This window comes from Oncorhynchus keta, chromosome 13, assembly GCF_023373465.1.
Source record: "Oncorhynchus keta strain PuntledgeMale-10-30-2019 chromosome 13, Oket_V2, whole genome shotgun sequence".
Taxonomy (NCBI): Eukaryota; Metazoa; Chordata; class Actinopteri; order Salmoniformes; family Salmonidae; genus Oncorhynchus; species Oncorhynchus keta.
Window position 1 is genome coordinate 42,014,746 of NC_068433.1, and position 122,527 is coordinate 42,137,272.

General features: G+C 45.6%; 7 protein-coding genes, 1 long non-coding RNA gene and 1 pseudogene across 22 annotated transcripts; 5 read left to right on the plus strand and 4 right to left on the minus strand.

Annotated features, from left to right (window-relative positions):
• The first annotated feature begins 1,565 nt into the window (after positions 1-1,565).
• Positions 1,566-45,364, plus strand: LOC118392360 (protein bicaudal D homolog 1-like). 3 transcript variants are annotated; one of them, XM_052460183.1, is made up of 10 exons: positions 1,566-2,588; positions 32,668-32,880; positions 33,057-33,209; positions 33,611-34,087; positions 36,031-37,065; positions 37,328-37,522; positions 37,821-37,972; positions 38,253-38,463; positions 42,634-42,719; positions 43,162-45,364. In XM_052460183.1, the coding sequence occupies exons 1-10, from the start codon at positions 2,373-2,375 to the stop codon at positions 43,286-43,288; spliced, it is 2,865 nt and encodes a 954-aa protein (XP_052316143.1). In that variant the 5' UTR covers positions 1,566-2,372; the 3' UTR covers positions 43,289-45,364. The 3 variants fall into 3 exon arrangements, with proteins under 3 accessions (XP_052316143.1, XP_052316144.1, XP_052316142.1); XM_052460184.1 differs by having other exon boundaries at positions 42,644-42,719; XM_052460182.1 differs by lacking the exons at positions 42,634-42,719; positions 43,162-45,364 and having other exon boundaries at positions 38,253-42,204.
• LOC127906797 (uncharacterized) lies at positions 2,742-9,356 on the minus strand. 9 transcript variants are annotated; one of them, XR_008062873.1, is made up of 5 exons: positions 8,059-9,356; positions 7,645-7,874; positions 6,128-6,587; positions 4,731-6,081; positions 2,742-4,363 (listed from the first exon to the last, which is right to left on the minus strand). It is a non-coding gene; the product is annotated as an uncharacterized LOC127906797 (long non-coding RNA). The 9 variants fall into 9 exon arrangements; XR_008062869.1 differs by having other exon boundaries at positions 8,013-9,356; XR_008062868.1 differs by having other exon boundaries at positions 7,645-7,966; positions 8,013-9,356.
• A 130-nt stretch (positions 45,365-45,494) lies between the features above and the next one.
• Positions 45,495-55,747, plus strand: LOC118392361 (FYVE, RhoGEF and PH domain-containing protein 4-like). Of its 2 annotated transcripts, none has more exons than XM_035784288.2 (12): positions 45,495-45,843; positions 48,929-49,776; positions 49,886-50,031; positions 50,282-50,438; positions 50,620-50,758; positions 50,992-51,050; positions 51,279-51,425; positions 51,938-52,122; positions 52,241-52,271; positions 53,978-54,055; positions 54,311-54,436; positions 54,617-55,747. In XM_035784288.2, the coding sequence occupies exons 1-12, from the start codon at positions 45,732-45,734 to the stop codon at positions 54,863-54,865; spliced, it is 2,277 nt and encodes a 758-aa protein (XP_035640181.1). In that variant the 5' UTR covers positions 45,495-45,731; the 3' UTR covers positions 54,866-55,747. The 2 variants fall into 2 exon arrangements, with proteins under 2 accessions (XP_035640181.1, XP_035640182.1); XM_035784289.2 differs by having other exon boundaries at positions 45,496-45,843; positions 53,978-54,049.
• Positions 55,748-62,374: 6,627 nt separating this feature from the next.
• LOC118392364 (DENN domain-containing protein 11-like) lies at positions 62,375-75,025 on the minus strand. 2 transcript variants are annotated; one of them, XM_035784295.2, is made up of 10 exons: positions 73,336-75,025; positions 71,666-72,090; positions 69,607-69,706; positions 69,098-69,256; positions 67,112-67,268; positions 66,837-66,975; positions 66,472-66,603; positions 65,981-66,131; positions 65,806-65,874; positions 62,375-65,622 (listed from the first exon to the last, which is right to left on the minus strand). In XM_035784295.2, the coding sequence occupies exons 2-10, from the start codon at positions 72,054-72,056 to the stop codon at positions 65,427-65,429; spliced, it is 1,494 nt and encodes a 497-aa protein (XP_035640188.1). In that variant the 5' UTR covers positions 72,057-72,090; positions 73,336-75,025; the 3' UTR covers positions 62,375-65,426. The 2 variants fall into 2 exon arrangements, with proteins under 2 accessions (XP_035640188.1, XP_035640187.1); XM_035784294.2 differs by lacking the exon at positions 73,336-75,025 and adding an exon at positions 72,196-72,464.
• Positions 72,600-77,466, plus strand: LOC118392365 (ADP-ribosylation factor-like protein 1). Its single transcript, XM_035784296.2, has 6 exons — positions 72,600-72,748; positions 75,046-75,183; positions 75,418-75,499; positions 75,989-76,100; positions 76,251-76,429; positions 76,599-77,466. The coding sequence occupies exons 1-6, from the start codon at positions 72,745-72,747 to the stop codon at positions 76,627-76,629; spliced, it is 546 nt and encodes a 181-aa protein (XP_035640189.1). The 5' UTR covers positions 72,600-72,744; the 3' UTR covers positions 76,630-77,466.
• Positions 77,467-77,514: 48 nt separating this feature from the next.
• utp20 (UTP20 small subunit processome component) lies at positions 77,515-101,143 on the minus strand. Its single transcript, XM_035784290.2, has 58 exons — positions 100,955-101,143; positions 100,571-100,651; positions 100,394-100,460; positions 100,120-100,252; positions 99,692-99,880; positions 99,461-99,542; positions 99,242-99,379; positions 98,932-99,087; positions 98,604-98,759; positions 98,113-98,325; positions 97,529-97,937; positions 97,274-97,379; positions 96,901-97,051; positions 96,753-96,812; positions 96,415-96,582; positions 96,197-96,273; positions 96,007-96,086; positions 95,651-95,912; positions 95,274-95,441; positions 95,071-95,161; positions 93,133-93,218; positions 92,296-92,421; positions 91,990-92,156; positions 91,502-91,710; positions 90,250-90,473; positions 89,799-90,037; positions 89,349-89,493; positions 88,800-88,887; positions 88,274-88,417; positions 88,046-88,099; positions 87,799-87,951; positions 87,293-87,448; positions 87,070-87,210; positions 86,762-86,899; positions 86,352-86,491; positions 86,173-86,261; positions 85,688-86,064; positions 85,349-85,488; positions 85,061-85,217; positions 84,228-84,326; positions 83,826-83,993; positions 83,489-83,655; positions 83,230-83,374; positions 82,887-83,003; positions 82,572-82,742; positions 81,791-81,922; positions 81,498-81,608; positions 81,274-81,353; positions 81,119-81,188; positions 80,728-80,910; positions 80,451-80,582; positions 80,191-80,323; positions 79,625-79,830; positions 79,292-79,363; positions 78,911-79,174; positions 78,654-78,780; positions 78,255-78,400; positions 77,515-77,841 (listed from the first exon to the last, which is right to left on the minus strand). The coding sequence occupies exons 1-58, from the start codon at positions 101,003-101,005 to the stop codon at positions 77,689-77,691; spliced, it is 8,487 nt and encodes a 2,828-aa protein (XP_035640183.2). The 5' UTR covers positions 101,006-101,143; the 3' UTR covers positions 77,515-77,688.
• A 535-nt stretch (positions 101,144-101,678) lies between these two features.
• Positions 101,679-108,499, plus strand: LOC118392363 (sodium-coupled monocarboxylate transporter 1-like). 2 transcript variants are annotated; one of them, XM_035784292.2, is made up of 15 exons: positions 101,683-102,320; positions 102,872-102,937; positions 103,058-103,109; positions 103,232-103,299; positions 103,474-103,628; positions 103,798-103,938; positions 105,668-105,797; positions 106,311-106,399; positions 106,683-106,792; positions 106,963-107,030; positions 107,125-107,211; positions 107,327-107,541; positions 107,727-107,830; positions 107,929-108,017; positions 108,112-108,499. In XM_035784292.2, the coding sequence occupies exons 1-15, from the start codon at positions 101,970-101,972 to the stop codon at positions 108,232-108,234; spliced, it is 1,848 nt and encodes a 615-aa protein (XP_035640185.1). In that variant the 5' UTR covers positions 101,683-101,969; the 3' UTR covers positions 108,235-108,499. The 2 variants fall into 2 exon arrangements, with proteins under 2 accessions (XP_035640186.1, XP_035640185.1); XM_035784293.2 differs by lacking the exon at positions 107,929-108,017 and having other exon boundaries at positions 101,679-102,320; positions 108,095-108,230.
• Positions 108,500-109,080: 581 nt separating this feature from the next.
• LOC118392366 (electron transfer flavoprotein regulatory factor 1-like) lies at positions 109,081-111,818 on the minus strand. 2 transcript variants are annotated; one of them, XM_035784297.2, is made up of 3 exons: positions 111,504-111,818; positions 111,085-111,147; positions 109,081-110,918 (listed from the first exon to the last, which is right to left on the minus strand). In XM_035784297.2, the coding sequence occupies exons 2-3, from the start codon at positions 111,127-111,129 to the stop codon at positions 110,673-110,675; spliced, it is 291 nt and encodes a 96-aa protein (XP_035640190.1). In that variant the 5' UTR covers positions 111,130-111,147; positions 111,504-111,818; the 3' UTR covers positions 109,081-110,672. The 2 variants fall into 2 exon arrangements, with proteins under 2 accessions (XP_035640190.1, XP_035640191.1); XM_035784298.2 differs by lacking the exon at positions 111,504-111,818 and adding an exon at positions 111,305-111,479.
• Positions 111,819-114,225: 2,407 nt separating this feature from the next.
• LOC118392367 (dynein axonemal intermediate chain 7-like) lies at positions 114,226-119,696 on the plus strand (annotated as a pseudogene).
• Positions 119,697-122,527: the final 2,831 nt, after the last annotated feature.

The following is a 122,527-nucleotide window of genomic DNA, read 5'->3' on the forward strand; positions in this document are numbered from 1 at the left end:
TATATATATATATATATATATATATATATATATATATATATATATATATATATATATATATATATATATATTAATGTATTGATTTATTTTTAAATAAATGTTCTTGTTGCTATATCACTTCATTTTCAAATGTACATCAGGAAACAATAAAAAATAGCTAATGGACTGAAGTAGGCTACTGAAAGCTGATAAATTCAAACTCGTATTTTAAAATAAATTGGACATATATTTTGATGAGCTTGGCATGGGTGTCCTCTTGTGGTTCAATAAGGGTGTCACAGCTGTGAGACCTTATTGCTGTGTTCCTGGTTTGAACAGGTGGTGGTGCTGTAGGACTTAGAATAAGGTACTGTGGAGATGCTATCTCCACTTTCGTTTCCTCTCCTGGCTCAAACATGATATTGTTTCCTGGTCATCTTTCTCACTATGATTTTTATTAGAGGCCTATCTGGAGCAATTTATAAAGGAGCATCATAGGGGCATTGCAGTTGACACGTCAGGATCTGGGCTAAAATATACCAGGGATCCCAATAGGAACCATATACAGTGCCTTCCGAAAGTATTCAGACCCCCTTGACTTTTTAATTAAAAAATGTTTCCCTCCTCCTAAATCTACACACAATACCCCATAATGATAAACAGGTTAATGAATGTTTTGCCCAAAAATATAAATTAAAAAATGAAATATCACATTTACATAAGTATTCAGACCCTTTACTCAGTACTTTGTTGATGCACCTTTGGCAGCGATTACTACAGCCTTGAGTCTTCTTGGGTATGACGCTACAAGGTTGGCACATCTGTATTTGGGGAGTTTCTCCCGTTCTTCTCTGAAGATACTCTCAAGTGCTATCAGGTTGGATGGGGAGTGTTGCTGCACAGCTATTTTCAGGTCTATCCAGAGATATTCGATCAGGTTCAAGTCCAGGCTCTGGCTGGGCCACTCAAGGACATTAACAGACTTGTCCAGAAGCAACTCCTGCATTGTCATGGCTGTGTGCTTAGGGTCTCTGTCCTGTTTGGAAGGTGAATCTTGTCCCCAGTCTGAGGTCCTGAGCGCTCTGGAGCAGGTTTCCATCAAGGATCTCTCTGTACTTTGCTCCGTTAATCTTTCCCTCGAACCTGACTAGTCTCCCAGGCCCTGCCGCTGAAAAACATCCCCACAGCATGATGCTGCCACCACCATGCCTCACTGTAGGGATGGTGTCATGTTTCCTCCAGATGTGACACATGGCATTCACACCAAAGAGTTTAAACTTGGTTTCATCAGAATCTTGTTTCTCATGGTCAGAGATTTTTTAGGTGCCTTTTGGCAAACTCCAAGCGGACTGTCATGTGCCTTTTACTGAGGAGTGGCTTCCGTCTGGCCGCTCTACCATAAAGGCCTGATTGGTGGAGTGCTCCAATCAAGTTGTAGAAACATCTGAAGGATGATCAATGGAAACAGGATGCACACGAGCTCAATGTTGAGTGTCATAGCAAAGGGTCTGAATACTTTTGTAAATACGTTTTTTATTTTTTAAATACATTTGCAAACATTTCTGAAAACATGTTTTTTGCTTTGTCATGGGGGTACTGTGTGTAGATTGCTGATGAATTGTTTTTGTTTAATCCATTTGAGTTTAATGCTGTAACATAACAAACTGTGGGAAAAGTAAAGGGGTCTGAATACTTTCCGAAGGCACTGTATAGGGACTATATATGGGGACATATCAGGGGTCCTTGGGTGGAAAGGATTGGAACCCCCTGGTGGAGAGGGATGGTATAAAACAAATGATCAGGCATATAGCTATCCTGCCGCGTTAGTTTATTAATAACCGTGATCACCAACGGTGAAGAAAAGGTTGTAAAAGCAACAGATGTCATCACCAACATAAATATCTCCAACATAAACATGGTCCTCCTTGTCTGTGGACCGGCCCAGCGTGACGAGCAGTATTCATACGGTACAGCAGAGGGAGAGATGTGCGGGTGAACGCTCGACGTCACAGCCATAGGCAGCAGAAGGATGGGCGAGAGTTGTGTGTACCTTGCCGCTGCTTCATGGCAATAGAGAGAGATGGCGTCCGCATCCCGATGAATAAGCAAAAAAAGAAGAGGAAAAGGGTGATGCTGGACCCTACTACGCCTAGATGGGAAACCGTTTCATTAAACACATCAGCTATGGAGGGATTCATCTCTCTTTCACAATAATTTCGCTCCGGGGATGTTAACGCCCTTTTCATGCGTTTTTAAACTCCTCGTCTGATTCCTTCCAACGGGGGTGTGGGGATTGTTGTCCGGTAGGCTACATCTGTTTTCTTCCTCCGCTTCTCTGCCCATCCGACGCAGGGGCGAGGAGAAGAGGAGAGAAGGAGAAGAGAGGGAGAGCGATGGCTGCTGGAGGAGGATGCGGGGAGACGGTGGAACATTGCCGGGCAGAGGTGGAGCGTTTGACCCGTGAGCTGGCGGAGGCGAACCGGGAGAAGGTCCGGGCTGCGGAGTGCGGTCTGGTGGTTCTGGAGGAGAACCAGACCCTGAAGCAGCAATATTCGGATCTAGAGGCCGAGCAAGAGGCGCTCCGACAGGAGCTGGAGCAGCTACAAGAGGTATCAACCACTTAAAACACTTAAATAACACCCTAAGTTAACCATAAACATTGGCCAATGTGATATAAGTTCAGTGCTTCCTGGAAATGTATTCGTTAACATGCATTTATTAGTTAGCCTCCAAATCCAACTTCCTTCTGCCCCCCAGGCGGGTAGGCTACATCTCTTCCAAGGAATGCGTGATGTCAGCAAGATTAGGGCAGGCCCCCCCTCCCGCCTCACCCGCAGAAGTTGGCACCAGTCAGACACCACACAGCGGGTCTGAGTCTGTCAGAGATACACAGGCCTCAGCAGAGAACTAGGAGGGGACGGAGAGGTCTTTGTTGTCCGAGCAGGGAGTAGCGTAGTAACTTGATGCTATGCGCAAATCTGACGCGCAGGTATGGGCTTTCCAAGGTGTGCTAATGATGCGCATTTTGGTGCAATGGAATATCATATGTTTGCTGTGGTAGGCTACTTTGTGTGTGTAGATGTATGTAAACCATGGTTGTTATTATGTGTCAAACAGCTTTTGCATGCCTCTTTTAACAGATTTGTAAAGAGATACTGAATTCTGCAATACACTTGAACGCCTATGGGGGGAAGTGTTATCCGTCTATTCAAAAAGTAGGTCTGTGGAACATTGTGTAAGTTATACAGTACTTAGTACCACCGTAGTACACAATTCCCTATCTGTCAGACTCACTAAGTGCTAAGTGGCACACCCACATTTGGGATATTCATGTCCTACTCTTAAGAGTCACACCTCTAAAATGTTTGGAGGAGGACAGTGCTCTTTCTCTCACTTTTCTCCCTGTCCTCAGTTCTCATATTATTATTAGTATTTTCTCTCTCTCTCACTCTCACTCTCACTCTCACTCTCACTCTCTCTCCACCGTGACCACCGTGTTCCCTCTGTGAGCTTTACTGGAAACAGTCCACCGTGACCACCGTGTTCCCTCTCTGAGCTTTACTGGAAACAGTCCGCCGTGACCACTGTGTTCCCTCTGTGAGCTTTACTGGAAACAGTCCACCGTGACCACCGTGTTCCCTCTCTGAGCTTTACTGGAAACAGTCCACCATGACCACCGTGTTCCCTCTCTGAGCTTTACTGGAAACAGTCCACCGTGACCACCGTGTTCCCTCTGTGAGCTTTACTGGAAACAGTCCACCGTGACCACCGTGTTCCCTCTCTGAGCTTTACTGGAAACAGTCCACCGTGACCACCGTGTTCCCTCTCTGAGCTTTACTGGAAACAGTCCACCATGACCACCGTGTTCCCTCTCTGAGCCTTACTGGAAACAGTCCACCGTGACCACCGTGTTCCCTCTCTGAGCTTTACTGGAAACAGTCCACCGTGACCACCGTGTTCCCTCTCTGAGCTTTACTGGAAACAGTCCACCGTGACCACCGTGTTCCCTCTCTGAGCTTTACTGGAAACAGTCCGCCGTGACCACCGTGTTCCCTCTCTGAGCCTTACTGGAAACAGTCCACGTGACCACCGTGTTCCCTCTCTGAGCCTTACTGGAAACAGTCCGCCGTGACCACCGTGTTCCCTCTCTGAGCTTTACTGGAAACAGTCCACCGTGACCACTGTGTTCCCTCTCTGAGCTTTACTGGAAACAGTCCACCGTGACCACCGTGTTCCCTCTGTGAGCTTTACTGGAAACAGTCCACCGTGACCACCGTGTTCCCTCTCTGAGCTTTACTGGAAACAGTCCACCGTGACCACCGTGTTCCCTCTCTGAGCTTTACTGGAAACAGTCCACCATGACCACCGTGTTCCCTCTCTGAGCCTTACTGGAAACAGTCCACGTGACCACCGTGTTCCCTCTCTGAGCTTTACTGGAAACAGTCCACCGTGACCACCGTGTTCCCTCTCTGAGCTTTACTGGAAACAGTCCACCGTGACCACCGTGTTCCCTCTCTGAGCTTTACTGGAAACAGTCCACCGTGACCACCGTGTTCCCTCTGTGAACTTTACTGGAAACAGTCCGCCGTGACCACCGTGTTCCCTCTCTGAGCTTTACTGGAAACAGTCCACCGTGACCACCGTGTTCCCTCTGTGAACTTTACTGGAAACAGTCCGCCGTGACCACCGTGTTCCCTCTCTGAGCTTTACTGGAAACAGTCCACCATGACCACCGTGTTCCCTCTGTGAACTTTACTGGAAACAGTCCACCGTGACCACTGTGTTCCCTCTCTGAGCTTTACTGGAAACAGTCCACCGTGACCACCGTGTTCCCTCTCTGAGCTTTACTGGAAACAGTCCACCATGACCACCGTGTTCCCTCTCTGAGCCTTACTGGAAACAGTCCACGTGACCACCGTGTTCCCTCTCTGAGCTTTACTGGAAACAGTCCGCCGTGACCACCGTGTTCCCTCTCTGAGCTTTACTGGAAACAGTCCACCGTGACCACCGTGTTCCCTCTCTGAGCTTTACTGGAAACAGTCCACCGTGACCACCGTGTTCCCTCTCTGAGCCTTACTGGAAACAGTCCGCCGTGACCACCGTGTTCCCTCTCTGAGCTTTACTGGAAACAGTCCACCGTGACCACCGTGTTCCCTCTCTGAGCCTTACTGGAAACAGTCCACCATGACCACCGTGTTCCCTCTCTGAGCTTTACTGGAAACAGTCCACCGTGACCAGCGTGTTCCCTCTCTGAGCTTTACTGGAAACAGTCCGCCGTGACCACCGTGTTCCCTCTCTGAGCTTTACTGGAAACAGTCCACCGTGACCACCGTGTTCCCTCTCTGAGCCTTACTGGAAACAGTCCACCATGACCACCGTGTTCCCTCTCTGAGCCTTACTGGAAACAGTCCACCGTGACCACCGTGTTCCCTCTGTGAGCTTTACTGGAAACAGTCCACCGTGACCACCGTGTTCCCTCTCTGAGCTTTACTGGAAACAGTCCACCGTGACCACTGTGTTCCCTCTCTGAGCTTTACTGGAAACAGTCCACCGTGACCACCGTGTTCCCTCTCTGAGCTTTACTGGAAACAGTCCACCGTGACCACCGTGTTCCCTCTGTGAGCTTTACTGGAAACAGTCCACCGTGACCACCGTGTTCCCTCTCTGAGCTTTACTGGAAACAGTCCACCGTGACCACCGTGTTCCCTCTCTGAGCTTTACTGGAAACAGTCCACCATGACCACCGTGTTCCCTCTCTGAGCCTTACTGGAAACAGTCCACGTGACCACCGTGTTCCCTCTCTGAGCTTTACTGGAAACAGTCCGCCGTGACCACCGTGTTCCCTCTCTGAGCTTTACTGGAAACAGTCCACCGTGACCACCGTGTTCCCTCTCTGAGCCTTACTGGAAACAGTCCACCGTGACCACCGTGTTCCCTCTCTGAGCCTTACTGGAAACAGTCCACCGTGACCAGCGTGTTCCCTCTCTGAGCTTTACTGGAAACAGTCCGCCGTGACCACCGTGTTCCCTCTCTGAGCTTTACTGGAAACAGTCCACCGTGACCACCGTGTTCCCTCTCTGAGCCTTACTGGAAACAGTCCACCTTGACCACCGTGTTCCCTCTCTGAGCCTTACTGGAAACAGTCCACCGTGACCACCGTGTTCCCTCTCTGAGCTTTACTGGAAACAGTCCACCGTGACCACCGTGTTCCCTCTCTGAGCTTTACTGGAAACAGTCCACCGTGACCACCGTGTTCCCTCTCTGAGCTTTACTGGAAACAGTCCACCGTGACCACCGTGTTCCCTCTCTGAGCTTTACTGGAAACAGTCCACCGTGACCACCGTGTTCCCTCTCTGAGCCTTACTGGAAACAGTCCACCCTGACCACCGTGTTCCCTCTCTGAGCCTTACTGGAAACAGTCCACCGTGACCACCGTGTTCCCTCTCTGAGCTTTACTGGAAACAGTCCACCGTGACCACCGTGTTCCCTCTCTGAGCTTTACTGGAAACAGTCCACCGTGACCACCGTGTTCCCTCTCTGAGCTTTACTGGAAACAGTCCACCGTGACCACCGTGTTCCCTCTCTGAGCTTTACTGGAAACAGTCCACCTTGACCACCGTGTTCCCTCTCTGAGCTTTACTGGAAACAGTCCACCGTGACCACCGTGTTCCCTCTGTGAGCTTTACTGGAAACAGTCCACCGTGACCACCGTGTTCCCTCTCTGAGCTTTACTGGAAACAGTCCACCGTGACCACCGTGTTCCCTCTCTGAGCCTTACTGGAAACAGTCCACCGTGACCACCGTGTTCCCTCTCTGAGCTTTACTGGAAACAGTCCACCATGACCACCGTGTTCCCTCTCTGAGCTTTACTGGAAACAGTCCACCGTGACCACCGTGTTCCCTCTCTGAGCTTTACTGGAAACAGTCCACCATGACCACCGTGTTCCCTCTCTGAGCTTTACTGGAAACAGTCCACCGTGACCACTGTGTTCCCTCTCTGAGCTTTACTGGAAACAGTCCACCGTGACCACCGTGTTCCCTCTCTGAGCTTTACTGGAAACAGTCCACCGTGACCACCGTGTTCCCTCTCTGAGCTTTACTGGAAACAGTCCACCGTGACCACCGTGTTCCCTCTCTGAGCTTTACTGGAAACAGTCCACCATGACCACCGTGTTCCCTCTCTGAGCTTTACTGGAAACAGTCCACCATGACCACCGTGTTCCCTCTCTGAGCCTTACTGGAAACAGTCCACGTGACCACCGTGTTCCCTCTCTGAGCTTTACTGGAAACAGTCCACCGTGACCACCGTGTTCCCTCTCTGAGCTTTACTGGAAACAGTCCACCATGACCACCGTGTTCCCTCTCTGAGCTTTACTGGAAACAGTCCACCATGACCACCGTGTTCCCTCTCTGAGCCTTACTGGAAACAGTCCACCGTGACCACCGTGTTCCCTCTCTGAGCTTTACTGGAAACAGTCCACCATGACCACCGTGTTCCCTCTCTGAGCCTTACTGGAAACAGTCCACCATGACCACCGTGTTCCCTCTCTGAGCTTTACTGGAAACAGTCCACCATGACCACCGTGTTCCCTCTCTGAGCCTTACTGGAAACAGTCCACTATGACCACCGTGTTCCCTCTCTGAGCTTTACTGGAAACAGTCCACCGTGACCACCGTGTTCCCTCTCTGAGCTTTACTGGAAACAGTCCACCGTGACCACCGTGTTCCCTCTCTGAGCTTTACTGGAAACAGTCCACCATGACCACCGTGTTCCCTCTCTGAGCTTTACTGGAAACAGTCCACCGTGACCACCGTGTTCCCTCTCTGAGCTTTACTGGAAACAGTCCACCGTGACCACCGTGTTCCCTCTCTGAGCTTTACTGGAAACAGTCCACCTTGACCACCGTGTTCCCTCTCTGAGCCTTACTGGAAACAGTCCACCGTTACCACCGTGTTCCCTCTCTGAGCTTTACTGGAAACAGTCCACCTTGACCACCGTGTTCCCTCTCTGAGCCTTACTGGAAACAGTCCACCGTGACCACCGTGTTCCCTCTCTGAGCTTTACTGGAAACAGTCCACCTTGACCACCGTGTTCCCTCTCTGAGCTTTACTGGAAACAGTCCACCATGACTTTACTGGATGAAAGGACCAAAGAGAGACTCTGTCATAAATGATTCATCATAGCATGCTTTGCTTTAATCGTGGTAGTGTTGTGCTAGACTGTCAGAGTTATTTAACGGGAATGTACAAGCCTGATTGGTAATTATCAACTCAATTACCTCACAAGGTCTTCTCAGTGTACAGGTAGCAGGAGTCAGTGTATCTAAGCACTATTGGGTCTGCAAACCTTTCATCACAAATTGCTATCAGCAGGTTTGATGAAAGGATGCTCATGAAAAAGCAAAGGAAAAAGATCACTTTTGGTGGTGGTCGTGGTACATAATGAGTCACAGATTGATTTGTTAATCAATGGAATGGACATTTCTAATGACAAAGGTTCAATTGATCAAATTACCATATGTAATAACACATTTGTGATGTATAATTTCTTTCTTCAAGAGAATGTCCAGGTGCCAAGTGGTTATGCTAGATATTTCCCTTAGCCAAAATGAAGCCTGCATTTAAACCACCATTTTCTAATTCAGACATTAACCTACAATGACATAGTCTGTCTTCTGCTCTTCTGATTCTAAAACATTAGGTAATTGAGTCCTGGTATAATGTAATCTAATAGCCATTGGTTAACAGCAGGATATGACCCAGAAGGACCAGCCTTGGCAATAAAGATCTACTGACTACTTAATGTTAATCAGCTTGCTCCACAGTAGCCCATTAGATTGGTTTTGAAGGGAGGTATATTTAGGCTCCACTCATGTTATTTATTTGCTTTGGGAACATAACGTACACTCACTCCATCCAGGAATTGGAGCATTCATTTGTTCATTGCAAGTGGTTTTCAAAGAGTAGGTTATAGTACTATGTAATACAGCGAGCTCCAGAAGTATTGGGACAGTGACAATTCTTTTGTTTTGGCTCTGTATTCCAGCACTTTGAAATGATACAATTACTATGAGGTTAAAGTGTAGACTGTCAGCTTTCATTTTAGATTATTTTGTGTTCAGTAGAAATGAATGGGAAATTATGTTTTGTGTCATGTTGGAGTCACTTTTATTGTAAATAAGAATCATTCATGTGGATGCTACCCAGTGATGACCCATTATTCAGGGCAGAGCCCCACCTGTTTTGGGCCAACACTTTTAGGTAAAAGAAAAGTGTTGGGGGGCTTACCTGTTTTGCTTATTATTTTGGCATTAATATGTGTCAAATATCAGTTTGCAAACAATGTAAAAACAAATAAAAATGTCATTGAGTTAATAAAGCCGCATACAAACGTGTTCTCATTTTTGCTTTCTTGAGGAAGGCAGCTCCAAAATGCAGGTGTTTCAGCCAAGCTCAGTGCTTCCTGTGGTGATGGGGCTAGCCAGCAGAAAAATACAGAGTGTTGCGCCTGATTGGCTCAGTTTTCTGTCATGATTGGCTCAGTTTTCTGTCACCCATGGGACATTACGTCATCCCCAATTCACAGTTAGAGCTCGAAAATTTTTGCCCCTTGGGTTCTGCCATAGAGTTAATATTGGAAGTGCCCGTCCAAGAAGGCTCAAGGTCATTGGTTACAGATAGAATGACATCATATCACATTATATCTACAGTAGCTTTGATTGGACTGATCATGTCAACATCACACTTCCAAAGTCTTAGCAAGCAGTCATCACCATGAATCAAGTGACAATCAAATCTTTTTCAGTCCTTGTCATAATGAAGAGAAATTAGAGATAAAACTTCTCGGTGCTGATCGGCCATTGGACATAAACATTACACAACAAGTTGGAAATCGCAAATTCAACAATGAGGGGTTTGGCTAACTTTGAGTTCAAGACAACTGGGAACTTGGGAAAAACAACGAGTTACGGCTGGGATAATACGTTTTGAACAGTCATTCAACTCGGAATTGTAAGTTCAGCATCTTTCTCTTTGATGACAAAATTTGCCCACTTTCCTGTTGAATCAAAATCAAATCAAATTTATTTGTCACATACACATGGTTAGCAGATGTTAATGCGAGTGTAGCGAAATGCTTGTGCTTCTAGTTCTGACAATGCAGTAATAACCAACGAGTAATCTAACCTAACAATTCCAAAACTACTACCTTATACACACAAGTATAAAGGGATAAAGAATATGTACAGTGCCTTGCGAAAGTATTCGGCCCCCTTGAACTTTGCAACCTTTTGCCATATTTCAGGCTTCAAACATAAAGATATAAAACTGTATTTTTTTGTGAAGAATCAACAACAAGTGGGACACAAACATGAAGTGGAACGACATTTATTGGATATTTCAAACTCCAAAACTGAAAAATTGGGCGTGCAAAATTATTCAGCCTCCTTAAGTTAATACTTTGTAGCGCCACCTTTTGCTGCGATTACAGCTGTAAGTTGCTTGGGGTATGTCTCTATCAGTTTTGCACATCGAGAGACTGACATTTTTTCCCATTCCTCCTTGCAAAACAGCTCGAGCTCAGTGAGGTTGGATGGAGAGCATTTGTGAACAGCAGTTTTCAGTTCTTTCCACAGATTCTCGATTGGATTCAGGTCTGGACTTTGACTTGGCCATTCTAACACCTGGATATGTTTATTTTTGAACCATTCCATTGTAGATTCTGCTTTATGTTTTGGATCATTGTCTTGTTGGAAGACAAATCTCCGTCCCAGTCTCAGGTCTTTTGCAGACTCCATCAGGTTTTCTTCCAGAATGGTCCTGTATTTGGCTCCATCCATCTTCCCATCAATTTTAACCATCTTCCCTGTCCCTGCTGAAGAAAAGCAGGCCCAAACCATGATGCTGCCACCACCATGTTTGACAGTGGGGATGGTGTGGCTTGTGGCAAACTTTAAACGACACTTTTTATGGATATCTTTAAGAAATGGCTTTCTTCTTGCCACTCTTCCATAAAGGCCAGATTTGTGCAATATACGACTGATTGTTGTGCTATGGACAGAGTCTCCCACCTCAGCTGTATATCTCTGCAGTTCATCCAGAGTGATCATGGGCCTCTTGGCTGCATCTCTGATCAGTCTTCTCCTTGTATGAGCTGAAAGTTTACATTTACATTTAAGTCATTTAGCAGACGCTCTTATCCAGAGCGACTTACAAATTGGTGCATTCACCTTATGACATCCAGTGGAACAGCCACTTTACAATAGTGCATCTAAATCTTTTAAGGGGGGGGGGGTGAGAAGAATTACTTTATCCTATCCTAGGTATTCCTTAAAGAGGTGGGGTTTCAGGTGTCTCCGGAAGGTGGTGATTGACTCCGCTGTCCTGGCGTCGTGAGGGAGTTTGTTCCACCATTGGGGGCCAGAGCAGCGAACAGTTTTGACTGGGCTGAGCGGGAACTGTACTTCCTCAGTGGTAGGGAGGCGAGCAGGCCAGAGGTGGATGAACGCAGTGCCCTTGTTTGGGTGTAGGGCCTGATCAGAGCCTGGAGGTACTGAGGTGCCGTTCCCCTCACAGCTCCGTAGGCAAGCACCATGATCTTGTAGCGGATGCGAGCTTCAACTGGAAGCCAGTGGAGAGAGCGGAGGAGCGGGGTGACGTGAGAGAACTTGGGAAGGTTGAACACCAGACGGGCTGCGGCGTTCTGGATGAGTTGTAGGGGTTTAATGGCACAGGCAGGGAGCCCAGCCAACAGCGAGTTGCAGTAATCCAGACGGGAGATGACAAGTGCCTGGATTAGGACCTGCGCCGCTTCCTGTGTGAGGCAGGGTCGTACTCTGCGGATGTTGTAGAGCATGAACCTACAGGAACGGGCCACCGCCTTGATGTTAGTTGAGAACGACAGGGTGTTGTCCAGGATCACGCCAAGGTTCTTAGCGCTCTGGGAGGAGGACACAATGGAGTTGTCAACCGTGATGGCGAGATCATGGAACGGGCAGTCCTTCCCCGGGAGGAAGAGCAGCTCCGTCTTGCCGAGGTTCAGCTTGAGGTGGTGATCCGTCATCCACACTGATATGTCTGCCAGACATGCAGAGATGCGATTCGCCACCTGGTCATCAGAAGGGGGAAAGGAGAAGATTAATTGTGTGTCGTCTGCATAGCAATGATAGGAGAGACCATGTGAGGTTATGACAGAGCCAAGTGACTTGGTGTATAGCGAGAATAGGAGAGGGCCTAGAACAGAGCCCTGGGGACACCAGTGGTGAGAGTGCGTGGTGAGGAGACAGATTCTCGCCACGCCACCTGGTAGGAGCGACCTGTCAGGTAGGACGCAATCCAAGCGTGGGCCGCGCCGGAGATGCCCAACTCGGAGAGGGTGGAGAGGAGGACCTGATGGTTCACAGTATCGAAGGCAGCCGATAGGTCTAGAAGGATGAGAGCAGAGGAGAGAGAGTTAGCTTTAGCAGTGCGGAGCGCCTCCGTGATACAGAGAAGAGCAGTCTCAGTTGAATGACTAGTCTTGAAACCTGACTGATTTGGATCAAGAAGGTCATTCTGAGAGAGATAGCGGGAGAGCTGGACAAGGACGGCACGTTCAAGAGTTTTGGAGAGAAAAGAAAGAAGGGATACTGGTCTGTAGTTGATGACATCGGAGGGATCGAGTGTAGGTTTTTTCAGAAGGGGTGCAACTCTCGCTCTCTTGAAGACGGAAGGGACGCGTAGCCAGCGGTCAGGGATGAGTTGATGAGCGAGGTGAGGTAAGGGAGAAGGTCTCCGGAAATGGTCTGGAGAAGAGAGGAGGGGATAGGGTCAAGCGGGCAGGTTGTTGGGCGGCCGGCCGTCACAAGACGCGAGATTTCATCTGGAGAGAGAGGGGAGAAAGAGGTCAGAGCACAGGGTAGGGCAGTGTGAGCAGAACCAGCGGTGTCGTTTGACTTAGCAAACGAGGATCGGATGTCGTCGACCTTCTTTTCAAAATGGTTGACGAAGTCATCTGCAGAGAGGGAGGAGGGGGGAGGGGGAGGAGGATTCAGGAGGGAGGAGAAGGTGGCATTGAGCTTCCTAGGGTTAGAGGCAGATGCTTGGAATTTAGAGTGGTAGAAAGTGGCTTTAGCAGCAGAGACAGAGGAGGAAAATGTAGAGAGGAGGGAGTGAAAGGATGCCAGATCCGCAGGGAGGCGAGTTTTCCTCCATTTCCGCTCGGCTGCCCGGAGCCCTGTTCTGTGAGCTCGCAATGAGTCGTCTAGCCACGGAGCGGGAGGGGAGGACCGAGCCGGCCTGGAGGATAGGGGACATAGAGAGTCAAAGGATGCAGAAAGGGAGGAGAGGAGGGTTGAGGAGGCAGAATCAGGAGATAGGTTGGAGAAGGTTTGAGCAGAGGGAAGAGATGATAGGATGGAAGAGGAGAGAGTAGCGGGGGAGAGAGAGCGAAGGTTGGGACGGCGCGATACCATCCGAGTAGGGGCAGTGTGGGAAGTGTTGGATGAGAGCGAGAGGGAAAAGGATACAAGGTAGTGGTCGGATACTTGGAGGGGAGTTGCAATGAGGTTAGTGGAAGAACAGCATCTAGTAAAGATGAGGTCGAGCGTATTGCCTGCCTTGTGAGTAGGGGGAGGTGAGAGGGTGAGGTCAAAAGAGGAGAGGAGTGGAAAGAAGGAGGCAGAGAGGAATGAGTCAAAGGTAGACGTGGGGAGGTTAAAGTCGCCCAGAACTGTGAGAGGTGAGCCGTCCTCAGGAAAGGAGCTTATCAAGGCATCAAGCTCATTGATGAACTCTCCGAGGGGACCTGGAGGGCGATAAATGATAAGGATGTTAAGCTTGAAAGGGCTGGTAACTGTGACAGCATGGAATTCAAAGGAGGCGATAGACAGATGGGTAAGGAGAGAAAGAGAGAATGACCACTTGGGAGAGATGAGGATCCCGGTGCCACCACCCCGCTGACCAGAAGCTCTCGGGGTGTGCGAGAACACGTGGGCAGACGAAGAGAGAGCAGTAGGAGTAGCAGTGTTATCTGTGGTGATCCATGTTTCCAAGTTTAGAGGGACGGCCAGGTCTTGGTAGATTTGCAGTGGTCTGATACTCCTTCCATTTCAATATTATCGCTTGCACAGTGCTCCTTGGGATGTTTTAAGCTTGGGAAATATTTTTGTATTCAAATCCGGCTTTAAACTTCTTCACAACAGTATCTCGGACCTGCCTGGTGTGTTCCTTTTAACGGACCTCTGAGACTATCACAGTGCAGGTGCATTTATACGGAGACTTGATTACACACAGGTGGATTGTATTTATCATCATTAGACATTTAGGTCAACATTGGATCATTCAGAGATCCTCACTGAACTTCTGAGAGAGTTTGCTGCACTGAAAGTAAAGGGGCTGAATAATTTTGCACGCCCAATTCTTCAGTTTTTGATTTGTTAAAAAAGTTTGAAATATCCAATAAATGTCGTTCCACTTCATGATTGTGTCCCACTTGTTGTTGATTCTTCATAAAAAAATACAGTTTTATATCCTTATGTTTGAAGCCTGAAATGTGGCAAAAGGTCGCAAAGTTCAAGGGGGCCGAATACTTTCGCAAGGCACTGTACATAAAGACGTGAATGAGTGATGGTACAAAACGGCATAGGCAAGATGCAGTAGATGGTATCGAGTACATATGAGATAAGTAATGTAGGGTATGTAAACAAAGTGTCATAGATAAAGTGGCTAGTGATACATGTATTACATAAAGATGCAGTAGATGATATAGAGTACAGTATATACACATGCATATGAGATGAGTAATGTAGGGTATGTAAACATTATATTAAGTAGAATTGTTTAAAGTGGCTAGGGATATATTTTACATCAATTTCCATCAATTTCCATTATTAAAGTGGCTGTAGTTGAGTCAGTATGTTGGCAGCAGCCACTCAATGTTAGTGGTGGCTGTTTAACAGTCTGATGGCCTTGAGATAGAAGCTGTTTTTCAGTCTCTCAGTCCCTGCTTCGATGCACCTGTACTGACCTCGCCTTCTGGATGATAGCAGGGTGAACAGGCAGTAGCTCGGGTGGTTGTTGTCATTGATGATCTCTATGGCCTTCCTGTGACATCGGGTGGTCACAACGTGAGTCCAAAAATGTGTTGCGCTGCGTCATACATTTTATAGGATGCCAGAGAGATATGTATACTGTAGCTAAAGTAATACTAAGTGTATGCTGTGTAGTATGCTGTTAGTAGCCCATGTACCTCACCTTAATAATTTGGTTTATTTTCACCAACGCGGTAAACACATTGTTCGTGGCCGGTGTCTGCTTGTTTGCCTGTAACCTGTTTGTAGAGAAATGTAATCATCGAACATTGTAAGAGCTTTCATTGTCTGTTTATATGTAAGAATGGCCCATGTTCTGAATTCTGTCGCTGTACATTTCAAAAGTGCCGAACAAATAGTTATATTGACTACATCCGTCCTAGCTTGCTCGTTGATGTCTTATTCAAACTGATGGATTGCCTCTTGTCTGCTCGTCGTCCCCTTATGCCATAGTTTGTACATCTCAATTGTCAGTAGAAACCACATTTGTTTAAGCAGGTCAGCTATATCGGTTATGTTTTTTGTAAAGGCAGTAAACGAGGCTGAATGAACTGTTTCGTTGCCAGGCAGGGCTCCGCTGATTGCCAGATGTAGCAGTGGTAAGGTGTTGGGACTGCTGTTGGGACTCTGCTATTGGGACAGCTTTATGTAGGCCCTAACAGTTTGTGGGCACCGTTTGTCACCGTTATAGTGCAGTTCGTGTATTGTTTAGTGTTGTGTTGTTGCTTTGCTGGCAGGCATCCCACATTCCTTTTTGTTTGCCCCACCAAGATTTACATGCTAAAATCGCCACTGATGCTACCATGATTACAGATAGTCCTGAATGAATCATGAATAATGATGAGTGAGAAAGTTAAAGACGCACAAATGTCATACCCCCAAGACATGCTGACCCCTCACCATTACAATAACAGGGGAGGTTAGCATTTTTGTGGGCATATGCTTATAACTTATAACTTTCTCGCTCATCATTATTCATGATTCATTCAGGACTATCTGTAGTCATGGTAACATCCACATTAATGTAGAAGTGTTTAGAAACATATTCTACAGTATAAGTGACTCCAAGATGACAAAATACATTATTTACCATTGATTTCTATTGGGCACAAAATAATCTGAAACACAACCAAAACAAACAGCAAATGCATCCAACAAATGTGTAGAGTCACAAGCTTGATATAGTCCTTGAGTGCTAGGAATATGGGACCAAATACTTAACTTTTTACTACTTTCATTCACATTTAAGTGAATTTGTCCCAGTCTGCACTTGTATAACTTCAAATCCAAAGTGCTGGAGTACAGAGCCAAAATAACTTCAAATGTTTCACTGTCCCAACACTTTTGGAGCTTCCTGTATATGTACTGTGCTGTATGTTTACAGAGCTACTTCATTTAGCAAATGCAATCTCAAATGGAGAGGGAGAGAGTATAAGGCTAGGGAGGGAGGGAGGGAGGGAGGGAGGGAGGGAGGGAGGGAGGGAGGGAGGGAGGGAGGGAGGGAGGGAGGGAGGGAGGGAGGGAGGGAGAGAAGTGTTTAAGGAATATCAGTAACTGTTTAAGAGTACTTGAAGTGAGCATTTTCCATTTCCTGTGTAAAGTGCACCAGTGTCTGGGAGGAGCTGGGTGGAGTAATAACAAGCTATCTACAATTGACAGGTCAATCTACACCTCTCTGCTATACATTCCTTTATCTAAGCCTGTAAAGCCTCCCTCACTCTATAGCTATACATTTCACACATATTACATCATGCTACATACACACACCTGTATCTAAATCTACCCCATATTCCTCTCTGCTATACATATTACACACACGCGCGACTTTGTGGCCCTAACCGACTTACTGCTGTGTAATCGACTATATTCTCACCACTCAACATTTTCCTAAATCCATCCGTCTCGCCATCCTATAACATGGTCTTTATATATTTTCTTTATAATAGTCTTTATATTGTTTAATAAACCCTAGGCTATCAGTGATAGTGTAATGAGCTTATTGGAGTGCATTGTCTCTCTACTTGTCTCTTCTTGCATTAAGAATAAAACACTTCAGCGAGCAGGCCTTTCTAATCGACCTGGCCGGGGTATCCTGGAAGGATAGTGATCTCATCCCGTCAGTAGAGGATGCCTGGTTGCTCTTCAAAAGGGTTCAATTCTCAGGACAACTCTTTTCCCTGTATACATCAATAATGTTGCTCTTGCTGCCGATGATTCTCTGATCCACCTCTACACAGACGACACCATTCTGTAGACATCTGGCCCTTCATTGGAGACTGTGCTAACAAACCTCCAGACGAGCTTCAACGCCATACAACACTCCTTCCGTGGCCTCCAACTGCTTTTAAATGCTAGTAAAACTAAGTGCATGCTCTTCAACCAATCGCTGCCTGCACCCTCCTGCCCGACTAGCATCACTACTCTGGACAGTTCTGACTTAGAATATGTGGACAACTACAAATACCTAGGTGTCTGTTTAGACTGTAAACTCTCCTTCCAGACTCACATTAAGCATCTCCAATCCAAAATTCATTCATGCTGCCAAACATACCCTGGTAAAACTGACTATCCTACCGATCCTTGACTTCGACAATGTCATTCACAAAATATCCACTCTACTCGTCAAACTGGATGTAGTCTATCACAGTGTCATCCGTTTTGTCACCAAAGCCCCTTATACCACCCACCACTGCGACCTGTATGCTCTCATTGGCTGGCCCCCACTACATATCCGTCGCCAATCCCACTGGTTCCAGGTCATCTATAAGTCTTTGCTAGGTAAAGCCCTGCCTTATCTCAGCTCACTGGTCACCATAGCAACACCCACCCATAGCACGCGCTCCAGCAGGTATATTGCACTGGTCATCCTCAAAGCCAACACTTCCTTTGGCCACCTTTCCTTCCAGTTCTCTGCTGCTAAAGACTGGAACGAATTGCAAAAATCTCTGAAGCTGGAGTCTTATATCTCCCTCTCTAACTTTAAGCAGCAGGTGTCAGAGCAGCTTACCAATCACTGTACCTGTACACAGCCAATCTGTAAATAGCCCACCCAACGACCTCATCCCCATATTATGACTTACCTTTTTGCTCTTTTGCACCCTAGTATCTCTACTTGCTCTACTCATCATCTGCACATCCATCACTCCAGTATTAATGCTAAATTGTCATTATTTTGCCTCTATGGCCTATTTATTGCCTTACTCTTCTACATTTGCACACATTTTACAGAGATTTTTCTATTTTTCTTTTCTATTGTGTTATTGACTGTACGTTTGTTGATGTGTAACTCTGAGTTGTTGTTTTTTGTTGCACTGCTTTATCTTGGCCAGGTTGCAGTTGTAAATGAGAACTTGTTCTCAACTAGCCTACCTGGTTAAATAAAGGTGAAATAAATAAAAAAATAACTGAATGATTCATGTGTGACCCTTGTGACGGGGGTTTAAAATGGGAAAGGTTTCACATGTTGGAAGCAAGGGGTGTTAAAGGGGAAGTAGGGGGAAAGGTTTTGTGCTTGATTGAAAAAGAAAATGAAAAATTCAGCGTGCATTAGCACTGCTGTCAGGCTAAAAGCAGAAGCGCCCAACCTAACCCTCAACTCCATAATGTCATACACAAACAACCAATGGGATGTATCCTTCTCCAGCTTGACAACTCTATTATGAACTGTATATAATCAAGTCGTCCCTAGACGCTGATCCCAGGTCAGTTTGTGTTCTAAGGCCTAATGGTTAATTTTAGAATGTGTGGGATGGTAGGTTGATCCTAGATCAGTGTCCGAGAGCCACTGCCACCTGGACCTTACCTTGACAGGAAGCAAATGGATCCATGTCTGCATGTATATAATAAGGCATTCGTGTGAGTTATGGTATAGCTACTGACGGTCTATCATTGACTCTCAGAGCAAGGAGAATGGCTTAGATCTATTAGGAAATACCATTAGCCACACTTGGGCACCCAAATGCATTATGTCTTTCCCACTGTGGGCTATAGTGTAGTTGGCTGGGAATCTATCCCTCATCTGATCATGCTGCTATTGTGCAGAATGATCTGAAATACTAAAGTAAGTACTTCTTCACACTTACTGTAGTGTGTCAGTGAATCTTTTCAGTTCATTGTGGATTCACTGTGGGCAAAAAAAGAAGTGAGGCCTACTTTGACTGAATGGCTAAAGTCTCACAGACCTTTCAAACCCCAGAGTGGATGAAATCCCTTAACAGTAGGCTAACTGTTTTCTTCAACAGCTACTGTAGCTGGGCTGCATCCAAATGGCACCCTATTCCCTACATAGTGCACTACTTTTGACCAATCAATCAATCAAATGTATTTATAAAGCCTTTTTTACATCAGCCGATGTCACAAAGTGCTGTACAGAAACCAAGCCTAAAACCCCAAACAAGCAAGCAATGCAGATGTAGAAGCACGGTGGCTAGGAAAAACTCCCTATAAAGGCAGGAACCTAGAAAGACCCTGAGAGAGGAACCAGAATCTGAGGGTGGCCTGTCCTCTTCTGGCTGTGCCAGGTGGAGATTATAACATGGCCATTTAAGGCCAGATTGTTCTTCAAAATGTTCAAAGGTTCATAGATGACCGGCAGGGTCAAATAATAATCACAGTGGTTGTAGAGGGTGCAACAGGTCAGTACCTCAGGAGTAAATGTCAGTTGGCTTTTCATAGCCGAGCATTCAGAGGTCGAGACAGCAGGTGCGATATAGAGAGAGAGCCAGAGAGTCGAATACAGCAGCTCCGGGACAAGGTAGCACGTCCGGTGAACAGATCAGGGTTCCCTAGCCGCAGGCAGAACAGTTGAAACTGGAGCAGCAGCACGACCAGTTGGACTGAGGACAGCCAGGAGTCATCAGGCCAGGTAGTCCTGAGGCATGGTCCTAGGTCTCAGGTCCTCCGGGAGGGGAGGGAGAGAGAGAATTTGAGGGAGAATACTTAAATTCACACAGGACACCAGATAAGACAGGAGAATTACACCAGATATAACAGACTGACCCTAGCCCCCCGGCACATAGACTATTGCAACATAGATACTGGAGACTGAGACAGGGGGGGTCGGGGGACACTGTGGCCCTTGTGGCCCTTGTTGACCCTGTCCGACACCCCCGGACAGGGTCAACAAGGCAGGATATAACCACACCCACTTTGCCAAAGCACAGCCCCCACACCACTAGAGGGACATCAACAGACCACCAACTTGCTAACCTGAGACAAGGCTAAGTATAGCCCACGATGATCTCCTCCACCTGCACGAGCCTGAGGGGGCACAAAACCGGACAGGAAGATCGCGTCTCAACCCACTCAAGTGTCGCCCCCCTCCTGGGGACGGCATGGAAGAGCACTAGTAAGCTAGTGACTCAGCCCCGTAATAGGGTCAAAGGCAGAGAATCCCAATGGAGGGAGGGGAGCTGGCCAGCCAGAGATAGCAAGGGCAGTTCGTCGCTCTAGTGCCTTGCCGTTCACCTTCGCACCCCAGGGCCAGACTACACTCAATCATATGACCCACTGAAGAGATGAGTCTTCAGTAAGGACTTAAATGTCGGGACCGTGTCTGCGTCTCTCACCATTCCATAAAAATGGAGCTCTATAGGAGAAAGCACTGCTTCCAGCTGTTTGCTTAGAAATTCTAGGGACAATTAGGAGGCCTGCGTCTTGTGACCGTAGCGTACGTGTAGGTATGTACGGCAGGACCAAATCGGACAGCTAGGTAGGAGCAAGCCTATGTAATGCTTCGTAGATGAAATCAGCCAGGAGCCCTTTAGGGTGCCATTTGGGACACAGATGTCCCTGCACCTCTTATTAAATGATGGATTCTTCCTCTTGGTCACATGTTCACAGGCACTTAAGTGACGTCTGGAAAAAATAATCTCTGGATGCCTGATGTCAGTCTGTATTCCCCACATAGAGCACAGGGATAGGCTGAATAATTCAACGATATGAGGCTGTGGTTCTCTCATAATTAACCCTTAGACTCCTGAGAGGGGGTGGAGAACAGTATCTCATAAGTGTTCCTAGTGTGGTTGTTGATGTAGTGGTTGGAGGGAAGAGGGAGACGATGTGACCTGATTCATGTTAGTGTCCCTCCCTATCTCAGAATACCATCCATACATGACACCATCATATTACACACACGGGCATGATGCCCCCGAGGTGGAGACTGGGGAGGAAGCTACCCACTCTGCCTCCCAGCTTATCTCCTGTTCTGTTCCTGGTCCTGTCCACCCAACCCAAGGTTACCTTCCAGAGAGGGTGTACTTCAAAAGGCCTGTGTTGTGCTGCAGTGGGGCTCCTTCTTCAAAGTGCACTGGTTCTCCCACATCTGCAGCCCTCCTGGGCCCTGTATTGATTAGTGTCTGTTTAAGGCTGCTGAGCCAGGTGCTGCCAACCCTTAGCCAGCGAACTCTCTAACTCAGCTAATCGGGACACAGTGAGAGGGGCATACAAACAGGGCACGCAGTAAGGATAAGGTGTATTGTGCTGATTTGATTGTGAGGCTCATGCAAAGTGTTTGATGCGAGTTAACCTGCAAAAACACCTCATCTGATAGATAGGTCATTTTTATTCATGTTATGTGTTTGCGTGATTACCTGTTGACTTATGGGGGTTTGATGATAGGGAGGACACTGTACACACGGACGGAGAATGGCGACACTGTGCTATGTAGAGTTGTTAGCCTACTGGCAGTGGGACTACAGGCCTGGGGGGGGGGGGCTGTTTCTCATTAGAGACACCCCTACAGAGAAGAAGATGGATACAATACATAAGGCAGCTATAGTCTGATGAGTCCAGTCCAGAGGTCCCCCACTGTTACTGACCAGGCAGGAGGAAAGTCAATGGACTAACAGTGATATGTCCTTCATATTGATCGAACTGGGCCCCATGCTGTGAGTTTAGTGTGGCGACGCTAAGATAGGACAGCTGTGGTCACCAACCCGTGTCCTGGGAGAGTTATAGGAAGTGCAGGTATTTGTTCTAGCCCAGCACCCTGATTCAAGCATTCCATAATTATCGAGACCGTAGTTACGGTAGTTGAATCGGGGGTGTTTTAGAGCTGGGCCGGAATCAAATCCTGCATCGTGCATACTAGGGGGTAGAAAGAGAGGCTGTGTATCTAACAGGAGTGTGTGTGTGTGTGTCCAGGGCCGTCGACCAGTGTTTCTCTCCGCAGGTGCTGTGCTAGTCTGGCACGGGTCAGATGGCTCCTGACAGATCCGAGATGGCGTGAAATGGAGCGTTTTAACAGGGTGTCACTGTGCCAGCGCATGGCCCTGTGTGAGCTCAAAGAGCTGCTAATGATGACATCGCCCCTGTTAACGAGCGTGTCAGAGGAGTCCGTCTGAGGGAGAGGGGACGGGGGAAAGGCTACTGTCTATCCGTTGTGAAGAGAACCCACGAGTGAAGAAGGGTAGAGAGACAGGGCGGTCATGGTGAATCCGTCTATTGTCCTGGGAAACGCCTGTCCCAGTGAGAGCGGTTGCTGAATACTGCTGTTGTGTATGTGAGTGTCCACTTATGTAACATAGATCAAATAAAGCTCGTAGGTCACTTTCATTCGACCCCTTTGGTTGGTGTGTGTTGTTTGGCCTGGTGATACCTCAGCGGAAAGCTATGTGAATCCTTGGCACTGGCAAGTCCACAACACTGGCTAGCTCTACGGGGAGGGACAGTGCGTGAAACTCAGAGGTACGGCCCATTACTGGTCTCTTAGAGTAGTTGTCTAAAGACACAAAGGGGAGAAGAAAAAGGAGAGATGAAGAGAAATGGAAGAGGGAGGGAGATAGAGGAGGACTGTATAACAGGCAAAGTGCAAGAATCCATTTCAAAAGGCTAATATCTCTCCCATTCTTCTCTGTCAGGCTGGCTGTGAGGGAAAGAGAGAGAGAGAGGTTGGGAGAAAGTAAAATAGTCTGTGATTATAGTAATCAACAAGGCTACTTTCCCTGCCATCCTCTCTGCAGACCGTGGTATCCTATGGGATAATACAGACTGAGAGGGCCTCTGTCAGAGGAGCAGACAGTCTGTCTCAGAGGAGCAGACAGTCTGTCTCCCTCCGCGGGGTGGCGTCTCTTAGTCAGTCTCCGTGGTCCAGTCCCGTGTGGCTCAGTTGGTAGCGCATGGTGCTAGCAACGCCAGGGTTGTAGGTTCGATTACTGGAATTTTCCAGTGCTGGAAATCTACGTGTAAAGGATTTCGCGCTGCTTGCTTAGCGAGTAACACGTCCTTGTGATTTGGCCCATATCTGGCTCCAACTCGGGACCTCTGTCTCACAAACTCACGTGACCATCCTCCCTCTAGCGTCTTAGCTGATTGCGCCATCTAAAAAGCTAGCTAAGGAGGGTCGGGTGATCAGAGTGCTGACCTCTGCAAGCCTGTGAGAGCGTGGTTCACTAGGTTGGGTGATCAGAGTGCTGACCTCTGCCAGCCTGTGAGAGCGTGGTTCACTAGGTCGGGTGATCAGAGTGCTGACCTCTGCCAGCCTGTGAGAGCGTGGTTCACTAGGTCGGGTGATCAGAGTGCTGACCTCTGCCAGCCTGTGAGAGCGTGGTTCACTAGGTTGGGTGATCAGAGTGCTGACCTCTGCCAGCCTGTGAGAGCGTGGTTCACTAGGTTGGGTGATCAGAGTGCTGACCTCTGCCAGCCTGTGAGAGCGTGGTTCACTAGGTTGGGTGATCAGAGTGCTGACCTCTGCCAGCCTGTGAGAGCGTGGTTCACTAGGTTGGGTGATCAGAGTGCTGACCTCTGCCAGCCTGTGAGAGCGTGGTTCACTAGGTTGGGTGATCAGAGTGCTGACCTCTGCCAGCCTGTGAGAGCGTGGTTCACTAGGTTGGGTGATCAGAGTGCTGACCTCTGCCAGCCTGTGAGAGCGTGGTTCACTAGGTCGGGTGATCAGAGTGCTGACCTCTGCCAGCCTGTGAGAGCGTGGTTCACTAGGTCGGGTGATCAGAGTGCTGACCTCTGCAAGCCTGTGAGAGCGTGGTTCACTAGGTCGGGTGATCAGAGTGCTGACCTCTGCCAGCCTGTGAGAGCGTGGTTCACTAGGTCGGGTGATCAGAGTGCTGACCTCTGCAAGCCTGTGAGAGCGTGGTTCACTAGGTTGGGTGATCAGAGTGCTGACCTCTGCCAGCCTGTGAGAGCGTGGTTCACTAGGTCGGGTGATCAGAGTGCTGACCTCTGCCAGCCTGTGAGAGCGTAGTTCACTAGGTCGGGTGACCTGTAAAAAGGGTTGAAATCTGGAGGATGGAGGATTCCGCCATTGGGGCGGCAGGGTAGCCTAGTGGTTAGACCGTTGGACTAGTAACCGGAAGGTTGTAAGTTCAAATCCCCGAGCTGACAAGGTACAAATCTGTCGTTCTGCCCCTGAACAGGCAGTTATCCCACTGTTCCTAGGCCGTCATTGAAAATAAGAATTTGTTCTTAACTGACTTGCCTAGTTAAATAAAGGTTAAAAAAAGGAGGCTGCTGCAGCAGGTGGTATAGGATTCCTCCATAAGGAGGCTGCTGCAGCAGGTGGTATAGGATTCCTCCATAAGGAGGCTGCTGCAGCAGGTGGTGGAGGATTCCTCCATAAGGAGGCTGCTGCAGCAGGTGGTGGAGGATTCCTCCATAAGGAGGCTGCTGCAGCAGGTGGTATAGGATTCCTCCATAAGGAGGCTGCTGCAGCAGGTGGTATAGGATTCCTCCATAAGGAGGCTGCTGCAGCAGGTGGTGGAGGATTCCTCCATAAGGAGGCTGCTGCAGCAGGTGGTGGAGGATTCCTCCATAAGGAGGCTGCTGCAGCAGGTGGTATAGGATTCCTCCATAAGGAGGCTGCTGCAGCAGGTGGTGGAGGATTCCTCCATAAGGAGGCTGCTGCAGCAGGTGGTGAAGGATTCCTCCATAAGGAGGCTGCTGCAGCAGGTGGTGGAGGATTCCTCCATAAGGAGGCTGCTGCAGCAGGTGGTATAGGATTCCTCCATAAGGAGGCTGCTGCAGCAGGTGGTGGAGGATTCCTCCATAAGGAGGCTGCTGCAGCAGGTGGTGGAGGATTCCTCCATAAGGAGGCTGCTGCAGCAGGTGGTATAGGATTCCTCCATAAGGAGGCTGCTGCAGCAGGTGGTATAGGATTCCTCCATAAGGAGGCTGCTGCAGCAGGTGGTGGAGGATTCCTCCATAAGGAGGCTGCTGCAGCAGGTGGTATAGGATTCCTCCATAAGGAGGCTGCTGCAGCAGGTGGTGGAGGGTGTCCATTCTGCACTGCCGTGCTTGTTTAGAGAGACGCTGGGGATTAAGCCGAGACTGGACCGTCGGGGGAACACCAGGAGGGTGAGGGAATGATCCTATAGTTCAAGACTCCAGGCTGAGGATGGGCTGAGGACAACACGGTGGCCGGGGAGATTTGGGACCTGGCTATTCTCTGAGAGGATGTTTGCGCTCCCTGTATACGCCTCCGATTAGAAAAAGCCTACTGTTGATCTACACTGGAGGATAATTCACGGGGTTGCTACTAGGAACCGATACGTGTCGTACCTTGATCCATCGGGGGGGGGTTTCTGTTGGGAGGAGGAGACATCTGTTTTTTTCTTGTTCCAGGCTGGTTGTCTTTTTTTCTGTCCTGGCTGGGTGGTGTACAGGGCTAGGGTTGGAGAATACTCTGGACCTATATGTTGGAGGGCCTAGGTATAACGTAGCCAACAGGGAAAGAGAGGGACTGCCTAGTAAACTACCTGTTAGGGCAGATACACATGTCAATGTGGAAGACCGGGGGATACGGACACCAGAGCTGTGCTGCTGGGGCGGGCTCGGCTCACACTGGAGCATGTACCGTATATGGGGGCTGGTGAACCGTCTGGGGGACTGTGGGGGCATCAGAGGGTTCTATGTACAGTGGACGAGGAGGGGGCTTAGTTTTTAACTTTCTAGGTACGTTCAAATGAAGTGAGGTTTTAGCCTTTAATGATGTAACTATTGGGCCGATAAAGGTAGTATTTTATTTTTCGAAGTTGAGCGGGTGACGGAGATGGCCCTAAGGTACTGTGTCAGCAGGATGTCTCTCTGAAAACAGGACACAAAACAGTGGAACAGATTTCTCAGTGATGCCTGAAGAGTACTGTAGGACTATATGAGTGAGTGGCACAGATTTCTTGGGTGCACAGATTTCTATGTAACACCTGGACAATGAGTGAGTGTAGCTGGTTAGAGACATCTGAATGACTGGAACATCTGTCTGTGATGAGAATCGGAGTGAAGAAGGGGACTAAAACAGACCCAGTTTACTGTAGCAATGTTATAATGACACACACACACACACGTCACACACACACACACCTCAGACGCCACAAGTCTGTTATTGTCTGTGGTATTGTTTACTTTCTGTCATATTGGAGATTCCAGGAAACGACTCTGGTTAATCATCAATATATCGAGAGGCTAATATCACTTACATGGTACATGATGTAATCTGATGTCCTCCCCTGTGCTTTCTCTCCTCTCTCTCTCTTCTCTCTCTCTCTCTCTCTCTCTCTCTCTCTCTCTCTCTCTCACACTCTCGCGCTCTCTCTCTCTCTCTCTCTCTCTCTCTGAGACGAGGACAAACCTAAAACAGAGAGAGGGTGTGAGAGAAGGAGAGAGAGAGAGAGAGAGAGAGAGAGAGGGAGAGAGAGAGAGAGAAGAGAGAAGAGAGAAAGCACATGGGATGACATGGGATGACGACATCTCAGACAGTCTGCCTCTCTGTGGAAACCAATACCAACCTGCGGGTTTGAACTGCCATGTTTTCAACCGGGCCCACCTTGTAGAGGGGCGAATTTAAGGACCATTCCAACACTACTGTTACCACCAACCACCATAATATGCTCTTAATACCTCTCTAGACTAAAGCCCTAAACCCTCCCATGTGCTCTTAATACTTCTCTAGACTAAAGCCCTAAACCCTCCCATATGCTCTTAATACTTCTCTAGACTAAATCCCTAAACCCTCCGTGTGCTCTTAATACCTCTCTAGACTGCAGCCCTAAACCCTCCATATGCTCTTAATAGTCTCTAGACTGCAGCCCTAAACCCTCCATGTGCTCTTAATACCTCTCTAGACTGCAGCCCTAAACCCTCCATGTGCTCTTAATAGTCTCTAGACTGCAGCCCTAAACCCTCCATGTGCTCTTAATACTTCTCTAGACTAAAGCCCTAAACCCTCCATGTGCTCTTAATACCTCTCTAGACTAAAGCCTTAAACCCTCCATGTGCTCTTAATACTTCTCTTGACTACAGCCCTAAAGCCTCTGCGCTCTTAATACCTCTCTTGACTATAGCCCTAAAGCCTCTGCGCTCTTAATACCTCTCTAGACTAAAGCCCTAAAGCCTCTCTGTGCTTCTCCCTGACTAGAGCATCCTAGCAGTACGTCTGCTGACTCACCCTCTTCCTGTAAATGATGTCATTTATTTATCTTTTGAAGGAGCAGAGAAAGTGTCCTGTCCTCTGAGGAATAATATACTGAGACATCTCCTCTCCTCTGCTGAATAATATACTGAGACATCTCCTCTCCTCTCCTCTGAGGAATAATATACTGAGACACCTCCTCTCCTCTCCTCTGAGAAATAATATACTGAGACACCTCCTCTCCTCTCCTCTCCTCTGAGGAATAATATACCGAGACATCTCCTCTCCTCTCCTCTGAGGAATAATATACTGAGACACCTCCTCTCCTCTGAGGAATAATATACTGAGACAACTCCTCTCCTCTCCTCTCCTCTGAGAAATAATATACTGAGACACCTCCTCTCCTCTCCTCTCCTCTGAGGAATAATATACCGAGACATCTCCTCTCCTCTCCTCTGAGGAATAATATACTGAGACACCTCCTCTCCTCTCCTCTGAGGAATAATATACTGAGACATCTCCTCTCCTCTCCTCTGAGGAATAATATACTGAGACACCTCCTCTCCTCTGAGGAATAATATACCGAGACACCTCCTCTCCTCTCCTCTGAGGAATAATATACTGAGACACCTCCTCTCCTCTCCTCTGAGGAATAATATACTGAGACATCTCCTCTCCTCTCCTCTCCTCTGAGGAATAATATACTGAGACACCTCCTCTCCTCTCCTCTGAGGAATAATATACTGAGACACCTCCTCTCCTCTCCTCTCCTCTGAGGAATAATATACTGAGACATCTCCTCTCCTCTCCTCTCCTCTCCTCTGAGGAATAATATACTGAGACATCTCCTCTCCTCTCCTCTCCTCTGAGGAATAATATACTGAGACATCTCCTCTCCTCTCCTCTGAGGAATAATATACTGAGACATCTCCTCTCCTCTCCTCTGAGGAATAATATACTGAGACACCTCCTCTCCTCTCCTCTGAGGAATAATATACTGAGACACCTCCTCTCCTCTCCTCTCCTCTGAGGAATAATATACTGAGACATCTCCTCTCCTCTCCTCTGAGGAATAATATACTGAGACACCTCCTCTCCTCTCCTCTGAGGAATAATATACTGAGACATCTCCTCTCCTCTCCTCTGAGGAATAATATACTGAGACAACTCCTCTCCTCTCCTCTGAGGAATAATATACTGAGACATCTCCTCTCCTCTCACCACTTCCTGACATCAAAAAGCAGGAATTCCCGTCAATGACTATCATTGACTCATTCATCAATGACTAACAAACTTAAACGTGCATACCAGGTGACCAGTTTGTAAGCATTTGTACCGCTGCTGTCTCTGTCCTTGGTGCTGAAATACTAACAGTCAGGCTGAAGCGTTAGCCCACGGATGCAGTTCAACATGATCTCTATCCCATGGAATGTCTGTTTGAAACACTGCTCATATTGGCTACCACACAATTGAGCCAATGTTTCATGTTGGTGAGAAGTGCACTACACAGGGAATACATAGGGTCTCATTTAAGACATAACCACACTAGGATAATGTCTGTCCTAGCCAGACAGAGACAGTCACACTAGGATAATGTCTGTCCTAGCCAGACAGAGACAGTCACACTAGGATAATGTCTGTCCTAGCCAGACAGAGACAGTCACACTAGGATCATGTCTGTCCTAGCCAGACAGAGACAGTCACACTAGGATAATGTCTGTCCTAGCCAGACAGAGACAGTCACACTAGGATAATGTCTGTCCTAGCCAGACAGAGACAGTCACACTAGGATCATGTCTGTCCTAGCCAGACAGAAACAGTCACACTAGGATCATGTCTGTCCTAGCCAGACAGAAACAGTCACACTAGGATCATGTCTGTCCTAGCCAGGCAGAGACAGTCACACTAGGATGTCTGTCCTAGCCAGGCAGAGACAGTCACACTAGGATCATGTCTGTCCTAGCCATGCAGAGACAGTCACACTAGGATCATGTCTGCCCTAGCCAGGCAGAGACAGTCACACTAGGACCATGTCTGTCCTAGCCAGGCAGAGACAGTCACACTAGGATCATGTCTGTCCTAGCCAGGCAGAGACAGTCACACTAGGATGTCTGTCCTAGCCAGACAGAGACAGTCACACTAGGATCATGTCTGTCCTAGCCAGGCAGAGACAGTCACACTAGGATCATGTCTGTCCTAGCCAGGCAGAGACAGTCACACTAGGATCATGTCTGTCCTAGCCAGACAGAAACAGTCACACTAGGATCATGTCTGTCCTAGCCAGGCAGAGACAGTCACACTAGGATGTCTGTCCTAGCCAGGCAGAGACAGTCACACTAGGATCATGTCTGTCCTAGCCAGGCAGAGACAGTCACACTAGGATCATGTCTGTCCTAGCCAGGCAGAGACAGTCACACTAGGATCATGTCTGTCCTAGCCAGGCAGAGACAGTCACACTAGGATCATGTCTGTCCTAGCCAGGCAGAGACAGTCACACTAGGATCATGTCTGTCCTAGCCAGGCAGAGACAGTCACACTAGGATCATGTCTGTCCTAGCCAGGCAGAGACAGTCACACTAGGATCATGTCTGCCCTAGCCAGGCAGAGACAGTCACACTAGGATCATGTCTGTCCTAGCCAGGCAGAGACAGTCACACTAGGATCATGTCTGTCCTAGCCAGGCAGAGAGTGCCTCGAGGCTACATATTGGGATTTGCAGCAAATAAAATGGCTTGGTGACACTGTGGCTTGTTCTGCTCTGCTCTGTTAACGCCCCATCTGTCTCTCGTCAAGCGGGGAGAATGTTCTACTCTACTGTCAGAGGAAATTGGATGACCAGCGTTAGGGTATGCATCCCAAATGGCACCCTATTTCCTATTTCCTTACCCTAATAAAACTGACTATCCTACCGATCCTCGACTTCGGCGATGTCATCTACAAAATAGCTTCCAATACTCTACTTAGCAAACTAGATGCATCTTATAATAGTGCCATCCGTTTTGTTACTAAAACACCGTATACCACCCATCACTGCGACCTGTATGCTCTAGTCGGCTGGCCCTCGCTACATAATCGTCGCCAGACCCACTGGCTCCAGGTCATCTATAAGTCCATGCTAGGTAAAGCTCCGCCTTATCTCAGTTCACTGGTCACGATGGCAACACCCACCCGTAGCACGGGCTCCAGCAGGTGTATCTCACTGATCATCCCCAAAGCCAACACTTTTTTCGTCCGCCTTTCCTTCCAGTTCTCTGCTGCCTGTGACTGGAACGAATTGCAAAAATCGCTAAAGTTGGAGACTTTTATTTCCCTCACCAACTTTAAACATCTGCTATCTGAGCAGCTAACCGATCGCTGCAGCTGTACATAGTCCATCTGTAAATAGCCCACCCAATTTACCTACCTCATCCCCATACTGTTTTTATTTATTTACTTTTCTACTCTTTTGCACACCAGTATCTCTACCTGCACATGATCATCTGATCATTTATCACTCCAGTGTTGATCTGCTAAATTGTAATTATTCGCTCCTATGGCCTATTTATTGCCTACCTCCTCATGCCTTTTGCACACACTGTATATAGACTCCTTTTTTTCCTACTGTGTTATTGACTTGTTAATAGTTTACTCCATGTGTAACTAACTCTGTGTTGTTGTCTGTTCACACTGCTATGCTTTATCTTGGCCAGGTCGCAGTTGCAAATGAGAACTTGTTCTCAACTCGCCTACCTGGTTAAATAAAGGTGAAATAAAATCAAATTAAAATAAATGTGTAGCCCATATGGCATATATAGGGAATATGGTGACATTTGGGATACTCCCTCAGCTTTTCTTCTCCACTTAAAGTGAGTGGCTGCGTTAAGAGTTGATGCCATTGTAATGACATTGGAGGGGGACATTGTTTCTTTTTGGATGACATTTACTCAACCCGTAGAGGTGTAGAAAAAGAAACAATGATTTAATGTGGCTTTTATCTTCATGTATGCAGTCATAGTGTAAGTTATTCCTCATGCGTGCATATAGGTATGACCCACCTCTTTGACCATAGATTGGTAGACCAGTTGCTTGCCATGGGTAATATAGGCACTGTCTTTCACTTTACTGTGTACTGTACTGTACATGCGTTTTGGAAATATTTTTGTAAGCTGAAATTTGATGTGCTCTCTTTATTAAAGGACACCTTTCCTGAAACGCTGGCATATAGTGACATCTGACAGAGTGAATGATTGTGTGTGTTTGTGCGTGTGCGTGTGTGTGTGAGCGTGCACACATGCGTGTGTGCGTGACGTGTGTGTTTTGGCAGATGAAGGGCAGTGTCATCAAACCACACATGACCTTTAAACCTTCAAAAGCTGGAGGAAAGGTCTCGTCCCTTTTCAGCTGCAAACAGCAGAACATATAACGGTCATAAACTACACGACATCCCAACGTTCCTCAGTGTCTCCAATAGTTCTGATGTTGAATTATGCGCAATCCGGTCGTTTACACGAATACGTCTCAGTGCAAAATCATTACTCTCTCTATTACAGTGTGGACACGTGAGTCTGAATGCCACCACTGAAGCTGAACTAATAGGAGAGAGATGAACAGCCTGCGGTAGTCCACTGTGGAGTCCCTGCATGGCTGTTTCAGTAGACTGTACTTATTCAGTGGCCCTGTAGGGAACATTACGATCGCCTTCCCTCTTGTCCGACTTTACGTTAAGTGCACTTAATCCCATGTATTTACATGATCATTATATGTAGGTTCCGTTTAGGTTCGGCGCCACGTCATTTAAAGTGCGTCCACGCCTGTGTTCTGTTGCTAGAAGCCCAGGGGAGAGCAGGATTCTCTACCTCTCTCCGTTTCTCTATTTCCCCCCCAACAGTCTTTGTTTTATCCCTCTTTGGGTGTGTGTGTGTGTGTGTGTGTGTGTGTGTGTGTGTGTGTGTGTGTGTGTGTGTGTGTGTGTGTGTGTGTGTGTGTGTGTGTGTGTGTGTGTGTGTGTGTGTGTGTACGCGTGCGTGCGTGTGTATGTATTAGGGCTGCACCCCCCCCCCCAAAAAAAATGAAAATCTATGTTTTTGCCTATATGATGCAGCCCTACTGTGTGTCCACCAGCCCAGACTAGGTGGTGGAACAGTTTCAGATGGTGGTTTCTCTTTACCTTTCCATGTATGTTTTATAGTAGTCCGAAAATAGCATTTACATAACCAGGACAAAACAACAGGCTATGCTACTAAAATGTCATAACTTCTCTCTCGCCCCTCCTCTGCCCCTGCCCAGGCGTTTGGCCAGACCTTCTCCACCCAGCGCAAGGTGGCTGCGGACGGGGAGACCAACGAGGAGACCCTCTTGCAGGAGTCAGCCACGAAGGAGGCGTACTACACGAGTCGCCTGCTAGTGATCCAGTCAGAGCTCAAACAGAGCCGGGCCGTCACAGTCAACACACAGGCCGAAAACGAACACCTCAGTACCCTGCTGAAGGAGCTCAGAGAGGTGAGGCACCAGAGGTTAGAGGCCGGGGGGTGGGGTTTAGAGGAGACTCAGAGCAGTGGCTACTTATTATATACATGTATGCACAGTTATTGATAATAACCACAGGTCTTGTGTATTTGATAGTAGCCAGGGTTGTGTGTGTTAACTAAACCCTGGTGTCTGTGTCTGTCCTGTAGAGTAATGAGATGTTGGAGCTGCAGCGGAGCCGGATGAGAGAGGAGATCAGGGAGTATAAGTTCAGAGAGGCTCGACTCCTACAGGACTACACTGAGCTGGAGGAGGAGAACATCACCCTCCAGAAACTAGTGTCCACTCTCAAACAGAATCAGGTGAGAGAACACAGTACATACACACGCATGCGGTTGCACACACACACACACACACACACACACACACACACACACACACACACACACACACACACACAAACGCACACCTACACGTGCATGCACACACAGACGCACTTACACATACATGTGGTTACACACACGCACGCACGCACGCACGCACGCACACACACACACACACACACACACACACACACACACACACACACACACACACACACACACACACACACACACACACACTCACAATGTGTCCCCATCCCTAACACCACATTACGCCTCTCTCTCTCTACTTACCTCTTCCTACCCTCCCCCTTCCTCCATCCTTCCCTCCCCCTTCCTCCCTCCTACCCTCCCCCTTCCTCCCTCCTTCCCTCCCTCAGGTGGAGTACGAGGGGTTAAAGCATGAGATCAAGGTTCTGGAGGAGGAGACCGAGCTGCTGAACAGTCAGTTAGAAGACGCCTTACGTCTCAAAGACATCTCCGAGGCCCAGCTAGAGGAGGCCCTGGACTCTCTGAAGAGCGAGCGGGAGCAGAAGAAGCACCTCCGCAAGGAGCTGGTCCACCACCTCAGCCTGTGTGACGTCCAATACACGGGCAGCGCCCACCTCACTTTCACCTCCGCTCCACCTAGTGGCACGGTTACACCTGTCTCCGCCCTGTCGCCCAACTCAGAGGAGCCAGGCAGGTGTAACGGGCATCTACATGGAGGGTCAGGAACTGGGACGGGGACAGGGTCACTGCCCAGGGCCAAAGGAGAGTGTCGGGGAGCGGGGAGGAAAGGAGAGGGGATGGTGTCAGATCTGTTCAGTGAGATGAACCTGACAGAGATACAGAAGCTCAAGCAGCAGCTGCTACAGGTGGGTGGAGAAGTACGGTTCACTCGGTTTGAATGAGTAGAGGGGCGTTTCGGGAGCCTCTGGAGTTTGGTGCTCAGATTTCTCAGTGTTATAAGCATGTAACAATGACATACAGGAGGACATCAGAACACTGTGGCAAACAAACATACTCATTCTAGCTCATCAATGTAAACATAAACAATATTACAAAGTGAACACACCGATGCCGTACAAATGAACACGTCTATATCCCCTCAGCAGCCCCATATTGTAGATGTAGGAATAAGTGTTGAATTATTCAGAGTGAGAGACTGCTGACATAACCTCACTGCATACAGCGCTCTCTCTATTCCTGCTCTCTCTCATATCTCTCTCTCTCTCTCATCTCTCTCTCATCTCTCTCTCATCTCTCTCTCTCTCTCTCTCTCTCTCTCTCTCTCTCTCTCTCGCTCGGCCTGCCTCTCCCCTTTTCAACCTCTTAAGAGGATAAATAATAAAGGTTATCCCAGCAGTCAGCTAAAGTGTTGTAGCACCAGTGAGAAGCCGTGGACTCTAATCAAAATGGCCGCCATTTTGTTTCATAGTGGGTGTCTTCTCTTCTGTAGTTTCCTCCAGCCCAGTTGGCCAGTGAGATGAAGATGCAGTAGGATGTGTGTGGCGTTGATGTGTGTCCAACCATTTACTGCAGTCCCTATAGGTGAAACTGCATCTCCCCACACATTCCCTCAGCCTCGCTCCGATTGGATGGACTGGAGGAAAGGCTTATTTATATCCTCACTGACACACTAGACTATTGATTCACCCTCAGTAGTGTGCAAGGTTTACTGTTCCCTCTGAAAGTGTGCAGGGTTTAGGCCCTGCTGAAATAAAACATTAAACATTTGCTGGTCTATGCTGGTTAGTTCCGGTCAAGCTGGTCTGTCCAGCATGGTCTAGTTGGGTATGATGGTTTACTAGAATAGTCTAGCTGGTTTTGCTGGTGACCAGCCTTCGCTGTGTTTTGGACACATACCAGTTTATGCTGGTGATGTTGGTATGCTGGTCCATGCTGGTTACCAAGCTGGTCCATGCTGGTCTAGCTACCCTGACCATGCCCATCATTATTATATTTCCCAGCATGCTCTATTGCAGTAGATTTTTTAAATGGTTTGTCTCAATATCTCTCTTGTTTGTGGTGTTTTTGCATGTACATTGGTTGATTAATTAATCTTATGCTACACAAAGATAAATAACATACATTTTTTCTAAACTAATACAATCTAGTTGTTGGACTTATTGCTCCAGTTTAGGTCATTTGGGTAGTCTCGTTTATTCCTCTTTCTGCCCCTGGCAGTCATTCTGAATGCGTATCGTGGGTGAAGAAAAGTTACAATTATTGGATATCCCCACACTGGCTGGATTCCAATAGAAATTAAACATCACTTTTAAATCCAGCATGATATGACTTGATACTGGTTTTGCTGGTGACCAGCTTTTGCAGGTCACTGTGTCCAAAACACAGCGAAGGCTGGTCACCAGCAAAACCACAGCGAAGGCTGGTCACCAGCAAAAACACAGTGAAGGCTGATCACCACAAAAGCACAACGAAGGCTGGTCACCAGAAAAGCACAATGAAGGCTAGTCACCAGCAAAAACACAGCCGAAGGCTGGTCACCAGCAAAAACACAACGAAGGCTGGTCACCAGCAAAAACACAGCGAAGGCTGGTCACCGCAAAAACACAGCGAAGGCACCAAGAAATCAGAGTGAAGGTTGGTCACCAGCAAAATCAACACCTATGCTGGACCAGCCTATGCTTGTCTGTACTGTTTCTTTCAGCAGGGGGGGCCTAAGGGATGAGGTGGACTGTGCTGAGTGTGCAGGGAAATGATGCAGCTTATTTAAGGTTGTGGGGCTGGAGATGATAAGAAAGCTACTAGTTTAACAATAGGCTGAAAATTTCTGTTTGTGTGTGTGTGTTCATAGGCAGAGCGGGAGAAAACAGGGCTGTTGATCAGCCTGCAAGAGTGTCAGACGCAGCTGCAGCATACACAGGGTGCCCTGAACGAGCAGCACGAGAGGGCCCTCCGCCTCAGCGAGAGAGTCACCGCCCTCAGGCACCTGCACCGGGAGGCCCATCTCGCCCAGGAGGCCCAGCACGACCAGGAGGCCCACCTCAACCGAGAGGCCCTGATGGAGCAGGGAGAAGAGGAAGAGGAGGAGAAAGAGAAGGGATTAATACACAGCAGGGGCCAGGCATTCTGCCACCAGACCCCGGGTCTGGAAATCCTCCAGTGTAAATACAGGGTGGCTGTAACCGAGGTGGTCGAGCTAAAGGCTGAGCTGAAGTCGCTGAGAGAGAGGTACAACCAGTGTGTGGAGGGCGGGGTGGAGGAGAGGACGCGCGGAGAGGCCCAGCACAGATCTCTGGAGCAGCAGGTGGGGAGGCTGGAGAGGAGCTGCCGGGAAGGTAGGGAGAAGGTGGGGGGCCTGGAGACGGAGCTGAGAACAGCCAAGAACATGGCCAGCGAGAGCCAGGGGGCGCTCAACGCAGCACAGGACGAACTGGTCACCTTCAGCGAGGAGCTGGCTCAACTTTACCACCACGTCTGCCTCTGTAACAATGAGACGCCCAACCGGGTGATGCTGGACTACTACAGACACGGCAGAGGACTAAGAGGTATCAGTGCCTCGCTCAAGGGTGACGACACCCGCGTTCTACTCACGCCCCGCCTCGCCCGGCGGCTCGCAGCCGTTGCCGCTGCAACCTCTTCGTCCACGGCGGAGTCTCGTAGCCCCTCGGAATCCCCATCCAAAGAGCGGTTGTCAGGAGAGGGAGGCCGGGACGGGGGGAGGGACAGAGACAGTCCTGTACCCCGCACCCCTCCTACGGGGTCCCCCAGCATCAGTGCCTCTTCCTCATCTTCATCATCATCATCGTCGCCTGCGGTAGAGCCCGCTGGAGACCTGCGTAGGGAACCCATGAACATCTATAACCTCAACGCCATCATCAGAGAGCAGGTGACTCCGTTTGAATCATTTGAATAAACATGTCAAACAGAATATAGTTTCACTATTCGTAGTACATTCACTATATATCATCACACCTTTTGATTTCATTGGCAGTTCAAACCTGAAACAGTTTATCACAGTTTGTATGCCAGGTGTCACCTTTAACCTTCCAAATGGTCATCATGAAGCTAACAGACACAGATTCCAGTGTATCTGACTGACAACATTAGCTAATGTTCGCTAACAACCTCCCTTGATGAACATGCTGCAGGTGAGGCACCTCCAGAGGGCAGTGGACCGGTCACTCCAGCTGTCCAGACAGAGGGCTGCAGCCAGGGAACTGGCCCCACTGTTTGACAAGGACAAAGAGGCCTGTATGGAGGAGATACTGAAGCTCAAGTCCCTGCTCAGCACCAAGAGAGAACAGATAGCTACCCTCAGACTGGTGCTCAAAGCGAACAAACAGGTCAGACATGGATATGGTATCCGAGATATGGATTCGCTGTCTAACACGGCCTTGCTAGAATCTACTTTGAGGCTGGTCCCAAGAAATCTCTGAAAGCTGTAGATGGTTCTCACCAGGCTACGGTAGCCATTAGGATATATAGAGTATATAGAGACTGCTGTCACAGTCACACTAATGTCCTCACTTTGAATTTTCAATTGTCTTCTAACTCCCTTGGGGGGAAATGTATTCTGACTTCAATGGGGCTTTCTGTTTAAATAAAGGTGAAAGAAATGTCCCTGTTCCCTTGTTCTTGCAGACTGCAGAGAATGCCCTGGCCAACCTGAAGAGTAAGTATGAGAATGAGAAGCACATGGTGACAGACACCATGATGAAGCTGAGGAACGAACTGAAGGCCCTGAAGGAGGACGCTGCCACCTTCTCATCGCTCAGAGCCATGTTCGCTACCAGGTGACTATTTCCCTTCTCGCTCTATCCCTTCATCTATATTTCTTTCATTGGATTTTTACTGTTCACTACCAGGGGTGAGACCAAGGACCAGGGATAGATTGTTAAAGGGATAGACTAGTTCTACATCCTGCCTTTCCTATTTCTCCCCGGCTCTCTCCATTCTTCTCTACTTCTTCTTCTGATCATGTTATTTCTTCTGAACCCATCTCCAACTACTACACTGTGTAACCAAACTTTTGTTTTTTGCAAGCACCCAACCCCTCTACTTGAAACTTCTCAGGTGTGACGAGTATGTCACTCAGCTGGATGAGATGCAGAGGCAGCTGGCTGCGGCGGAGGACGAGAAGAAGACGCTCAACTCGCTCCTGCGGATGGCCATCCAGCAGAAACTAGCCCTGACCCAGCGTCTGGAGGACCTAGCCTTCGACCAGGAGCAGTCGCACCGCACCCGCGGCAGCAAGGTGGCCCGCATGAAGAGCAGCACCCCCAAAGTAAGTCCTGCTCCTCCCTCCAGCCCCACCACCGGCGCTGGCGCCCCCTTAAACTTGACCTCTGCTACTACAGACGCACTAGCTCTGAGCTCCCCTACGTCACATCATAGACACTCCGTCAGTCCCTCCTCCACGGCCCCCTCAGGCCCCAAAGTACCAGGCAGCCCCCCCTCCCTGGAAGCACTCTCCTCCTCCTGGACCCCCCCATCCACTCCCCACATGCTGGATCACTCCCAGTGGGCACTGGGTGTCCGGACGTTAGAGGTCGACTCCCACAGTTTCAGTCTCGACTCCCATAGTTTTAGTTTAGAACGTAGCAGTACTGGGCTCTCCAGGCATTACTCCTCAGAGTCACGGCCGTCTCCTGGCAGGGGTACTCAGCCTGGCTCGGCCCCCTCCTCCCCCTACCGTTCTCCCATACTGGGGTCTCGCCGGTTGACATGTAGCTCGCCTCGAACTCGCCCCCTTAGCAACCTGACGCGTACCTCAGCCCTTTATACCCCCTCTTCTTACACCCCTCCTAGTTCCTATATTCCTTCTAGTTCTTACACCCCTTGCTCCCTTTATACCCCCTCCAGTTCCTATACCCCTTCATCTGCTCATTACTCTCCTTCATCATATACCCCACCCTCGTCGTACACCCCCCACACTTCATATAGTCTCACCAGCCGCTACAGTCCACTCTACCCTAGGTACTACGGTTCCCATCGGCCCCCTCACTGACACTAAAACCACAGTTCCCATTAACCTCCTCACTGACAACACTACAAATCCCATGAGTCCCCTCTCTAAACAGAACTACATATTCCATCGGCACCTTCGCAGACACTAAGCTACAATTCCCATCAATCTCCTCACTGACACTACTACAAATCCCATCAGCCTCTTTAATGATGCAAAACTACATTTCCCATCAGCCCCTGGGAGAGTGGGTGGGGCTCACAGAGAGGAGGACAGACTGGTTTCCTGTTTCTTGTGCCTAAGCCTCTGGCCTCGATGCAGCATGTGGATGTGGCTCTGTATCGGCGCGAATGTTCGGACTGACTCTGCTCAGGGATTTAACACAACATGGAGCACAAGTGGCCCTGCCTTCCTCTTATTCACAGACTGTTGATCGGTCTAAGCTACAGGAGAGACAGGACACTTTACAGACTATACATACACAGTAGTTTTGGTCTCGCCCTTTAAATCAAGTCGCCATCCACACAAGCAAGTGAATACGTGTGCAGGACCTTACCGCTGTTTGGAAAGACGGATGAGAAGGATGTTTAGGTTAACTGGACATTTGAAGGAATTTGTTCACATGTTGGACTGAGGTCTCCACAGATCAACCACTTGACAGTGTTATTCGCTCTCTCTGTTTTTAATGAAAATCACAGATACTGTAGCCAAATGTCATTCAAAGCAAGTATTGGATAAGACAGATCAATGATTATGGATTGTTTGCTATTTTTAATTGTTCAGTTATTACTCACAGCTCTGTACACACTGTCCTCATAATGTTATTGCAGTCATCCTCACATCTGCTGTGTAAACCTGGCACATATTTGGAGTCTAGCACCACCCAATGGCAGTTTGTAATGTCACTGTATATTCAGAACTTAGACTGAAGACGACGTTGAATATCATATTAAACCTGTAACATAAATGACCTGGAATCAGCACACCATGATGGTTTTAATGTTAGCATTATGAGACAAAGCGAGATGGGTGATTCTGGGTTTCATATCAGTAGGCGAGACAGACAGTGAGCTGTGGCTACGTAGCACCCCTAGTGCCTCGGAGGGTAACTCCAGAGGAACACAGCAACATAGATGGATGAATGTCGTCGACAGAAAACTCACTTACCACCAAACTCAGGGAAGCTGACACACACACACACTTTTCAACTGGGGTTCAACAAGGATGTATTGTTAACCAGAATTATCCTTACGCTGATCTAGAAGTATAGACCAACATTTGAATGACATTTAGGCCATGGGTTAGTTAGTGTAGAGCTACTGTATGATGCATAGATGGGATTCCACCATTTCTGCACATGTGAGTGTTTCACCTGTGTATGTGTGTGCCTTAACAACTACAGCACCTGATCAGTACAACCTGATCAGTACAACCTGATCAGTACAACCTGATCATGCCAACAACAACAGTTTTCATATTGTTTTTTTGACCCTATTCAATAGGTTAGAATGGACAATAACAAAGCCTTGCCAGATGATCAGCGTAAGTGTCTGTAAGCAGTGCTCTTGATGAGGGATACACTGCTACTGGGTGTTGGCCAGTGAATAGCCTTTGCCAACTTTGGCCCAATCCATGCACAGTTTGGTTTTGACGGGAAGAACTAAGGGGACGTGGCTGACGTGCAAACCGATATTTAATTTTTGAATTGGTTAAAATGACGTTAAGGTTATGAGTTTGGTTAAGGGTCGGTTATAGATTTTGTGCTAGCTGTGATGTCAACGGGATGCTGGTCAGAAAAGTCTCCTTAGTCTCTCCCTGTTTTGACTCCCCTCTCTAGTATTGACCCAGTCCGGTCTCCCCCTCCCCCGCCAGTCCCAAATCTGGAGCCCGGAGTACCACAACAACACTGTGTGTCTATACTCTAACAATCCCAGTCTCCATTGGTTCAAGTGATCTACATGTTGTTATAACAGGCAATATGGAGCAAAAAAAAAACGCATTTGACAGGACTCCTCTCAGCTACATGGTTGACAACGTTAGGTGAACATTAATATATTTCTCACAACAGAAATACTCACTGTTCTTGCACTCATTGTCGGGCTGATTCAACTGGTGGAATGTTTTTTTCCCCAATAGTCATCTAATGGTGACTGTACAGAAACACAATGAACACTGTAGATTTGGCGTGGGAACCACCTCAGTGACCTTCACGTTTCTATATATGGAGTTAGTATTACTCTGTTTCATTCATTACCCTTCATCACGTTAGCAATTACTTGACATGAGTCTGTCCTTCACTCCGGTTTCTACATCTGCACCATCTACCTGCCTTGACACAACACTGTATGCCTGTTACTTTGAGTAGTAGTTTGTAGTTGTAGTATAGTGTAGGTTATAATATGGAACATCTCCATCGTAGGGTAAATTAGCTGAATATTAGCTGGATATAGATCTTTTCTGCAATAAGGGAATAAAAAGTGAAAGATTGTCAAATATCAAATAGATGCTAGGGGTCGCCGTCTTAGCTTCTCAAGAAAGGAAACCAGGTTGACCTCCTCTCTGTGAAACCCTCCTCGTTCCGCCCGACTCGCACTCTCCAATATACACACACACACACATCACACACCCACCAAACTCATTCCTGTCTTCGGTCCCGCGACATCATAATTCCATACGTAAATGCAAGAGGATTTTAATCCTGTCAAATGCGTTTTTGACCTCCTTCCCCTTTCCAATGTATTCGTTTCCCACCACATCTATTGGCCTGTGATTTCTCCCTCTATGTGAATACAGTGAATGCCATTTTCCTCTTCTGCTCTCTGTTTCAGGCGTCTTTCATAATGTGGAACATTGTCAATCTAAACATCCTTGCCTGTGCTAACGCCATATCCATTTCCAGGCAGACTGTTAATAGTTACCACTGATTGTCAGCCTGTTAGCTTTTGAGCACTTCATATGCATGTGTATATAACACAGGGTATTGGAAAGCTGTATGCTGTGTACATTGCTGTGTTCATACTCTTCGTATATACTGTAAATATCATGTATAAATGACCTGTATTTTGTGTGTCGTCATCTTTTGTGTTTTGAGTGGCCTTGAGCATCTCTCTCATGTGTTCTAGGGAGGAATTCCTTATAATCTCAGTCTCATGAAGTTGCTGTCGTGTGTTCCACTCAGATATGCATAGGCCGACTTTACACAGCCTGCTCAGTTATTGCACAAGCACACGGGTTCATCATAGCATACTGTAAGCGTACATTCCATTGAACAGTACAATATATCAAATACATGAGTTGTTAGGCGTTTGGGAATATTTAAGAATAGGAATATTATTGAAGATTTTTTTTCTCACTATATGTACTTCTTGAAAACGCTGGGGTGATGGGGGGTGATTTTCTTGGTAAGTAGTCTGTATTGTTCCCTTGAATATGATCCTCTGTGATGTCCCCTGCTCCCCATCCCTGTCACCTCTCCATCTAATCTGTCAGTCTCTCATAGATCGTCAGAAGTCTGCTGCCACAGTGCCGCCAGTCTCCTCACAGCTAAGGTGGGAGAAGGCCTCCCAAGTCAGCAGGTAAACAGTTTAGACCAGAATGTAGTGCCCGTCTGTTTGTGCTATCATCCCAACTCCTCACTCATTGTCATGCCACAAAGAAACAATGAGTTGGCAAGAGCACTAACAGATCTGGAACCAGGCTAAAACTCTACATGGGACTGAAACGTTGCATATGTTTACAGTATATGTTAATTATTCCATATCATTTTGCTTGTGGAGTATAGCCAGGGTACAGCATCAGAAAATCAACCCTGTGTGTTTTGGGTGTGTGAGTTTCTTTTATGCCTTTCTTGACCTACCATGAACACTATAAATGAGTCTATTTTAAATCCTCATTGATACGTCCTTTTGTCTGTGAGTGATTGAGGTAGATGTCTGAGATCTTTGTCAGGTACAGTGTGTCTCCTGTTATCTCCTCTTCCTCTTGTCTTCTGGTTGTCTCTGGTCATGCTCCTCCCAGACGTAGCATTGTGTCGGCTATCCGGGAGTACCGAGCTCACTGCCCCCTGAGCAGCTACAGCAGCAGCCCCCCACGAGTGCCTCTCCTTTGGCTCGCCCAGCCGCCTTGTTCCCCAGGTCCTCTATAACCCTGGAACTACTACACCCTGACCTCTAACCCCATCACAGGACTCTGCGGAGCAGAGCCAGAGCAGTGCCTCTCACTGAAGGAAGAGAAGGACGACACTCACAAAGACTTATAACAGACTGTCTGACTTGAGGGTCTGTGGGAGAAAAGAGCGACATGCAGCCATCTTTACTACCGCGCGAGCTATTAGTCATTATTCATCATGTATTTGTCTATGGTGTTTTGGGGGTTGTTGAAACATACTTTTATGTTACGACCAGTGATGATAATTTTGTTGGGTTCAAGAGGTTGTTGTTGAGTTTTTGTTGAGTTTTGCTGAATGTATAGCTCGCTGTACAATCGTTAATGGTACCATACAGTATGTAGTGAACGCCAAGGGGGCAGAGGACAAAGCCATAACTGTGTATTTGAAATGCATGTAAAAAGGTATTAGCTTTCGCAAACCCAGAATGTTTGAGTCCTTTTCTGCTCTTTTTGGATTGGATTCATTGCTTGTCCCCACCCCTCACCAAGATCGTAGGTTGTTTTTTATATTCTACGGAATTTCTTTAAAATGCACTTTGCTCACACACACACCTGCGGTGTGTATATATATACATGTTTCTATTGCACTTTGAATGTGTTTTACAGGATAAGAGATTTCCAAACATTGTAAAAGCTGACAGTGTTTGTACCGTTATCATCCTTCCTTGGTTCTACAGTATCTGTGTTGAAACATCATCTACGCTCCAAATGACACCATATTCCACAAAGTAGTGCACTACATAGGGAATAGGGTGCCATTTGGAAAGTATGTTTGGTCAACATGTTTCTCTGAAAGAATCAATCAACCTCCTGATTTACAAGCACAAACTGACCAATGCATTCCAATACTAGTTGTGATCAACTGTTAACCCCCACTGGGTTAAATAATGATGTTGAAAGTAGATATCTATCCATGATTGCCTCTTGTTTTCTACATCCTGTGTATGGAAGTAACCATGCTGGATCGGCATGTGGACAAATTTCGCTATAGAATAGTAGTACTAGTAGCACTGTAGTGTTAGTAATAGTAGAGGTAGTTGGCAGTTTATGCTGTACTGTATTCAACCACGATGCTATGTATGCTAACCTAGAAATACCCATTTGGAGCGTTTCTCAAACCACCACCCAGCAACTTTTAACCATCTATATAACACTTCCAGTCACAGCTCAGAAGCGTGGCAATTCAAACTGGCTTTAGGTTGAACATTCTGTTTCTACAGGATCTCTGACCAGACCTGTGGTTGCTAACTACAGTAAGGTTTCAAAAACGTTGGGTTTTGTCATCCTTTTGTGTTATTCTGGTGAATGCTGTCCTATCTGCTCCGTTCCCTACATCTGTTGCAACTGGAAGCGATGTAACAAACTGCCAAAGACCGCACTAGGCTTCTCAGACATCATATGAAGCAGATGAAGGAGAGGGGAGGAGTTTTGTGTAACCAGCCAGAGAATGTATTAACCCACAGAGCTAAAAACCCTAGGCATTAGTTTGGGAGAGCAAACTGGCTTTGGAGCCCAAGGGCGAGAGTACGGGAAAGGGGATATCTAGTCAGTTTCACAATTGAACGCGTTCGAACGACATTTGTCTCCCGCATCTGTTTAGCGGATGGCACAGTTAGCAGTCACAATGTCTCCTCAATAATGAGGATATCAGGAGTATTCTGTATGTTGTAACACTGTGGTTCGCTCTGTCTATTTTCCCCCACCATATGTATTGCTCGTGCATATGAAGGTTTCTTTCAACTTATCAGACGGTTCAAAGACCATTGAAGCTGTACATAGGCCAACTGGACATACAGTAAGCTATGGAGAAAATTATGAATGTTACTAGCTACTTTTCCTAGACCTGGAGAGTGTATAGTAGACGGGGCACAAAGATGAAGCACTGAACGTGGTTTGCACAATATCAACACTACTCGACAACTCAATAAAAAACATTAGACATTCAGACAGCAATATATAAATGTATGGTATCTTCAAATAATTTTTATTGCACATTAAACCATGTAAATCCTACATGTCAAAATACAATAAATTCCCCCTAATCTTATAGGGGACTGCTAAACATTTGTGTATATTTTTGTAAAACTTTACCATAAACACCTTTAGGAAAATGGCCTACAGTATTGGGAGTTCCCTCTGCAGAAGGCTCTCAGGGGGCGGAGGGTTTATAAAACGGGGGCGGTTTTTGTGCCGTTGTTTAAGACCTATCGGGATTCGATTCCACTGATGGAGATTCATGGCATGTGGAAATCGGTATTGGACTTTTGGAATTTGGTACGCTTATTGTTGGAGGAGCAGCTCGGTAATTACCTGCGTAAAGCCCTCCGGCGTTCGTAGACTACACGCCTCGAATCCGATCATTATTCACGCTCAAGGGAACAATAAGTGGTATAAAAGTTATTATTATAAATCATATTACCATGTTTGACGGTGAACAGAGTGAGAGTGTGAAGACCACTCATCGTGAGACGGAGGAATTTAGACGGACGGCGGTGAGGAGAAAGTCGAAGGGAATACGGCGGGAGACTGAAGGTCAGCCTTCTCAAACTGCAGTTGTTTTTGGAAACTTTGAGTGATTTAACACTGGACAGATTTCAAATGTATCCTATTATAGCTGAGGGCTTTTAGTCATGGCCACAATGGAGACGCGATATTAGCGAATATTCTTTACAAAATCATCTCCTGTGTTATTTTCTAATTGTAAACTACACGGGCAATGTATTATTTATTAGTGGTTGAATTACCCGACACTTTTTTTTCTTTAGTGTGACCATCTCAAGTGCATTGAAGTGGGTGAACTCAGCCATGTCTAAGGCAGAAGAGTCAGTAGTTTCACTGGTTATGCTAATCTACCACTGGCATGCCCTGAAAACATAACAGGGTTTTGTTTGTAAACAACGTTCTCTTGGTATTGTGTGTCTGTGTGCAAATTGTCAGCAGCTGGGCTCAGCTCTTTTGATTACTGAAGTTGAGCTAAACTGAAATCTCCTTTCACCTGCACAAATCTGACTGGATTACCTCTGTCTATGTAGTTCTGAAGCCATAACATAGTGTCTGCCAAGGCGTTGACTGAGCACAGCTGACTGGCATAATATGTTAGTGATTTACTGTCCCTTAGACACGGATGTAGTTTGTTTGTGGAGATAACTATTTCTCATCCACGTCTCCTCACTGGACAATCGTCTCACGTTTGTTATTTCCCCCAGTAATAAACTGGAGGCGGTAGGTCCTAGGTTAGAAGGGTGAAAAAAAATAAAAGGTTGTAGATTCAACCTAATGTAAGATGCTAACCAAATACTCTTTTGAGTTATTGATGGAACTGTTTTGTCACCTGATTTCACTCAGGAAACTCCTCCCCTTTACACTTCCTCTGACAAGACAGTCACACCGTGACCACTCAGAGTCAGAAAGGGACACTCGCTGATAAGCAGTGAGTGACTGTTTGCGTGTGTATGAGTCTGAGACCGACGCAGGACTCAATTCAAGAACAGCAGGTGCGTGAGCGAAGCGCTCCTCTGTCCTCTGGAACAGTGTATATGACAAGATGGGAGATTTTTGTCAGAGACCGACAACACATCTTGTGGATTTAAGTTGTGGGCTTTTTATTGATCAGAAACATGCAAATGCCGATTATTCAGTTGGTTCGCTATTTCACAGTGCCATTTAAGCCAGCGAAGTAATATTCGATTTAACTGGCCACTGTATGACAAACACACAGGGTTTGAGTGTGTCTGTGAACACAAACTGTGCCAATACTGCAGAGTCCGTGTCTATTATGCTAAACTCATGTTGGCAGTTGGCACTTTCCGTTGAATCTTTACCTAGCCTGGGTACCGGTCTATTTGAGTTATCATGCCACTCTTTATCATGCTAATCAGCATGGCACAGAGTACATGGAGTGGAATGTTAGCCTGACATCCAGAACCTGTTTTGCTAACTTTTGCCCACTTCGAAACAACAAACTGTCACTTTGGCGGTCCTCTCCTCCTCAGTAGACACATATACACTGACTGCAGTCTGTTGGTTAAGACATGTAGCCTATTATCTCTCCAGCGAAGTAAGAAAGAAAAGCTTAACATGTTGAGGGAAGTGAGAAGGAAAAGCAGTCAGATGACCGGGAAAAACACCATCTCTGCAACACGTGGGGAATTTGATTCCTGGCGTTGGTTATAATATCAGTGCGCTTGGCATTGTTTTTGTCCGGGAATGCAGTTGTTAATCTTTCATTTCTCCTGACATCATTGGGGAAAACTCCTGAAAGCATTGGAAACTCTTAGAAAAAGCACGCTAACGCCTTCAGTGAAAGAACAATGTCCGCTTTTACCATAAATAAAGGCCGCTTCGTTATTATTATTATTATATATTACAAAGGAATTGAGGCACCACATCTGGAGTAGAGAACAGTCTAGTAGTGAGCTACACCCTATGAATACTGTAACAAGGTAAAACGGTTCTCCTGCCCAAACACTTTTTTTTTTACACCGTTTATTCAGTTTTACACACATTTCACTCATTAGTCAACACAATATAATTATCCCGAAAAGAAAGCGGTGGGGGGGGACAAGTAGCCACTGTGCTAATGTTCCTGTAAACAGCTGAAGAATAGGGGTGGAGAAATGCAACCACTCTCACATTCATAGACCCCTCTATGGATGCAAAAACTGACCAACCACGAGACGAAAACTATATAGTTTGAACCATTTGAGGCTACAGTGTTTGTTTACAAGTACATTGTTCAAACAACGGGGCTAAACAAGCTTACATTTTTGGTTCCGTCTGGGAAAGACGGTTGAACCAAGCTCATGAGGCATCTGCAAGTAACATTATTCAAGAATCAATGGGCACACGTCACCAATCTCAAAACCCCAGAATGGATGTAGCAAACACAGATTTCCCCTCCAACCAATAAGTCACAGGGGTGTCGGTGACAGATTTATTTAAATTGAACCTTTTATTTAACTACAAGTCAGTTAAGACCAAATTCTTATTTACAATGACGGCCTAAGTACGCCATCAGAGGATGGACTATTCAAAGTATGTTAACTTCCTCATATCCTTACTGTATGTCACTATGGCAGGTGTCCATTCTGACTCTAACTAGAGCTCTCGCTCTCCCTCAGTACTGAGCAGCAGTACATGTGGCTCTGTGTATAGTACTCTAGCTGTGGGAGCACCATTGCCACAATTGGAGAGGAGGTCAATGGAAAGAGCCCTGCTAAGAAATCCCTACTCAAAGCACAGTACGGGGACTGAGGGGAGTGTGGTTGGTTTAAAATGCAGTGTTAAAATACCACTACAAATGCCCAGTAGACTTCACTACAAGCTAAATGTAGCCTGGTCCAAAATCTGTTTGTGCTGTTTTGCTAACTTCTATGGACATTGTCATGTCAATAGGAGTTGGCAAGACAGCACAAATACACTGAACAAAAATATAAACGTAACTTGCAACCATTTCTAAGATTTTACTGAGTTACAGTTCATATAGAGTAATTAATCAATTCCCTATTTCAGCTCATGAAACATGGGACTAACGCTTTGCATGTTGCGTTTTATATTTTTTGTTCTGGAACCAGGCTAGGATAGATCCCTTACTCAGCTTCTCTCTCCCTATCTCCAGTGTCTCCTAAACCTGCTCATCTCCAGAGCCCTGGGGAGTGCCCTGTCACGGGGCCAGAAGGAGCTCTACTCACAGGGACGGGATCAGGACCCCAAGCTAGGGGGCTAACGGTCCACAGCCCAGGAAAGTGTCATGGGACCAGGCCGAGGCACAGCCAAGTGAAGGGGGTACCACCAGGGACCCAGAGCCCAGGAAAGGGACTAGGTGTCCACAGCCCAGGGAAGCGCTACAAACTAGGATCTCAGTCCACAGGGAAGGGAGCAGGATCCAGGCTGAACCAGCTGAGAAGCCCTGGGGCCAGGATGAAGAGACATGGTCACATGGCAGGATCACCCTGCAGCCTGCCTGACCTCATTCACCTTGAGGAAAACCAGTCTGTGCTCAGATCAGCTAACAGCAGCCCAACGCATACCACCACCTCTATAAGCCTAGACCAGCCTAGAGACCCAGACAGTGGGTCTACCGACAGCTCCCACACAGGACTGGATGCTCATAGACACAGTCCAGACAGGGCAGTAGTAGTGGCTCATAGGGAGGGCAGAGCGAGGGAAATCTCTCCCATAAATATGAATGGTTTGGACCTGATGAGGGACGCTGTACTGGTCGATGGCCATGTAGGAGACGGAGGGAAGGTGGATACAGGGCGCGACGTGGACCTGTCCCCCTCTCACAGAACTGGGACGGAGGAGGCCATGCTTCAGGAGAGCTCTACAGATGAGAAGAAGATGGAGGGAGGGAGTGAGGAGGTGAGGGTGCAGGACTCCACTGAACAGAAGCTGTATAAGATTGCCAACGAGCTTCTGCTCACAGAGAGGGCCTATGTTGCTCGCCTTCACCTGCTAGACCAGGTCAGTGTGTCACTGTCAACTTCACGGTTTCTGTTCATCCACTGTAGTTATCACCACATGACTTGATCAGTATGTATTAATTATCAGTGTTTTAACACTGTGTGTGCAGGTGTTCTGTGCCCGGCTGACTCAGGAGGCCGGTAAAGGCTTGTTCCCTGTAGATGTGGTGAGGACCATCTTCTCCAACATCTCCTCCATCCACACCTTCCACAGCCAGTTCCTACTGCCAGACCTGGAGACGCACATGGGCCAATGGTGAGACGACCCAAATAGATGATGTTGCAATTGAAGTACATGACGTAATTATTTACAATGGAACTGAAGGACATGATTGGATTGGAACCTTGTTATTAAATGAAAATACGGTTATATTTTATGTAATTCATCCAGCCTCACAAAGACCGCAGTGGTTTTAACATTCCTACTTTAAATCGCTAGCACCATTTCTAAACAGTGATTAAATAATCATTTTTTGACCTTCGATCTCCGACCCTTGACCACACAGGTCTGTGAGCCCTCGTCTGGGTGATGTCATGCAGCAGCATGCTCCCTTCCTCAGGATGTATGCTGAGTACGTGATGAGCTTCAACCACGCCATGGAGCTGCTTAGAGTCTGGACGGAGAGGTCCGCACCATTCAGGAACGTCATACAGGATATACAGGTACAGTGGCCAGGCAGGGACACAGAGTAAATCTCCGTTCACACTTTACCTGAATATCTTTATTCATTCTCTTAATCTTCATATCACCATTCACCCAATGGAAATCAATAGCTGCTGACTTTGCAGTGGTGGAAACATTGAGTCGGTCTTGCCCTGTTGTTGATTTAGAGTTATCTTCCAGAGTCAGGAGGTGTGTGGTAGTCTGACCCTGCAGCACCACATGTTGGAGCCGGTCCAGAGACTACCTCGTTATGAGATGCTGCTGAGAGACTACCTCAAGAGACTGCCTGATGATGACTCAGACCACAGTCATGCAGAGAGTGAGTTGGCACCTGCCTTACTGTAGCATAGACATAGTCCAACATACCACAAAAGCTGACCTCACTCTGACTGTAACAAAGATCAGGTAGTCCTCATCGCTAGGGAAGACTCACACAGTGTCATCACAGTTACTACAAGTCTGAGGAACTGTCACAGAAACCATAATAGATTAGGTTTTGTGGTTTTACTATCCTAAAAAATATAAGGTGTTGTTCTCTTTGTCTGCTTTCAGAGTCTCTGCAGGTCATCTCCATGGCAGCAACGCACTCCAACAGTGCCATCCGCCAATCAGTACGTGCAGAACTAATATGCTAATCCTCTACTTACTGCAGATAACAATTGTCAGTATACAGACAACAGTATATCTAGAGGCCATTTTTCTTTAGGCATAGTGAGTAAAATGTTACTACTGTTAACCATTGTTACCATCCTGTACTTTGTTATTTTGCAATCAGTTGGAACAGAAATTTGATCTGCTTTGTTGTCTAACATCCTCCACTCTGCTATGTTGTCCTCTAGGAGAATCTGAAGAAGCTGCTGGAGATCTACGAGATGTTGGGGGGGGAGGAGGAGGACGTGATGAACCCCTCCAATGAGTTCATCCGGGAGGGACGCATCCTGATGCTGGCTGCCAGGCACTCCGCCATGGAGCGACACCTCTTCCTGGTTAGACCAGCTCACAATATTTTAACCTTTATTTTACCAGGAAGTCCCATTGAGGTCAGACCATCTCTTTCCCAATGGAGACCTTATGGCGTTTAGGAGGACACACCATTACATAATGTTGGTCTAGAAATGTATAGTGTAGAACAGACATGATTTTCTGCTATGTATAATTTGAAATTAAATCATCTCCATTTCAACAGAATCTTGCACTTCACTGACTAGGAACCACTGAACATCCATCCATTTAACCCACACATGTCAAACTCATTCCACGGAGGGTGGGTTTTTGCTCCACCCTTGTGCTTGATGAATTAAGGTCACCAATTAGTGAGGAACTCCCTCACCTGGTTGTCTAGGTCTTAATTGAAAGGAGAGAAAAAAACAGACATTCTTGCCCTCTGTGGAATGAGATCGACACTCCTGCATTAATGGGTCATTCAGGAGACTCTTGTGGCGCATACTTAAAACCCTTATGTCTTTCTTGCCTCTCCCTCCCTCTGCTGTCCATCCAGTTAAACAACATGCTGCTGTGCTGCACTCCTCGGTTCAGCCTGGGGGGGCAGCGCTTCACCGTGCGGACACGGATTGACGTGGAGGGCATGACGGTGCAGCGCACCACCAACGAACACCACCCCCACAGCTTCCAGGTGTCTGGCAAGGAGAGGACCCTGGAGAGGACCCTGGACCTACAGGCCAGGTGAGGGGATTGTGGGGGGGGGTGGGGGGTCACAATAATATAACTCACCTGAAGGTCTTGGATGGATGGATCTATATATATTTTGTATCAATGTTAACATGTGGCGTTGTCTTTCTAGCTCTGAACAAGACGAAGAGGACTGGATAAAGGTAACAGTGCTTTGTCATATTTTGAAACCCGTTTAAATGACTAATAATATAATAATGAGTATATTACATTTACATTACATTTAAGTCATTTAGCAGATGCTCTTATCCAGAGCGACTTACAAATTGGTGCATTCACCTTATGACATCCAGTGGAACAGCCACTTTACAATAGTGCATCTAAATTTTTAAGGGGGGTGAGAAGGATTACTTTATCCTATCCTAGGTATTCCTTAAAGAGGTGGGGTTTCAGGTGTCTCCGGAAGGTGGTGATTGACTCCGCTGTCCTGGCGTCGTGAGGGAGTGTGTTCCACCATTGGGGAGCCAGAGCAGCGAACAGTTTTGACTGGGCTGAGCGGGAACTGTACTTCCTCAGTGGTAGGGAGGCGAGCAGGCCAGAGGTGGATGAACGCAGTGCCCTTGTTTGGGTGTAGGGCCTGATCAGAGCCTGGAGGTACTGAGGTGCCGTTCCCCTCACAGCTCCGTAGGCAAGCACCTTGGTCTTGTAGCGGATGCGAGCTTCAACTGGAAGCCAGTGGAGAGAGCGGAGGAGCGGGGTGACGTGAGAGAACTTGGGAAGGTTGAACACCAGACGGGCTGCTGCGTTCTGGATGAGTTGTAGGGGTTTAATGGCACAGGCAGGGAGCCCAGCCAACAGCGAGTTGCAGTAATCCAGACGGGAGATGACAAGTGCCTGGATTAGGACCTGCGCCGCTTCCTGTGTGAGGCAGGGTCGTACTCTGCGGATGTTGTAGAGCATGAACCTACAGGAACGGGCCACCGCCTTGATGTTAGTTGAGAACGACAGGGTGTTGTCCAGGATCACGCCAAGGTTCTTAGCGCTCTGGGAGGAGGACACAATGGAGTTGTCAACCGTGATGGCGAGATCATGGAACGGGCAGTCCTTCCCCGGGAGGAAGAGCAGCTCCGTCTTGCCGAGGTTCAGCTTGAGGTGGTGATCCGTCATCCACACTGATATGTCTGCCAGACATGCAGAGATGCGATTCACCACCTGGTCATCAGAAGGAGGAAAGGAGAAGATTAATTGTGTGTCGTCTGCATAGCAATGATAGGAGAGACCATGTGAGGTTATGACAGAGCCAAGTGACTTGGTGTATAGCGAGAATAGGAGAGGGCCTAGAACAGAGCCCTGGGGGACACCAGTGGTGAGAGCGCGTGGTGAGGAGACAGATTCTCGCCACGCCACCTGGTAGGAGCGACCTGTCAGGTAGGACGCAATCCAAGCGTGGGCCACGCCGGAGATGCCCAACTCAGAGAGGGTGGAGAGGAGGATCTGATGGTTCACAGTATCGAAGGCAGCCGATAGGTCTAGAAGGATGAGAGCAGAGGAGAGAGAGTTAGCTTTAGCGGTGCGGAGCGCCTCCGTGATACAGAGAAGAGCAGTCTCAGTTGAATGACTAGTCTTGAAACCTGACTGATTTGGATCAAGAAGGTCATTCTGAGAGAGATAGCGGGAGAGCTGGCCAAGGACGGCACGTTCAAGAGTTTTGGAGAGAAAAGAAAGAAGGGATACTGGTCTGTAGTTGTTGACATCGGAGGGATCGAGTGTAGGTTTTTTCAGAAGGGGTGCAACTCTCGCTCTCTTGAAGACGGAAGGGACGTAGCCAGCGGTCAGGGATGATATGATATATATATATATATATATATATAGGAGAGTACACATGGTCTAATGTGCCTTGTACTTTCAGGCTTTTCAGGACACCATTGATGTTTTCCGGCAGAAGAATGAGACTTTTAAGTCAGCTTCTAAAGAAGTAGAGGTATCTGTAAGGATCCCTTATTTTTGTGCAAAACCGAGACCAATAGAATATTTTCTTCCATTCTTTTGTGTGCGTTTCTCCATCTGTACAGTATGCTTGCTGTATTCATATAGAGGGATAAATTACAGGCAAATGGGTGTGGAGGGGAACTGATCATTTAGCAAAAGGGAAGGAGAAACGACTCATTTGAGATCCTCTTGCATGTATGGGTGGAAAAACAGGTTGGTGAGACGAACTGATTTTGTGTGTGTGTGAAAACAGACGGAGGAGCTGGGTCGGCGTGCCCCTCGATGGATCTGGGACAATGAGGTGACCATGTGTATGAAGTGTAGCGAACCCTTCAACGCCCTCACCCGATGGAAACACCACTGCAGAGCCTGTGGCTGTGTGAGTTAACACACACACACACACACGGGTACATAGACATACACACATAGATGCACACATTCACTTTACCTAAGGCTGGGCTAAGGTTATGATTAGTTGAAATGGCATTCTACTTCCATTCTTTCTAACATAACCAGACCGATATGACCATGACGTCCTGTGTCTCCACCTGTTTGTTAGGTGGTGTGTTGGAGGTGTTCAGACAACAAAGTAACTCTGGAGTACGATGGCAACAAGGTGAACAAGGTGTGTCTAGACTGCCACTCCGCCCTGACCCTCCGGGCCAACAGAGGGGAGAGGGCAAGGAGGGGGGGCATTCTAGAGCTTCCACACCCCACCTCCCCATTTCCATCCCTACCCTTTCCCCAGGATCTGAAGGCCTTGTCTAGGGTCCCCTTGCAGGGGACAGGTGACGGCGGTTGTCAATGAAAATGGGATGGTGGTTAATGGGATGACAACGCCATGGTTGGCAACGGCAAGGGGACTTTCATCAATGGCAACGGAAGTGTCACTGATAATGGTTACGGGAGTGTCTCCAATAGAAACGGGATGGCTGTCAATGACAGTGAGGAGGCTCGCCTGAACAGCCTCAGTGTTCACACACTATCCCCAAGTGTCTGTACTTGTGTTCAGTGTTATGGCCTTAATGAGATAGTGAGCTCCAACAGTATTGGGACAGTGACAATGTTAAAGTGCAGACGGGGGGGACACGTTTAGAAATTACAGCACTTTTTGTACATAGTCCCCCCCCATTTTAGGGGACCAAAAGTATTGGGACAAATTCACTTATGGGTATTCTACAACCTTGTTGGATGCATTTGCTGTTTGTTTTGGTTGTTTCTGATTATTTTGTTCCCAATAGAAATGTATGGTACATAACGTATTGTGTAGTTTTGGGGTTACTTGTATTGTAAATAAGCATATAATATATGTTTCTAAATACTTCTACATTAATGTGAATGCCAATACAGATAAGTGAATTTGTCCCAATACTTTTGGTCCCCTAAAATGGGGAGGACTATATACAAAAGGTGCTGTAATTTCTAAATGTTGGATGAAAATTCCCTCATTAAAGCTGACAGTCTACACTTTAATCCCATAGTCATTGTATCATTTGAAATCCAAAGTACAGAGCCAAAATGTCACTGTACTTTTGGAGCTCTGTATACCGTAATGAGATGTATTTTGTATAGAAACTCGATGTAAGAGTATTCTGGCTATTCCCCATCTGGATCAGAAAATCAAGTAACCTTCTAGTTTGTATTTGAAATGATTTACCTTTTGAAAAAAATAAAGTTAAACTTGTTTAAAAGTAAAGCAATGTGTTTATTGGACTAGAAAAGAAAAGTTGGAAACTTATCAGTTAAGTTTCTTATGTTAGCAGTATGTGTTATGAAAGAGATTCTCTTGTACTTTTTTTGCCAGTAGTTCTGAAAGTAGCACTCATGACCCAACAATGGTCCATCACATGTGCAGGTACAGTTGAAATCGGAAGTTTACATACACTGAGGTTGGAGTCATTAACTTGTTTTTCAACCACTCCACAAATGTCTTGTTAGCAAACTATAGTTTTGGCAAGTCGGTTAGAACATCTCATTTGTGCATGACACAAGTCATTTTTTCAACAATTATTTATAGACAGATTATTGCACCTATATTTCACTGTATCACAATTCCAGTGGGTCAGAAGTTTACATACACTAAGTTGACTGTGCCTTTAAACAGCTTGGGAAATTCCAGAACATGGATTTAGAAGCTTCCGATAGGCTAATTGACATCATTTGAGTCAATTGGAGGTGTGGATGTATTTCAAGGCCTACCTTTAAACTCGGTACCTCTTTGCTTGACAACATGAGAAAATCAAAAGAAATCAGCCAGGACCTCAGGATAAAAATGGTAGACCTCCACAAGTCTGGTTCATCCTTGGGAGCAATTTCCAAATGCCTGAAGGTACCACGTTCATCTGTACAAACAATAGTACACAAGTATTAACACCATTGGTCCATACTGCTCAGGAAGGAGACACGGTCTGGTTCCTAGAGATGAACATTGTCGTGGCAGAATCAGAATCCTTTAGGTAATATTTATAAATAAGATGTTTTATCAATTTTTATAGTATGCTTATGTGGGAAAAAATACTGGGGTCCAGAGTGGGGTAAAAGGTTCTTTGTGTAATGTTCCTAAGATCTGTTATTTGTCATGTGAGTTTTGATGGGTGTTTCTTGGCTATAAATGATACTAAGGACTGTTTTGTAAGCACTCTCAGAGAATTCATTTATGGACACTGAATTGATCTGAGAGTCACAGGACTATGGTGAAGCTCATATAATTAAAGATGGACTTTATGATAACTCTGACTTGTGTGTGGTTTGCTCTCATGATTTGGTAATACAGGACATGACAACATACTTTGGTGTGAAAAGTGCAAATCATCCCAGAACAACAGCAAAGACCTTGTGAAGATACTGGAGGAAACGGGTACAGAAGTATCTATTTCCACAGTAAAAACGAGTCCTATATCGACATAACCTGAAAGGCCGCTCAACAAGGAAGAAGCCACTGCTCCAAAACCGCCATAAAAAAAGCCAGACCACAGTTTGTAACTGCACATGGGGACAAAGATCATACTTATTGGAGATATTTCTTCTGGTCGGATGAAACAAAAACAGAACTGTTTGGCCATAATGACCATCGTTATGTTTGGAGGAAAACGGGGGATGCTTGCAAGCTAAAGAACACCATCCCAACCATGAAGCACGGGGTGGCAGCATCATGTTGTGGGGGTTCTTTGCTGCAGGAGGGACTGATGCATTTCACAAAATAGGTGGTATCATGAGAAAAATGGGAGGTTTAAAAATGATTTCACCAAAGTACAGGAGCATCTCTTTAAGTAAATATATTCCTATATAAGGTTCTACACATTTTATGGAGATGGAGACCTTCCACTATATACTCTATATACTCTACATGACCAAAAGTATGTAGATACCTGCTTGTCAAACATCTCATTCCAAATCATGGGTGTTATTATGGAGTAGGTCCCGCCCCTTTGCTGCTATAACAGCCTCTCCACTCTTCTGTGAAGGCTTTCCACTAGATGTTGGACCATTGCTGCGGGGACTTGCTTTCATTCAGCCACAAGAGCATTAGTGAGGTCAGGCACTGATGTTGGGTGATAATGCTTGGCTCACAGTCAATGTTCCAATAGGTGTTCAGTGGGATTGAGGTCAGGGCTCTGTGCAGGCCAGTCTTCCACACAGATCTCGACAAAACATTTCTGTATAGACCTTGCTTTATGCACAGGTGCATTGTCATGCTAAAAACCGGAAAGGTCCTTCCCCAAACTGTTGCCAGAAAGTTGGAAGCCCAAAACAGTCTAGAATGTCATTGTATGCTGTAGTGTTAAGATTTCCCTTCACTGGAACTAAGGGGTCTAGCCCGAATGATGGAAAAACAGACCCAGACCATTATTCCTCCTCCACCAAACTTTAGTTGGCACTATGCATTTGTGCAGGTAGCTTTTTCCTGGCATCCGCCAAACCCAGATTCGTCCATCGGACTGCCAGATGGTGAAGCGTGATTCATCAGACCAGAGAACACATTTCTATTGCTCCAGAGTCCAATGGCAGCAAGCTTTACACCACTCCAGCCGACGCTTAGCATTGCACAGGGTGATCTTAGGCTTGTGTGCAGCTGCTCGGCCATGGAAACCCATTTCATGAAGCTCCCGACAAACAGTTTTTGTGCTGGCGTTGCTTCCAGAGGCAGTTTGGAACTCGGTAGTGAGTGTTGCAACTGAGGACAGACGATCTTTACGCGCTTCAGCACTTGTCAGTCCCGTTCTGTGAGCTTGTGTGACCTACCACGTAGACCAATCGGAATTTAACCATGGAAAAAGGTCTTGGAATATGGCTGAATATAAGCAGTGTAGCTATACCTCCGCAAGGCAATCAAACAAGCAAAATGCCAGTACAGGGACAAAGTGGAGTCGCAATTCAATGGCTCAGACACAAAATCACGGAATACAAAAAGAAAACCAGCCATGTCACGGACACCAATGTCATGCTTCCAGACAAACTTAACACCTTCTTTACCCGCTTTGAGGATAATACAGTGCCAACGTCGCGGCCCGCTAACAAGGGCTGCATCCCCCCTTCTCCGTGGCCGACGTGAGTAAAACATTTAAATGTGTTAACCCTCGCAGGGCTGCTGGCCCAGATGGCATCCCTCGCCGCCTCCTCAGAGCATGCGCAGACCAGCTGGCTGGTGTGTTTACGGACATATTCAATGGCTCCCTATCCCAGTCTGCTGTCCCCACATGCTTCCAACTGAGATGGCCGCCATTGTTCCATCTTCCATCTTACTGGCCATTCTAGACCCACGTCAGTTTGCATTCCACCCCAACAGGTCCACAGACAATGCAATCGTCATCAGACGGCACACTGCCCTATCCCATCTGGACAAGACGAATACCTAAGTAAGAATTCTGTTCATTGACTACAGCTCAACATTCAACACCATAGTACCCTCCAAGCTCATCATCAAACTGGAGTACCTGAGTCTCAACCCCGCCCTGTGCAATTGGGTCCTGGACTTTCTGATGGGCCGCCCTCATGGTGAAGGTAGGAAACAACATCTCCACTTCGCTGACCCTCAACACTGGAGCCCCACAAGGGTGCATGCTCAGCCCCCTCCTGTACTCCCTGTTCACCCATGACTGTGTGGCCATGCATGCCTCCAACTCAATCATCAAATTTCAGACAACAGTAGTAGGCTTGATGACCAACAAAAACAAGACAGCCTACAGGGAGGAGGTGAGGGCACTCGGAGTGTGGTGTCAGGAAAACAACCTCTCACTCAACATCAACAAAACAAAGTAGATGATTGTGGACTTCAGAAAAAAAGCAGAGGGAGCACACCCCCCTATCCACATCAAAGGCACAGCAGTGGAGAATGTGGAAAGTTTTAAGTTCCTCGGCGTACACTTCACAGACAAACAGCGCCTCTTCAACCTCAGGAGGCTGAAGAAATTTGGCTTGTCACCCAAAACCCTGACAAACTTTTACAGATGCACAATCGAGAGGATCCTGTCGGGCTGTATCACAGCCTGGTATGGCAACTGTACTGCCCTCAACCGCAAGGCTCTCCAGAGGGTGGTGCGGTCTGCACAACGTATCACCGGGGCCAAACTACCTGCCCTCCATGACACCTACATGACCCGATGTCACAGGAAGGCCAAAAAGATTGTCAAGGACATAAACCACCCGAGCCACTGCCTGTTCACACTGCTACCATGCATAAGGCGAGGTCAGTACAGGTGCATCAAAACTGGGACTATGAGAGACTAAAAACAGCTTCTATCTCAAGGCCATCAGACTGTTAAACAGCCATCACTAACTCAGAGAGGCTCCTGCCTACATGGAGACCCAATCACTGGCCACTTTAATAAATTGATCACCAGTTACTTTAAACAATGGCACTTTAAATAATGCCACTTTAGTAATGTTTACATATCTTACATTACTCATCATATGTACATACTGTATTTTATACCATGTATTGCACCATGTCTATGCCGCTCGGCCATTGTTCATCCATATATTTGTATGTACATATTCTCATTCACCCCTTTAAATTTGTGTATCAGGTAGTTGTTGGGGAATTGTTAGACTACTTGTTAGATATTAATGCATTGTCGGAACTAGAAGCACAGACATTTCGCTACACTCTCATTAACATTTGCTAACCATGTGTGAACAATAACATTTCATTTAATTGGTTAAAAGTCACTGAGCTCTTCAGTAAGGCTATTCTACTGTCAATGTTTGTCTATGGAGATTGCTTGGCTGCGTCCTCGATTTGATACACCTGTCAGCAACGGGTGTGGCTGAAATAGCCGAATCCACCTATTTGAAGGGGTGTCCACATACTTTGTGTATCGTGTAATTAGTTCAACATTTTTCTCCTGTTACGTCACAACCACGTTACATTTCTCCTACCTTGCCTAACTACATTTTGTAGTTGTGTGTGTTTGAGGGGTGTTTTTCTGGGGCATGGGCTCAGGGAGAGTGTGTGGAGGGGGGTTGATTGAGTGCCAAGAGATTGAAGCTCCAGACACAACCCACAAGCACTAGCAGTCAGATCACCACCACCCCTGACATCTGGGATGAGCTGAAGCAGCTGAGAAACATGGTGCACAAGCAGGGAACCATCGTGGTGAAGATGAGGAACATGGTGCACAAGCAGGGAACCATCGTGGTGAAGATGAGGAACATGGTGCACAAGCAGGGAACCATCGTGGTGAAGATGAGGAACATGGTGCACAAGCAGGGAACCATCGTGGTGAAGATGAGGAACATGGTGCACAAGCAGGGAACCATCGTGGTGAAGATGAGGAACATGGTGCACAAGCAGGGAACCATCGTGGTGAAGATGAGGAACATGGTGCACAAGCAGGGAACCATCGTGGTGAAGATGAGGAACATGGTGCACAAGCAGGGAACCATCGTGGTGAAGATGAGGAACATGGTGCACAAGCAGGGAACCATCGTGGTGAAGATGAGGAACATGGTGCACAAGCAGGGAACCATCGTGGTGAAGATGAGGAACATGGTGCACAAGCAGGGAACCATCGTGGTGAAGATGAGGAACATGGAAGCCAGACTAGAGAGGAAGAATGCAGGTACAGTGCATTTGAAAAGTATTCAGACCCCCCATCAATCTACAAACAATACCCCACAATGACACAGCAAAAACAGGTTTTTAGAAAGAAATCTGTTGTCATGAGGAACCAAATAAAGATACAGATCTGACTGGGGACAGACATCAGTTTAATGTCTAGTTGTGATTTTCATTTGGTTGTGTTGTCAAGTAATGTGAATTTATCGTGAAATCAACCAAAAAAAATCACCATGTCATTGGATTTAGGTGAAAATTTGGTTGAAAAAAAGACATTTCCTTACGTAGATAATTTTTTTCAAATACAATCAGTTTTTCACGTTTAATTGAATGTCATCACATTTATTTGTTTGGTTGAAATGACCATGGAAAAAAACAATATTGATTCAAACAGTTTTTGCCCAGTGGGATATAGGCTATTGTATGTGTAGGCCTACAGATGTTAATTTGATTCACTGCGGATGTTCATTTGGTTCGCTATGAGTTTGGTTCAATGGAGTATCAACAGTTTTTGAGCATTGTTTTTTCTCTCCATAATTCCAGCCATGGGGGGTCAGACTAAGTGCCAGTGAAAAGGAGGTACAGACCGAAAATTCAGGTAATGTGCATTCCGTATGAGATTGGAAGTTAATTTGGTTCATTATTATATCGGTTCGTGAAAGATCTGTGGCTCTATTTAATAGAAATGTAAAGATCATTTCAGATTGAGAACATTGCCTTTCAATCACCCTGTACCGCTGAACTTCCGCGATACGGATTGAATTGAGCCTCAAAGGCTTTTGAGAATTTCTGACCATAATTCCAGAAATGACTGCCATACTGAATGCCGGTGAGGAGGAGCTGAAGAGAAAAAATGCAGGTTCAAGTCAGTTGGCCAACAACTGTGTCTCATTTGTTTTTTATAGGCAGTTTATTTTTATGGGTATTTCTCATATTAGTTTTTAGTTTCCTTTCATATTATTTTAGCCCTGGAGGTCAGCGTGACAGGCAGTGAGTAGCAACACAGGTAATTAAACTATGTAAAAAACATTATACTTAAGGAAGGTTTAACAAATGTTAAGTTTATGTGTCCTTTCCGGCAATCACAGCATTGGAGGCCAGACTGTCAGTGAGAGGGAGGTGGAAGAGTTGGAGAGAGAGAAGGCAGGTATAACCGATACAGAAAAGGAGTTGTTTTCCAGTCAAAAGGGCTGCACTTGTTTGTAACCCGAGGAGGTTAGGTGGCTGTTGGTGAATGTTTAGCTTCTTTGCAGAATAATGTTGGCTTTAATGGGCTTTATTTATCTTTCAATAATAAGTGACAATACTGACACCACACTTCTACAGCAAAGTCTTCACCAACATCAGCAAGGCCTGCAAACCAACTACATGTAGCCTACTAACCACACACTGAATCCAGCATTACCAACAGTTTCTCTAGCCCTGTTTATACCTGCTGTAAACATGCGTCCTGATCTTGTCTTTTTACACTTTAAGATTTGATCACAGTCACATCACAATGCGCCTTTGAATCGTCTACACCTGCTTAAAAATGTGGGCACAATCAGAACGTGTACAACATCAGTACAAAGGCCGCATGTTAGAACCAGGTGTAAACAGGGCTTCTGAGAGACGGACAATGCTGATCCCTCCCTCCTCCTCTGATGCAGGTATCTTCACACCGCCAGTGAGAGGGAGTCTAGTACATCAGATTCACTGCAATGGATTACCTCACATCGCCGTTCATCTTTACCACAATGACAAAAGTGTTCTGGTAAATGACCAATACGGTACACATGGAGATCTTCGGTACTTGTCTAATGCATTCTCTAGAGCTGGAGGAGGGGGATGCGATCTACATGCGTCTCCCCTCAGGCTGGGGGCTCTTTTATCATTTTGATAACTACAACACCTTCAGTGGCTTGCTGCTCTTCCCTATGTGAAGGGAGCACCGTAAATAATGTCATGATTTCTGATGTGAACAGTTCTGATCATCACAACAACAAAAAAAGCCAGACAATTTTTTTGTTCACATTTTTTTCAACATTCTTTGTAATTTAGGGTTAAATGCCTTGCTCACGGGCACATCAACAGATTGTTTCACCTATTCGGCTCTGGGCTTCAAAACAGCAACCATTTGGTTACTGTCCCAATGCTCATAACCACTAGGCTACTTGTCATTCACAGTTTACCATCATTGGCGTAAAGTGTCTCCATCACAGGAGGTTGGTGGAACCTTAACAGGGGAGGACAAGCTCGTGGTAATGGTTGGAGCAGAATCAATGGAATGGTATCAAATACATTTGTTTCCATGTGTTTGATCCCATTCCATGATCTCCGTTCTAGTCGTTATTATGAGCCGTCCTCCCCTCAGCAGCCTCCACTGGTCCATTACTGTACATCTGCTTTTCTTTGTATTTCTGACAGTCCGAATTTTCAGAGGCGCAAACCAAAAAACAGTTTTAAACCTCAACAGAAATGAACACAGTATTTATTTTTCTTCGTATGTTTGACATCGAGAGCTGCGGCAACACTTTGTTTTGAACCCACGACCTCGAAGCTTTGAGGTAGAGATTGAACCACCACCATCATCATTGTTTTACCCTTCCCTTTGTATGTTTGACAGCGAGCCTTGCGGCCTTCTAAGACCAAGAGGTTCTAGCTTCGAACCTCATCTATTCAGCCATTGTGTACGTTTCCGCAACTCTCGCTGTCAAACATACAAAGGGAAGTACACAATGGCTGAATAGATGAGGTTCGAAGCTAGAACCTCTTGGTCTTACAAGGCAGTAATTGAACCACTGCACCACCATCTCCATCACATTTTATGCCACACTCTTTGTATGTTTGACATCGAGAGTTGCTGAAACGTACACAACAGTATATTAAGAAATGAAGTTTGAACCTACGACCTCTTGGTCTGAAGGATAGGATATAACCATTGAGCCACGAGCTCATTCACATTTTTCACTCTTCGTATATTTGACAGAGAATTGAGGAAACACCACAAGCATACGTTTCAATTTGAGCCCAAAACCTCTTGGTCAAATGGCTGTGATTAAAAGTACATTTTTAAAGTAATATACAATTGTTACATGTCTATGTTGGACATCATAAGAAAGTGTGCTGGTGAGTCCTGACCCCTCTTTCACCGGAAACCAAATCCACACGTGAACTAGTATTGTGTACTTAAGGGCTCGATTCAGTCTGGTCCTTCTGTAGCTCAGTTGGTAGAGCATGGTGCTTGTAACGCCAGGGTAGTGGGTTCGATCCCCGGGACCACCCATACGTAGAATGTATGCACACATGACTGTAAGTCGCTTTGGATAAAAGCGTCTGCTAAATGGCATATACATATATATATACAGAAGTTGCGTGACTGAAATGTAAAGGTCATTTCTGAATGAGTTGACATATGCAGCGTTTACCGGGAATGCGTAAAACATGGCCTTTAAATGTATATCGCACTGTAGCGTGGACCTTCAGCGCTTACGGATTGAATCGGGCCCTTAGTATCAGGTCTGTAGTATCATGATTATGGATGGTGTTGGTGGCCATTTCTATACAATTCTGACCACAGTGGTTTTGGGCTTAGCAGTGACTTAATGGGATCATTTTATAATAAAAAACACATTCTACAGATCCCTTTCTATTTAAAGACAAAAGTTTGGTGATTTCTTCTCTCAAAAACATAAATAAATCGATGTCCTATTAAGAGAAGTGACAAATCCTCCCTCAGTTTGAGGACATGACCACAGAGTTTAGATTTGACTCCCCATTTGAAAACATAAGGAAACCGTAAGCATGACTTTCTTGGTAAGTTCTGCTCATAGGCACCGAATCTCCAGAGTTCCAGGATGTTTCTGGTTGGCTCCACTCCTCCAGAAAAAGAGGGGTTGGGGATAGACATGAATGACATTCCTCTGTACTGTACATTTTATTGACCGGCAGGAAGGCGATGTTTAACAGTCCAGATTGAGCATCCATGAATGTCATAGGACAGTACCAAGAACCAAGAACTTTTCTTGTTCCGTGGCTCTCTCCATTCATTTGCTTTTTTGGGCCTGAGGGTCTCCCTTATTCATAAAGCATCTGAGTAGGAATGCTAATCTAGGATCAGGTCCCCCCTGTCCATGTAAGTCTTATTCAATGAGCTCTAAAAGGCTAAACGGATCTGAGATCAGCACTACTGAGACGATTTATGAATACAGGCCTTTGTCTCAGCCATGCCAACATATTCTGACCTCTCAGTCCAGACTCCAGACTGTCTGCATTGAGTCTGTGTGTCTGAGTGTGCAGGATCCTGTAGGTCAGTCAGTGTGCCACCCAGGCCTCAGCTGCAGCAAGGGTGATCGGTGACCAGGAGGCTGTCATAGCCGTATGTCTCCAGCAGGTGGAGCAGGAAGAGCCTGTCTCCGTGAGGGTCTAGCCCCATGGCCCTCACACTCTCCTGGGTTAGGATGGGCTCAGGTCTCCCTGCCACCTCACTGAGCGTCTGGAAGATACGGTTATTCTGCTCCAGGAAAAACCTACAACGGTAGAGAAAAAATGAGAAGTACTTATTTTTTTAAACAATGTTTTCATGGACATTTTATTTGGTTTGTATATAGAAATAAACTGCTTAAAGTGTATTTAAAAAAAAAATAATAATAATTTTGAAGGCTTCTATATAAACGCCAGTTGTAGACTGGATCCTGGTGTAATATACTGACAGAATGAAGTGGTCCTCTTCACTGGACACACAGTCTCCATTCTCCTCCTGAGAATATAACAGCATCTGCCTGGAAACACCATGTTGTCATTATTGTCATCACCTCTGTATCGACTACAAGAAGATAACATGAACAACATTCTCCCCCTCAGGTTGTTTTGCAGACTGTACTGTACCTCTGTTCAGTAAGTTTGCGGTACTTCTCTCTGTCAGCAGCGCTGAGCCGCAGTAAAGGCTTCAGACTCTCTCTGGTCGTCCTCACATTCTGGTTATCCACATAGACGTCGTACAGGTCCCGCTTCTCCTCAAAGATCTTCTCTGTGGTGCCTACACACACACACACACACACACACACACACACACACACACACACACACACACACACACACACACACACACACACACACACACACACACACACACACACACACACACACACACACACACACACACACCTTTCAGTTTTATTGGAATAGTCTGAAGTGTATTCCGCTCTGTCTCTCACAGATGTGTAAGAAATAGACCGGTTGTAGAAGTGATAGCAAAACCCTACAATGTCTCCACCATATTGCTTTCACCCATCTTCAGTTTTCAGATCAGTGCAGATGAATGGAAGGGGAAGTTAAAGACTATGAAGATGCCTTATTCCCTGACTCCAGACACTCACACGCTACGTAGGACAGTTCCGTATCCAGGGTATCAATGTCTGCCACGTTGACATAGAAGAAGGGGCGGAACTCTGGCACGGCCACGCCCACCCCCGGGATGGACACGTTGGCCAGGCAACAGCAGCAGTACACTAGGGAGGACAGGAAATAGAGAAGGTTAATGAAAATGTGTATAAAAGTGTATGTTTAAGAGTACATAGGTGAGTAGCATTGTGTTCTTTTGAGCATGAAGAAAACAAACGCAACTGAGAAGTTACTGTGTATGTCTGTGTCTGTGCTTGCATCCGTGTCCGTGTGGGTTCGGGTGTGGGTGTGGGTGTGTGTGTCTGTCTGTGCGTGTGCTTGTGTTAATGCCCCCCCTCACCTCTGTAACAGACCACGCCCACAGGTGGAGGAGAGAAGATGAGGATACGTCTCCTCAGCAGAGCTAACTTCCACAGGACCATGATCTGCTCCCCAAAGAACTGGATGAACTGAGACATGCAGCCAGCTGGGTGGGTGATCTGGAGGGAGGAGGAGAGCTACTGTCATCATCATCATCATCACCATCAATACTAGCAGCACAAAGACACACACACAGAATCCCGCCACCTGAAATACCATTTCATATTTGAGTAATAGTAAACCTCAACCTCTCACCTTCATCTCAGGGTGCATACAGTGGTTGAGAGCTGCTCCCCAGGCACTGCCAGGACATGCAGTAACCACACTCTCCCCATCGGGGGGCAGCACGGATCTCTTATCCTCAAAGAACGCCTCCAGAGGAGAGTACTGGCCAGGAGTTTTCAACTGGAGCCTGGATCAGATACACACACACAAATTGAAAGTAATACAGGCAATGTAAGCAGAATGCCTAGGAATGGGTCTGTTTATGTGTCTGGGGGAAGATTACAATAGTGGGGTCTCTCCTTGTCACGCTATAATAACAGAGTAGGTAGAAGTTGCTCCTCAACACTGATACAGGAACAGTTGTTTCCATCCCCCCTAATGATACATTTTTGGGAGTAGGGTAATCTGATCCTAGATCTGTTGTTAGGGGCAACTTCTACTTCGAGCGATGCTAACATCGTCAGTATTCTCTCTTCAACTCTACTAAGGGTTGACATCTAAATTGTAATCTGTGTGTATAACATTGACGACTGAAAATGTGAGTTATGCATGCAGAGTAGGCCTCATGTTAGGATTCATCCTGGACTATCAATGCAACAGTAGTGTCCTTGAAATAACAGATGAGCATGCTACTCACACTAAAAATGATGGGCTAAAAACAACCCAATGTTGGTTATTTGGTAAGCCAGAGCTGGTTAAATAATGGACAGAACATGTGTTGGGTTATTTTGACCCAGCCAGTTGGGTTGCATGAATAGACCAACAAATTTGGACGACCCAAATATGGGTTAATTTAACCATAAATTGGTTATTTTTACTTACTCTATGCTGGGTTGACCTAGCAGCTGGGTCTTTTTTAATATAATCCTATGGTTATTTTCAGGAGGCGTGGTTTATTAGGGGCGTGGCTTTCAGATACCTCTTATTGGCCACCCATGAGAGTAAATGTCATTCCTGTTCATCATGTTAAGTTTACATACTGCAAATAAAAATTTTCATTTTTATTAAAGATGCACTGTGCAGAAATCGCTCTGCCATTTTCTGGTTGCTAAAATTCTAATAGTTCGCTTAATTTCAGTTTCTGTGACAAAACAAGCAAGTAGAGTGGAGAGAATCATTGTACCATCTAAACCAGGGTTTCCAACACTCGGTCCTGGGACCCCCCCAGGGTGCACTATTTGTTTTCTGCCCTAGCACTATACAGCTGATTCAAATAATCATGAGTTGTTATAAAAAGGTATACCACCTTATTGGATCCCATAGGCTTTTAGGGAACTCATACACTTCTGTAAGCAGCTACAAAAATGCCAATGTTTAACCATAACGTGATAACTATGCAACAGAAGAGACGAATAGGAATTACATTTACACTGGTGGGTGGCTAAAATAAGGAAGTGAGAGGAAGAGCAAAAAAGAGAAAGGACTATCTGGAAACTACAGTATGTCTGTGTCCAAAATGACACCCTATTACCTATTAGTACAATACTTTTGACCAGGGGGTGCCAGCACAACTTTCGACTCTGGTCAAAAGTAGTGCACTATTAATAGGGAATAGGGTGCCAATTTCAGACTCGGCCTATCTTGTTGAGCAGGATATGTGACAGATTGCATTGTGACACCCCTCTCACACACCATTTTTAATGCAGGAGATAATTATAAATACCAGGGAGACGACTGTGACTTGAGGAGAGAGAGAGAGAGAGAAAGAGAGAAAGAGAGAGAGAGAGAGAGAGAGAGAGAGAGAGAGGATACAGAGAGTGAGAGAGAGTTAAAGAGAGAATGGGGGATATAGAGTACAAGAAACAGAAAGAGAGATCCAGAGAAAGACTGGGAGAGGGGGAGAGAGGGCAGAGGGGTGGTGAAAGAGAGAGTACACAAAAGAGAGAGAGAGAGATCCAGTGACAGAAAAAAAGAGAGAGTGAGGGGAAAACTGCGACCAAAAAGAGAGAAAGACAAAGCCAGAGAGCAAAAAACAGAGAATTTATATTATTGATAGATAACTTAAACTGGATCTACCTGACTTGGTGTTCCAGGAAGCTCATGTATCGGTACAGCAGGGTGTAAGATGTTGACAGGATACCCACAGACTTCATTCTTGCCCCCCTCTCCACCACACTATCCACCGCCATGTTGGCAAAGCACGCCAGGCCAAAGTACCCGCCCTTACGGAAGTATCTGTGGAGGCCAGAGAAAGAATCAAGCCAAGGGAACATACTGTTTTGCTGTCCTGCCAAGGAGGCACAGGGGGTGCATCTAAATGTTTAGTCTAAAAGATCTTCCTCGCCTTCACTTGTATGCTTTCCTTCATCAGCTTTGCTACTAAATAACAGGGCAGAAGGCTGATGCCTGGTAGCATTCCCCCATTTCAAATGAGTTTAAATGAAGGAGGCGAGGACAGGAAGCCTATTAGACTACTGAGATGCAGGATAGGATACAAAAAAAGGGTGCCACTTTATACTATTGATGGGTATCAAAAAATAAAGGATTGAAGTTTATATGATTGAGATGCAGCCGGGTGTACTTACATGAAGTCGCTGGAGACTCTGTGGGAGCCGCTGGCCATAGCCTTGAACTCTACTCCCTCCAGGTTCATGTCCCCGGGCAGACACCACTCTAACATGTTACCTAAACAGTAAACACACACACACACACACACACAAACGGGAGTGAAATTAGGCAATACTGTAGGTATGGTTACCACAACTGTCCTAAAATGTGAAAGTTTTCACAAATGTGCAAATCTGCATGTAGATCAACCAACCAACCATAGGCCTCAAACTATTTGGAATAGGCCATCATTACCAAATGAAGTCAATGCCCTCACTGATTAAAATAATTCTATCTGCAGTGAAATCCACCGGCTGACTCCCTATCTCTCCTACTCACTCATGAAGACAGTCTCAAGACTACATACAGACATTATTAATAGATGAATATACAGTGGGGCAAAAAAGTATTCAGTCAGCCACCAATTGTGGAGGTTCTCCCACTTAAAAAGATGAGAGAGGCCTGTACTTTTCATCATAGGTACACTTCAACTATGACAGACAAAATGAGAAGAAGAAAAAAGCCAGAAAATCACATTGTAGGATTTTTAATGAATTTATTTGCAAATTATGGTGGAAAATAAGTATTTGGTCACCTACAAACAAGCAAGATTTCTGGCTCTCACAGACCTGTAACTTCTTATTTAAGAGGCTCCTCTGTCCTCCACTCGTTACCTGTATTAATGGCACCTGTTTGAACTTGTTATCAGTATAAAAGACACCTGTCCACAACCTCAAACAGTCACACTCCAAACTCCACAAAGAGCTGTCAAAGGACACCAGAAACAAAATTGTAGACCTGCACCAGGCTGGGAAGACTGAATCTGCAATAGGTAAGCAGCTTGGTTTGAAGAAATCAACTGTGGGAGCAATTATTAGGAAATGGAAGACATACAAGACCACTGATAATCTCCCTCGATCTGGGGCTCCACGCAAGATCTCACCCCGTGGGGTCAAAATGATCACAAGAACGGTGAGCAAAAATCCCAGAACCACACGGGGGGACCTAGTGAATGACCTGCAGAGAGCTGGGACCAAAGTAACAAAGTCTACCATCAGCAAGGGCATTGAATATGAAACGTGGCTGGGTCTTTCAGCATGACAATGATCCCAAACACACCACCCGAGCAACGAAGGAGTGGCTTCTTAAGAAGCATTTCAAGGTCCTGGAGTGGCCTAGCCAGTCTCCAGATCTCAACCCCATAGAAAATCTTTGGAGGGAGTTGAAAGTCCGTGTTGCCCAGCAACAGCCCCAAAACATCACTGCTCTAGAGGAGATCTGCATGGAGGAATGGGCCAAAATACCAGCAACAGTGTGTGAAAACCTTGTGAAGACTGATAGAAAACGTTTGACATCTGTCATTGCCAACAAAGGGTATATAACAAAGTATTGAGATAAACTTTTGTTATTGACCAAATACTTATTTTCCACCATAATTTGCAAATTAATTAATTAAAAATCCTACAATGTGATTTTCTGGAGAGAATTTTTAAAAATTTTGTCTGTCATTGTTGAAGTGTACCTATGATGAAAATTACAGGCCTCTCTCATCTTTTTAAGTGGGAGAACTTGCACAATTGGTGGCTGACTAAATACTTTTTTGCCCCACTGTATCTAGCCTGCTTTGGCTTATACCACTCGGATATTCCGAGGTGAGTGACAGGGGTTGAATTTAGGGTGTGGTCATAGAGAATTCACACATCCCCTGTGACTTTGGGGTTCCTGAGTAAGAATATAGAGGTCTTTGTGTTGAAGAGCATCCTCAAGGCGTAGGCGAATACCACATATGACCAGTGGTCCCCAATGGTTGGGGACATCAATTATCTGGCCTAGTTCAAGTGACTCCATCCCAAGCTCTCTGATGCAATTTCTGCAAATAATAACCAGTAGGCCTATAATGAACAATAAAATAATTATTATATGCATGGATGCTATAGGCCTATAGATGTTACAAATTGATGGGTGTGACCATGCAGCTGCTTCTCTAAGCAGCAGCACAGCACGAAAAAAAGATCCGAGGTCCTCGACTCGACTCACCTGATCTTGTATCAAATGTAACCACAAACACGGCCACGATCGGATCCTTTTCTTCCCATTTCACCATGATGTCGTGCGGCACCTCTCCTTGTCCTGAGGCCGGGGTATGGTCATCCTTGTCGGGACACTGAGCATCCCATTCCGCAGGGGTGGGGATCGTGCTCCTGGATGAGAGAGATGTGTCTATGCTAGAGACTGCTGATGTTAAAAACTCAGGACCCCCCGGACTGGTGCTCCACCCTATCCCCGGCGCAGTGCATCCCGACGCCCGACTATTGGCGGGGCTCGGCCCCTTGACGTCCTTCTCCTGTACTGGTGTGGGAACAGGCTTCTCGGCCGGAGGAACCTCCTCCCAGTCCAGTAGCGGTGCCCGGTCGGACTTCTCCACCATTGCGGCTCAGCTATCGACGACCCCGGACTTGAGTCTGTAACGAAGGGATGCAGGAGAACAGAATCGTGTACAGACACGGAGCGGAGAGCCCATTCGTAATGCATTAGCTAAGCGTTGGTTGAAATAAATCCATACTCACAATTGCAAATGTTAAATTGATTGATTCCGTTGAAACACAAGTTATCTAATTTGTGTATCATAGCCTGGTCCTTTTGCATAGGGGCATCATCCAATGATGTACATCCACTTAGGTATAATACGAGGGTACATAAATTATTCTTCCGTTCTTTTTGAGTGCGTTCAAAATTCCACAGTATTTTACGTGCTATTTGCAGCTCTTTCTACAGAAAAAAACTATTTGAAATGTTGGCTTCTTGAATATAGCTCATTGTACGTCTCTAGTTCCGAATCAACGCACATCCAATATAGTATTTTTATATCGGAACTCACAACTAAATACTAAGGGGACAATTTTCAATAAAACATATAATATTTCTCGTTTCATGCAATTGTGTTTGAACTATTTAGCGTTTCAAAATATTTGTCTGACGTTGAACGTACGGACAATGAAACCGGATTACCCATTAATGACGTGTTCCTGCGACACGTCACTGAATTCCAACAGCTACGGAAGCGGTGCGGTGTCGAGATCTACAACGCCGTTGATCAAGGGTTCAGTGTCTTCAGAATGGGTACGTTTTTAAAATATATTTTTTAATCTCTTTGAGAACTATATTGGGAATTCGCAAGGTTGTGTTTTATGTAGAAATGCAGGCTATTCTGTCAGCTCTTGCTACGTACCATGAAACGGGGCCACTTGCTAAGTAACATAGATAGCTAACAAACACACGTATTAATAATTGTCGTCTCGCGTACAACTACTCTTATTAAATTGATAAAGCTATTAAATCCCTCTAAGGTGTCTGAGTCATTAATTGTAGTCGTGATTCGTAAATACTGACTAGTTAGCTAGACAGCTAACGTTAGCTGTACTGCTAACTCCCTGTGCCTAACATGCTGAGTACTTGTAGCCCAGCTAACGTTACAGCGTCAAATAGCACAATAATTAGTTGACTAAAGTTAATCAGTAGTTATCTCGTCGACTAGCTTTTTAATGGTAAAATGCAGAATGTGACACGGCATGTATGTCATTGTAACCATGTGTAGCCTCCCTGTATGGTGACATCGTCTACCAATGAGTTTTTTTTATAGCACAGACAGAACAGGAAATAGTCAAAGATACTAGCTAGCTAATATAGTCATTATTTATTGTGCTTACCCCTGCTGGTTCTGGCCCTGGTTCAACTGTTCTCCTCAATCGCTACAGTAGCAGTACTAACGTTAGCACTAGCTCTGGAAAACCTTATTGTTCTGTGTGAATTTCCGACAGACTCGACGCTGTTCTGTGTATTGCTGCAGGTCGGAGTGCCGATTGCACATTTTGTTCACTCCCCCCAATCTTAAATTGCACCACCATATAACCCTGCACCTATACACTATTCCCACCACACCATCCAACTACATTGGCCCTAAACTTCCTTCAGAGGTTCTACACTAAAATGTCTCACCCCAAAATATTGATCTGCAGCTGCAACTACCAAGTCTATAAACACAATAAATCCTAATTTACTAAAACCCATTCTCTCTCTGGTTCTCTCTTCTAGCCTCCCAGTCGAATTGCTCACTCTAGGGCTATCATCTACTCCCTTCACTGCCTCAGCATAGGAAACTTTCTGCCCCACTGCCAATCTCAACCTGTCTCTCACAGGGCAATTGGGATCCACAGCTGCCTGGGCGCTCCCACAGTTGACACGCAGTGCTTTCTCTATCCCAGATGTACACTCCCTCAGATTATGCCCTCTGGCACTTCTCTCACATCATGGGATCTCCCTTATACTCACTGCTGCAACATGTCTGAATCCTTGGCACCTGAAGCACTGTAGTGGGTTCAGAACATAGGCCCTCACAGAATAGCAAACCTGACCTTATCAGGTATAAATTCTGTGTCAAAGCTCAACAAGACAGGTGGGGTATTCTCAGTCTCGCCGGGGTATTCTTAGTCTCACCTTTGCCTCCGGGTCTACGTCTCACCAAACGGCCGGAGTCTCAAACACCAGGATATTATTTTTCATTTGGTCCACCTCTACACTCAACGCTACCCCACTGATCACTTCTTTGAGCAAAAGCACAGGTTGAGCCCCAAGACGCGTCACACACGCTTCCTTCCGCTGACTACCTCATGAAGCTGGTTGAGAGAATGCGAAGTGTGAATACTGTCATCAAGGCAAAGGGTGGCTACTTTGTAGAATCTCAAATATAAAATATGTTCATTTAACTTTTTTTGGTTACTACATGACTCCATATGTATTATTTTGTGGTTTTGATTTCTTCACCATTATTCTACAATGTAGGAAATAGTTGTTTTTTTTAAATAAGGAAAAACCCTTGAATGAGTAGGTGTGTCCAAACTTTTGACTGGTACTGTATGTCCTGCCACCTGTATCCCTTCTGGAAACTGGGGGAGCGTCAAAGACGTCATTATCTCAACTGTTCGGCACAGTCCCGTCGATAGCACTCTGGAATACCCTTCTCTCCAAGGGTATTCTGTGTGTGTCTCGAGTGTGTCTCGAGTTGACTTACTGTGTGTGTCTCGAGTTGACGAACTCCACTTCCACCCCAGTTACGCTTACACTCAGGTTTTCAGGGGCACTAGATTGATAATTGTCCTTGGTGGTCACCTCTGTCTTATGTCTGTCTTCCGTAAACAAGCGCTGTAACGTGGCAATGTAGGGTTGGTGTTCCCACACGGCCAGATAGATGCGGTACGGTTTCAGAAAATCACGCATGTTAATACTTCGAGCAAGCGTCAGGGCTCTTGACAAAAGTCAACCGGGAAGAAGATACCTTCATCGATAGGCGCTAAAGGTAGTTAACCATCTGTACTACCACTGATGGTCTGTCTAACTCATCTCATGTCCATGTGCTGTAGGTGGGTGGTTTTCCAGTCTCTTCTCTGGCCTGTTTGGCACCAGGGAGATGAGGATCCTGATCCTGGGGTTGGACGGAGCCGGTAAAACGACCATTCTGTACCGCCTGCAGGTCGGAGAGGTGGTCACCACCATTCCAAGTACGTAACTCTTTTCTTTCTACTTCGAAACGCTGCTCACGCAATATCTGTTGCCCAGGTGCATGCATGGAAAATCAATTAATGTTAGTGTGCTCCCCAATGAGTTGAATTGGTCTTCCCACATGTTTGTGGGAACGTCAATGTCAAAGAGCGATGGTTAAAGTGCATTCCTTTCTTTGCCATGTGTGCTCAAGGTTTTTAAATCTCTGCCATTGTGCTGATTGTGTTGTACAGCAATCGGCTTCAATGTGGAGACCGTGACGTACAAAAACCTGAAGTTCCAGGTGTGGGATCTTGGTGGACAGACGAGTATTAGGTAATTATATGACAAGTGTTTCCTGTTTATCAAATTGTATTAGTCACATGCACTGAATACAACAGGTGTAGACCTTACAATGAAATGCTTACTTACCAACAATACAGTTTAAAAAAAAAGATGAATAAGAGATTAAAAGTAACTAGTAATTAAAGAGCCGCAGTAAAATAACAATAGTGAGACTATACAGGGGGGTACCAATGCAGAGTCAATGTGCGGGAGGGCACCGGTTAGTTGAGGTAGTATGTACATGTAGGTAGTTATTAAAGTGACTGCGTAAATCACAACAGAGTACTAGTGGTGTATACAACACACATTGTTGGAACTTTAAAAGGTAGACAGAAGCTTCCTCAAGAGAGCACAACTTTCCATACATTATTGTGCCATACCTCTTTACAATTTAGAGGGTTTGGCCTACTTACTTCTGCCCTTCGGTCTCTCCCTCTAACCTTCGTCTATCTCCTTCAAACCCTTGTATTTCTCTCCAAGGCCATACTGGCGTTGTTACTACTCCAACACGGATGCGGTCATCTACGTGGTGGACAGCAGTGACAGAGACAGAATGGGCATCTCTAAGTCTGAGCTTGTCGCCATGCTGGAGGTAGGTCGTGTGGATAGGCCTGCATTCATTGCATTGATAAGAGTGCAGGTGTCAGGCAGGTATGACAATTTGAGGTGCTCTGGAGGGCAAGTTGTAATGATCAATGTATTTTCTCCATATGACTGACTCTCTCCCCGTTTGTCTCTTCAGGAAGAGGAGTTGAAGAAAGCCATCCTGGTGGTGTTTGCTAACAAGCAGGACATGGAGCAGGCCATGACCCCGGCTGAGGTGGCCAACTCCCTGGGCCTCCCCGCCCTCAAAGACAGGAAGTGGCAGATCTTCAAGACCTCCGCCACCAAGGGCACAGGCCTGGACGAGGCCATGGAGTGGTGAGGGTTTGCTTTTGGTTGACATTAGTCATTTCAATGATAATGATTTTATTATAGTAGAATAAAATGTGTCCTTGTCACCCGCCCCCCTTCCCTCAATAAACCCACAGTTGACATTGCGCAACACCATGTCATATTATTCAACAATGTTTGCTCTCTCCCCCCATAGGCTGGTAGAAGCCCTGAAGAACAGGCAGTAAAGACAGCCCACACCTCTTGTTCTCTGTAAATACTCCGGACCTCCTGTATTAAATATTTCCTGATTGGACCGCTCAGGAGGACCAGTGACTGCACTACTTCCAGGGCACGTTCAGTACGCAAACGTTGTAGATAGAAATGTCATGAATAGAGCTGACGTGATTCCTTACTCTACGTGTCACACGTGTTTGTTCTACACAACACATTTCTATATGAAGGTTCCACGACGTTGTGCCCTGCTGAAAACAGCCCTGAAGCCTTCACCATGCCTTCCAGTCTGGGATAGAGGCTGCAATATAGTATACTACCTGGTCCCAAAATAATGTTATCGCCATAGCCCTGGTGTTTGCAGAACTGAAGGGAACCAGATAATGTGGTGATGGCTTCACACATAATTAAACAATGAGGAGCTTCTGTCAGTTTTGGTGAACCCTTCCAGCTCCTTCTGATCTGTAAAGACCCAAGGGAAAGGGGCTAGGTGTTGGCTCAGGCGCAATTTTCAGTGGTAAAGAACTGACTGGCCCCTTCAAGGAAGAGGACCTGAGCGATGTTACTGCAGCTGGTGCTGTTTTTTGTATTGTACTACTCATGCTGAATCATGTATTTTTTTTTTCCTTTTCTAAAACTTCTGTTGGGTGTGTAATTTAAAGTTTGAGGTTGTTAGTTTAGGCCTTTTCATTTGGAATGCTCAAACTTTAATAATCAGATTGTGTAAATGCCACTAGCCAGTTGTTGAACACTAACCGCTTAATTTGTATGCTACAACTTTTATTGCATATTTATAGGAGCTTGTACAGTGAAGACAACACACAGTAAAAACTGATTTCACACTGAGTATATCAACCTTTGTCGTCAAATTACTTTCATCCCACCCAAGATAAGCAATATTCCAAGAAAGTAGCACTTTTAATTTTTAAAAAAGTTACATTAAATGCACAAACATATCAAATCCTTGACTGAGAATTCATACAGAGGTGGCTTGCGACTGTCAGCTCCTGCATTAAGCAGGACACGGTTGCCTGGTCTTCTCACCCATCCTTGCTATATAATGGATAGTAACATCATTTCACCATCGCCAAGTCCTTGAGTGAGTTCCTCTGTCTCTTGGCTTTGTAGCCAGGCCGCAGGAACTCAATCTTCCTCTTCTTGGCCTCGATCTTGTTCTTGTGTTTCTTCAGCTTCTTCCTGGCTGCGATGTCAGGGTTAGCCACCGCCTGAGAGAGAAGAGTGAGATGCTTGGTATCCAACATTACGATTAAACAGTGTGATGTATTGTATCACTAGCTCAAAAGATTGCAGGTTGTCAAAATATGTAAGTGAATATTAACAGATTAAATACATTTTAGGAATAAGTTCAGGGTGTAATAAAGTCATTAATCTACCATTTGTTAACTGTGGGTGACAGGGATATTGGTATCCACCAATGTTATATTTTTCAACAATACCTTTTGTATTAAAAGTGTCGCATGACAATCTGTAGAATTGCAGGTAACGAGCACTGCCAAACAGTCAGTGTGCTATTTTTCATCTCACTTGAGTTGTGTTCAGATTATTCTTTGAATTTTCTGTAAAAAAAAAATGGGTTCCCCGAGCACAAAGTTGAGATCCCCTGCCATAGAGTACACACCTGCATAGCCTTGTGTTTCTTGCGGTTGGCCCTCCTCTGTGAGGCATCCTTCTGAACGGCTGAGAAGGCCAGGGAGAAGGTCTGCAGCCCCACCTGCTTCTTCAACAGCTCTATTAGCTCCTGGGACAGGTTTTTTAGGGTGGGGTCTGGGGAGTAAAACGTCTAATTAAATGGAGCACTAATTTGATGCATCTCTGTGACCAACACCTACAGAGGGATCAGTCGGAAGAGAACTACACAGAGTTGAGTTGACACAGAATAACAAGAGCGAGCAGTCAGACAATAAGCACACAGAACAGGGAGAGCCGAGTTATGATTAGGAAGATGACAGACAGTGTTGTGTTAGCTTGATCCTCGTAGCTGTTATTAAATGATGAGGACAGTATTACAGTATGCTACCTTGGTCTGCATAGGTGCTGTCCAGTTCTCTGTAGAGAGGGGCGATGATGGTGGTGAGGTAAGGACCCAGCCTGTTTTTACCCAGGTCCACAGCTATGGCCCCCAGGAACTTAAACACACATGTTCTCTATGGGGGGAGAGAAAGGACAAATAACAATGCAAACATTTATTGCAGATATTCATCAACTCATCATCTGTAAATAAGCAGTGGTGTTGGGAAAACATAAAGGACCACGTATTGGGGTGTTTGTGTGTACCTTGAGGGGTATCTTGGGCGTGTCTGCAGCTTCCCTCTTAGCCATTAGAGACAGCTTCTTCATCATCCACAGTAAGGATGGAGGACGATCATCCTTCTCGTCCTCCTCTTCCTGCTTTTCTTCATCGTCATCCTCTCCATCGTTCTGCCGCTCTCCTCCGTTCTCCATCTCTTCTTCCTCCTCTACTTCCCGGGCAGGTGGGATTTCAGACTCGGGTGAGATCAGGTAGATCACCTTGGCGACGAACAGCAGGTTCTTGATCACCTGGGGAACGGCAGACGAGACCATCCAACCTGTCAATCGAACTACTGCCCGACGGGTGACACCTCCGACTTAAATAGTCTGTTTGCAACATCATCAGTGTAATATCGTCGTCCTTACCTGTTCTCCTGTTGACGTGTCCAGGTACTTCGACTGGAGCTGGTGACAGAATGACAGGACCAACTCTCTCATCTGGTGGAGGGAAGGAGAGGGGAAAGCCAGGTAAAAGACACATAAATCAGTATGGCTAAACATCAGTTGAGTCACACCCTTGTTTACAATACAATGCATTCAATTATCTCATTGTTATTGAAACCCCCAAAAAGCTGTTCTCCCTGTTCCGCCCCATTCACGGAGAAGCCCATCTTGATGACGCGTTTGACCCTGGTCACTCTAAGCAGGTCAAGTCATCGGTCTGTATCTTTGGTTAAGTGATGTTCAGACCCGTCTCACCTTCTTGTCTAGGTTGGTTGTAAGGAACGTGGTCGCCACAGGTTCTGGTGTGGTGGTGTTTTTGGCACTGCCCTTCTCGGTGGTCTCCTCTCTCCAGCGGGCAACCAGCTGGTCTGGCCGGTGGGCAGCGAACAGCTGACCAAACAGTTGAGAGGCGGTCAGCCACACCCAACAGTGAGGGTAACGCAGGTGGGTCTCAACATGACCTGGTGGAGGGGGGGGCGCATTGCTCCGTTACACAAAGGGGAAGTCAGCAGTTTACAGGGTAAAATATTACATTCAATGATCGATGAATTAATGTAGATCTATAGGTTCTAGACTTTATCATCAACCCATAGAACAAGAGAGACATTTCAGGTGAAAACGTGTAGGCACATGGGTTTAATCACACTGCTTAACATACCACAGAACTGTACTATTTATCTCACCACAGACAACGGAGATGCCTGGGGTGATTTTCAAACCGGGCCCATGTGATAGATGCCTGATGTTTGATCTACGACCATAGGAAATGGCAAGACTGCACAAACAGATGTGGGCCCAGGCTAGAGGTAGTAGTGTCTTACCCAGGATGTTAGTGAGAGTGTCTTGAGGCTTGCTGAGCTCCAGTAGGCTACAGTCCTTGGTGAGTTTGGTGACCAGGGTGAGGTAACTGAACAGCAGTCTATCTGCTGCCTTCTCATCCTTCTCCTCCTCAATCTGACAGACACACAGATATAGAGCAGCTGTTAGCACAGGTTATAGAAAATAGTAAATAAAATACAAACGCTTAGGCAATGCCTTTAAAAGTTTATGTAAAATAGTTAAATTTAAATGTTCGACTCACGTCTTCAAAGTTGTTGGGGTGGATCTCTTTCTCGATGAGGGGTAACAGGGCATCTAAACGGCGGCCAAACTGAACCCCCTCTACCTCCACAAACAGCCCACACACCTGGGCCCCCAGACGACGCAGAGACACCTGGGGATAGGGGTCAGAGGTTACAGCAGGAAGACATGGGGTGCATCTCAATAGTCTAAGGTGGATTTCCCTCCTTTCCTTTATTTGCGCTTTATTAGACCCGTAGAGAAAGACAAGACTAATGTGTGTGTCCGTGCGTCCATACCTTGTCTCCAGACAGCCAAGCGTTGACCAAGGTGAACAGGGTGTTCTGGTGTTGCTGGTCCAGTTGACTCAGCAGTGATTTGATGGCAACAGCGGCCATCTTCTTACAGCGAGCCGAGTCATCGTTCACCATGGCCAGTGCCAGAGGGACGAAGAACAACCCACTGTGCTGCAGCAGCAGGTTCTAGGACAGAGACGAATCAGTTACACACAGGAGTAGAATTAGGTTGTCCCCCAAAAAACTGATCTACGGTCAGTTTTGAGTTTATTCCCTCTAATGGTTAGGATGTGGGATCTGTTTCTATAGTCAACTTCGACCAGGAGCAGTGGGTATAGAAAGCGACCAGTTACTGCGAGTCAAACTCCAGTAATTATGGGATGTGTGTGGATACCTGAGGGAAGGTTTGGAAGATATAGGCCATCAACTCCAGAGCAGCCTCTCTTCCTGTGTCAAGCTCATAACTAACACAGATTTTAGTATCAAAAGTCACAAACAAACGACTTACATCTAAAACAACGAATCCCTTTAAACACAAATATATCCTACCTGAGCTGGGCCACGATGAAGTCCAGATGTGATCTCAGTTTCTTCCCCAGAGGATAATCCAGGATATACTTCTGGTAAATCTACAGGTGAAAATAACAGGAAAAAAATAAGAATCTAAAAATGTGTTACCTTAATTAAGCACAGTTAAACCACTGTTTTAACAAGGCACCTTCAAAAATACAATACAGGTTTAAAAATGAATATAAAAAGAAACCAAACCGTACATGTCTGCACTGGACCCTGATCATGCCGTTCTGCCCGGTAACAGACAGCTTGGCCACTTTCTTCATCAGCTCCTCCATCTCTGGCACTACCAGCTTCCTGGACAGGATGGCCTGTAGGGGGAGATACAGAGGAGAACAGATTAAGAATTTCACTATACACTTTGAATGCAAATACATCTATATGTCTGGTTAAATGTTGGGGTCTAATGTATTAGCTGTAGCAATAAAGTATGGTCTCCCAACTCCATCTCTCTCCTAGATTTGGACAGGTGGAGAGGGAGGCCGTTAGCTACCTTTAGCAGGCCGAAGGCTGTCGCCTGACGCGATTGGTCATAAATGTCCTCCTCAGCGTATCCCAGCAGCACTTGCAGCTGCGTCTCAGTTATCTTGTGTGTCTTCGTGTTCTTTACTAGGATGGTGATGGACTGACGGCGAAAAGAAGGATCAGTCAATGAATTGATATGTGGCCACATTTCTGTTATTTCAAATCATTAAAACATATGGCATGTTTTTGCATTACGGAATGAATGTACTGTTTATATTATATTTAAGCAATAAGGCACCTCGGGGGGTTGCTATTATAAACTGGTTACCAACATAATTAGAACAGTAAACAAGTCTAAACACCTGAGGGGTGTGGTATATGGCCAATATACCATATACTTAGCCGTGGAATATTGACCATATATCACAAACCCCCAAGGTGCCTTATTAAGCAATAAAGCATGAGGGGGTGTGGTATATGGCCAATACACCAAGGCTAAGGGCTGTTCTTACGCACAGTGCAACCCGGAGTGCCTGGACACAGCCCTTAGCAGTGGTATTATAAACTGGTTACCAACGTAATTAGAGCAGTAAAAATATGTTTTATTATACCCGTGGTATATGGTCTGATATACCCCGGATGTCAGCCAATCAGCATTCATGGATTGAACCACCCAGTTTACAAGTTCTCATATACCACAGCTTTCAGTCAATCAGAATCCAGGACTCGAACGGCCCCGTTTATAATTGATACTATATTCATATGTTTCATTCAACCATTTCCAGGATAGAAACAAACACTTGTGCTACCTTGAAGCAGTTCTGGACGAGTTGGAAGTTCTCTCCGCGGGCAGCGCCAGCCTTGGAGTAGTCTTTGAGCAGGACAAACAGCTGCTTGGTGAGCTGGCCTGCATTCTGCTCTACAGCTGGCAGGGCGAACCGCAACAGGAACGTAAAAGCTAAGAGAGCCTCTGTTATCACCTGGAGGCACAGAGAGAGATATACACTCAGATACAGACACACACACACACACACACACACACACACACACACACACACACACACACACACACACACACACACACACACACACACACACACACACACACACACACACACACACACCTTGACGTGCATGGAGTTGAGACAGTCTAGTAGCAGAGCAAAGAAGGGATCCAGCATCTCAAGAGCAGAGGCCTCAGAGGAGTTCACCTTGGACTTCTTCAGACTCATATGGAGCAGCTAGACAGAGAAAGAACGACAACAGTCAACCAACATTCAACTGACCACAGATGAATGAACAGTAAACCACTATTCAGCCATTGGTTACCATCTGTTCACGGGACTGGTTGTTGTTTATCTTAATGCCTGCCTGCCGCAAAACACTATTTCATCTTCTAGTCAACCTGTGTGAAAGCCTGTGAGAAAGTTCCTGAAAGTTTTAGGGAGGGTAGCTAGATTGGGTTACCCGGAGTCCAGTGTCCACTAGGATGTGCATGTTGGTGCGGCTGCTGACGGGGGCTTTAAGTCCTCCTCTCTTTGGGGTGGGGGGCAAGAGGAGACAGCTGGGAGGAGGCAGGCGAGGGTCCGGGGGCGCCTGGGGCTTTTTGTCCCTACACACAAACAATAAAAACACAACGTCAAATATTTGCGTGAGACTCAGTGAGTGAGTGAGTGAGAGACCGAGCAAGGAGAAGGGAGCATGCCTGCAGCGAGTGTGTACATACTTGTTCCGCTTGGTGACGAGGGGCAGACTCTCTGAGACCAGGCCATGGCTGAGCAGTAGTACAGCCTGATGGTCCATGGCCTGGTTCACCAGTAGACCTGACACTATCCTCTTCAACACTGCATGGGCGCGACGGGCTGTCTTCAGATTGGCTGTGTTCTCCAGGATCTAGAGACAGACAGAGAGAGAGAGAGAGGTGGAGACAGAGAGATTCAAACAGAAGGAGAGAGAGACAGAGAGCAAGAGATAAATAAAGGCACATACACACCGTTTGTTGGAGTAATCTGTTGATGTCCCTGCTATCTGAGGAATTTCAGACACATCTAAGCGATACTTACATCTTTCATTGGCAGTATGAGTTGTATGACTCTGTCCTTGCCAGAGTACTGGCCCAGGAACTCATAGGAGTCCATACTCTTACTGTGGCGGGCCTCCATCAGCTTAGAGACGATCCCCTTCACCTCCTTCTCCTCAGCCACTGCACCAAACAGCTCGCTGTTGAAGATCTACAGGAGAGGAGTGGAACAATGGAGTGTGAAAGGAGAGCTGGCAAGTTTGTGTATCAAAATGGGTTATGCACAGTGACACACATATATATACACATAAATACACACACACACACACATACATATATACACATACATACACACACATATATATGGGCAAACACACACGGACAGACACACAAACCCGCATAAACATACAAACACAAATGGACATGTATAGGTTAGAATAGTTACATCTATTAGCAGGCCCATGCAGTGGTCCAAGTCTCCGGGCTTCAGTATAGGGGCGAGGTGAGACAGAAGTTGGTACACCGTGAACGTCAACACATGGACCTGAGCGAGAGAGAGTCAGTGGATCAAAACAACGCCATATCATTTAGAATAATTCACTTAATGATTGAATACATTTACACAGACAGAGATGGAGTCTCAGTCTCAAAAACATACACAGTCGGTAGTGTAAAACCATTTTTAAAAATGGATTACATTACATTAGATTTTTCCCCTACCGATCTACACAACCTTCTCCACATTTAGAAAGTGATTATTATTTATTTTTTAAACTAACATCTCAATTGCATATATGTTCACACCCCAGAGTTTATACTTGGTGGAAGCAGCTTCGGCAGGCAGTACAAGTGTAAATCATTAACTCTTAGGGCAACACTATATCCGTTGTTTTTGTCAAACCTGCTCAGTAAATTTGGTTGGAAATCATTTACGAACAGCAATGACCTTTTCTCTGACTTCCAAACAAATTTAAGTTAGAACTGAGACTGGATCACTCAACACCTCCAGGAAAGCCATTCTGGTGAGTCTTTGGCATACAAATGTGTGTAATTATCCCACTGAAAAATAAATCTATCCCCTTTATAGACTTTCACTAGGCACTGTAACAGTAGTCTTGGAGTAGCCTCCCAAATAGCACCCCATTCCCTTTGTAGTGTCCTACTTTTGACCAGAGGTCATTTGAACGCACCCTGGGCCTCGAACCCAAGGTCTGAGACAAGGGTTTGTGTTCCAACTGTATGAAAAGACAGAGAAACCTATTCAGCTGTAGTGTTCACCTGGTAGCCCTTAACCAGAATGGACTTCATCTCCTTCAGTAGGTACTGCAGGTATTTGACCCCCAGAGTCTCGACGATCTTAATCAGGGTGTTACGAGCCACGTCTCTGATCTCCTGGAAACGATTCCTCAGCAGCACACACATCTTCATCAGGATGCTGTCAACACACACAGTGTTTATTATATAATGCGCACACACACGCACTCCCAGAGGCACGGACACACACGCGATACAGCCACATTCACAGGGCGTACCACATTTATGTTTACATTAACTGGGTGTACATACCCAGGCAGGTTGACGTCCATGACAGTCGAAGGCAGTGTCTGCATCAGTTTGACCATGGCGAAGGCTATAGGAACTCTGGCCACCTCTTCCTCCTTCACATCCTTAGACTTTACCGCCTTGCACTCCTCATCTCGCTTCACCTACACACACACACACACACACACACACACACACACACACACACACACACACACACACACACACACACACACACACACACACACACACACACACACACGATGTCATCCATCTGCGACAATACTAAACATGCATTGGTGACACATTCCAAAAGATCCCCGACAGCGAGTACAACTGGTGTGTGTTTGAGCGTGTGTGTACCTTGGCAGTCAGACACTTGTGTAGCCTGGGCAGGACAGCATTTTGAACAGTGGCATGGATAGAGGTGATCAGGGCCTCCAGCTCTGCTTTGCTCTGGGGTAATCCACTGGGAGCCGCAGGGGCTGTAGTAGAGGGGGTCGGCTTCCTCACCGGAACAGCTTTAGGCTCCGCTGTAGATTCTGTGGCGTTCGTTTCCATAGCGACACCCTCAACGGTCTCAGCGGCGCCCGTGTCCATAGTAACAACCGTGGCCGTTTCTATGGTGGTTGTTTTCGTGTCTGTTTCCGTTTCCATGGCTTCCTCAGTGTCACTCTCCTCTGATTCGACAGCTGCCACCTCTTCCTCATCAACGTCTTCATCAACGACGGTGCTCACAACTAAACAGAAAGGGGCAACATCGATCAATATACCACACGCCTGGGATGGAAATCATAATCTACTTCATTGGGACCTCTTGGTCACCGACGTCCAGTCTGTTCACTCACCGTCTTTGGCCCTGGTCTTAGCTGCCTCCATTTCTCTCTCCAGAGTGTCGTGGTCAAAGTGGAACGCCTCCAAAACAGTCACCAACAGACTGTGGATGGACACAGGTATGAGACAACAGTACCAATGGAAAACAAAACATATATATATATATCACCCACTGATACACACAGACACCTACCTGACAGCCAGTTTCTGTTCAGCCTGTCCAGTCTGCAGTATGTGAACAAAGTGTTTAAGGTAGTAGAGGTATTTAGACCAGGTCAGTCTCCTACACACTGCTCCTATCACCTCTACTGATGCTGACGTCATACCCTCGTTCTGCAGGACAGAGAGAAACACACAGGTTACACACACACACACACACACACACACACACACACACAGGTTACACACATGTTACACACACACAGGTTACACACACACACACACACACAGGTTACACACACACACACACACACACACACACACACACACACACACACACACACACACACACACACACACACACACACACACACACACACACACACACACACACACACACACCAGAAAGAAGGATAACATTATTCAGTGTGTTGTGTAACTGACCTTGAGCATCTTCTCGTCGAAGAGGGCAGTCATGGCGTAGGGCATGATGTAGGTCTGGAGGGAACGAGATGACATCACAACCGTACCCTCCGTCAGCTGCTTGGCGAACTTCCTCAGAGCGCGACCTCTGCGGTGGATCTGAGAGACGAAACATTAAGCGCTGGGCTGAACACCACGCGCCCTGACTCATTTGAAGAGCGTCGGCTGTACGGCTACAATCCAAGTTGCCCCGAAACCAGGCTAAACAGTGCATTTTCCCGGCACGCACGGTCCTGAAATCTATACTGTAACAGTGACTGACGTCTTACCTGGATGTGCTTCATGTGCTCAAAGAAGTCAGACTCGGGGTCGTTGTAGTCGGTGAGCTGCACCAGATCTCTGAAGTCTCTACGGGTGGGGAAGGTCTTCACCAGACACGCCAGCACTGTGGTGTAGTCATGCTGCACACTCTGAGAACACAGGAGAGACACACTGGACCCAAGTTCTCGTGTGTGTGTGGTGTGTGTGGTTTGTGTGTGTGTGTGTACTAACCTCAGTCTTGCTCCTCAGTCCTTTCCTGACTGCGTCCAGTATGGTGTACTGTACTATCTCCTTGTAGTCCTCGTCTCCCCGACCCACTGCAGCCAGACGTGTAAGAACAGCAGACAGACACAAGGTGGCGTTGTCTGCCAGGGACATGTCTCCAATCTACAACGCAGGAAGGAAGACGGTTGAATTTAACGAATGGACGAATTACATTGCTGTTAATATTCCTTTGAAGATTCAATTATTTCCACAATCATCAGAAAACGAAGAGCAAAAACCACAGACATGCATGGACACATGTTAAGCAATATGCGCCACAAATGGTTTGTCGAAAGCTACATCCGGATACATTTATTGATCCACAAAGTGAACAGGGCGTCTCAAAGAAGACGGGAGCGTTCCAAGATACGACCAAAGTCGACGCAATAGTCAAGAGACCGGACTGCAGCGCAACCCCCATCTGTAGTGTCTGATCTGTCCCGTGTGTCTGCCGTGCGTGTGTTGGGTCTCACCTCGAAGGAGGCGAAACAGTTGTGCATCACGGTGTAGATGAAGTTCATATCCAGCGTGTCCATGTCGTTGATCCTCCTGGTGGCCTCCTGGAAGGCTGTGAGACGCACGTCGAAGTACACCTCGTCCAGGTGACGACTGTCAAAGGCATTCAACTGGAGGGAGAGAAAGGGCCGATGGTTATACATGGCTGTGTGTGTGATAAACATGGGTCGTTTGTTCCTGTGTGTGTGGTTTTTCCAGCCCTACCTTAGCAGCTGTATCTGTGATGTACTTCAGTCCCATTTCCAGGTCTCCCAGAGTCTGTTGGGAGACAGTAACACAGGTAAACTTTCTGCGATTCACATCATACGGACCACTAGATATGAGTAACGGGGAGCACGTAAGGCCCGGCTTCAGCAGCTAAAGATGTGAAAATGAGTGAGCGCAACAGAACACACACATCTGGAGTCAGGCTACGGGGGCCCGAGGTCCTACCTGGAAGACGGAGGTGAGGGCCTGCCTGGGCAGCTTGTTGTGGAGGATGGAGAACAGTCTACTGATAGGCTTGAGGAAGTAGGCGGGATTAGAACAACGTCTTAGCAGGTTCTGGACTGTAGACAGGATGTCAATCTCGGTCTCCTGAAACACAAGGGAAGTTCATTTTAATTCGAGTCATTCAGCAGACGCTCTTATCCAGACCTTACAGTCGTGAGTGCACACATTTTCGTACCGGTCCCCGGTGGGAATCGAACCCTGGCGTTGCAAGCGCTGTGCTCTACCAACTGAGCTACACGGCAAATACTCATGAGCGTAACATTATAACATATAACCTACCACGACGCAAGGAAATGACAGGACAGATCAATAATGAGTGGGAGCTCATGTAACACATACCATGGTATAACGTAACACAACCTGGCATGACGTTACCTTCGAACAATCCAATACAGCGCGAAGGCCAAAACAAACAAACCACAACACAGACACCACATATCCCTAGAACAGTAACACGTCGTTGTACCTGCGGGTTGCGGGCCTTCTGGAGGTATGGCAGCAGCAGGCGGATGAGCACTGAGCTCTGGTCCTTATCACTCACAAACCTGCTGAGCCTGGAGAGGAGAGAGCGATCATGACATTAGCCTGTGGAACCCATAACTATCATCACCACCATACAACGACCTGAAACCTGAGAGGGAGAGCTGTGATAAGATCACAAAGAGCAGGGGCTAGAATACGCCATCTATGATCCGTTGGCGTTGGGAGATTATTCGACTGTCTACAACAGGGCTCTCCAACCCTGTTCCTGGAGAGCTGCAGTCCTGTAGGTTTTCGCTCAAAACACAATCGAGCACATCTGATTCTAATAATTAGGTGGTTGATAAGCCGGAGTCAGCTTAGTAAACAACTGGGGTTGGAGTGAAAGCCTGCAGGACGGTACAGTAGCTCTCCGGGAACAGGGTTGGAGAGCCCTGGTCTACAATGATCACAAAGTCAGCACGTCGCCACAGCACAGCACAGTAGTCAACGCTTCATAAAGGACGCAGAAGGATGTGAGGACCGAAGGACTTACTTTGAGAGGATGTTGAGCTCCTTGGCCACCTGGGATCTAAACTTCTTCTTCTTGAGTCTGACAGAGTTGCGTACGATGCCACTGAGGTACTGTAGCAGGGTGGAGATGTGGGGCAGGAGTAGCCTGGCACCCTGGGTCAGATGCTCTGAACAACACAAACAAACCATTAATTTCTGCACTTTTATCAATGTGCACACTTTGTATTTGCTATTATTTACAAGGATTCTTTATTTATTACAAACTTTAAACTTTGTATACAACCCATTTTGCATTTGCTTATACCTACTAGAGCCCATAGTTTTTCCACGTCACCAAACGATGAAAAATCTCCTAGTCTGGTCCATCGTTATACTGTTTAGTATTTACTTTTATTAGTAGCATTTGCATATTCTAGCAGTGGCCCTGTAAACATTGCATTTGCGTATTCTATATGTTGTCCATAGGCCTCACCCAAAGAGACGTAGGCTCCCTCTGGTGGCTGGGGGAACACACTGCCATTGACGCTCAGCTCCGCCTCCTCACCCTCCGAAACCAGAAGGTCCTTCGTGGTCACCAAGGACTCGGCGATGTCCATCACCATGGCAACGGTCTGGGTGGAGACATTCCTGGCGGAGAGCAGGGCGAACACGTTGAGGAGGACATCACACTCCGGGTGACCAGACTTCTGCTTGGCCAGGAGGGGGAAGTACCTGAGAGAGGAGGAGAGGAAAGAAGGTGGCCACTTTCAGGCAGGTTGAATCTGTCACCTACCACTGAGTCACGGCAAATTCCTCCTAGTTCCCCACTGGAAACTGGATTGTTGCCAGAAACATTCTCCCATTAACATACTGATCTCATTGTGAAAAGGACTTGGCCTTAGTGTAGCTGAAGTCTCAACACAACGACTGTTTGATAAGCTTACCTGGCATTCTTGCTCCAGACGTGGATGAGTTTGAGGAGGGGGGTAGGGGAGTAGGGGCTCTCTGTTGGCAGACGGCAGACCTGGGGCCAGACGATAGCCTGGAAGACCGCATCGAGCTCATCTGGGGTGAAGCTGTACGAGTCAAAGCCATCAAAGAAGTCCTGGATCCTCAGGACCCCCAGGCGCCTCAGGTTCTTCAGAGGAGCGATACAGCCGGCCTTTAACTGGGCAGAGAGAGAGAAGAAAAAACATTGAGGAGTTTTTAAAACCTGTTCATCTATTTTTTGCCTTTCAGCTGCAAAACCAAGAGGCGACAAAACAACTTTAAGGAGTTACTGACTTGTCCTAAAAAGCCATGTTTGTGCGCAGTACCATACATGAACATCAACATGCTTTATACATGCTCACACCTGCAACTGCCAGGACAGGCCTCTCCGAGCCTCCTGTTCTAGTCTAGGTCTCAGAGGGCGAGCTGCAGCATACAGACACAATGGCTACACTGCAGCTCCTGCCCAAGACCAGAGTTACTGACTTGAAACTTTACTAAACGTTTTTCTCAAGAGACATCAAATCTGATTTGATTTTGTCACATTCGCCCAGATACAACAGGTACACCTTACAGTGAAATGCTTACTCACAAGCCCTTAACCAACAATGCAGTTTAAAGAAAAATAAGTAACAAATAATTAAAGAGCAGCAGTAAAATAACAATAGCATGGCTATATACAGGGGGTACCAGTACAGAGTCAATGTGCAGGGGCACTGGTTAGTTGAGGTAATATGTACATGTAGGTAGAGTTAAAGTTACTATGCATAGAACCCAGGAGCTTATTATCAAGCTTCTCTGAGTAGGAGTGCTGATCTAGGATCAGGTTGCCCCCTGTCCAAATAATAATTGTAATCGTGATCTAAAAAGGCAAAACTGATCGTAAATCAGCACTCCTACTCATCCAGCAGCCTCTAGTTACATTTATTTTTTAATTTTACCTTTATTTAACTAGGCAAGTCAGTTAAGAACAGATTCTTATTTTCAGTAGTAGCCTAGGAACAGTGGGTTAACTGCCTGTTCAGGAGCAGAACCTTGTCAGCTAGGGGATTTGAACTTGCAACCTTTCGGTTACTAGTCCAATGCTCTAACCATTAGACAACCCTGCCACCCCTGGTCTGTCCCCTGGTCCAACAGAGAACATACAGTAGGTTTCTCAAGACTGAGCTTCTGTGAGGCAGTGAGACTCCCCGGCAGTGTAAATACCTGTTCTCTCTGGTTGAGGATGGTGGAGACAGAGGCGGTGACACACAGTAGGATCTGCAGCACCCTGGGCAGGTGTGTGTTGATGAGGTGGCCCAGTTTACTGATGACTGTGTTCACTATGTTCAGCAGGCTGTGCTGCCGACCCAGAGGAAGGACGGCAGAGAAGTCCGTCTCGGATATCGCTTTGTCTACTGCAGCTAGACACAGACCTGGAGAGAGGGAGGGGAGAAAAACATAGAGAGAGAAAGAAAAAGAGTTCTAAGTGTTCAGATGTCACACTTTTAAAACACACACACACACACACACACACACACACACACACACACACACACACACACACACACACACACACACACACAACTAGGCTAAAGCTACAACATAACGACCAAATAGACCGATGAGACAGGGGGGCAACAGAGCCATTCACTGAGGAATAAGACGAGAAACACTCCGCTCCCATACAGGTTGTATATCACATGGCACCCTACCCTGTCCGTGGTGGCAGACGGGCTCCAGCAGGAGGTCAATGAACATGCCCAGCTCCTCAGACTGGCATCCTGCCAGGAACCTCAGCACGATGGAGGAACGCTGCATGGCGCCAGACTTGCCCTGGAACTTACTGCCAGTCTTACTGCGCATCCGCCCAAACAGAACCCTACAGAGGTTAAGTTAGAGGAGAGGGAGGGGGGTTATATTGGAGTAGTAAAGGTGACACATAAATAGGCCTCAAGTTTAAGTTCACAAGAAGACACAGACGAGTAATAACAAACAAGAGTAATCGCACACACACACACCTCATAAGCAGCGGGATAAGCTGGGCCCTGTGCGAGGCGTCCACCACGGCCTGCTCCTCTGAGATGTTGAAGTGAACGATCTCATCCTTGAAGTGCTTGTCATCCAGCAGCCTCTCCAGATTCTCCCTGAACACAACAGTCACGTCAAAGACATTCAATAGACTTTGGGTCCAGAAGCACAAGACATTTCAGATACAGACATTTCATTACTATATCACAGCAAACACAGAAAGACGGTGTATCAAATGGCCTGCCACCAGATACTGAATCAAGATATATTAGCAAATCCACAAGCCTATCGGCCTGTACAGCTTCAAAGAGGCACCAGAGCAATGTTGTTGACAGGGTCTACACAGGGTCTACACAGGGTCTCCAAGCTGATTCTGTGAACTCTGTCAGTGGTACACTATGGGAAATGAAACAACAGAACTCCTATTTCCTTCCATCATTCTGCTCTCAGTGATGTTAGATGGGAAACAGTTAGTAAATGGATAGTCTAATAAGGGAAGTGAAGAGAGGAACTCCCATCAGATCTGTGGTTCTGGGTGGAGGTTAACATTCCTGCTCAGTGGAACCTGAGAGGGCCAGTGATGTCTCTGATCTCTATCAGCACTGGTAACAATGACTCCCATTGAGGACCCGGGAGTCCATAACAGTTATTACAGTATCCCTTACTCTTACTCCGATCATCTGAACAAAAAATGTTAATTGGTGATTTTGGAAAGTACGTTTTACGCCTGGCAGACTGTAAAAGGACTGACGGCGTGTTACGACAAGAGGTAAGACGAGACGTTGTGCGACAGTGTCGTTCGGAAATAAGCCAGAGAGCAGACTTACTTGTAGGGGAGGACGTTGGGGTCTTTGTAGGTCAGAACACACTCCAATGCTGCCCTCTGAATCTGCTGGTCCTGGTGGCACAGCAACTGAACAGACACACAGTCACACACTGATAGCAGCACACTGACAGAGACTACCCGCTGTTTAGGTAGAAAGGCTGATAACGGGTCAGATAAGTATGTTTAATTGAGTACACAGTTAATGCGTGGTAAAATAGGCATATAGCGAGAACAGCCGAGAGTGATTTCATGCGAGTAGCTGATGTGAGTGAGACCTTTAAACAGGTCGACATTCACAAGGCCGCAGGGACAGACAGATTACCGGGACGTGTACTCTGAGCATGCGCTGACCAACTGGCAAGGGTCTTCACTGATATTTTCAACATATCCCCGACTGAGTCTGTAATAACAACATGTTCCAAGCAGTCCCTGTGCCCAAGAACACTAAGGTAACCTAAGCCTAAATGACTACCGACCTGTAGCACTCATGTCTGTAGCCATGAAGTGCTTTGAAAGGCTGGTCATGGCTCACATCAACACCATTATCCCAGACCCACTCCAAATTGCATACCGCCCCAACAGATTCACAGATGACGCAATCTCTATTGCACTCCACACTTCCCTTTCCTACCTGGACAAAAGGAACACCTATGTGAGAATGCTGTTCATTGACTACAGCTCAGCGCGCAACACTATAGTGCCCTCAGAGCTCATTACAAAGCTAAGGACCCTGGGACTAAACACCTCCCTCTGCAGCAGGATCTTGGACTTCCTGACAACACATCCGCCACGCTGAACCTCAACAAGGGGGCACCTCAGGGGTGCGTGCTCAGTCCCGTCCTGTACTCCCTGTTCACTCATGACTGCATGACCAGGCACGACTCCAACACCATCATTAAGTTTGCCGACGACACAACAGTAGGCCTGGTAGGCCTGATCACCGACAACGACGAGACAGCCTATAGGGAGATGGTCAGAGACCTGGCCGTGTGGTGCCAGGACAACAACCTCTCCCTCAACGTGATCAAGACAAAGGAGATGATTGTGAACTACAGGAAAAAGAGGACCGAGTACGCCCCCATTCTCATATACGGGGCTGTAGTTCCTTGTTACCCACATCACCAACAAACTATCATGGACCAAACACACTAAGACAGTCGTGAAGAGGGCACGACAAAGCCTAATCGTCCTCAGGGGATTGAAAAGATTTGATATAAGGTTCTACAGCTGCACCATCGAGAGCATTCTGACTGGTTGCCTCACTGCCTGCTATGACGATTGCTCAGCCTCTGACCGCAAGGCACTACAGAGGGTAGTGCGTGCTGCCCATAACCTCACTGGGGCCACGCTTCCTGCCATCCAGGACTTCTATACCAGGCGGTGTCAGAGGAAGGCCCTAAGACTCCAGCCACCCTCGTCATAGACTGTTCTCTCTGCTACTGCACGGCAAGTGGTACAAGAGCGCCAAGTCTATGACCAAAAGGCTTCTACCCCCAAGCAATAAGAATCCTGAACAGCTAATCAAAGGGCTACCCAGACCCCTCTTTTACGCTGCTGCAACTCTTTGTTTATTATCTATGCATAGTCACTTTACCTCTACCTACATGTACATATTTCCTCAACTAACCGGTGACCCCGCACATTGACTCTGTACCAGTACCCCCTGTATATAGCCTCCACATTGACTCTGTACCGGTACCCCCTGTATATAGCCTCACTATTGTTATTTAACTGCTGCCATTAACTTATTTGTTACTTTCATTTTCAAATTTTAACTTTTTGTTTTACCCAACACTTGTTTTTCATAAAACTTCTTAAAGCATTGTTGGTTAAGGGCTTGTAAGTAAGCATTTCACTGTAATGTCTACACCTGTTGTACTCGGCGCATGTGACAAATACAATTACATTTGATGATGATAGGTGAGATAGGTAAGTTTACCTGAGTATACAGCTCATTGAGGCTATTCTCCAGGTACAGAGAGCGAGGGTTGGTGAACTTGGCAAACACCTTCAGGTGAGCGATGAGTTGCCTGGGAAAGAAATTAAAATGTCTTTAGAAAATACTATACGGCACTGAAAATGCATTGTGAAACAAAAATAAGATGTTTTATTTCCAAAATCTTCAACGTGATCATCTCTTACTTGGCTGCTGCTCTTTTTGGTGGCATCTTCCTCTCTGGTCTAGCCTCCTCCTCCTCCCTGTCCTCCTCTTCCTCTCCCACCATGCTAGACTCCATGGCAGCAGGACTGCTCCTCTTCCTCAGGTCCTGAGTAGGCGCCACCAACAGGTCAGCTTGGTAGAACTCATTCCTGCCAATCGTGAGAGGAGAGGGGCATAGGGTCATTTAAGACAGTGGACAATGGTGCTCTTTCTCAAAAGCCTTTCTTAGATTTATTGCGTCTGGTCTCCTCGCCTCCTCCTCAAAATGAAAAGACCAGAGGTTCCTCTCCGTAGGAGGGCAGTGTAGTGTGTAAGGCTGCAATATCTAGTCGTGTGTAGGGTATAGCGTAGGACGAACCTGATGAATCGTAGCAGCAGTGGACTGAGCTCCCTACTGCGTGGTTCTACGCGGTCAGGGACCAGAGCCATGGCCCTCCACAGCAGGCCCCTGAAGTTAGTGAAGTCTGTCCTCTCGCTGGGGTCAGAGGTCATCTTCAGACGCTGCAGGAACAGCACCCCCACGTCCCCGCTCTCGATGACATCACAGCCCGGCTCCCCTTGCAGCTCCGAGCCGCCATCTTCATCATCGGCATCATCGTCGCCTTCAAGCAGCTCCTTTTCTGTTAGACAGGACATTTTCTTGATCGTTTTATATCGACACAAATAGCTCATCACAGTGTTAGAAAAACAGATCACAAATGAGCACGCACTCACCAGCAAGACCTGCCACCAACTCCAGCTGCTCATGGTAGACCCTCCAGAAGTCTTTGTTGTCCATTCCTCTGGCATGGGTCCTGGATAGAGAGACACAACACGAGGAAGAGATGAACTGCGTTATTTTGGGGGGGCTTTGAAAGGTCATAGAGTATGATCCTTTAGATTTATTGTGGTTGTGTGTTCTTACACGATGAGTTCAATGACTGGGTCCCACAGGGGTTTGAAGTTGACGAACAGCATGGACATAAGATAGCGTAGAGGCACCTGCAAATGGAAGATGCAGAACGTAACTTAATCATCCACTAAGATAATCAAACGTTAATCAAAGGTCCCGAGTCTGTTTCGAAATCTAGGTTCCCATATCTACGTTTCAGGTCCCAAATCTAAGTTTTATGTTCTGGGTACCTGTTGGAAGGTCCCCTGTGTCCCCCGGGGTAGTGATCTCTCTACCAGGTCATGTCTGAGCTTCCTGAGGTGCAGCAGCTTCTCTCTGTAGTCCTGCACGGAGGCAGGGACCAACTCAGCCTGAAAACACACTGCAAACACAGGCTGGACCTCCACACTGTCCTCACTCTGAGAACACAGAGAGAATCAAAGTTCAAATGTGTTGTTATTGTCCATTTAGGCTCAAAATGGAAAGTTCTCTCAATTATCTTCTGCCATGTGAACGAATTCAATTGACTTGAGCAAATAAAGTCAGAATTATCAATTTACAAGACATCATTTGGTTGTTCTGTACCAACCTCTGACGGTTTGAGCTCAGCCTCAAAGTGGGTCAGAATCCTCAGTGTCAGCAAGCGGATCTGAGGGAGGAAGCAGGGTGGAGAGGGTTAGGTCACAGTTTAAACGCAACTAACAAAGTACCCAAAATAATTCAATCTACTTTCATACTTTGGAGCTGTTGGAGGATAGGTTGACGTGCAGCATCTGGTGCAGGTCGAGCAGAGCACCGTGGGATAGGTGCTCGGAGCAGCCGTTGACTGACAGCCGGGTGTAGTAGAGGTCTCCTAGCAACAGAGCCGACATGTCTGTTGGGAACTTCCTGTGACACACACAAACACAGGAAGTTGATCAGTGTCAAAGTGCACCAATTACAAGAACAAAACCAGTTTACCAGATTATATAACCAAACATTAACGGCACCAACAAACTCACACAGATTTACTGTACCAATCCAAAGCTTTCTCTGGTAACAGCAGTTATTCCCACTAAATGGGAACTAGTCTCCAAGAGCTGGTGATATTTCTCTACTTCTAGTACTTACTGGATGATGGGCTTGACCCGCTCCACTGGCACCAGGGAGAGAACCTCAGCAGATCCATTCAGACTGAGCAGGGAGCTGAGGGCCTGCCTGGCCACAAACAGACCGCCTAGAGGACAGAAAAGGAGAGAGATCTTTATTTTACCAGCTCCTGGGTTACTACTGGAGGGACAGTTAGGAGCTAGAACAAAATGTGCATTGAATGGAACACAACATTCAACTGTTTCACAGATAAGAGCAAACAAGGGCAGCCCATACCTTTCCCCAGCGCTTCTCTCTCCACATTCAGTAGCAGGCGATTGAGGAGGGCTGTCAGACTAGGAACGACACACCCTGCTGCCAGTGGTCTGAGGTGGGGCAGGAGGACCAGGGCTGCCCAGGGCAGGGACAGGTCAGTGATGGCCTGGTTCGGGTCCTGCGGTAGGCTGATCAGAGAGAGGATCAACTCTGGTACTGACACCGTCTCTGTCCCATCACCTGGCTCCTTACCGGGGATCTTTCCGGTGAAGACCAGGGGGTAGGTCTCGAAGGCCATGGAGCCATCTGTAGGGGGCGGGGCTTTAGCCAGGATGAGACTGACCAGCACCTCCATGGCAGAGTGACGAGACACAGAGTCTAGACTGGAGAAAAAACCCTCTAGGTACTGTAGCAGACTGGGCAGGAAGAACTGGAGAGAGATGGAGAGAAGAGGGAGGGGTGGTGAGAGATGGAGAGAGAGAGAGACGTATGGAGTGGCAGAAAGGAGAGAGATTACGTTATCTATGTCCAGTGAAGGAAGCTTACTCTGCCGGAGTCAGCTAGGATGAAATTGCCTGGTGTATTGATGACATTAGTCCACGTACCTGTTCAAACCGTTTCATGGTGAACATCTCCTTAGTGAACTCCAGTATCAGGTCCTGGTCCATCCCACTGCTGAACACCTTTGTGACCGTGTCCTGTGTGAGTGTGTTAGGCAGGGAGACATTCTCCCCCAGCAATAGAGAGGAGATGATCTGGAGCACGAGTCTACAGCAGGGTCCTGGGAGGGATGGGGTCTGGAGCAACTCATGAACTGCCTACAGAGGCACAGAGGAGGACAGAAACACCAGAGGAATCTACACATATGACGCCAACAGTCAGATTTGAAACCAAACTGGGTTCAAGGCAAAAGTGTGATCTGAAAATGAAATGGACACAAAGTCCAAAGTCTTCTATGTAAATGTATACAGTATGAATGGAGACGGTCAAATACATACAGAGATACACACAGCCTCTGAACACAGAACAAACTCTATGCTGATTCTTAGTTTTACTTATTCATGTCGCACAGATAAATGGTGACCCCCGGCCCTACCTGACAGACAGCGTCTGGCTTGGTGATCTTGGCTCCGTTGCGGTGTCCCACCAGGGTATGGAGGATGAAGAGCAGACGCTCCAAGTGGTCGGATGCCTGACCCTCCTCATCAACATTGGTCTTATTCAGGTTCCGTAGGGTCTCACTCACACATGCCTAGAGAAAGACAAAAACATTCACAGTTAAACAGCCCTGGACCAGGATAATGAACAGTATCACTCAAACAGTCCGACAGACAGACGACAACAACCCATCTGTCACACAGGCCTACAAAGAGTTTACATTGGCACTATGCAGAACCAGTTGTGAGGTAAAAATGCTCCGTAACCTGTAGAGACTCCCACAGAACCAGGAAGTGCTCTTTCTCTACGTGATTGGCTGCTGCCTGGGCCATTTGATCCAGTGCCTCTCTGACAGCATCCCAGGGTAGAGATACTTCCTGGTCAGCACTTGGTCCAAGCTTCCTCAGAGCAATTGGGAGGGCCTGGAGGAGAGGAGAGGGAAGAAGGATACAACAGAAAAGGGTTGTGAATGAAAGATCTTTCAACTGAATATACACGCATAAGACTCCACTGTGTTAACCTTTTTCGCAAAGAGTCTAATCTCCTATTTCCTACTGTATAACCTAATGAACTCACCGTGCCAGCGCAGGAGTGGAACATGTTGCGGACTCCTTTACACATCTCAAACAGCAGCTGTCCCACCCCCTCTGCCTTCCCAGGGTGCTCCTCCAGGTCCAGGAACATGTGGTTGAGAAGGGCGTCAAGATCTGGCACCTGGCGGGCATCGATACAATTCATTCAATCAGATCTGATTTCATCACCACTGGATGCCAACTAGGTAAGACCACAACACACCTTTCTCATCAGAAAAGAAAAACTCTCTGCCGCAAACTTTCGTATGTGTTCCTTCTTGTGTGCCAACAGTGTACTGTACAAGCTGTAGGGGAGAAGGAGAGATAAGTAAACACCGATGTCATATATGCCAATATGACATAGATAGGAGACGATAACAACAATAACGCTGGAGCTTCGAGCACCGTCTGTCTACTCCTACTGCAGCCAGGTAGGCCTAAGGTCCAGTCTCACCTGTACATCTTGGTCATGTCCTTGACCATGAGTCTCCAGAGGTACTTGTAGAGGTAGGAGAGGCAGGTGAAGGCCCACTCCAGTATCTCGGTGTCCTGGGTCTCCAGGAGAGAGGTGATGATGACAAAGAAGTCAGGGAAGTGGGGGTAGAAATCCATCTGGAGGTCCCTAGCCAGCTGGACCACCAGGCTGATGCGTAACGGAGGAAAAAGTTGTGATTTGCAGCACACACACTGCAAGCAACAAGCTTGCCAATGAAGAACAAACATTACATTTGTTTCCACACGATATGAAGCTTGTGTGCATTATTTATTGGCACATTTAGGAACCTTCTACAGAACATATTCATATCTATAGTTTGTACCTTCCTCCTCAGCCTCACACTGTAATCTCAGGTACACACACACACAGTAATCTCAGGTACATACTCCAGTAGAGGCTGGCAGCCAAGGCTGTTCTTGGTACTAAGGTGAGTCTTCAGGCTCTCCACTATAGACCTCTGATGGAACACCAGAAGGTTGAAGGACTGGCTCTTGTTGGACACCTCCCTCAGGAAGGTGGCTGAGGAACAGGTGAATGGGTTTCAGATTAGTCGCTGGGTTCTGCTCATGGGGACATGTTTGGAAGCTTGAAAAGGACATGTATTGGGCCAGATGTGATAGTAGTAGTGACGCTCCTTGGTGTGACGAGTTATGTACTTACTGAAATGCTCTGTCAAATTCAGGTCCCTCCATTTTGTCAGTCCTTCTGAAAAGTGAGTGTCTACCTCCTACAACGGAAAACAGGGTTACATGCCATGGAATGATATTAACAACGACAAAAACGTATTTTTTAAAACACATGTAATAGGGGAGTTGCAGTCTAACAGAGAACGCATACCTCATCATAACTCCCAGTTCTGTCAATGCGATGGATGACATCGATATTGACATTGGCAAGCCTTTCAGCAAACGTGAGAAACTGTAAAGCAAACGATCGAGTTAGCTACTTTCTGTGGTGTACTAACGTTACAGTAATGAAATGCCTCGCTAGCTAGGCTACATATGATATTTAACATATTCAAGCAGCTTCGCTTGTTGATTCATTAATCGTAGCAATGGGAAAAAAAACGTTTAATTTGAAACTGTTCAGACATTATGAAAACCAGGCATGAGAGATGGCTAAGCACATTAACAAATATTTTGTTATTTCCAATGCAATAGCTAAGCAGTCGTCGCTAGCTATGCTAACAACTGTGCTACACAGATTCCCAACAACACTCACCCTGAATGTGTTCTCAGATTTATGATACGACGACTTGGATTTGATCTTCATTTTTGACGTGTCTATTTTTCTGATGAATGTTAAAAAATATATGCAATCCACGTTTCAAATTTGTATGAAAACAACAATGTATAGACTAACTGTGTTTACACACATGCCTGATGCCGGGGCGCAGCCATATTGGATGAAGCATCATGGGAACGTTTTGCTTTTCCACGTGGTGAGAAGACACAGAAGGGGGCGTAGTTTTGCAACAACTTCAAGGATTACTTCCTGGATACTTTTGTTTCTCAATGAAAGCTCAGTCAGTGTCCATACAGTGTCCATACCAGAGGCGGCTGCTGAGGGGAGGACGGCTCATAATGATGGGCGGTACAGAGCAAATGGAATGGCATCGAACACATGGATGTATTGCTACCATTCCACCTATGCTGCTCCAGCTATTAACACAAGCCCGTCCTCCCCAATTATGGTGCCACCAACCTCCTGTGGTCCATACATGTACTAACTAGTGGACATGACATACTGGACACTAGACACATTATACTGGACTGGACATGTTAGTATAAAGATATGTTAGTATATTTTCTCTGTTTTTTTCCAGAAGTGTGTGTGCATGCCTCTGTGTGTGTCAGTCTGTACCAGCCATCCAGGGGGTAGGGCTGATGACAGGGATACTTATTGGTTCAGCCAACAGAACAATCCCAGCTCTTGATTTTGTGGAGAGGTGTGCTCACTGCTACCTGCTAGTAATGTCTTTGAGAAACAAACGGGCACAGTGACTTCATAGCTCACTGCTATCCTGTTTCAACTCATATCCTGTCTGTGATAAGGACACCACTTTATCTGAAAACACAGCAGCCTACTGTGAGCTATCATAGATTTCATAGAGAAATACGAATTATCTGCCGTTCATTGCATTCCAATAACAGAAACCACAAGGGACTACAAATTGTGGAGTAGGACAATCTTCCAGTGAGTACAGTCGCCTATACCTCACAATCAGAAGGCTACAATGGCAGCCTCTCCAGTGATTGGATCCTTTGTGGCTGCGGACTATGCTGTCTTTGCTCTGATGCTGCTGGTGTCTGCAGCCATCGGGGTGTACTATGCCAACGTCGGAAGGGGCCAGAGCAGCTCCAGAGAGTTTCTGATGGGGGGCCAGAGTATGACAGCCGTACCTGTGGCTCTGTCCCTGACTGCCAGCTTCATGTCGGCTATCACAGTGCTGGCCACCCCAGCCGAGGTGTACCGATACGGGGCAAGCTACGGCCTCTTCAGCCTCTCCTATGTGCTGGTGGTGGTGGTCAGCTCAGAGGTCTTCCTCCCTGTCTTCTACAGGCTGGGCATCACAAGTACCTATGAGGTTAGAACCGATCCACCCTCTTGAGTTGATTTGTGTTCTATTCTATTCAACAGAAATAGTATAACATGTTTGGTAGAGATTATCCAGATTAATTTCAATGCAAATTCTAAGCAATTCTAAATCCCTGAAATAAATATCTTGGGGGTCACAAAGTATTGTTCAAAGTGACCAAAAGACAAATGCAATCTATTCAAGAAATAAAATACTGACCTAATTGTGTAATCTTTCTGCTGTTTCAGGTATAGTAATCATAGTAGTCACGGTTCTGTTAATTAATATCGCTGCACATGTCCATTCCTTAGTCTGGTTGAGAGGCTGATGATTAGATTAGGATTATGATTCAAACAGCTAAAATATGAGTCAGTGTTTAATCTTCATTAGCTGACCGAAACAATCCTGGCACAGTCTTGTCATCTCATCCTCTTACTGACTGTACTCTTTGCTTTGTCTTTTGGGCTTCACACATGAATTTATGTCACTGTCCTGTCCATGGGAAATGTAACAGAAAGGTGTCCTATTTCTTTTTTCTCCTCATGGTCATCATTCTGCAGTATCTGGAGATACGGTTCAACAGAGCCACCCGCCTGTTAGGGACAGTGATGTTCATTGTTCAGACTGTGAGTTCCTTATCACAACACTCTCTCACCCCTCATATCATGAATTACATGAACATGAGAACAAACCTTGTGCTACAGATAGAGTATAAGAGCCACACGGTATGTCTCTCTGTCTCCCAGATGCTCTACACGGGAATAGTCATTTATGCTCCAGCTCTGGCATTAAACCAAGGTGCAGTCGTCTCTAAAAGTCTTGAAAGCATTTCATTTCATGCCCCATCGGCATTGAGTGCACTTGAAACCACTCCTCTGCTAAATGACGTCCCCTCTCTCTCTTTTTACTCCTCTCTCCAGTGACTGGGATGGATCTCTGGGGTGCTGTCATTTCAACGGGAGTGGTTTGCACCTTTTACTGCGCTATGGTACTGGACAGGCAGTGATGTCAATAACTAATGCTATAAACCCCATTTATCCCCTGATGTAAGGGAAATACAGATGGAGGTTAGATTGAGACATGATTTGTGTGGCACTGTGGTGACCTTTGCGGTGACCTTTAAACCATGTATGTAACACGGCTGTGGTGTGTATTGTGACAGGGCGGTCTGAAGGCGGTGGTGTGGACGGACGTGTTCCAGGTGGGCATCATGGTGGCAGGCTTCCTGTCTGTCATCATCAGAGCCGTGGTCCTGCAGGGAGGAGTCTCCAACATCCTCAACCACGCTGAGCTCGGAGGACGACTCAACTTCTGGGAGTGTGTAGATTGTCATGTAGATTATAGATGAAAAAGAGCAGAAGTGTCTGCACCTGGACTTTGTGCAGTATGTTGGCACAAAATACAAGACATTGCAAAGGGCGTACTGAATCTCTCTCTCTCTCTCTCTCTCTCCCTCTCTGTCTCTGTCTCCGTCTCTCCTTTATAGCTTTGATGCTAGTCCACTGAGGAGGTACACCTTCTGGACAATCACATTTGGAGGCACGTTTGTCTGGACCAGTATCTATGGGATCAACCAAGCCCAGGTGCAGAGATACATCTCTTGCAAATCCATGACTCACGCCAAAATGTAAGTCATCATATTCCTGGAAGGATAGACTGGAGCATGAAGATCTTTTTCCTGTTTGCCCCAGTGTTAATAGTGGAACTGACTGCACTTTAGCAACATGAAATCTTATTCAAATGTGTTCATCTACACTCTCAAGAAGAACATGACACTTTAAAAATATTATCTGGCAAGCGAGCACCATTCATAAATTCTTAGAATGTTTGGGAATCATGTATACTAAGGCATTTGTGAAAATTCTATAGAAATATAGAGTGGTGCCTCCCGAGTGGTGCAGCGGCCCGCTGACACATTGCGGCTGGCTTGAGGTGTCACTACAGACCTGGGTTCGATCCCACGCTGTGTCCCAGGCTGTGAGACTTATGAGGAGGCCCACAATTTGCCAAGCGTCATCCATGTTAGGGGAGGGTTTGGCCAGCCGGGATTTCCTTGTCCCATCGCACTCTAGCAACTCTTTGTGGCTGGCCGGGTACCTACAAGCTGACTTAGGTGACCAGCTGGACGGTGTTTCCGCTGACACATTGAGGCTGACTTCCGGATAAGCAAGCAGTGTGTAAAGAAGCCGTGTTTTCGGAGGACGCATGGCTGTCGACCTTCGCCTCTCCCGAGTCCGTAAGGGAGTTGCAGCGATGGGACAAGACTGTAACTACCAATTTGGGATTTTAAAGTTGAAAAAATAATAATATAGAGTGGGTGAGCGTTTTGACCATTAATAGCCACTGCAGTAAAAAGAATCGAATAAAAACATCTGTCTCGTCCAAGACTCTAGACAGACCGGTGCGCTATAGCAAAGCAGAGCTGAAGTAGGGCTTTATCCAAACAGGCCATTTGAGTAAAATTCTAAAAGTATTTGGTTTTAAATATACTTAAGTATCAAAAGTGAACCAGATGGTGCAATTCTATTTTAATTTTTTTAAATTTAGGGATAGCTCGGGGCACACTCCAACACACATCATTTCCCCCAAAAATAATTTGTGTTTAGTGAGTCCGCCAGATCAGAGGCAGTAGGGATGACCAGGGATGTGAATTGGACCATTTTTCTGCCCTGCTAAGCATTCCAAATGTAACGAGTACTTTTGCGTGTCAGGGAAAGTACATTCTTTCTTTAGGAATGTAGTGAAGTAAAAGTAAAACTAGTCCAAAAATATAAATAGTAAAGTACTGATACCCCAAAAAAATACTTTTAAGTAGTAATTTAAAGTATTTTCACTTAAGTACTTTACACCACTGGTGTTTACAGGAAGTTGCAACAACACAACTTTAGATTGTTAGCTAGAACGCATTGGCCAAAAGCCACAAAATACACCTGAAAGGATTTCTGAAAATATGTAAACACCATGGGAGTCCTCTTACATTTGGGACCCAACAGTCTTATTGATCAAGCAACCCTGAAAAGGTAGGCTCTCTCTCCCTCAGTTATGCACATCAACAACAACAAGATCAACAACTAATAGTAGCCAGAGCAAGATGAGCGACAGATCTAACAAAGGAACATTAGATAAACCCTTTTTCAGATAGTTGGCCGCCAACATTGCACTGATAAACGATGGGTAAGTGTAATCTACTTGTCCTTCTGATAACACAAACTCTGGCTCTCCCCCTCCCTGTTCTCTCTCTCTCTATCCCCTCTTTCTGTCACTATTCTCTCTCTATGCCCTCTTTCTGTCACTATTCTCTCTCTCTCTCTCTCTCTCTCTCTCTCTCTCTCTCTCTCTCTGTATTCTCTTCCCAGGTCTCTCTACATTAACCTATTAGGATTGTGGATCATCATGCTGTGTTCTGTGTTTGCGGGGCTGTGTTTGTACTCCGTCTACAAGCACTGTGACCCCTGGACAGCAGGCATGGTGTCTGCTCCAGATCAGGTTGAGGACACAAACCAGGAAATAACACTTTAATAAGGACCGCAGGTTGACGTTTATTGGGATGAGTCTTGTCCTGGAGGCAGAACTGAGCGATTTCTGATAGATGGGCCAGGTTAGGGTTAGGTTAATGTTAAGGTGAATGTTAGGGTTGAGATTTTATGACAGATTTTGTGGCTGTGGTTGTTAGCGAACCCTCTGCAAAGCTGCCTCCAGAACAAGATTCATGATGAAAAACGCTAACCTACATAAATACCAGGCACAGTCAACATTACTATTCTGCCAGACTGTCACTTTACGGAGATATATTTTCTAAAATATTTGTTTAAACTGATATCATTCCCCGCCACTAAGTGTAACCACTTTAAACAATTTTTTGTAGGAAAACTGTTTTTTTTTCTCCCGCATCGGCCACACATCCAGATTGTTCACAGGAAAATATTTCAAATAACCCAAACCCAGTGGTACCACTCAGATAGACACTGACTTCTGACCACGCCCTCTTTCTCTGTACAGCTGATGCCATATATGGTGATGGACATCCTGAGAGACTACCCTGGACTGCCAGGATTGTTTGTGGCTGCAGCCTACAGTGGGACCCTAAGGTTACTATTCCCATCTAGTACTTATACTGTATGTCAAACTTGATCTTACATTTGATTATGTTAGTATGTTACATTATGTTATATGCATACTAGATTAAGGACCCTTTTGTTACTATTTGTACTGTATGCAATAACTAATGGTTTATAATATCACAACGATGACTAAATACTTACTCTCGCAGCCTATGGTGGGACACAAAGATGACTATTTCCATAGCACTCACACACACTGTTATATTTCTAGGTAAATAATGGCATTATATTTGCTCTCTCTCGTCCACAGTACGGTATCGTCCAGTGTCAATGCTCTGGCTGCCGTGACTATTGAAGACCTGATCAAGCCGTACACTCACATGACAGAGAAACACCTGTCCTGGACCTCTAAAGGCCTCAGTGAGTGAATAATATCAATTGGTGTCTTTGCATTTACCACAGAACTCAGAGAGCTATATTCATGTTTGATGATATATTCATCTTCTTATTGATATATTCTTGCTGATGTTAGAAATGAATAAACCATGACTTATCACGATTTTAACTGCTATCCCTATGCTCCATTCTAGGCTTTCTGTATGGGGCTCTCTGTATTGGAATGGCTGGCATAGCCTCACTCATGGGAAGTGTGCTGCAGGTATGCGCCACAACAAAAGGAGTATGTCGTTCTACATAAAATATGTTGTCTTGAGGTTCGCAACTCTAAAATATGTCTCTGTCTCCTCCTGTAGGCAGCTGTCTATATCTTTGGGATCATCGGAGGGCCTTTACTGGGTCTCTTCTCGCTGGGGATCCTCTGTCCATACGCCAATGCCACAGTCAGTACAGTCTCTTTAACAAAAGCAGGATTATAAGCATCTAACCGTTAGCTAACCTCTCTGAATGTTTATGTTGAAGTGTTGATGTGTTATTTCTGTGTGTTCTGTGCTGCAGGGGGGCTTGGCTGGTCTTCTCTCTGGGCTGGTTATGTCTCTGTGGGTGGGGATAGGGGCCCAGTTTTACCCTCCTCTACCAGAGCAGAGCAGGCCTCTGGGTCTGACCACACATGGCTGTAACTTCACAACCGCAGCCGATGCGTTCAACTGGACCGCATCCCCAACAGAACCAAGCCTATACACCACAGTACTACAGCAAAATACAGCAGAGAGGTACTTGGTGGGCTTCAGTAACAAGTATATTGACATGGGCACAGTTAAGACAAATATTCAGTTAGAAATGTACTGTCGAACGGGAATCATTTTGTCATATTAGAATAGCATGTCATATTAGAACTGCATCAGCTTTAAACAATATATGCAACGTTATAACTGTTGGATGTTTGTCTCCTCTGCAGACCCTTCCTGGCTGATAACTGGTACTCCCTGTCCTATCTCTACTTCAGTCCTATTGGGACACTTACAACACTGGCTGTTGGACTGGTGGTCAGTCTACTTTCAGGTACTCTTCCCCAAATGGTAGTGTTGCTTCTTACCATATTACATGTTGTGTCTAATTAACACGTTTGTTTTTTAAAACTAAAACGTGTCTCTTTCCAGGGGGTATGACGTTGAATTTGGAACCAACTGTGACTTTCATGAAAGAAGATACAATGTTATTTTGTTTTTACAAGCTCTTTAAAGAAAGGGTAAGTGATTTGAGTGTTTCAATAAATAACCTCCAAAACGTTCTCTCTCTTTCAACCACTTTCCTGTATTCATTTAGCTGTCATCCATACCTAGGCCATGAGACGAGCCGGAAAGCTGGACCTCACAAAAAACAGAGAGAACCAATGTGGAAACAATAACCCCGGCTTCTGCCATGTCCACGAGTTGGATTTCACAAAGAGCAGTCTTCCTACATGACATACTGATAAAACCATGACTTTAACAGTTGCTCTTTCTTCTCATACTTCTCCCTCCCCAGTGCCGCTGTTTTTCACATGACTCATGCATGTCCTGACAGATTGTATCAATATCTCATCTATATCCTCATATTTCTATATACAGAGCCTTCAGAGAGTATTTTTTTCCTCATTTTGTTGTGTTACAGCCTGAATTGTAAAAAATATTGTCACCCATTATATGCTTAAAGGTAATGATTAAAATATTCCACCCTGAAACCATATAATTGTATGAGATTTATTAGAATCATAAAACTATAATCTGATGATGTGTGTAGTTCTAGTCAGAATTAGAACAAGGACCTTTTGTTCCTTTTTAGTATGTAAGCAGGGTGCAAGTGTGAAACAAATGATAAGAGGAGCTATCGACAGACATGCTGTACCACTGTGTTCCTTACAGGACATTCTGTCTCCACCCGTGGAGGGGAGAAACTGTTAGGCTTGCAGAAAAGTATGAAACATGTTGCAGATTAAAGAAACAATGTATCTGTGTAGTGGAAAAACACAGACTGTCTGAGCAAGGCATAGTTTAAGATTTGAACTTGTTTGTGTGTGTAAAGACTGTGTTTGTATAATGGACTTTAGAATGATCTCGTGAATAAACTGTACTATCTTTTTGCATAAGCTGAGTCTTTGACTAATTATTATTAAACCCATGGTCTTACAGATCTCGGGGATTGGTCAGAGCTATTAATATAATAATAATATAATAATATAATAATAATAATAAATAATATATAGAGGTCAGAGCTATTGATTGTTATAATCATTGGGATTGAATATTCTCGTGACACCCATCTACACACAATAATATGACAAAGTGAAAACTTGTTTTTAGAAGAGTTAGCAAATTGATTGAAAATGAAATACAGAAATATCTAATTTACATACGTTTTCACACCTCTGAGTCAATACATTTTAGAATCACCTTTGGTAGTGATTACAGCTGTGTGTCTTTCAGGGTAAGTCTCTTAAGAGATTTGCACATCTGGATTGTACAATATTTGCCAATATTTTACAATTCTTCAAGCTCTGTCAAATTGGTTCTTGATCATTGCTAGACAACCATTTTCATGTCTTGCCACATATTTTCAAGCAGATTTAAGTCAAAACTGTAACACAGACACTCAGGAACATTCACTGTCTTCTTGGTAAGCAACTCCAATGTAGATTTGGCCTTGTTTTTTTGAATAGTATTTTATTTATTTAACCTTTATTTAACTAGGCAAGTCAGTTAAGTACAAATTCTTATTTCCAATGACTGCCTACACCGGCCAAACCTGGACGACACTGGACCCCCAAAAACAATAACATGAGTTATTTCATTACCTATATAGCAAGCTAACCAGTTACAACATGAATATTCTGGTTACTTACAAGCCAAGTAGCTAGTTGCATAAGTAGCCAGTTGTTACTAGCCATAGTAAGTTAGATTACCAGTTAGCTAGCTAGCTAGGACTCAAGGTGAGCAAGTGACTGCAAATCAGCTTCCTTTTCCTGGAAGGATGCTGCAAGTCTGTTTTGGTTCTTTCAGCCTTATCTTGCTACAACTAAATAATATATCTCCTAACTTTCTATTCTCTATGTTATTTCCTTGTAAGCTACCCAAGGATGCAGAGTTAACTTTGTTTTTAATAGCATATCTCTCTCTACATTAGATTCATGAGAAATATTTGATCTAGTAGATATTAGCCTAGCTAGCTAAATTGAATATAACATGTTTCAATTTCTCCCAAGCGACCCGAGTTTAGTCTTCAGATATGTTCTTTACTTTTACTCACTTTTCCAATGCTCACAAATTGCAAGCATATACAGTAGCTTGGAAATGTGTCTATGATCACATTTATATTCATCAAGTTGAATTGTTGATTTGGTTCAAGTCTGCCAAAAAGAAAGGAGGCAAGCTCATTAAGGCTTAGGCTGAAAAGGAGCAACTTCAGAAAGAATAGGTGAGAGAAGACAAAAGGAAGAGGGTACTCTAGGACTTCTCGCGTCATTCAATCAAAGCACATCGAGCATAGCATGTCAACCCATATTTAGGTTAGACATCTTTTTAAAACATTAAAAATGTTTGTGAAGCTTGCCTTCGAATCCCCCTTCCTGTTGCTCACAAGTTCAAATTCCCTGTCAAAAGGGGATTTATGGCAGATTTCAGATGAAAACTTCAAACCTGTTACGTCAACCCTGTTACTTTAAAAGCACTTACTAGTAATTTGTTTTATTTCAGCCCTTGACATGGAAAAATATGTTTTTACAAAGTTGAACATGTGCTCTTTATGACAGCATGTTAAAATGAGGTGAAATCATTATTTGTTGGGGACCAAGTTAAACAACCCAAAATGTTCTCAATTCATGGAGCAACCCGCATACTGAAGATTCAGCTGCCAAACATCTAGGCTGTCAGTCTATCGGCCTGCCTATATTCAGCAGGCCTAACAATTCTTCTTCGTAGAAACGCTTTTTCATGGTTCTATATTCCCTCAGATAGTACAGGGTCCCCAGTTCCTTAATCACATCTTCTCCACAGTCAACAAGCTTTCTGATCTCCTTGGGGTCTGTGACATCTTTGTTCTTCATAAAGGCACTGTTCAGACGCTCCCTGAAGTAGTCTGCTCCTTGGGGGTATTCCCGTCCCAGATACAGTAGCTGTCAGTGGAAGGAGGCAGGTTACCAGTGATAATCCCAGTGCTTTGGGGATTGTTTGGGACAGACAGCAAAAGATTGCATGAGTGGCAAGTCTCATATTGAAAGTAAGTGTGGGTAACAACAAAGCGTGGGTGCATTGACAGCAGTCAGTCGGTGTTGAACTTACATTCTTGTACAGCTGTCTAACCTCTCTCCTCAAAGGGTTGGCCATGTCGATCAGGCTTCACTACTGGGATGGAAGAAAAGAACAGAAGATACAACAGCTAATGACGTAAAACAGCTCAGAAAGAAATATGTTTATGTCTGATTGTCACATCACATATACCGCGAGCTTACAATCTTTAGTTAGCTATGTGTCGTGCATAGTGCATTTTAGCTTATTTTACCTTGGTTCACATAGCAGGTACTTTAGGTAACAGTACAAAGTCTGCGCCTAGGTAGCAAAGCTCTGGTAAAGCGAATGATTAGCTACCTAATAGTAACGTAATTGGCGAAAACCCTCGGTTATAAAAACATTAATTAGCTTTGTGATTTATTCACACGATATAATTTAGCTTTCATTACATTGTATCTAGGCTCCCTTACCGATAAATCCTGGAAGTGCTGAACGCTGTCTATCTTGCTGAAAACTGTCTACATGGGAGCATTACGTCCAACAGTGCGTCGATTCCAGTCTCAAGGCTAGAAGAGATCCAGCTTTTGTCAAATTAACATCAGATTAGACTTTTATTAGCAGTTTAGGATAATTTACGCAGTAGATCAGGATACGGTTAGAAAACGGGTTAGGATTAACTAAAATTACGTTTAAAAAAAATGATTTTTAAAAATGAATTTGACAAAAATTGGATCCCTTCTAGCCATGACCCGTTTACAGCTGGTTGAGGGACTAGCGTCGCATAGGAGTGACATGTTCCGAATATTTGACGTTGGGCTTGTTCGATGTTGCAGGCAACCGACAATGCAGGCAACTGCCGTCTGATACCCGTTCACATACTTGTTGAAACTAGGAAACTCGGACATTTCCGACTTGATGATTCGTTGAATGCGGCACGTTTATTACTACAACTAGTTAGCAAGTCGGACATTTGAGAGTTTCCTACTTCCAACTAGCTCATTAACGCAGCATGACTGATCTACAAAGATCAGTAGTTCTACTCATTGAAAAAATAATCATAAATAAACTACTCATTGGGCGCGTTTGAGTGGTAAGTCTAAAGCAACCGACTGTAAAGGAAAGATGAGTGATGTCGGGGGAGGTGCATCTGTGACATCTGAAGTCAGACACCAATCTGGTTTTCAAACAACAACTCTGATATTAATATGGCAGTATTGCCATTGTTTATATGGTTTTCTTTATAATGTCGAAATGAACATGTCTTCAAACCCCATATCATACACTTAAACTGAAATCTTATGTGTGTACATTGTACAATCAATTAGTGCGAGGGCCTCAAAAATCACATTCGTTTGTCCACTGTATACATTAATCACGGTAAAGTTGATTCATTATTCAATTATGTATTTGGTTAGTTTGCATGAGTAAAGAAAAATAACTAATGAGTGGTTAACAATTTACAGTAGCCTCCCATAATGCAGGCGGTGGCTGCAGGATGAAGTTGGATGAAGTTGATGAAGAGCAACTGCAGAAACTTGCAGTACACTGCAGTCAAAACGTCATGATCACATCATTTTTGTAATGTTCATGTAGGTGCAAGTTGGAAGTTATTTGAAGTGTTTCTAAAATCCCCTATGGGAAAACTGAATGGTGGAAAAACGACTGGAACCATTTCCCTGTTTGACTGCTAGCTTTTATGGGTATTATGATTCATACTGTGGTACTTACTCTATTAAGTGATTTCTTCCCTTATCAGCTGTCTATCACGGACTCCTGGTTTCAGCCAATCGGTGTGCGCGAATGGACATTTGGACTCCGGCCCCTCCCACTCCAGCTCAGAGTAGTTGTCATCTTTAGCTGATGATGACCGTTTTCAATGTGTTTTCTAGAAGTGTTTGTGCGTGCATCTGCAATAAGAATTGATCTTGTGTTTCTATGTGCGCTAATGTGTGGTGTTGAACGAGAAAATAAGACTAAGGATATGGACACATCTGCCCGGTTATTTCCGACCGCCTGTAGTGGGTCTGACCAAAGTAGAGTCAGCTTAAGGTACGGTACGAGCGGGTGAGGGCATCTTCAGCCAACCGCTCAGACGGGTCCAGATAGCCGTTTTTACACCTGTTCTTTTTCAAAGATTTCTCACAAAAACAATCATATCTCTGTGAAATGTCAACAGAGCACTGAGCGTATACCAAATCATTTTACATTTAATTTAGCTCGTGTCATCCTAATTTTGCTTTTAGCGACCCGCGGAAACAATTTTGAGGACCACGATCGTAAAATGTAAAATCCTCAAAAGATGTTACTAGAAACCTGCACTGCTATGTCAACAAAGCTCGGTGCTTATTACCAGATGTATTTGGCTACGAAATCCGAGTTTTGGGATATAATGTCAATAAAATGTTAAAGAGCCCACTGAACCATCATACTTGTCTTTGTAAAATGGGCAGAGTGGGTGGAGAACCTATGTCATTGACCGTGTTTGAGAGCACCAAAACAACTGCAGTTGACTGCCGACTGACTGATCTACTAATCACCTTTCACCATAAATAACTACTCATTATTATTTGTAGATCAGTGTCAGTCACAGTTTACCCATGATACGGTTTCCTCTCGAACAGCGCCAAGATCGCACGAGTAGCATCACTCCGTGACGCCATCTGATCTGACGTGAGACTATATGGACCAGATGTATTGTTCCATTCAAAACAACTGGGAACTCAGAAAATCCGCCTTCAGACTTCAGTGCATTCAAGACAACTGAGGAAAAAACGAGGTCCAACTTGGAAAAATCGTTTTGAACAGTTATCCCACTCGGAATTCCATGTCGGGAACTCAGGCCTATTTCTAGATCGCATACTTTTCGATCTGAAGCTCACCGACGTCATGATTTGACCTTGTATTTCCCAGATATTTCCCTTGAAAGCACAATAAGATACAGTACATTCTAGTTGTGATTCTCTTAAACACGTGCATACATGGATCTGTGTATCAAGATTTTGATTGTATGACTTAATTGGCCTTTTTCTTATTTATTTCTTATTTTGATTGTATGACTTAATTCGATTGTAATGCAAAAAAATGAAAGGGAAAATTAAGTCATATACAATCAAAATGTAACACCATGAGTTCATAAACAACGCCATAAATCGTTGTACATGTCGCAAACCAAAATATTGACCTGCTGTGCACGCCTGCGTTACCGTTTCCATGGTAACTTCGATGCGAAAAGAGTTGACCTATCCCACCAAGAGAAGATGGTGAGCAGTTTTCAGTTTATTATATAACGAGTGAGTTAGAACATTAATATCTGGTTAGATATTAAGTAGCAAGATACAGATAGTTGCATAAGTACTTGCTCTGGCAAGTAACAAATTGGCTAACGTTACATAGCTGACGTTAGTTAGCTAGCTAAACCAGAGTTAGCTAAGTAATCAAGCTATCTTGCGAACAAGTCACAGCTTTCTCATTACGGCAAGTGCTACTGCAATTATGTTGCTGCTGCAAGTCTGTGTTTTTTCAGCCTTATCTTGCTACAGCTAAATACTCTATCCCCTAACTTTCTATTCTGTATGTTCTCTCCTTGTTAGCCACCCAAGGATGCAATGGTAACGCTGTTAACTACTGTTATGAACAGCATAATATTGATACATGAGAGATATAACAAGCTAGACCTAGTAGATATAGCTAGCTAGCTAAATTGAATATAATATCATGTTCTCAATTTCCCCCCAGCATCTCAGTCTAAGTTCTTTAGATAGCTATGTTATTTACCTTCACACTCACTTCTGTCATGTTTGATGTACTCTGTAAGTATTTTTTTTTTTGTAGAACTGTTTATTCTAAATGATAGGAACACTGTGGACAATTTTCAGCAAGTTGCAACATTGAATGCCCACATCTTGAAAGAATTCAGTAGTTTGCAAATGTGTCTATGATCACAATTAATTTAATTTACATTTGTTCATTAAGTACAAAGCCATTTTGGGTTTACTACCTTTTTATTTGGGCATTTTTATTGTTCAGAAATGTGGTCGGTACTCTCTTCGTTCACTGGACTTTATCCTGCTAACTGTTCCAAATGTCCTAACTGAATTTGGTAAAGGGCTTTTATGTACTCTGCGCCATACAAAATACTTTTACACTGGAAAACTTGTCCCGATTGGTATTTTTAAATCACTGATGGATGATCTTGAGACTGATTCCCTGACATGTCGATGTTTTTAATTTGCTGTCTTTGATTTTGTTATACTCTTGTGAATTCTATGGTTTTTACTAGATTACTTGTAGTTTGTCTGTAATTTTTGTAATGACTTGGTGCTGCCTATCTTGGCCAGGACGCTCTTGAAAAATAGATTTTAAATCTCAATGAGCCCTTCCTGGTTAAATTAAAACAATTAAATACATTTAATTGTTGATTTGCTTCAAGTCTGCCCAAAAGAAAGGAGGCAAGCTCAGTATGGCTGAAAAGGAGCAACTTCAGAAAGAGGAGGATGAGAGAAGACAAAAGGAACAGTGTACTGGTCATTTCTCATAATTCAATCCATGACCAAACGGCTGTTGTATGCTAATGGTTGTATGTCTGTCTGTGCATTTGTACCATTTGATCTGTGTTATTGAACTGCCATTTGTATTATGAGATGCTTCAATAGTATGCACAGTGATACATCAGTAATAGATACAGTACATGGCTACATGCTATTGAAGTAGCCCCATGAGTGTAGGTTTGACCCATGACTCCTTTCCCCCTCTGCTGTGTAGAGGAGGCTCGACTCCTGGCTGAGAAAGAGGATCAAGAGAGGCTGGAGAGAAAGAGGAAGGAGCATCAGAGACTGGAGCTAAAAGTGTTACCATCACTGACCTTTATCGTTCATGGTTATCGGTGTGTTTGTGTACGGAGAGGGCTCTTGAAGTTAAACCTGTTCATAATGTCCTAATGAAAAAGAGTGATCATTGCTGGCTTTCTGTGACAGCACAAAGATCGCAGAGAGGACGAGCTGAACGAAGTGCGTCATCTAGTGGAAGAGAACCAGACTGCAGTCACCAAGTGGGTGACTGACTCCAGAGCGAAAGCCAAGGTGTGTGATTGTTCTAAGCTCTAACTCTGGCCTGAGTTTTGTGTAGTTACTGAAGACTAGCCATTCTAGTCTTGTTATGGTTTTACCAGACACCGTGTCCAAGAGACTACCATAATGGCAGGCCTTGGTAGACATAGATAAATAAATCAGATGAGCCCCATTTGACATAGTTAAACACTGCTTGTTTTGTGAGACACGTCCATGCGTTGTGACGGGAGTCCAGACCCGTCAGTCCAGCAGGAGATCAACACCTTCATCAACCTGTGGTGGGAGGACCCAGAAGTCCAGATCAAACCGGGTTCTAAAGGAGTGTGCCCTGGCTCTACGGGTAGGTTTGCTATTAAACACCAGGGTCACATTATGGAGACATGAAACAGGAGAAGGGGGTTCTACCGGTTCTGTATGTGTCCGATAAGAACGCTCAATTCCGTTTTGCATTTGAAAACACTTGTTCCTGTTTAGGCCCACTTAACGTGACTCTGTCAAGAGCACTTCTATTTGAGACCGGTATTGATCTGTATAAGGATTCTACCAAATGAATGATGAACATAAACACGGCTGCACTTTATCTCTGCCTGCAGCTGCTAGAGGAGCTGGAGGGTATGCTGAGGGACCAGCCTGAACTAACTGATGCCCTGAGGTACCAGGAGACACTGCTCTCCATCCAGACTCTCATCCAATCCAAACATGACCACAGCACTGAGGAGATACTCAAGGTAGGGTTACTGATGATGTTTAAGACATGCACAAAACATGTCATTCCCATGATATATTTCACTGTTCTTTTTGGATTATTTTTAGGGTCATGTTTAGGGTTGAAAAATTCCTGGAATCATTAGGGAATCCGGGAGTCCCCCAAACAAGATTTCTGGCAAAAATTGAATTTTGGGAAAGTTACCAGAATTTTACAACCCTAGCCATGTTACTATAAACACTGCTTGAGAATTAACCAGCCCCTTTCATTCCATATTGTGATTCCCATGTTCACCTGTATGTGTGTCCTGTCCAGGAGAGGCTACCCCGATGGACCTAGTGATTGACAGCTATGAGGGTCAGGTGGTTGACCTGCAGCAGTACACACCCCTGGGAGGAGTCTTCTACTGCGATGTGTTCCGCCTGCTGCCACAGTCCCAACAACTTAACGGATGGGAGATGAGAGAGGTGAACCAGAACCACCAAGTACAGCACATATGCTGAGCAAAAATATAAATGCATCACGTAAAGTGTTGGTCCCATGTTTCATAAGCTGAAATAAAAGATCCCAGAAATGTTCCATACGCACAAAGCTTATTTCTCTCAGATTTTGAGCACAAATTTATTTACATCCCTGTTAGTAAGCATTTCTCCTTTGCCAAGATAATACATCCACCTGACAGATGTGGCATATCAAGAAGCTGAATAAACAGCATTAACATTATCATAATAAAAGGCCACTCTAAAATGTGCAGTTTTGTCACACAACACAATGCCAATGATGTCTCAAGTTGAGGGAGCATGCAATTGGAGACACCTGAAACCCCACCTCTAAGGAATACCTAGGATAGTATAAAGTAATCCTTCTCACCCCCCCCCCCTTAAAAGATTTAGATGCACTATTGTAAAGTGGCTGTTCCACTGGATGTCATAAGGTGAATGCACCAATTTGTAAGTCGCTCTGGATAAGAGCGTCTGCTAAATGACTTAAATGTAAATGTAATTGGCATTGACTGCAGGAATGTCCACCAGAGCTGTTGGCAGATAATTTAATGTTAATTTCTTTACCATAAGCCGCCTCCAACGTTGTTTTAGAGAATTTGGAAGTACGTCCAAACGGTCTCACAACCGCAGACCACGTGTAACCGCGCCAGCCCAGGACCTCCACATCTGGCTTCTTCACCTGCGCGATCGTCTGAGACCAGCCACCCGGATAGCTGTCTGTCATAAAGCCCTTTTGTGGGGAAAAACTAATTCTGACTAGCTGGACCTGGCTCCCCAGTGGGTGGGCCCCTGCCCACCCATAGCTGCGCCCCTGCCCATTCTTGTGGAATCCATAGATTAGGGCCTAATTAATCCATTTAAATTGACTGATTTCCTTATGAACGGTAACTCACTGAACTCGTTGAAATTGTTGCATGTTGGGTTTATATTTATGTTCAGTATAGTTCAGAAAGTGCCCTTTCTGACAGAAGTTTCCCTTCCGACTGCTCAGTGTAATGTACTCCATGGACTGTCACTGGGCACCCCTTCTGTGGGTTACTGAATGTGTAAACTCCTCTTTGCAGTTGTTAGATATGATGCATTAATCAAGGGGACTAGATAACCTTGAGGAAAGTAAGAACCACCTCTGCCTTTATTTCTCTTAAGTTAACATTAGTGTCTCTCGCCCCAACCCCCAGCTGTTGGACACAGGGCTGCAGCCGTTCCCTTACCCCACGGAGCAGTCCCAGATCCAGGGCTCTGCCTCCATGAAGCTGGAGGAGAGTGGGGTCCTGACCTGTCCCCCTGTAGGGGTCACAGTCACCCTGCCTGACTCTGTCCTGTTCCTGGAGGACCCACCGGTGGCCCACTGGGACCCTGAAGGTGAGCGACACCTGGAGAACTGGACGGGCCCCACATCGACTGGGACTGATATACATGTATTTAACATATCCCAGAATCTGAATGTAGTTCCTACCTTTTGGGGGTCACTCTTCACAAAAAGACTTCTTACAAATTCTTTAAATAAGTCTACAGAGGGACTTATCTTTAAAAGGTAGAGTCCTAATAACCAAGGCTGAAGGTATCTCTAGACTAACATATGGCACTCTATCTTTATATCTTCACAGTAAAATAAGCAAGGAGATAGACCAGATGCTTTTCAACTTTCTGTGGAGAAGCCGTACACATTACATTAGGAAAACTGTTTTAATGAACAATTATGAGAATAGTGGGCTTTTAAGATCAATTGGATAAAACAATTCCTAAGAAGACCCACTTCTATGTGGAATTTTATTCCTCGTGTCTTCTCTACTTTTGGTGGCCTTAACTTCATGTTGGTTTGCAATTATAATATTGACAGAGTTCCAGTGAAACTTTCGGCTTTTCATCAGCAGGTTCTCTTGTCATGCTCCTTAATTTATAAGCATAATTTTTCTCCACACAGATATTATATATGGAATAAACGGGATATATTGTATAAAAATACGTTGTTTTTAGAATATTGGTTCAGAAATAATATCCTATTGGTGAGCCAACTGGTAAATGCAGAGGGTATTTTACTCAGTTATAAGGAATTCTTATCACTTTACAAGGTCCCTGTAACACCTAAAGATTTTGCAATTGTTTTAGATGCCATTCCCTCAGGTGTTGCTTTGTTATTCAGGAACGTGTCAAGACCTGACCCTCAGAGCCTACCTTCTGTTGACCCTGTTGACTCATCAGTAGGAAAGATTTGATTCTCTTTTGGTCCATTCAACAGCAGAGCGATACAAACCTTGCTTTATGTCATGCCTTATTGGAACGGATTTATTGATAATATCTGTTGGGGAAAAAGTTTGGATGTTGCCACACACATACAGTGCCTTGCGAAAGTATTCGGCCCCCTTGAACTTTGCGACCTTTTGCCACATTTCAGGCTTCAAAACAAAGATATAAAACTGTATTTTTTTGTGAAGAATCAACAACAAGTGGGACACAATCATGAAGTGGAACGACATTTATTGGATATTTCAAACTTTTTTAACAAATCAAAAACGGAAAAATTGGGCGTGCAAAATTATTCAGCCCCCTTAGGTATGTCTCTATCAGTTTTGCACATCGAGAGACTGAATTTTTTTCCCATTCCTCCTTGCAAAACAGCTAGAGTGTAACGGCGTTCTTCGTTTGTCGAAAGAGAGTCGGACCGAAATGCAGCGTGGTTGTTACTCATGTTCTTTAATGAATGAATCGCGATACATGAAATAACTTATACAAATACAAAACAACAAACGGAACGTGAAAACTAATTACAGCCTATCTGGTGAACACTACACAGAGACAGGAACAATCACCCACGAAATACAAAGTGAAACCCAGGCTACCTAAATACGGTTCCCAATCAGAGACAACGAGAATCACCTGACTCTGATTGAGAACCGCCTCAGGCAGCCAAGCCTATCCAACACCCCTACTCAGCCGCAATCCCAATAACTACAAAACCCCAATACGAAATACTACAAAATAAACCCATGTCACACCCTGGCCTGACCAAATATATAACGAAACACAAAACACTATGACCAAGGCGTGACATCGAGCTCAGTGAGTTTGGATGGAGAGCATTTGTGAACAGCAGTTTTCAGTTCTTTCCACAGATTCTCCATTGGATTCAGGTCTGGACTTTGACTTGGCCATTCTAACACCTGGATATGTTTATTTTTGAACCATTCCATTGTAGATTTTGCTTTATGTTTTGGATCATTGTCTTGTTGGAAGACAAATCTCCATCCCAGTCTCAGGTCTTTTGCAGACTCCATCAGGTTTTCTTCCAGAATGGTCCTGTATTTGGCTCCATCCATCTTCCCATCAATTTGAACCATCTTCCCTGTCCCTGCTGAAGAAAAGCAGGCCCAAACCATGATGCTGCCACCACCATGTTTGACAGTGGGGATGGTGTGTTCAGGGTGATGAGCTGTGTTGCTTTTACGCCAAACATAACGTTTTGCATTGTTGCCAAAAAGTTCAATTTTGGTTTCATCTGACCAGAGCACCTTCTTCCACATGTTTGGTGTGTCTCCCGGGTGGCTTGTGGCAAACTTTAAACAACACTTTTTATGGATATCTTTAAGAAATGGCTTTCTTCTTGCCACTCTTCCATAAAGGCCAGATTTGTGCAATATACGAATGATTGTTGTCCTATGGACAGAGTCTCCCACCTCAGCTGTAGATCTCTGCAGTTCATCCAGAATGATCATGGGCCTCTTGGCTGCATCCCTGATCAGTCTTCTCCTTGTATGAGCTGAAAGTTTAGAGGGATGGCCAGGTCTTGGTAGATTTGCAGTGGTCTGATACTCCTTCCATTTCAATAGTATCGCTTGCACAGTGCTCCTTGGGATGTTTTAAGCTTGGGAAATCTTTTTGTATCCAAATCCGGCTTTAAACTTCTTCACAACAGTATCTCGGACCTGCCTGGTGTGTTCCTTTTAACGGACCTCTGAGACTATCACAGTGCAGGTGCATTTATACGGAGACTTGATTACACACAGGTGGATTGTATTTATCATCATTAGTCCTTTAGGTCAACATTGGATCATTCAGAGATCCTCACTGAACTTCTGGAGAGAGTTTGCTGCACTGAAAGTAAAGGGGCTGAATAATTTTGCATGCCCAATTTTTCAGTTTTTGATTAGTTAAAAAAGTTTGAAATATCCAATAAATGTCGTTCCACTTCATGATTGTGTCCCACTTGTTGTTGATTCTTCACAAAAAAATACAGTTTTATATCTTTGTTTGAAGCCCGAAATGTGGCAAAAGGTCGCAAAGTTCAAGGGGGCCGAATACTTTCGCAAGTCACTGTACCTACTTGTTAACAAAATTAAGGAAGTTATCTTTAAAATGATTCATAAATATTATTCTGCCAACCACTATATGAAGAAGTTTCAGGAAAACAACTCAAATGACCCCTTTTGTAATGACCAGCCAGAAACAGTGTTGCATATTTTTCGGCATTGTATTCATGCAAGATAACTGTGGCAAGACATCAGTAGATTTATAATTGAACACATTTATGAAGGTCTTACACTATTGTGGAGAGATGTACTGCTTGGATTCTTTACCTACGATACAAATAAGCTGAAACCATTTTTTGTAATTCATTTCATTATTCTTTTGGCCAAATGTCATATTCACAAATGTAAATTTACAAACAAAACACCACATTTTCTTACCTTCAACTTACCTTCAACAAATTCAACTGTATTTTAAGACAATTAAATACTCTACTAACAAAAAAGCTGTTGGAATAATACGTGTGTCACTTTAAGGTCCTTGTGTAATGTGATGTTGCACCCACTAGCCCAATTGTCTTTTGTATATTATTTATATATACTTGTGTTCCCACATGTACTTCCTGTACTGAGTTTACCAATTGATCTGAGATTTCTGCCCTGTGAGAATACGACCAAGGGAAGGTCCGAAAACACATTACCGATACCATCATCGGATTTAGAATGTGCCAATGTTTAACGATTCCCTAATTTTGTTTAGAGCGCTTTGAATGGCGGGTAGTTAGAACGCAAGTATGCTTCTTTTTGCGAGACTGACCTTAAAAGGTCATGTCTCGTTTTGAATTTTCTTAATGGCAGTATTAATCTGACCATTTTTGTACCCCCTCTCCATTAATTTTCTTTGGGTCTCAGCCAATATACCATTTCCAAATAATGTTAGGAAAGAAAACATTTGAGAGAATTGAAAATACTCTC

Bases quoted from the DNA above. Each gene is read 5' to 3' on its own strand.
- LOC118392361 (XM_035784288.2), top strand. From the start codon at position 45,732: ATGTTTGACGGTGAACAGAGTGAGAGTGTGAAGACCACTCATCGTGAG. The intron at 52,123-52,240 runs GTGAGGGGATTG...TTGTCTTTCTAG, and splicing joins ACCCTGGACCTACAGGCCAG to CTCTGAACAAGACGAAGAGG. The intron at 52,272-53,977 runs GTAACAGTGCTT...TTGTACTTTCAG, and splicing joins ACGAAGAGGACTGGATAAAG to GCTTTTCAGGACACCATTGA.
- LOC118392366 (XM_035784297.2), bottom strand. From the start codon at position 111,129: ATGGCCAACCCTTTGAGGAGAGAGGTTAGACAGCTGTACAAGAAT. The intron at 110,919-111,084 runs GTAAGTTCAACA...TTCCACTGACAG, and splicing joins TTAGACAGCTGTACAAGAAT to CTACTGTATCTGGGACGGGA.
- LOC118392363 (XM_035784292.2), top strand. From the start codon at position 101,970: ATGGCAGCCTCTCCAGTGATTGGATCCTTTGTGGCTGCGGACTATGCT. The intron at 102,321-102,871 runs GTTAGAACCGAT...ATCATTCTGCAG, and splicing joins GCATCACAAGTACCTATGAG to TATCTGGAGATACGGTTCAA. The intron at 108,018-108,111 runs GTAAGTGATTTG...ATCCATACCTAG, and splicing joins ACAAGCTCTTTAAAGAAAGG to GCCATGAGACGAGCCGGAAA.
- LOC118392365 (XM_035784296.2), top strand. The intron at 76,101-76,250 runs GTAGGTCGTGTG...TTGTCTCTTCAG, and splicing joins AGCTTGTCGCCATGCTGGAG to GAAGAGGAGTTGAAGAAAGC. The intron at 76,430-76,598 runs GTGAGGGTTTGC...CTCCCCCCATAG, and splicing joins CTGGACGAGGCCATGGAGTG to GCTGGTAGAAGCCCTGAAGA.
- LOC118392360 (XM_052460182.1), top strand. From the start codon at position 2,373: ATGGCTGCTGGAGGAGGATGCGGGGAGACGGTGGAACATTGCCGGGCA. The intron at 32,881-33,056 runs GTGAGGCACCAG...TCTGTCCTGTAG, and splicing joins TGCTGAAGGAGCTCAGAGAG to AGTAATGAGATGTTGGAGCT. The intron at 37,066-37,327 runs GTGACTCCGTTT...AACATGCTGCAG, and splicing joins ACGCCATCATCAGAGAGCAG to GTGAGGCACCTCCAGAGGGC.
- utp20 (XM_035784290.2), bottom strand. From the start codon at position 101,005: ATGAAGATCAAATCCAAGTCGTCGTATCATAAATCTGAGAACACATTC. The intron at 98,326-98,603 runs GTAGGGCCGGGG...GTGCCTCTGTAG, and splicing joins AGCCAGACGCTGTCTGTCAG to GCAGTTCATGAGTTGCTCCA. The intron at 83,375-83,488 runs GTATGTACACAC...GTTTGTGTGTAG, and splicing joins CTCGTCACCAAGCGGAACAA to GGACAAAAAGCCCCAGGCGC.
- LOC118392364 (XM_035784295.2), bottom strand. From the start codon at position 72,056: ATGGTGGAGAAGTCCGACCGGGCACCGCTACTGGACTGGGAGGAGGTT. The intron at 67,269-69,097 runs GTAGATCCAGTT...TATCTGATCCAG, and splicing joins TTCCTGGAACACCAAGTCAG to GCTCCAGTTGAAAACTCCTG. The intron at 66,132-66,471 runs GTGAGTGTCTGG...GTGTGTGTGTAG, and splicing joins GGAACTGTCCTACGTAGCGT to GCACCACAGAGAAGATCTTT.